General features: G+C 43.0%; 36 protein-coding genes across 36 annotated transcripts; 16 read left to right on the top strand and 20 right to left on the bottom strand.

Annotated features, from left to right (window-relative positions):
- Positions 1-3,227: 3,227 nt before the first annotated feature.
- FOBCDRAFT_243119 (uncharacterized protein) lies at positions 3,228-4,989 on the top strand (the record flags this gene model as incomplete). The annotated part of the gene is made up of 3 exons (XM_059610519.1): positions 3,228-3,309; positions 3,367-4,768; positions 4,968-4,989. 3 exons carry the CDS (start codon positions 3,228-3,230, stop codon positions 4,987-4,989), a joined length of 1,506 nt encoding a protein of 501 aa, XP_059465716.1.
- A 1,690-nt stretch (positions 4,990-6,679) lies between these two features.
- On the bottom strand, positions 6,680-9,522 carry FOBCDRAFT_188814 (fungal-specific transcription factor domain-containing protein). Its single transcript, XM_031189334.3, has 3 exons — positions 9,177-9,522; positions 7,410-9,133; positions 6,680-7,354 (listed from the first exon to the last, which is right to left on the bottom strand). The coding sequence occupies exons 1-3, from the start codon at positions 9,368-9,370 to the stop codon at positions 7,128-7,130; spliced, it is 2,145 nt and encodes a 714-aa protein (XP_031033319.3). The 5' UTR covers positions 9,371-9,522; the 3' UTR covers positions 6,680-7,127.
- A 190-nt stretch (positions 9,523-9,712) lies between these two features.
- Positions 9,713-11,475, top strand: FOBCDRAFT_230605 (uncharacterized protein). The gene has a single exon (XM_031189333.3). It carries the CDS (start codon positions 9,854-9,856, stop codon positions 11,426-11,428), a length of 1,575 nt encoding a protein of 524 aa, XP_031033318.2. The 5' UTR covers positions 9,713-9,853; the 3' UTR covers positions 11,429-11,475.
- Positions 11,476-13,417, bottom strand: FOBCDRAFT_252650 (fungal-specific transcription factor domain-containing protein). Its single transcript, XM_059611001.1, has 3 exons — positions 12,930-13,417; positions 12,407-12,875; positions 11,476-12,354 (listed from the first exon to the last, which is right to left on the bottom strand). The coding sequence occupies exons 1-3, from the start codon at positions 13,321-13,323 to the stop codon at positions 11,652-11,654; spliced, it is 1,566 nt and encodes a 521-aa protein (XP_059465715.1). The 5' UTR covers positions 13,324-13,417; the 3' UTR covers positions 11,476-11,651.
- A 210-nt stretch (positions 13,418-13,627) lies between these two features.
- Positions 13,628-14,531, bottom strand: FOBCDRAFT_230603 (Isochorismatase-like protein). Its single transcript, XM_054706707.2, has one exon. It carries the CDS (start codon positions 14,403-14,405, stop codon positions 13,785-13,787), a length of 621 nt encoding a protein of 206 aa, XP_054562682.1. The 5' UTR covers positions 14,406-14,531; the 3' UTR covers positions 13,628-13,784.
- A 639-nt stretch (positions 14,532-15,170) lies between these two features.
- FOBCDRAFT_144360 (uncharacterized protein) lies at positions 15,171-16,372 on the top strand (the record flags this gene model as incomplete). The annotated part of the gene is made up of 3 exons (XM_059608183.1): positions 15,171-15,248; positions 15,305-15,782; positions 15,888-16,372. 3 exons carry the CDS (start codon positions 15,171-15,173, stop codon positions 16,370-16,372), a joined length of 1,041 nt encoding a protein of 346 aa, XP_059465714.1.
- Positions 16,373-17,675: 1,303 nt separating this feature from the next.
- FOBCDRAFT_252648 (uncharacterized protein) lies at positions 17,676-21,314 on the top strand. Its single transcript, XM_031189330.3, has 7 exons — positions 17,676-17,936; positions 17,988-18,453; positions 18,515-18,645; positions 18,700-19,031; positions 19,651-19,654; positions 19,798-19,946; positions 19,996-21,314. Exons 1-7 carry the CDS (start codon positions 17,756-17,758, stop codon positions 21,211-21,213), a joined length of 2,481 nt encoding a protein of 826 aa, XP_031033315.3. The 5' UTR covers positions 17,676-17,755; the 3' UTR covers positions 21,214-21,314.
- A 762-nt stretch (positions 21,315-22,076) lies between these two features.
- FOBCDRAFT_50778 (uncharacterized protein) lies at positions 22,077-24,132 on the top strand. The gene is made up of 2 exons (XM_031189327.3): positions 22,077-22,151; positions 22,201-24,132. The coding sequence occupies exons 1-2, from the start codon at positions 22,112-22,114 to the stop codon at positions 24,072-24,074; spliced, it is 1,914 nt and encodes a 637-aa protein (XP_031033312.2). The 5' UTR covers positions 22,077-22,111; the 3' UTR covers positions 24,075-24,132.
- Positions 24,133-24,216: 84 nt separating this feature from the next.
- On the bottom strand, positions 24,217-26,046 carry FOBCDRAFT_144573 (general substrate transporter; the record flags this gene model as incomplete). The annotated part of the gene is made up of 3 exons (XM_031189326.2): positions 24,217-25,553; positions 25,607-25,892; positions 25,942-26,046. The coding sequence occupies 3 exons, from the start codon at positions 26,044-26,046 to the stop codon at positions 24,217-24,219; spliced, it is 1,728 nt and encodes a 575-aa protein (XP_031033311.2).
- A 392-nt stretch (positions 26,047-26,438) lies between these two features.
- FOBCDRAFT_297802 (P-loop containing nucleoside triphosphate hydrolase protein) lies at positions 26,439-27,098 on the top strand (the record flags this gene model as incomplete). Its single annotated transcript, XM_059611919.1, has 3 exons — positions 26,439-26,642; positions 26,707-27,023; positions 27,086-27,098. 3 exons carry the CDS (start codon positions 26,439-26,441, stop codon positions 27,096-27,098), a joined length of 534 nt encoding a protein of 177 aa, XP_059465713.1.
- A 172-nt stretch (positions 27,099-27,270) lies between these two features.
- FOBCDRAFT_278729 (fungal-specific transcription factor domain-containing protein) lies at positions 27,271-29,345 on the bottom strand (the record flags this gene model as incomplete). Its single annotated transcript, XM_054706706.1, has 5 exons — positions 27,271-27,589; positions 27,637-28,115; positions 28,165-28,859; positions 28,910-29,220; positions 29,335-29,345. 5 exons carry the CDS (start codon positions 29,343-29,345, stop codon positions 27,271-27,273), a joined length of 1,815 nt encoding a protein of 604 aa, XP_054562681.1.
- Positions 29,346-30,563: 1,218 nt separating this feature from the next.
- On the top strand, positions 30,564-32,316 carry FOBCDRAFT_243108 (fungal-specific transcription factor domain-containing protein; the record flags this gene model as incomplete). The annotated part of the gene is made up of 4 exons (XM_059610518.1): positions 30,564-30,690; positions 30,886-30,949; positions 31,083-31,442; positions 31,494-32,316. The coding sequence occupies 4 exons, from the start codon at positions 30,564-30,566 to the stop codon at positions 32,314-32,316; spliced, it is 1,374 nt and encodes a 457-aa protein (XP_059465712.1).
- Positions 32,317-32,449: 133 nt separating this feature from the next.
- On the bottom strand, positions 32,450-33,820 carry FOBCDRAFT_243107 (pyridoxal phosphate-dependent transferase; the record flags this gene model as incomplete). Its single annotated transcript, XM_031189320.2, has 1 exon — positions 32,450-33,820. One exon carries the CDS (start codon positions 33,818-33,820, stop codon positions 32,450-32,452), a length of 1,371 nt encoding a protein of 456 aa, XP_031033305.2.
- A 1,888-nt stretch (positions 33,821-35,708) lies between these two features.
- Positions 35,709-37,338, bottom strand: FOBCDRAFT_144586 (uncharacterized protein; the record flags this gene model as incomplete). Its single annotated transcript, XM_059608192.1, has 4 exons — positions 35,709-36,143; positions 36,412-36,951; positions 37,001-37,205; positions 37,244-37,338. The coding sequence occupies 4 exons, from the start codon at positions 37,336-37,338 to the stop codon at positions 35,709-35,711; spliced, it is 1,275 nt and encodes a 424-aa protein (XP_059465711.1).
- An 833-nt stretch (positions 37,339-38,171) lies between these two features.
- On the bottom strand, positions 38,172-40,143 carry FOBCDRAFT_205858 (amino acid/polyamine transporter I; the record flags this gene model as incomplete). Its single annotated transcript, XM_031189318.2, has 5 exons — positions 38,172-38,669; positions 38,757-39,086; positions 39,162-39,181; positions 39,245-39,890; positions 39,988-40,143. The coding sequence occupies 5 exons, from the start codon at positions 40,141-40,143 to the stop codon at positions 38,172-38,174; spliced, it is 1,650 nt and encodes a 549-aa protein (XP_031033303.2).
- A 900-nt stretch (positions 40,144-41,043) lies between these two features.
- Positions 41,044-42,427, bottom strand: FOBCDRAFT_205857 (uncharacterized protein; the record flags this gene model as incomplete). The annotated part of the gene is made up of 5 exons (XM_031189317.2): positions 41,044-41,545; positions 41,598-41,740; positions 41,802-42,023; positions 42,090-42,191; positions 42,257-42,427. The coding sequence occupies 5 exons, from the start codon at positions 42,425-42,427 to the stop codon at positions 41,044-41,046; spliced, it is 1,140 nt and encodes a 379-aa protein (XP_031033302.2).
- Positions 42,428-47,597: 5,170 nt separating this feature from the next.
- Positions 47,598-48,810, top strand: FOBCDRAFT_188795 (uncharacterized protein; the record flags this gene model as incomplete). The annotated part of the gene is made up of 3 exons (XM_054706703.2): positions 47,598-47,806; positions 47,865-48,296; positions 48,347-48,810. 3 exons carry the CDS (start codon positions 47,598-47,600, stop codon positions 48,726-48,728), a joined length of 1,023 nt encoding a protein of 340 aa, XP_054562678.1. The 3' UTR covers positions 48,729-48,810.
- Positions 48,811-54,410: 5,600 nt separating this feature from the next.
- On the top strand, positions 54,411-56,447 carry FOBCDRAFT_143361 (uncharacterized protein; the record flags this gene model as incomplete). The annotated part of the gene is made up of 1 exon (XM_054706702.2): positions 54,411-56,447. The coding sequence occupies one exon, from the start codon at positions 54,411-54,413 to the stop codon at positions 56,445-56,447; it is 2,037 nt and encodes a 678-aa protein (XP_054562677.2).
- Positions 56,448-76,447: 20,000 nt separating this feature from the next.
- Positions 76,448-77,491, bottom strand: FOBCDRAFT_322538 (uncharacterized protein; the record flags this gene model as incomplete). The annotated part of the gene is made up of 3 exons (XM_059612086.1): positions 76,448-76,456; positions 76,513-77,172; positions 77,237-77,491. The coding sequence occupies 3 exons, from the start codon at positions 77,489-77,491 to the stop codon at positions 76,448-76,450; spliced, it is 924 nt and encodes a 307-aa protein (XP_059465710.1).
- A 1,361-nt stretch (positions 77,492-78,852) lies between these two features.
- FOBCDRAFT_243103 (uncharacterized protein) lies at positions 78,853-79,239 on the top strand (the record flags this gene model as incomplete). The annotated part of the gene is made up of 3 exons (XM_059610517.1): positions 78,853-79,015; positions 79,097-79,137; positions 79,174-79,239. 3 exons carry the CDS (start codon positions 78,853-78,855, stop codon positions 79,237-79,239), a joined length of 270 nt encoding a protein of 89 aa, XP_059467810.1.
- Positions 79,240-79,851: 612 nt separating this feature from the next.
- Positions 79,852-80,926, bottom strand: FOBCDRAFT_230572 (uncharacterized protein). The gene has a single exon (XM_031189314.3). The coding sequence runs from the start codon at positions 80,753-80,755 to the stop codon at positions 79,991-79,993; it is 765 nt and encodes a 254-aa protein (XP_031033299.2). The 5' UTR covers positions 80,756-80,926; the 3' UTR covers positions 79,852-79,990.
- Positions 80,927-81,712: 786 nt separating this feature from the next.
- On the bottom strand, positions 81,713-85,473 carry FOBCDRAFT_243101 (uncharacterized protein; the record flags this gene model as incomplete). Its single annotated transcript, XM_031189313.3, has 11 exons — positions 81,713-81,804; positions 81,837-82,584; positions 82,627-83,228; positions 83,281-84,134; positions 84,172-84,224; positions 84,278-84,327; positions 84,389-84,448; positions 84,482-84,647; positions 84,765-84,804; positions 84,874-85,043; positions 85,099-85,473. 11 exons carry the CDS (start codon positions 85,471-85,473, stop codon positions 81,713-81,715), a joined length of 3,210 nt encoding a protein of 1,069 aa, XP_031033298.3.
- Positions 85,474-85,542: 69 nt separating this feature from the next.
- FOBCDRAFT_243100 (uncharacterized protein) lies at positions 85,543-86,573 on the top strand (the record flags this gene model as incomplete). Its single annotated transcript, XM_059610516.1, has 3 exons — positions 85,543-85,812; positions 85,863-86,172; positions 86,320-86,573. The coding sequence occupies 3 exons, from the start codon at positions 85,543-85,545 to the stop codon at positions 86,571-86,573; spliced, it is 834 nt and encodes a 277-aa protein (XP_059467809.1).
- A 767-nt stretch (positions 86,574-87,340) lies between these two features.
- On the bottom strand, positions 87,341-88,817 carry FOBCDRAFT_263741 (acyl-CoA dehydrogenase/oxidase; the record flags this gene model as incomplete). Its single annotated transcript, XM_031189309.3, has 3 exons — positions 87,526-88,817; positions 87,395-87,461; positions 87,341-87,357 (listed from the first exon to the last, which is right to left on the bottom strand). Exons 1-3 carry the CDS (start codon positions 88,732-88,734, stop codon positions 87,341-87,343), a joined length of 1,293 nt encoding a protein of 430 aa, XP_031033294.3. The 5' UTR covers positions 88,735-88,817.
- A 1,609-nt stretch (positions 88,818-90,426) lies between these two features.
- FOBCDRAFT_263740 (major facilitator superfamily domain-containing protein) lies at positions 90,427-92,364 on the bottom strand (the record flags this gene model as incomplete). The annotated part of the gene is made up of 5 exons (XM_054706696.1): positions 90,427-90,779; positions 90,827-90,908; positions 90,959-91,455; positions 91,517-91,749; positions 91,814-92,364. 5 exons carry the CDS (start codon positions 92,362-92,364, stop codon positions 90,427-90,429), a joined length of 1,716 nt encoding a protein of 571 aa, XP_054562671.1.
- A 2,551-nt stretch (positions 92,365-94,915) lies between these two features.
- On the bottom strand, positions 94,916-95,631 carry FOBCDRAFT_243097 (uncharacterized protein; the record flags this gene model as incomplete). Its single annotated transcript, XM_059610515.1, has 3 exons — positions 94,916-94,953; positions 95,006-95,258; positions 95,383-95,631. 3 exons carry the CDS (start codon positions 95,629-95,631, stop codon positions 94,916-94,918), a joined length of 540 nt encoding a protein of 179 aa, XP_059467808.1.
- Positions 95,632-96,011: 380 nt separating this feature from the next.
- Positions 96,012-97,400, bottom strand: FOBCDRAFT_205847 (uncharacterized protein; the record flags this gene model as incomplete). Its single annotated transcript, XM_031189306.2, has 1 exon — positions 96,012-97,400. One exon carries the CDS (start codon positions 97,398-97,400, stop codon positions 96,012-96,014), a length of 1,389 nt encoding a protein of 462 aa, XP_031033291.2.
- Positions 97,401-97,828: 428 nt separating this feature from the next.
- Positions 97,829-99,805, top strand: FOBCDRAFT_230570 (uncharacterized protein). The gene is made up of 2 exons (XM_059609838.1): positions 97,829-98,123; positions 98,188-99,805. Exons 1-2 carry the CDS (start codon positions 97,921-97,923, stop codon positions 99,782-99,784), a joined length of 1,800 nt encoding a protein of 599 aa, XP_059465709.1. The 5' UTR covers positions 97,829-97,920; the 3' UTR covers positions 99,785-99,805.
- Positions 99,803-101,836, bottom strand: FOBCDRAFT_252639 (glycosyl hydrolase). Its single transcript, XM_054706694.2, has 2 exons — positions 101,531-101,836; positions 99,803-101,479 (listed from the first exon to the last, which is right to left on the bottom strand). The coding sequence occupies exons 1-2, from the start codon at positions 101,543-101,545 to the stop codon at positions 99,821-99,823; spliced, it is 1,674 nt and encodes a 557-aa protein (XP_054562669.1). The 5' UTR covers positions 101,546-101,836; the 3' UTR covers positions 99,803-99,820.
- Positions 101,837-102,248: 412 nt separating this feature from the next.
- On the top strand, positions 102,249-104,039 carry FOBCDRAFT_322532 (general substrate transporter; the record flags this gene model as incomplete). The annotated part of the gene is made up of 4 exons (XM_031189303.2): positions 102,249-102,265; positions 102,328-102,401; positions 102,467-102,997; positions 103,057-104,039. 4 exons carry the CDS (start codon positions 102,249-102,251, stop codon positions 104,037-104,039), a joined length of 1,605 nt encoding a protein of 534 aa, XP_031033288.2.
- Positions 104,040-104,292: 253 nt separating this feature from the next.
- On the bottom strand, positions 104,293-106,661 carry FOBCDRAFT_263736 (uncharacterized protein). Its single transcript, XM_059611332.1, has 3 exons — positions 106,364-106,661; positions 104,864-106,273; positions 104,293-104,796 (listed from the first exon to the last, which is right to left on the bottom strand). The coding sequence occupies exons 1-3, from the start codon at positions 106,516-106,518 to the stop codon at positions 104,511-104,513; spliced, it is 1,851 nt and encodes a 616-aa protein (XP_059465708.1). The 5' UTR covers positions 106,519-106,661; the 3' UTR covers positions 104,293-104,510.
- A 2,218-nt stretch (positions 106,662-108,879) lies between these two features.
- Positions 108,880-110,911, top strand: FOBCDRAFT_188768 (glycosyl hydrolase; the record flags this gene model as incomplete). The annotated part of the gene is made up of 1 exon (XM_054706692.2): positions 108,880-110,911. The coding sequence occupies one exon, from the start codon at positions 108,880-108,882 to the stop codon at positions 110,902-110,904; it is 2,025 nt and encodes a 674-aa protein (XP_054562667.1). The 3' UTR covers positions 110,905-110,911.
- A 445-nt stretch (positions 110,912-111,356) lies between these two features.
- On the bottom strand, positions 111,357-112,925 carry FOBCDRAFT_144185 (glycosyl hydrolase; the record flags this gene model as incomplete). Its single annotated transcript, XM_031189300.2, has 1 exon — positions 111,357-112,925. The coding sequence occupies one exon, from the start codon at positions 112,923-112,925 to the stop codon at positions 111,357-111,359; it is 1,569 nt and encodes a 522-aa protein (XP_031033285.2).
- Positions 112,926-114,096: 1,171 nt separating this feature from the next.
- Positions 114,097-114,786, top strand: FOBCDRAFT_243089 (uncharacterized protein; the record flags this gene model as incomplete). Its single annotated transcript, XM_059610514.1, has 3 exons — positions 114,097-114,552; positions 114,592-114,632; positions 114,738-114,786. The coding sequence occupies 3 exons, from the start codon at positions 114,097-114,099 to the stop codon at positions 114,784-114,786; spliced, it is 546 nt and encodes a 181-aa protein (XP_059467807.1).
- Positions 114,787-118,493: 3,707 nt separating this feature from the next.
- Positions 118,494-119,595, bottom strand: FOBCDRAFT_144864 (phospholipase, patatin family protein; the record flags this gene model as incomplete). The annotated part of the gene is made up of 4 exons (XM_059608198.1): positions 118,494-119,103; positions 119,164-119,216; positions 119,258-119,420; positions 119,468-119,595. Coding segments are annotated over 4 exons (954 nt in total), but the record flags the coding sequence as incomplete, so codon positions are not given.
- A 5,923-nt stretch (positions 119,596-125,518) lies between these two features.
- On the top strand, positions 125,519-125,791 carry FOBCDRAFT_145028 (uncharacterized protein; the record flags this gene model as incomplete). Its single annotated transcript, XM_059608202.1, has 1 exon — positions 125,519-125,791. A coding segment is annotated over one exon (273 nt), but the record flags the coding sequence as incomplete, so codon positions are not given.
- Positions 125,792-136,924: the final 11,133 nt, after the last annotated feature.

Raw genomic sequence — 136,924 nt, 5'->3', positions numbered from 1 at the left:
AGACTTGCCCTGGAAGAGAGCCAACAGGCCAGTAGCCGGGTCAGTCCTTCATCCTGGCCCCAGACACGTAATCAGTCAGCTACTCTGGGAAGTGGAAGAACTACAGGGATACGTGCCAGCGGGCGGAGGACGCAACCAAGCATCCGGAGGCGAAGGAGTCAGTGGGAGATGGTGGAGAGCGACGAGAAGGTTCTTTCTTGTATAACAGTTAGGAAATAGAGGTGTAAATTGTTGAAATGAGCATATTATGTTGATTGAAGAAGAGGAAAGACTGGTGCTAACCACCGGAAACTATTGACAAGACATCCACATCCTCGCCACCAATGGATCGGAATAGCCATTGATCCGTTAAACAATGGATCTCAACATAGATAACTGCCTTCGAGGGCACAATGGAGTTGGCCTTGTTCTGTATGGAAAACTAGACCTTACTTTGACGCCTGTGAAAGACCTGTTCAAGGGAGCTAGCGGGACCTAATTGCTTCTACACTGAAAGGGAGGTCTTGTTAGCGAAGCTGGCTTCACCGCCTTTGCGGGGATGTATCTATGGGTCAACGGAAATCTAGCGAATCAGATATTACAAAAGTCATGCCCGTGTAAGAGTCATGCCCGTGTAGCCAAAATGTCATGCCCGTATATCAATTCCCATTAGATTAAGCTCCTTTAAGATATTACTTTTTTATTATATAACTAAGGAATAATATATAATATTTTTATACTTAAGGAAGGATTTTATAAATTAAATAAAAAACTTAATAACTTAAATATTAATAATAATTATTAAATAACATATAATATGTTTAATAAGCAAGCGTGATAGAAAAGTAAGCATAACAGATAAGCGAGCGTGATACTAACTTATATACCTTAAAATCCAGATTTTAAAAGCTTATTAAAAGCTGAAACTAAGCCTATAATAGCTAAAAATCTTTAAAAAATATAATTTAATAAAGCTAGCTATACTATTATATAAAAAACTTTCTTTAGACTTTTAGCTATTTTCTCTATAATAATAAAATACTATAAGATAGGTTTTTTAATATTATATAATACAGCGCCTTATATACTTATTAACTATATTATATTAGTTTTAAATTATTATATATATCAACCTAAAGTATTCTAAGTATTATATAACTTAAATTATTAATACTTAAATAAGGGCTTAACAGAAGCCAATATATTAAATTATACTTCCCTAACTACGAAGAGACTATATCTATTATAGCCTATATTCTTAATCTTAGATATTAGACCTAGCTGATAACCCGACAAGAGTAGGACTATGAGTTAGCTGTATAGTTAATGCGGCTAATTATTCAGGTTTAGTTATTTTTAAAAATGAGGCCCTCCATCTGCAAAGTGTCCATTGGCCTAGGGACGAAGAGATTAACCCCCATGGAAAGCAAGTAGGGGTTCATGCCTGCGTATACCACTGCAGTTATCTCTGAATCATATTATGTAACCCTCGGAAGCCATCAACTTTGTCTCAGATAAGCACCGAGTAAGGCGGGGTCGTAAGACAAGTAGGACTAAGGGAGGCAACGAGGCGTTAATACTAACCTGACTGGACTTTAGGAGCGAAGAGTGGGAGAGCTGGAAAGTCAACATAAGCAGTCTATCCTGCTCTACGCGTTAGTTGTAGCTCTTTTAGTCTAGATCAGCCCGCCTCAGTGTAGATTCCTGCAGCCGAAGGAAGCCCACTTACAGGCAGCAATTGGTCAGGCATTTTGGTATAATGTCTCAGTTGTGAGCCAGATGTGTTATTTGCAGTTGAGACTTGTGGCTGAGAGCTGAAGTCAGCACAGAGAACTTAGCCCACTTACAGGCTCGTAGGCGCCGCCTTGAGCAAAGATCTGCGCGAAAAACAATGAGTGGACCAGGTATACAAATGACCAGGGTGGCTATGGTCTAGACTCTCATATCACACGCAATTACCATCAGGACGTCGTTCTGTCATGTCTTTTAGATGTAGACAATAGGCTCGTCGGTTAGACTATGTGAAGGATGCAACTCCAACTCCAGACACAGACACCAAGCTATAACATACAGTGGGATGCAAAAAGTATTCGCAGGTGTGTAGATAGATTTGTTGCTCGGAAGCTAGTTAGGGGTAGCTTGTCAGGTTCTCAATACCCTATATTATACTGAGATCAGCGGGATAATCTAGTCTCGAGTACATAAGCTAATTTAAGCTACTAACTAGCGCAGCTGACACAACTTACACACCTGCAAATACTTTTTGCATCCCACTGTATACAGAGATAGTAGCTAGTCAAAGTCTGTGATAAGTTTATGTGGCTGCAGGTGATGATCTCATTTATCAACTGATTCACGGTGTTATCTCAAGCATATACCCTGTCTTAAGAGGGTGTAAATAAAACGCCATACCACCTTAAAATTCACACCGTAGTTCATCTAAGGCTCGCCAAGAATAAATGCCACTAAACCTCCCTGCATAAACTTAAGAAGTAATAATTTCTTAAAAGGTCAAAAATACAGTAGATTATCTCCATTCACATTCACTCATATCATCGAATGATAACAGTGATATTTAGAAAGTGTGGGGTGGCAGCAAGTGGGACAGGCAGCAGCTGAAAATATAATAGGTCATTAAGGCTAGGGCTTTTACCACCTACTCTTGCTCAACAAGGATCGTCGCGGAACATATGTAAGCGAGCCGTGGCATGAATGTGGCCAGCTGGGAAGCAAAAAACAAGTTAAGCTGCCCCCTTCACAATTCTACGCGTAGACCCAACCATTAGAAGAAACCAGGCAAAGGTGTAAGAAATAAAGTTCTTAAGGAATGAGCCAAGCGTCGCAAGTACTAAAGCTCCTTTTATTATTGCCTAGTCTGTAGATGATCGCCACAGCCTATGTTGTTATCCCATTAGAAACCAGCAGCTATTCTGGCCCGTCCCGCTGCTAAACTATATTAGCAAAAGAAAGTGGCTTGGTGATGACCGGTCTAGTTCCATCTAGGTTATGCAGTTTATCAATAGATCACCACTAATGTCTCAGCACCAACATGTTTACGGAACAGCTGAAAGAAGGTGGCAAGCTGAATTTAAAATAGGAATAGTTTTAAAACACCTTTTTGAGAATATTTCTTGGATTTGTCGTATATAATGCTCTCCTAGTCACATTCTGCTCTTTTATCTTCATCTCACTCTTCGCCACAAATAATCTTTGCAGCCTCCTTTAGTGTATATTCACTAACTCCCATCATGGCCGATTTCAACATCTTAAGCTCGATACTTAGCGCCGATCAGGTTATTCGGAAGGACCAGAAAGGGTATGAAGAAGCCAGTAAGGAACTCGATCCATTCAGAGGCACTTTTTCAATCGACTAACCCTAGACCTTAGTCAATATCGGTAACCTCATGTATCGATACACAACCCCAGCAGCTGTGGTTAAGGTGAAGTCTGTCAATGATGTGAGATCAACAATTGCCTTTGCACGTAAGAACCACCTTCGGGTCACTGTCAAGAATGGCGGCCACTCATACATGGGCTACTGTCTCAACGAGGGTGGAATTGTCCTTGATCTCAGTCTCATGAACACATGTCACATTGACTACGACAAGATGCTTATCCACATGGATGCTGGCCTTGTCTGGAAGGATGTTTACGACAAATATCTTCAAGACAAGCGCAACATCGTCATCGGTGGCCAGTGTCCCTGGGTTGGAGTTAGTGGTTTCACCCTTGGCGCCGGACTCAGCCCTTTCTCGCGAAGCTATGGCCTGGGATGCGACAACCTCCTTGAGATGACTATTGTCGCATGGGACGGTAATATCATTACAGTCTCTAGGGAAGACAAAGATCTCGAAAAGCGAGAATTGTTCTGGGCTCTGGCCGGCGGTGGCGGTGGTAACTTTGGTGTTACAGTCAGCATGACTAGTAGGATGCATAAGCTTCGAGATGAAGATGGACATGTGGTCTGTGGTCAGCTGGTCTGGCATCTTCCTCAGCAGAAGGAAGATTTTGAAAACATGATGAACGTTTTCAACACAACCAAATGCCCGGATGAGCTAACCATCGATGCTCTATGGTCCCATAACAAAAATAAACAGCTCACCGGCGGCATGACCGTCATTTACAACGGTGCCGAGGGCCAAGCAAGGGAGGCTTTGAAGAATTTACTGGCTTTCAACCCCTCGGTCGTTGACCTCGAAGAAATGGAATGGACTAATTGGGTGGAGCAGAAGGCCGAGGGTTGGGACCCCAAGAGCGAGGTCTTCCATCATCATGCATCTTTCATCTTCGCAGAAGGTGCTATCACTCCAGAGCTCACTGCGACGATTTCCCGCATCGTTGAGGAGGCGACAAAGGTGGTTGGTATTACCGATGATAACTTGCCCAATAGTCCCAAGTGTCATGTACTTTGGGACCACATCGGAGGTGCAACGGAGAAGATTGCTTCAGATGCGACACCGTTCCCCTGGCGCCAGGGCCACTATGTCTCTAACATCAAGATGCAGTGGACTTGTGCAAACAAGACCAAACAAGTCCATGATTTCATCAGAAAGTGCCAAGCCGAGCTTCTGCCCCACGCAATTGGGCAGAAAGCCGCTTACATCAACTACATCGACAGGAACGTCGAAGACTGGCAGCAGGCGTATTACGGCGACAACTATCGACGACTGCAGGAGATTAAAACTAAGTGGGATCCGCATAACGTTTTCTGGAACTGGCAATCTATTGAACTCATCAAAGATGGCAAGACAGTCCCTCACCCTGGTAGTGTGAAGAAAATGGAAAACTGGTGGATGCAATATGCCCCGTTGGTTGACCCAGAGCATTTGCATTGGCCAGAGACGGAGCAGGAGGTTTATGAGAGAGATGCCAAACTTCGCAAGGTGATTTGTGACAAGGTCCAACCGAACGGAATTGCAACAGCTTAATATTGGGCAGTCGTGTAAGCAAAGTGTATTATTCTTGATGGGAAAACTTGTTCTTTATAGCTATTCAAGCTGGCCCCTATGATGGGAACAGTACCTGGCGATATATACATCGAGGTCAGTGTGTTTCAATCGAATGAAAATTCTAAATTCATTCTTGGGCCTGGCGAAGATGATAAAGCCACTAATAAAGCTGCTGCGATATATGTCAAGACGTGCTCGAGGTCGCAACGGATTACTTCTTACCTCACATGGTTAAATTCGCGACCCACAAGATCAGTATCGCCGGCTTATGTAGTACAGGGGAGGATCGTTGAAATAGAGTGGCAGTAAGTAAGAATCTTTAAAGCAATTACTGAGATTGTATTGGAATTATGGCCGATATATATAATATGTTAATAAGACTTGTGCCTAGAATAATATATTTAAAACCAAGTAGTTAAAACTACCTAAGCTTGGAAACTAATTTTAGGTAACTTTAGTTGACTTAAAGAACATCTTTTATTTATACTAATAGGTAGTAGGAATTAATAATAGCGACGATTCCGACAAGGTTGATACTGGCCGCATAGTGATGGTCATTGCTCTTTGGATCCAGATCGTATTCTTCACTTTCTTCATTGTCACCGCTCTTCTGTTCTGGAGAAGAATGTCTCGACAATCCACCAAGTCCTTCAAAGCTACACCATGGAAGAAACACCTTCTCGTCCTTCTCATTGCCAGTCTTCTCATTCTTGTGCGATGCTTGTACAGAGTAATCGAGTACATGCAAGGCCCTGATGGTAGCATAATTTCTAATGAGACATACGTCTGTGTCTTTGATGCGGTCCCTATGTTTATTATGATGATTACCTTTCACTATTATCACCCGAGCGAGGTCAGTTGTCTTCTCTTTGGAGGAAAAATGATTTGTTTGTTTAGAGTGGAGCATTCCGAGAAGCGGCCAGATATTGAACTCACCGGATTCATGAGAGCCGCTTCGGGTGATCACGGCGAGGTATGAACGAATATAGATCCACACAAGATTACATGTGGCAGTGGAAAAACACCGACTGTCAGCCTGGGGATCAGACTCTTTCTTATGTTGCTGGAAGCTGTACTAGGGCAGTTCTCGGGTGCACGCATGGAAATGGATTCCATTACCTTAAATATGTTCAATTCTAATTCTAGCACTTTATATAAGGGGTAACCGGATTCTTATAATAATAAAATCGCTACTTCTTGGCCCATGCTTCCCCAAAAGCAAGCCATACTATTAGGGAGAGTATTTTAATAGGAGTGTAGAGCAGAAGTATTCATATAGCGAAAACAACCATGGCGCTCAATGTATTACAGCGACCTTGGGAATCGACCTTACTTACTGGGTGTGATCAGTCGGCGGCACCAGCCTCCTGATTAGCACGTCACGCAGTTGCTAAAGTTGTACGTAAATAGTACGTGATCTGCCCCTACTCTACCGAAGGAAGCGTCGACCATAACCCCAGGATTCATTATATGCGCTCATGATGGTGCTTATTTGCTAGTCTATTATACCACAAAGAGATCCTTGAGACATCCCATAGATGGTATGTAGAGTAACCTCATGCTTTTCCATAATTCTACTCTGGTATAACGGAATCCTGAGATTGCCGAGAAATCTCTGTCAGCAGCCAATCGAACCGCCGTCTAGCGCATTCCCAGACTCTTACCTCACTTAAACCCGAACACGACCTCGAGGATGCGGTTACGCTAAGCACTGCCACCCTCCCATATAAACCTTAGGAACACGGCTCTATTAATCATCCCTGTGATGGTCGCACAATGATACTTGAGAGCTATTTGCTTCGCTGTCACTCTTCTTACCCTACCATCGATTCATGCACTTTAATCCCAACTCATCCATCGCTAAATGGCCCATCTTCAGAGTATGACTTTGCCATTGTTGCAACATGCGCTGCCTCAAGCACCGGCTACTGAAACTTTCCACAAATAGAAGCGTCGCCCTTGAGCATTTTTGCTTTCCCAGCTGCAGGGACTAAAGGATGTACAGGGATAGAAATTTACTCGGATTCGCAGTACATTGTGACTTTGAATGGCGGTATTGTCAAGGGGATAATCAAAGTTGGCAACTTTGCGCCTTATCACTACCTAGATGACTTGGTCGAGATTGTTAAAGCCCTCGCATCTGGACGATGCAAGCCTAGAACCTTATAGCTGCTTTTACAAGGTGATGCTCCGTTACCGCTATGGTTGATGGAGTAACTGAGTATTGCTCAAAGCTGGCGTCTCTTCCTCCAGCAATGGAGTCGAGACATTTATCCAACCAAACAAGGGATCGATTGGTAGACCATACTCAAAATCGGCCATGCGAAACATATCAGATCCTGTATTGGATAACTCGGTAACCGAAAACGTGCTCTGAATCATGTCCAAGTCAAACGACATACCATTTTGCCTAAGAGAGTGCCCTTCTTTTGCAGGAAAGTCAATATCATATATGCAAATACGAGGGAGAACTGGACTTACCGGTAACGAAGTTCAACTGGTTGGCCTCGATTAAGCGTCTGATGCTGTTTGCTGGTTTTGCAACACCAGGATTTGCCGTGCATAGTTCATCCAAGCATTCCAAACTGGACTTGAGCATCGATAAATAGTCACCTGCTTGGCTCTGAGAAGCTGCATTACGGACGTGAATTGTGCACGCCACATACACCGTGTACGCGAGCACATAAGGAGCCCCATTGAGCCCATAGGTTGACTTGTAGACTGAGGCTATACTGGTGATGCATCTGGCCGCAACAGTACATTGCTCCCATGACCGTCCCGACGTGGCAGTGGATCGAAGGTGATCATCTGACATGAATGGTCGATGGACAAGAATGATAAGAGAGTGATAGACGTTGTGAAGAACCATGATGTTGGGTGTTTGAACCGCAGTGCTCGTCGATAACCATGGTTGGAAATCTAGCTCTAACGGTAGCTTGTCTCGCCAATGCTGCAAGGCCTGCTCAATCTTTTGTAGATCGATTTGAGCATTTGAGAATGTGGCTCCGACCACATAGAAACGATTGATAATTGTCGTCATTATCTTGGAGAGGAGACATAATTGCTGAAAAGTCGAAACGGAATGTCTCGGAATTGCATCGCCCATGTTCTCATCAAGCCTGGATGTGGACGAGCCTGTAGCCAAGGCTGAAGGATAAAATGGCTCCATTTCCTCGTACAAGTCAAGGAACTCGCGAGAGACTTGTGAGTCCCGCAGATTGATTGCGACTGGACGACCCATATAGAGACTCTGGAGCTTATCGCAGACAAAAGCGCCCCAGAAAACCCGTCGCCGGATCTCGATCTCTTCAGGATCTTCTGTAGTCTGCCTGGGATCGAGATGAAGACCAAGATCATAAACCATTCGTAGGGCGTATCCTGTATATAGCCAGCCTTTGGACGTCTCTCCGCGAGCATTATACGTCGAGCCCAGAAGGACAAGTCCCACAATTGTTGATATATGCGGTCTAGTGAGGAGACTTTCGCTGCTAAGAAGTTCATCACAGCGCTTGAAGAAACGACGGCCAACGCTGGATGGATCATCTGGGTCGTCCCTGACGTCAGATCGCGGAGAGAACTTGCTACAGCATGCGAATATGGCATTGAGCATGAAAGCAGAGCAGTATGGACCAGAGCACTCCAAGTCTCGCATAACAGCCGGCCGATATGTGAGAAGAAAAGTATGATGTTGACGAGCCCAGTGCAAGTTTAGCAGATGAAGTGCAAGTTCTGTTGGCTCTCCGGCAATTGTTGCGTGTCTTGTAAGTCTGTGCTCGAGGTGCCGTTGCAAGGCGGCATTGGCTATTAATTCATTCTTGACATGCTCTGTTGTTGTAGATTGGCGGGATGATGGGGTTCCTTTATCGTTCCTTGCAGGATTGTGGAGAGCAGAAGATGGACCGAAACTATTTGTTGTGCCAGCATCATCGACGGATATAAAGTTTGCAATATTTAGCTCATCATCTGATGATACTATTGGTGTAGTGGCCTTTCTATCAATAGGTTGACTTGTGACCTTTCGTGATGAAGCCTCTCCTACAGGGTCAGCCTCAGTTGACTCTAGCAAGTTGACAGCCCCATCTTCATCAACAGCTGCATTGAGTAGTTTCTCCCGCTCCTCCGGACCACTTCTCTTGAGAGTAAACAGGAACACTTTAAAAGTTGCCAGGTCTCGTTGCAATTTACCAATCTGCGAAAACGTAGGTCTGCCACTTATTAGACTACTCAACACGATGCAGCATGACGTACCTTTTTCGTGGAGTTTCTCTCCGATAGATACATTCACGTTTTTGACTGGCACAATTTCCACATTCAGGCTTTGCAGCGTCGCAACGGATCTTCTTGGTCCGACAGGCCATACACGCTTTTGCTAACGACTTGGGTTGTCGTTGACTGGGTCCATCGTCTGCGACCGTTATCACGTCATTGTCCCGAGAAGACATTATGCAAGGCTTCGAGAAATAGTGGAGCGACAATGGTACGATTGATATGATGAGATTGTTGCAGAAGGGCCCATCATGGACGCAGAGTTGCAGAATTACTTCAAGCAGCACCTCAAGTTCGTAGGCCGGAGAAGAAAGCTCCGAGTGGAATGTGGAGTCTTGTCTTTACCGAAGTAACCGAGCCATCACTCGGAGAATCAGTCTCCGCGGTGCCATTTTGCTTCTCCACTACCAGCCACATGCTGGAGGAATGGGGCCAATTGAATGCAGCTGCAAAGTGGCTTGGTAGCCAATTCGGAGGATGAGTCCCCGTGTCTTGAGTGGCGTAATCGCGACAACACCATTCTCTAAGGCCTTGAAATAATTATATAAACTCTTCAAAACAGCGTATTCCACGATCTTTCATCTTTACAATTACAAACCATCTTCTGGATATCATATTCGTCACGATTTTCTTCTCTAGTCATTACCCTCACCGTTACCATGGCTCTTCCAAAACAAGTCGATGTCCTAGTTGTAGGCAGTGGCAACGCTGGTTTTGCAGCAGCTCTCTCAGCAGCTCAGAACGGCGCAGAAAGTGTCCTGCTTATCGACAAGTGTCCCGAGAACTGGGTCGGTGGAAATTCTTATTTCACCGCTGGCGCGTATCGAATTGCCCATGGCGGACTTCAAGATATCCTGCCAATCGTCAACAACGTCTCCCGGCAACAAGCCGAGAAGATCGATCTTGCTCCTTATACCGAGAAAGACTTTCAAAACGATATGGACAGAGTCTGCATGGGACGCTCAGACCCTGAACTCTCAAAGAGCCTCATTCAGAACTCCAATGCTACTATCAAGTGGCTTGCTGCGAATGGAATACGATTCCAGCTTTCCTTCAACAGGCAAGCATATGAGGTTGATGGGAGGATTAAGTTCTGGGGTGGTATGTGTATCAAGACCGAGGATGGAGGCAAGGGTCTCATTCAAGACTATCTTGCTGCCATCAAGAAGCACAATGTCCAAGTTTCGTGGTCAACTGGCCTCACGGGATTGAAGAAGCACTCTTTCAATGACGGCTACGAAGTTGAAGTCTCTCTTAATGGCGTCAAGCGTACATTGACCGCTGGTGCTGTAATCCTAGCTGCCGGCGGTTTTGAGTCAAATCCTCAGATGCGAAGCCAATTCCTTGGACCTGGCTGGGACTTGGCCATGGTTCGAGGGACACCTTACAATACTGGCGATGTTCTGGGACTGGCTATACAACAACTTGGCGCGCAGGCTGTGGGTAACTGGTCTGGTTGCCACTCTGTTGCCTGGGACGCCAATGCTGACCCCAACACGGGTGACCGAGAAGCTTCCAACGAGTACACCAAGTCAGGATACCCTCTTGGCCTCATGCTCAACGTTGATGGCGCGAGATTCGTTGATGAAGGTGTTGATCTTCGAAACTACACCTATGCCAAGTTTGGCCGAGCTATCCTTCAACAACCCGAGCATCTTGCTTTCCAGGTCTGGGACTCCAGAACAAGCGGTTGGCTACGGTCAGAAGAGTACCGCGAGGAACGTGTTGAGCGCATTACTGCTAATACTCTGGAGGAGCTCGCCGACAAGTGCGCAGAACGAGGCCTTCGAAATAAGTCTGCCTTTATTGACACTGTTCATGAATACAACGAAGCAGTCTATGCTCACCGTCGTGAGAAGCCGAATGTCAAGTGGGATCCAGCCATCAGAGATGGACTATCAACACAGTCTTCCACGAAGAAGCTTGCTTTGGCCAAGTCCAACTGGGCTCTGCCTTTGGACAAGGGGCCTTATGTAGCAGTCAAGGTCACATGCGGCGTCACTTTCACATTTGGCGGTGTCAAGGTTGATCCTCAAACTGCTCAGTTGGTCCATGGTCCAACTGGTAGTCCAGTGCCAAACATCTATGTTGCGGGAGAGATGGTGGGAGGCCTGTTCTACTCGAACTACCCCGGTGGAAGCGGCCTGACTTCAGGTGCTGTTTTTGGAGCCAAGGCTGGAAAAGAGGCTGCGAAATCTGTTGCGGGCGGCCGATCAATCTCAAGTCGGCTATAGACTAGTCTTGTGAAGTGTGAATATTGCTAGAAGAAGCCAAGGAGTGTTATGTGTCTTTATGGTATCTTATCAGTTTAAATAAAACCTGGATTACCTGTCTCTCGTAGCAATGCATCAACAATATTGAAGCTTGTGAAGAACAGCTATCAGCACTGAAGTGAATCTTTTACTGACGTCCAAGAGACCTTATCTTGGCCAAGGTGAGAGCCTGATGTATGTCTCCCTACACAATCAGAAAGCTTACTTCAGGACTTCTCAGAATCTCCAGCCAGTTCAGCCCGTTGGGAGCTTTGGCCCGTTCTCTCCAGATAAGCTCAAGTGTTTCCATTGCGGTATACAGGAAACCCCACGGAAACAGACGTGACTGTCTTCTCATCCTATCCATTATCCACGCTTGCTGACCGTGATCACTCGTTTGAGCTCCAGCAATAAAGGTTGGCCAAAATGACGTCTTGAAGTTGGGATCCTCATCAGTGATATGATGGAGATGGAAGATGAGCCCGTGCTCGAGATCCTGCTCGGTATTTTCTGGCAGAAAGCTCCTCACAGAAGGGATGGCGTACATGATGTACAGACAGCATGCCATCCGATGTGTATATCCTGTGTGTATCCGGCTTGGGATATCTGTGACCTGACGACCAAGAGGGACTTGCTGGATATCCCGAGACCACGTTTCGACGTTGAACGCCATGGCTTGCATGAATAGTTCATACCCTTTCGCGGCCGCGCCCTCTATATCATCATGATTGGCTGTCTGCTTTTGCAAGATCATTGCAGTAGACCACAGAATCTGCAAAACTTCAGCAGGACAGCAGATAAAGCTGTTCCGGGCGGCATAATGGATTGCAGATGATGCGATTGTTGTGTTAAGCGCCAGAGAGGACTGCGGAATCTGGTCCATGAAGGTCAATGCAAATATATAAAAGCTGACACATCAGTTAACGCCCCACCGTCTCGAGGAACAAGAACAACGCTTACATGTAGCAATCCGAGATAACAAAGTCCTTGAGCATCTCACCCACGCTCGTAGCCGGCTGGGCATAACTTAGCAGCCAGCCGATTCCATCGAGATGCGCCTTGGAGCCATGTTTCCCTGAATCGATCATATCGGCGGTTACAAGAAGCATAGCAGCTGTCAATACCATGTCGCGTCCATGGGTGTCCAGGTCCTGGAAAGCCATGCGTAGAAGGAAAAGCGCCTTTTGTTTAGCCGCCAATGCATCAAGCATAGCCTGTCGAGATGGTTCCCAGTTGTTATTGACGTGGTTTAGTGTCACCGGCCTCTTTTCGGTGTCTGGTCTTAGAACATTGGACATATGTAGAGCTGCGGCAGTGATCATCGTGTATTGCAGGACGGGGCTGCAGAATCCCATGGGTAATAACCTTGGGAACGGATTGTGGCCCGGTAGGTCTATTGCCACAAGCTGAGGACAAAGACCATCCGCAACTGGTTGTTCATAGTCAGCAAAGAGCATAGGAAGACCAACGGGGGACGACAAACAATACGATAAATAATAACGATCGCTTGAGCTCATGTCGCTGAACAAAGGGTCAGTCAAGTTGCCGTAAAGTTGTATACTATCATCAAGATCCAGATCTAGACCATGATTGCTGATTATGCGTTGATTGGCAGTGTTTATAGTCAGCCTGCTTGCATCTGCGTCTGTCTGGCTTGATGATGGATGGTCTGGGTTGTCGTTGTTGCAAGGCAGCTTTTTGCCGGCCAATTTGCCACGGCTTGCTACGGAATCCGTCCATCTCCAAAGTGTGCCATATCCAAGACATTCCTTGCCCAATGATATGCACTTGCGACAAGAGGGAACTGATCCGTCACAGCGGAATCTTTTTCGCCGGCAGTTGTGACATCCATTTGGGTTTATGCGTTGTGAACCCATGCAGATCTGCGCTTGACATAGATACAAGCTGGAAAGAATAACCTTGCTGTAGCTCTCCTGGTGGAACTGACTGGTAATTTGAGGTCGACTGAGCGCTAGGTATAAAGAGGGAGAAGATGGGAAATCTCCAGCTTGAAGCAGATCCATTCGTGACAGCCCCGGTTTTCCATGGTGGAGAAAAGCTTGAGCCAGTAGCATCGAACGGACGGATATAACAATCTGGATAAGTTAAACCCGCCCCCGAACATCATCGAAACGTCATCACTACCGATTCAATTACAGATGTTTTATAATTGCCGTGATATCCTAAAAATAGAATGTGGCTTATTTTATTGAAATATCATATCTTGGAGATTGTGATATCACTCTCAGAGAGGGATTTCTGGTGTCTTGGTCTCGCTTCGTTGAGATTCCTCTGATTCTGAACTTGTCACGCGTCGCGCCAGTCTCAGATCTCAAGTTCAAACATTCTGAGCCCCTTCAAATTCCTTCTGAAAATCTGCAGCACTCTTCACGTGGCCCCGAGAAGGAATGATCTTATCCAAGATAACCCGGTGAAGCTCCCCATCCCCATCAGCACAAGCGTCGCTGATGACTGTTGTCGCAAATTCGGCATCCGTTGCTGTGACTGCCGTTCTCAGAACACAGCCAGAAGTGCTCAAACCGGACAGAACAAGAGACTTGATGCCCTTCTCCTTCAGATAATCAAGTAAGCCTGGGGACTTGAGCGCCGAGATATGTCCCGGGACCCGGTGAAAGGTGAGCTCGTCCTTGTCATCAGCCCGAAGTTCAGCTGGTTCGGGTTGTTCCAGGTTCTTCATAATCTCCAAGAGCCCTTGGAAGCGATCTACGCCTTTGCAGGCCGGGAAGGGAGTGCCGTTTGCGTCGATAAGGCAGTGAACAACGGTGATGTTGTGAGTCTTGGCCCAGTTTCGGAGTTCAACTGCGACCTTCAAGGCTGGCTCAGCAGATGGACCAGCAACCTTCTCGATGAATAGGGTGTACCAATCAAGGAGAAGGAGAGCTGTTTCAGAGTACCCATAGGCGCTCGGTGACGAGGCGTCGAGTGTAGTGGTAGACATGGTGATATTAAGCGTATTGCTGAGTGCTGGGTTTAAGACAAGAGTTAAGCTTGGAGTATTTGATTAACCAGCGGTAAAATATGAGTCTTATATACTGCACTGAACTATATGAGATCAACACTTCAGGACGATCAATGGACTTAGATATGGTTAACTCGGCGATATGTGCAGTTAACCCCGTCTGGCGTTATGAGGTTATCCCCACTCGGTGCCGAATCGGCAAAGCTTTTTCATACTTTCACTCCACTACAGGGTATTCAATATCCAGGGACCATCTTGATTAACGACTGCAGTCAAAACAAGTTAATTATCTTTTGAAGGGCTTGAAAGAGATGATACAGACGTAAGTATCTTAGGGCTTATACTAGCATTAATATCTCCAATCCCAGTAGCCCACATGATACAATTCTCATATTACAAATAAGAAGGACCCAAAAGCCTCCGCGGAAGGTTTAGAAATTGTTTCATGGACATCCACTACCCACAAGAGACTATGGTATACTGGTCTTGTACGATAATGTATTAAGTCCGGCTCTGTATCCCCAATCAGAATGCAAAGAACCATCCGGTGCTATCTCCATAGACAGCATTTGGGGATGTCCATACAGGCATACTATAGTTCGCTTGCTGTCTATCTGATCTTGAAGGTATAAGTAGCGACCTAGTTCCAGAGCTTTGCTTTTTCTTTGCCATCAATTTGACGTTTCACATAATCTTACTCCCAAAGCCAACAAGAAGACTCTCCATACAGCACAACTAGACGACATGGCCGGCTTGAAAGAAATCGCTGTGATTGGCGGCACTGGTGCACAAGGCATGCCAGTAGTGCAAGGTCAGAATGCTGTGATATAAATAAGGTTTCAATATTGTGCTGACATCTACTGGAAGCTTTATCGCAGAGTGGACGTTACCTAGTCAGGGTCTTGACTCGAAATCCAAAGTCTTCCCGCGCTGAGAAGCTCGCCGCCCTACCAAATGTATCCCTTATTCAAGGCACTCAAGAGAACCAACAGGATCTACACCGTGTATTCAAGGGCGTGTACGGTGCTTGGGTAAATCTCGACGGTTTTACTCTAGGCGAAAAAGACGAGCTCTTCTACGGCTTCAGAGCCTACGAGATTGCGAGGTCTGAGCATGTGCAGCACTATGTTTGGGCGCATATCGAGTATGCCTTGGGCAACGCGAACTTTGACGAGAGCTACCACTGCGGACACATGGTTTCCAAGGGCAGGGTGGGCAAGTTTATTCTTGCACTTGGCCAAGAACCTATGAAGACCACGCTTTTCAGTACTGGTCCGTACATGGATATGCTCATAGATGGCATGATGACTCCTAATATCCAGCCCGATGGATCCTTTTTGTGGATTAACCCGCTCCGTATGTTGCTTTCCTTATTTTCAACCTCTTCGTCTTTGAGCAGGATCTGCATTCTCGAGTGGAGGTCCGAGTGACTCAAAGTATCTGGCTAATATGCATTAATAGCAAGCGACGTGAAACTCCCCTTGATTGCTCTTTGTGACGTGGGCATTTATAACCTCTGGATCTTTGACAACCCATCTGAGTCGGCAGGTATTGATCTCTCTGTAGTGACAGATAATGTGAGCTTCGAAGAGATCGCCGAAGCCGTTACAGAGGTTACTGGCAAACCTGCATCGCACCAGAGCGTGCCATTCGAGTCATATGCACCTCTGGCAGAGCCTTACCCGGGCGCTTACGTTAACTGGGCCCTAGGTCCTGATGCACCACGAGACGACTCAATCATGAGTTGGCGAGACAATTTTGGTGCTTTTTGGCGATACTGGGGCGATGGCATTACTCCATCGCGGGATACAGAAATCCTCGATCGTATCTATCCCAGTCGTATCAAAACAGTGAGAGAATGGATGCGACGCGTGGGATATAATGGGACGCGTCGGGGGAGCGTTCTGAAGATGGTGGAAGATTGGGCTGTTAAAATGGCATCTTAGGCTTGTGCATACGCGACTGTCTGATACTGGTTGGTTGACCTTCGCAGTCTTGTGTTTTTGAACTGTAAAATATAGGGCCAACTTCCTTCCGTAGATAGCTTTTCCCTCATATTAGTAGTCGACATTGTTTTATTAAGGTTGTTTAAACTTCAAGGTGACACTCTTATCTTGATAGAACCAGGTACCAAGCCCAATACCTAATGGGTTTAAGTGCATAATAAAGTCGGTTTTGCAAGTTTGCTATTGCGGATGCCAATCAGACTGTTGGCCCTGAAAATGGCGTAATCTGCATTGCCGCAGTGGGTTAGCTGTGGCATTGGGTGGCTGTTTCAAGGCTTGCAGAAGCTTCGGCAGTGTTGTCCCAGTCCTCGAATGACTTCAAGGTACGAGGACACCAAACCATGCACCAGATGCTAGGCTGGTGTTACCGAAAACTGAGGCTTATCTGGCCATGAATCAGTCTTTACTGACCTTGCGTCCATGTTCCTAGATTGATCTGTTTAGCCTGTGTGGAGTCCTGCATATGGAAGCGAACGCCAACCCATACCAAATCCTCGGTTACATCGGTAAGATGCTCAACAGCAGGGATCTCACAAGTTCGGATGATAAGGCGCATTGGAAAGGTATAAGCGTCGCTCGACGTGTCATGATCCTTGGTCGATGCGCAAGGGGCAGATCTTGGGAGGATTAAGCGAGGGGAACTGTTAAAAAGATGCTAGTGATGCTGGTACCGAGTCAAAACTGCATTTCGGGAATGGCTCGTCTCTTCAAAACCCATGATAAATGCCAAGACTCAGTAGCGGAATTAAGACAGACTCAGCTGTGGCTTGGAAGCGGCTTTCGAAAATCATGATCTTTGACAGCGAGTCAAGACCAAATACCGATGGGGAAAGCCCCTTTCTGAAAAGGTGGAAATTGGATGGCGTGGGCGTTTTTCAGCCCTCTATCAGTTGGGTAAGGAAGCATGTTTCTTTTTCCAGATGATTTGTCCAACAGATAACTGTCAAAACTTTCAAACGAGGCTTGCCACCAAGAGAGCGCCGCAGCCAGTAGCATGCCCACTACCCCAACAAGCGTAAACTCAGAATTGGCGGTTAATCTGCAGCGGTCGAGTTATCTATTGGAGCTAAGACGAGATAACGATAACGCGTGCTTCTTTCGGCATGGTCGTATCCGGGGAAAGCTGTCATGGCTGGATGGAACGAGTCAGTTGTTCTGCAGACAGGTTCAGCTCTCGTCATCGGCTGCCATTCAAAATGCAGATCCCATCCTGCCTGCATGAGATCCCCCCCATTCTTGCTGTAGCAAAGCTTTTCGACTGTCATTCTCCATTATTTTGCACAATCTCTATGAGTTGGCGCTGCAACAGCGCGTGCTCAAATCATGGCTGGACTTCAACCTAATATTTGGGCCGGTGTCGCGATCCCATGGCTCGCGGCTTTAACGTCTCTCATTCTTCGTGTCTGCGCCCGGCGCATGACAAAGATGAGCTGGTGGTTTGACGATTACTTCACCATCCTGGCGTTCCTCTTCGCGACGGGATACTGTGGCATTATGGTTGAGTGTTGGTGACAACGCTGTCTTGTCTATGGGTTTAAGACTTACATCCATACAGGGACGCTACATACATATCTCGGAGTCAACATTCCTGACTCAATGCCTACCGATGAGCGTGAGGCAATTCTGCAACAAGCACGATTTCTGGCCTACTTCAACTCCCTCTGCTACGCTTCATCAATCGCGTGTTCCAAGCTCGCCATCCTATGTCTGTATTGGCGTTTGTTTCGCATTTCATCCATTCGCATTCCAATCATGGTGATGCTTGTTATGGTGGTCATCTGGATAATCCTTCGAACCTTCATGCTCACATTTCGTTGCGTCCCCGTCCAGTCACTCTGGGACTACACTATTACAGACAAGGTCTGTAACATCAACAGCGACCAGTTCTTCCTGGGAACCATTACGACTCATTTTATCATGGATATCATCATCTTGGTCTTACCTATTATTGAAGTCTTCAGACTTAGACTTCGAACGGGTCAAAAGCTGGCAATCGGTGCTCTGTTCCTTCTTGGTACCATGTAAGATCTCATATCCTCCCACTTACTTCATCCCGAATTATTCGACTGACCTCTAGTCCAGTGTCTGCTTCGCATCTATGTTTGTGCTAATTGTACTTGTTAACTACCCTGATAATACAACACAGATGCCTCATGACTATGCCATGTTCTGCATTCTGGGATCTGTTGAAGTCAATATCGCCATTGTCTCTGGTCAGTACATGTCTTTGTCAGCCATCTGATTCAATTATTAACTAGCTATCGCAGCATGCTTCCCTCTTCTTCGTCCAATCTTTGTCCATATTCTCCCTTCCAGTTTCCTCAGTTCTTATGGGAAAAGCAGCCAGCCTATCAGCCGGCCGAGCAATGCTATCAAGCTTACAACACTTATTCGGACAAATAAGGACCGCGAAGCTGATGAAACAAGCTCAACGCATCAATTGGCTGACATGGAGAACGGACTGCATTATCATTCTGGTGACGTGCAACGGACCGAAGGAGTGCATACTATGATCTCGAGTGAACAGTCGGGTTCTAGTCCTGAAGTTGACACGGCGGGAATCTACGTGCGAAATGACACGGTCGTGGAGATTAAGCAGGTTGAAAACAAAGGCTTTTATCGGCTTGAGTAATTTATATAGAGAATCAAGAGGCTTTATAGAACACCACTATTGGGACAAATGACATCATATTCCACCGGGCCGTTTTAATGATCACCTCTCCTGTCTTGTTCCGGTACTACGTGAAGGGACCAGGGGTCAATAGCCCGTGCTGCCGAGTTAATACCTTGATGTCAGTGGTGGCCCATTATTCCACGGCACTTCAACACTCCAAGTGGGACCCCGCGGTCTGCGCTTGCTAGGGCATTACGGCCACTCGGATGGACACGGACTCAAACTTCGGAGTCCGTTGCGCAGATATTGGAGATGCTGTCATATTATACTTTCCAAGAATATTAAAATAAAATTATACGGGTGTCGTTCGTGCGCTGACTTATGGCATGAGACCTCGAATTAAACTCTGTTGCATGGCCGAAAGTCCCGGATACTACGTCGGTAGTTCCCACAGCGCCCTGAAAATCCCTTCTGATCGACAGAACTACGTAGTCGGCCGTGCGTTCGTGCCGGAATTTTTAAATGACAAAGTCACAATGCTGCATTCTACCGACCTGCTGATTCGCTGTGCTCGTGCTGACATGCGATGGAAACTTTGGACTAGGCTGGTGTCACAAGGGAGGCTATAGCAATTAGCCGCACATATTTAAGCATCCTCCCCTCCGTCTTTTGTCAGAACTCTTCAACCACCTTTAGTTTATTGACAAGATGAAGTTGAATAATTTTCTCCCCTTCTTTGCCTACTTGGCAGGCCATGGTGCCCTCGCAACGCCCAAGCAGGATACCCTTGAGGTCGATGTCGCCATCGTCGGCGGTGGTGCAACTGGTGCTTACGCTGCAGTCAGGCTGCGAGAAGATTACGGCAAGAAGGTCGTGGTAATTGAGAAGCAGAACAGACTCGTGAGTCACCTTGGTCGAGAGAAAAATGTGACTGCTGATGCGTTCTTAGGGCGGTCATGTCCACGCTTATAAGCCGAGCGCCAACGCGAGACCGATCAACTACGGAGTCCAAGCATATCTCGACCGAAAGACAACCAAGGCTTTCTTCAAGCGATTCAACGTTGGACTCATCTCTCCCGATCTGATCAGCTCCGCCGAACTGTTGTTCACCACCAAGGATGTTGATTTCAACACCGGAAAGAAGGTTGATCCCGACTACGGTGCTATCAACTCCACTGTCGCCCTGGCCGCGTATGCTGCGTTGGCCGCCACGTATCAACCTTGGTTCGAGAACGGCTACTTCAAGAAGGGAGAGGTCCCCGAAGACCTTCTCCTTCCCTTCGGCGAGTTTCTTGAGAAGTACCAACTTGGAAGTGCCCTTTCTATCCTGCGAACTCTTATCTGGCTTTCCGACGCGACGCGTACCCCGACTTGGAATGTCATGGCTGTTGTTGGAGAGCCTCAGCTTGCGGCCTTCGGATTTGGTCTTGCTGGTCCTACATTCAAGTGGCCATCGACATATTCTTCCGAGACACTCTACGACCGTGTCTATGACTTGATCAAGGATGACGTTCTTCTTGAAAGCACAGTTGCCTGGAGTAAGCGAACTTCCCAGGGCTCAGAGCTCGTCGTGCAGACACCCTCTGGCAAAAAGACCATCAAGGCCAAGAAGGTCCTCTTTGCGGCAACTCCATCACCAGACAACGTTGGTTCTTGGGATCTCAATACCAAAGAGAAGTCCCTCTTCTCCAAGTTCTCCTGGGAGACGCTGTACGTTGGCGTCGTCGGCAAGACAAGCCTACCCAAAGACGTGACTGGTATTAGCAACACCGCTGACAACGCCACCAACTTCTACCTTCCACGAGGCAACTTTGTCGATGCCTACACTCGTGCGGGCGAGCAGGACCTGTGGACAACCCGTGTCCTTGGTCAGGCCAACCTGACGGCTCAGAAGGCCAAGGCTCTCATCAAGCAGGTCTTCACCACCATCGACAAGGCGGGCACTTATGACGTGACCACTCCTGATATCGTTGCCTTTGCATCTCACGGTTTGACTGTCCCCAAGGTCTGTGCTCAGGAGCTTGAGGGCGGATTCTACAACAAGATTTACGCGCTCCAGGGACAGCGCAACACTTTCTGGACTGGTCTCACTTGGGCTCCTGACTATACCCCTATTCTCTGGGACTTTACGGAAAAATTGTTCCCCCAAATCTTGTCTGGTCTTTGAGCGTGGTTTGTTGGTAGGCTATTGGGGAGTGAGATTTGTTACTTGCACGCTTTATTTAGACAGCCAGTCTAGAGTTCTATTCACTATAATGCATTATCTTACACCGGATTTACACTGGAGCTCACAAACCGCATGCCACAGCTCTACCGTCTCCTCGTGATCTTGAGATATATTGCTTTGTGATTAGCTTATGCCATGAAAAGTCTCATAGTATCTATCTATCGAGATGAGAAGCTCTAGCCATGATCAATGGCGTAAATGGCTTTACCGAGAAGTCTTAACAATCAAAGATGTGTCACTGAGAGGGCTCCTCTTTATTGTGACTTTCTGTCTTACTACACTGCCAGGTCTCAAAGTTGAACCACGGTGATTTGTTAACAAACCCCGCCATCAGTCAGGATGAAATCTTAGGATGTTTATCCTAAGTGATGAAATTCTTTAAGCAAAATTTGTACAAGATTAGGATGACTTTACGTTAGTTATTCTCAGCTTTTAGGACATGGCTAACATCTGATGCTTGAATCGTGCGCCTTACCTCGTGAACCCATCCTCGAGAGGTCCAGAACCGAGCCTGTTATCAGATTGAGAATACGACAAAATCATCAGGTGGTGTAAACGCTATGACCACTAATAGCAGCCTGAAAAGGAGTCGCCATATTTGGATCCTCGGGAATGCAAGGGACATTGCTCCACTATAGGTAATCGACTGGTCTAGAAACCAGTGTAGGATTTATACGAGCGCGCTAACTGGATTTTAGTCATGTTACCGAGATTAGCGTTCAATGCAAGGATGTTCTATCAATTGCTATAAATAAATACAATACGTGCTGAGAAACATAAAACAGTCAATTCTCTCTTGGGTCCTTCAGCCCAATATCTTGGGGTTCCCTAAGTCACAATGAAGTTTCCAACTACCAAGGCGGCTGTCTTGACGCTAGGTACACAGGCAGTAATCGATTGAGCTTATCCTGCTGACAATTGCTGTAGCGCTATTCGAGACTTGCAATGCTCTCCAAGTGACCATCCTCGCAGATACCAACCGCGATGGAAATATCGACAAGAGAGACATCGATGGCAAATCTTCATGGGCCGCTAATCGAGGCGCTTTAATTTTACCGAACATCGGCGATACTGGCCGTCGTTGTGCTAAGAAATGGGGACCCAGCGTCGACATCATCCCGAGCAATGAGACTTATTTGGACCTGTGCAACGATGCGACAGATGACATCCAACGTAACCCAAAATATCTTGCGCCACTCAAAACGCTTCCCATATCCGGATTGAGTCCATCTGCCAAGGGATCCATCTGGGTCACCGATAGAGCAGCCGCAGCAAAAGTCCGGGTCTTCACAAAGAAGGGTAACAAGTGGATCTACGTATCAGGCGATTATGTGTTCACGACTAAGGAGATTTCATCGGGCCTCGAATTGGGTATCGATGCCCGCGATGTCCGTCGCCCCAAGGGCTGGGATGGCAACGCAAAGATACAGTTCACAGTCACCGATGGCAAGACAAAAGCAACCGACACTGTTGCTGTCCGAGTTGCCCCAGTATTGACCCATCACCATGGGCAGGTGGCTCAACGTGTCTTTTCAACAGGTGTGAACGACCCTAGTTTCAACCCTGTTCAGCAGCAATACGTCGATGATATCAAGCGCAACGTCGCAAATGCTGGTATCAAGGACCCGATCTTCCTCTTCGACAACCAAGATATCTGGACTCAGGACTTTTTCGAGCCCGGCTATTCTAGCATGCCTGGCCCGAATGGCCCGATTAATATCCGAATCATGATCCGATCAGTTCAGAGCTCCCGTAGATCCGGCCGCGACGCGTTCCATGAGCTCCGAAACGACAAGGTCGGCGCAGTTCAACATCCAGGTGACGGCGATACTATCGACTCCACTGGAAACCTGGAGACTATTCCGCCCTACAAGCACAATGGGAAGTCGTTCCCTCAGGGCAGAACGATCATGGGCGCTTGGGATGGAAGAGCCCCTCTCATGGTTGACTTTCTCAGGGCCCAGGAAGTTCAAGACCCTTTGATCCTCGATACAAGCTGGTTGTACGTTGGCCATGTGGACGAGTTCCTCCAGTTCTTGCCTGCCTACAATGAACGTGGATGGATCATCATGGTTGCAGATCCGCTCAAGGGCCTTGATCTACTGAAGAAGGCGTCCAAGGCCGGTCATGGAAGTGTCAAGGCTGTTTCCCGTTCACTTCAAGTGGGAGAGAAGAAGCAGGAACTGTGCCTTCCCAGGCAGACTATCCAAGAGGCTCTCAAGTTTAAGAACTTTGAAGCCATCCAGAAGAACTCGGCTCAGCGCATTGAAGCCAATCTCAACATTCTCAAACGAGAGACTGGAATCACCGACAAGGATATCTTCCGAGTTCCTATGCCTTTCTACTATGCTGATTCGGACAGCTGGTTATGTCCCGGACAGAAGCCATCAGACTCAAATGCAGAGGAAGATACCTCCAAAACGCCTCAAAAGACCTCAAGTAAGACCGGTATCACTTTGAAAGGCGCTATGGGACCTGGTTACAAGGCCAAATCGATCGTGGAGGCAGGCACTCCAAAGAACTCATTGCAACGACGCGCGGTTGATACAGCTACCCAGGTTCTAGCTCTCTGGCCGGGTACCGTCAATGGCCTGGTTCTGCCGGACCAAAAGGTCCTTGCACCCAAGCCTTGGGGTCCTGTAATCAACAAGCAGGACATCTTTGCGAATGCTGTATCTGAGGTATATGCCAACGCTGGGTTCAATGTTACTTATCAGGATGATTGGTTCTCTCATTTCAAGTTGCAAGGAGACGTTCACTGTGGCAGTAACTCTTGGAGGGCTATAGATATCAAGTTTTAGAAAGTTATTTGCTTGGATACTGAATGGCTATTTCATTTCTTCTGATCAGATATTGAAGTAAAGCTGTATACTGTCAGCCTAGCATACTAGTTCATCCCCTGGGAAGCTATAGCAAAACCACGCAAGTCCAGTAATAACCGACTTAAGCAAAATGCTCTGCAGAAGTATAGTCTTCCTTAGCGAGACCAACCTTGTGCCCAGGAACGGCTTCTGTGAGGCCCATAGAAGATGCAATCTCCATCAACCTTGCCTTCTCCTCATGAGATGCAGTATCGCCAAACACAAGATCCATATCCTCCAGACTCTTTCCACGAGTCTCAGGCACGAAGAAGTAGGTAAAGAGGAAGGCAAGAAGGCAAAATGCGGCAAAGAAAATGTAGGTACCCCAGCCAATGGTGGCCAGCATGTCAGGCGTCACAAGGCCGATAATGAAGTTGCACATCCAAGTAGCACTAGTGGTGATAGCCATGGCCTTGGATCGGTTGCCAAGGTTGAAGATTTCAGAGGGCAGAACCCAACCGATAGGCGCGAAGGAAAACGAGAAGTTGACGTCGTAGATGTAGATAAAGACGATACCGACCCAGCCCGCTGATTTATTGTCGGTAAGAGCTGAGCCATATCCTCCGATGATGCCACCGACAATAACGAGAGAGATGAAGGTTCCAGCTGCACCACACATGAGCAACGGACGACGACCCAGCTTATCAATTAAGAACAGGGCGGGTAGCGTTGAAAGCGTGTTGACGATGCCGTATACACCGGTCGCCAAAAGACCAGAGGTATTTCCAGAGAGTCCCAGCTGCGCAAACATGGTTGGAGCGTAGTAGATGATGGCATTGCAGCCCATGAACTGCTGGAAGAACATGATGCAGCAGCCAATGGCGAGGCGCTTGAAGGCGGGCCATGTAGATATGAGAGCAACATGCTGAGCAGCAAAGAGGGAAAGGCCCTTCTTCCCGGGAAACTTCTCCGCTGACACGGACTCGTCAAACAGCACCTCGGTCTTGATGGCTAGATACTCAGCTCTGATGGATTCTGAGTCAACATGAACCTGACGGAGTTGAGCCAGGGCAGCAAGGGCCTGGTCTTCCTTGTGGCGCATGAGGTAAAAGCGCGGGGACTCGGGAAAAAAGATCATTCCAATGCCCAGAACAAGCGCAGGGAAAATCTGGAGGGCAAAGGGAACTCGCCAAGCAGCCTCGGACTGTCCTGTGCATCCGTTGGGGCCGACATCGTATCGAGGATCGAAAGTGCGCTTGTCGGAAGTACCACCTGAGTACGGGATATCAGGTGCGCATCGATGGCCACCGATATACTGGGTTCCGTACTCTAGCCAGTAGCTCACGAGGATGCCGAGTGTGATGCTAAGTTGCTGCAGAACAACAAGAGTACCCCGGATGCCGGGGCTTGACACCTCGGACATATACATGGGCACAATCATCGTCAACATGCCAACTGCAAGACCAGCCACAGCACGTCCTGAGTCTCGTGTTAGGAGGAGTGACAGATGGGAAAAGTCTGCTGCTACTCACCAGCGAAAAGCATAGGGATCGAGTCGGCGCCAGCCTGGAAAGCAGAGCCGATGGTAAAGACGACAACAGCCAGGAGAATAGAGCCCTTTCTACCAATGTAGTCGGCAATGGGGCCGTTGATAAGAGATCCAAACCAGGCGCACAGAAGCAGAGTTGAGACGAACCAACCCTTGAAACTGCTGTCAAGGTAGATTCGTGGAAAGTCAGCGGCGAACGACTCCATGGTCAATACGCCCGACACAACACCTTGATCGTAACCAAAAAGGAAGCCACCAAGACTGGCAAACTAATACAGAGTGTCAGTTCCGATAAAGCTACGACAAGAAGCTGCTTACCATAGAGAGTCCAAAAATATAAGGGTTCTCGCGCAGCTGTCGCCAGACACCCTTCTTGGGTACTGCGTCGATCTGCTGCTCATTGGTGGTTCGTTCACCAGCCATATTGAAACTCGATGATTAAAGTGATGTTTAGGTCGAAATTGAATCTGGGGATGGAACTGGGGAAACAAACATTTGTGGAGGTTTTCTGGGGTTCTTATATTCGCATAGGATCAGCACGAGGTGGACAAGTTTTGCTCCGTATGGACTGAACCCCACAGAATACTGGAGATCGATACTACGTAGGACTCCATCTCGCTGGGTCCGGCCAACTCCAGTCCGAACCAATCAGAAATTAAGGAGCTAAGTGTCCGGACTACTGTATCCCGTGAGGAATTGGAGCTGCCGTCTCATGATTCAAGAAGGACCGGTCTCCTCCGAAGAAATCAAGTTAAAGAGTCCCAGAACAACCTGTATTTTTCGCCGAATAAGCTCTACTAAGCAATTATCTCAATATGGATGGCGATTTGGTCAAGACAACAAACAAGCTCAATGATCGCGTCGAGCGTCTTCTGACCCGGCAGAAGCTCTCAGGTCCAACACGACGAATCTTGATTGCGTTGGCTGGCGTACCAGGATCGGGCAAAACCACCATCTCTGATGCCTTGATCAGGGAGCTGAAGAAAAATGGCATTCTCGATGTCGCAGTACTTCCAATGGTTAGTATATCCTCGAGGCCCCAACTCCGAGCAACAACTACGTCATTAACACCCAACTCTCCAGGATGGATTCCATTATACTCGTACGACTCTCTCTTCCTTCCACGACCCTGACCAAGCCTTTCGAAGGCGAGGCGCGCCTTTCACATTCAATGCCGCCGCCTTATTAGATCTCGTAGTGTTACTCAAGAAGACACCTGTGACAACAGATGACGAGCCGCAAACCATCATTAAAGCGCCGGGGTTTGACCATGCGAGAAAAGACCCAATCCCCGATGCCATTGAGATTTCTTCACGGGCCAAAGTTGTTATCATCGAAGGCAACTACGTACTCTTGGATCAAGAGCCTTGGAGCCGCATTTCCACATTGGTAGATGATAAGTAAGTCTCGCGATCACCCCCTATTGTACTCCAAGCTAATGTGTACCAAAGATGGTTTGTAGATGTGCCAGTTGATGTCGCACGGGAGCGCTTAGCATCACGACACCTGAGAGCCGGAATCGAGACGACAATAGACACAGCGATCAAGCGGGTGGACGAAAACGATATACCGAACGGAGAATACATTAGATCCCATCTCATCGAACCCAATGTGCGCATTATAAACTGATGATTCTAATAAGTCCACTCACTGCGGAAAGTTGGGCCAGTCTGGCCAGCCAAGAACGCTGGCAAACTCGTCAGCAGATGCTGCTGGCCACGTCGAAAAGTCCATTAGCATAGGATCCAGCTGGACACTTGCCCAATCCCCCGGGTTCAAGAGAGGGTCTGGCAGCATGACGTCGATAATGTTGGCGCAGCGAGTCGCGAGCTCATTGTCCACAAATACATCTCGGAAGATGCGACGGACCGTGTTGACATCCTCCTGCCACTTGGGCATGTCTGGTGATTCCGAATTACTGAGGATAGCAAGGATGATGACCAGGGAAGCGTGGAATGTAAAATAGCTAGAGAAGTCAACCTCAATCCTACAGACTTGTGCGGAATGACTTACATTGAATACCAAGTCACAAGCCTGGTTTTCTGTCTCTCCTGGGTATAATGATCGATCGATGCTATCGTCGCACTCGCAGCGCGCACCGCAATGTTCATGCACCTTTCATCAGCCTCACTGACTGGTGCTGTTATGTTAGAATTACTTGTCCCAATTGCCCGCTTGAGAAATAACTGGCGGAAGATGATGATCTTGAGATTCCAGAAGCGCCACCAGAGACGTGACCTGTTGAAATAGAATGTAGGCTCAGCTGAGCGGACATCGTGTTCCAGCCTCAAGTACTCCGGCAATGTGCTGGACCATTTGTCCAATGTTGCATCCATGAATAACGCGTCTTCCGGTGCCACACATGACGATGAGAGCAGACGATTGGAGATGTAGTTGGACTTGACATGTAGCTCGCTCTGGTACTTCATGCCTGAGTATAGTGTCGGCCTGTTTACCTCTTCTGGCGCAAGTTCTGTTACACTCGTGAGGTCCTTTGCACACATTAGCAGGGCATTCACGTTATGTCCGGTTACCGCATACCTCATCATCAATATTCAGAACCGGTCGCACGTCCATGGCTTCCTCACCCGGAAGAAGGATCGGCCTCCCAAAGGTAGTCGAGGCACCACTGTCAAACATGTACAGCCCCCACCAGACACGGCGGCGCATCTCTCGTTGCAAGAGACTGATGTTCCAGTCGGGCAGCTCTCTGTGGAGACCCAAACTCAGAGCCATTCGTGTCGCAAGCCCGAGGAAGTTGGATCCCGTGTTGGGCTTATTGCGCTTCTGGCTTAGATTGCTGAACAAAATGAGAGCTTGAACAAAGGTCAGATCCGCGCTTGCGAACAAGCACTCGGCGTCCCCAAACGAGAGTGCTAGATGGTACAGCTCATCATCGAGTTCAGCGTTATCGTTGTTGAGACACCACGCTCCCAGTGCCATAATGGTATAGAGCAGCATCTGCCACGATCGTCGTTTTGGTCGCTGTATAACCTCATGAAGCTGGGCTCGGAAGGTGGGCTCATGCACGAACGGATAGCTGCGGTGGTAGACCTCAAAATAGCCATTTACCAACTGTTCGATGACATGTCTCGACGTGACCGAGTTAGATAGCTGGGAAGAAGACTCCAACCCAGAATGGGGTCGTGGAACCTCGGAGCTATCGCCGATGAAGGGCCTCGAATGACCCGTCCAGAGAAGAAGTGATCTGAGAAAAAATACACCAGCAGTGGGTCCTAGTGAGAGTCAATGTTCTGCGTGTTTATGTCTGGGCTCACAGACGTACCCAAGTACCCTGCCCCTCTCGGCTCAACGGACAATGACGCCATCCCATCCGTCAGCTCATCAACGTCTTCCTGCCAATCGAAGCCATCGCTTTCTGCAGGCACGGCATCTGAAATGGCACCGCCGACCTGAACTGGACTGTGGGGCGATGTAGGATTTGTTGGTGGCGACAGGGATGCATTCGGCTGGGATGCGTCTGCAGGAGCTTCAACTCCCTGCGATGCCAGGGCTTCATTGATGTCAACATCAGGGAGGAGCTGACCAAATAGGCGCTCCACGTTTGCGAGGCGTCTCTCAACTCTGGTCAGATAGCTGAAGGGAGAGGTCAGCTAGGTCTTGCACAGCTTTGATGGAACAATTACTCTCGCGTAAGAGGCGTTCTCTGAGTCCTCTCGCTATAACGACACGGCCTCCCAGACCGCGTACAACTCATGCATCTTGGTCTTTCCTTGGAGCACTTCGTCTGTCAGCGGCTATGCTTCAGAAGACTGGGATAGTGACTTACCCTGAGCTTTTTGCTCCGACAATAGTCACACTTGAGGTATATAGTTAGCCTCAAAATCGGCCTCTGATTTGTTCCTGAACAAGACTCTTACTGCGGGGATTTTTCCAAAGTGCGGCTTTATATCTGTCATGCCTTCTGGTTCTACATTGATGTTGAAGATTAAGGTTTTCCTGGGGCCTAGGAAAAGTGACATCCAGATGACACCATGTTGGTGGAGGCTTTCCTCGGAATATCTTTCTTCCATTGTTTCATTCTTTCTTACCCCGTTCGCTGCCAAAGACATAGGTCGTTCAGACAGTCAAGTGCAGTATCTTATTACGATCCATCGTATGGGTTGTACTAAGTCGTCTGAAAAGAATAATCTCTAATTTCCTTCAAGGTCATCTAATCTTTAAACATATTTCGAATTTCAAGACTGAATCTGTAATCCTGGCTTTTACAGCACAGCACAATTAATACCTAGAACCGTTACCAAAAAAATTACCTTCCTTGTTATCGCACTGAATGAGTGGACCTACACTTTCTCGCGGGGTCAACGCGCGGCAAACGCGTTGCAATCAACCATGTCATATCATTTTGCCATCCAGCGTATCCTCGAACAGAGCGTGACTTACTCCGCTTTAACGCACTTGACGGACTAGACCAGGACGGCTTTGAATTTGATCTTACGCTTATATCGTGTGGTATTGTTGACAGAAATACTTTGAAGACTCGATGGCTCGCAGCGTCTGGTGACCTTGAGCAATTCGTCCGGGTAGAGAGCCTGCAATCATCTTGAGAATAACGTACTGCTGTTAAAGGCCTGAAGAAATTAAGAGCCACCAGAAATTTGGATGTGAGAATGTCCCATTTCAAGGAAAGCTAAATAACATTAAACTGCAACCACAAACTCCGATATCGCATCTTCTTGAGCATTAAATATCCCAGCATGCGTCAAGTGGCTTGCCTGTCTTGTCGTCGAAGAAAGTCCCGATGCAAAAAGCAGTCGGCATCCGACACATCATGCTTGATGTGTCTTTCGCATAATACACCTTGCGAGTTTCCGCAGGCCAGGCGTCCCAGTCGTAGGAACCGTGATTCCATATCAGTTCGCAACTCTTTATTCGAGGGGTAGAGTCGCGAGGTAAATGCAGGTCATGCGGCCGCTACTATGACTTCATCTGGACCCCCGCTTGCCGTAGATACAGCACCTGCGAACGGCTGCAGAAGTGGTTTGACTCCATCAGATGTGAGAATCGACGAGGCTCAATCTCTTAATCCGTCCCCAGACAGCAACAGTAACTGCCGAGTCCTGGGGCCGATTCTGGAAAGTGACAGCAGAATTGCCGTGGATTGTTTTCCGCGGTCTCTTTGCGATCATCGGATTATAAAGTCTGACAGAATTTCAAGCATAGCAGGGCTATCTTTAAATCCACCGGTGTTTGCAAGGGCAAGAAGGCGACCAGCCGGGCTAAATAACTTATTAAATCCAGCTCAAACAAATCTTCAACTACTAGAGAAGTTTCTACAGCCTCACTGCTCGATCCTGGTGGAAATGTAAGTCAAAGTCACGGAACTACAAAACAGTGCTAAAGTCTTGACATGGGTTCGTGACGGATATCCACCCATGCTTCCCAATTCTTGATCCTACTACATTGCGCCAAAATCTTTCTAACCCTGAATCTGATAGCCAGGTTTCTCCTGCTCTATTATGTTGCTCATATGCATCAGCCCTGACTTTCTGGAAAACCAACCCTGTTCTCTCAAAAGAGCGCCAACCCGACCAGAGGTTCATCTGGAATTTGGCAAAGGAAGCATTGTTCTCTGAACTTCGACTCTGTCCTAGTATCCACACCATTGCCGCCATACTATTCAATGTTGGCGGAAGGCCATCAACGCTACCCTTTAATAATACTGGCCAGCTTGGCTTTGCTGTTAGTATTGCGTTCTCTATGGGCCTGAATAGAGATCCTTCTGCATGGGACATTCCGGAAGAGGAAAAGAACTTGCGCAAGATGGTATGGTGGGCTCTTTTGATACATGATACATGGTACGTAGGTATTACCTCTTCGGATATAGACGATTCTTACTTTTCCTTTAGGACAAGTTTCTCTTGTGGAACTCCGCCGCGTATACAAGCTTATCAGAATACCTTGTCACTTCCAGATCTCAAGTCTCTTTCCATGATTGAACCACCTAAACAGTGTAAAGCAGAGATCTACACGGCATTATTCAGCCTCACTGAAATTCTCTCCTACTATCTTGATGTCACACAACGATCTCATAAGTCGAGTTCCGACACCGTCTTGCTAGAGAACAGGGTGGACGCCTGGTCGGAGTCAACCACTGGGCGAATACGACGCATCATTCTCCGAGGACTCGAAATGGACACACCAGGAGCTTCTAACTTGCGCCTAGCTTTTCTCTCTGTTCAGTTTCTCCATTGCAGAATCTCACTTGAAGTATCGAGGGCTGTCGTCGACGAGATATCATGTGGTCAATTTCGACATGAATATTTCGCTGGTCGCCGCGCAGCCGAGGATATTATTGTGTATTTGCAGGAGCTCAGTTCTCAACAGCTCCAATGCTTCTGGATGCCAGAATTGTCATCAACTTTTTGCTTTGTCACATCTTTCCTATTTCGAGGTGCGATAGAGTGGGAACTTGCGTGGTCTGAGCCATCCGAAAATAGCGCTCTCAGTTTGCTGCGAACGTTGATCAACACGCTTCGGACCCATAAGCAAGATAATGATTGGGATATTGGGGATAACTGTCTAGAACAGTTTTCTGAGCTTTTAGATTCTGGAAATGTGTTGGATATGAGCATCGGCTTTGGAGATATTGACTTTGACGAACTTGCGATACTTCTTGCAGAGGATGGGCCTCAAGAAACTACTATGTTTCCTTTTGCCTCAGACTCATAGACATACGCACATGTTGCTATGAAATACGGTACATGCCACTTGCTTCATAAAACTAATTCGGCTGCAATAACTGTTCTTATCAATTCGTATATGGAGCCTTGCATACAAATATAGCAGTCATTGTATCTACTCCTCATGCTGAAAGCCCCTGCGTACCTGGCGTAGTTGCAAAAGCCTCATCTAAGATTCGAAGTCCCTCCAGTATCTCCTCCTCAGTGCTAGTGATTGATGGCGCCATGCGAAGTGTTCCACTGAAATAGGAATCGCTCGAAAGATTCGCCCATAAACCGCGTCTGAAGGCATTTTCTGCTATCTGTTGACCAAGCTCGACGTCAGCTGCCTTCGTTTCCCTGTTGGAAACAATCTCAACACCAGCCATTAAGCCTCGGCCGCGAACATCTCCAATACACTTGTACTTGGACTGCAAGTTGCGTAATCCGGCATGGAGAATGTTTCCCAGTGCCCTGACATTCTCGACAAGATTATCTCTCATGACGATCTCAAACACCTTGTCACCAACAGCACAAGGAAGAGGATCGTTTGCATGTGTAGTATACATACAATAGCCTCTCTTGGTACACAGATCATTGATCTCAGTGCTAGTCACAACCGCACTGAGTGGCAGACCATTTCCGAGGGTCTTGCTCAGGGTCACGATATCTGGGACAACGCCCTCGTGCATAATGGCCATGAGATCTCCACTGCGCCCAATACCGGTTTGTGCCTCATCCACAATAAGAAGCATTCCTCTCTTGTCACATTCTCTCTTCAGAGCCTTGAGATATCCCGGTGGCAAAGCATGAATACCAGCAGATGACTGAATACACTCGACGATGCATGCTGCAAGAGAGCCACATGACTGCATATCAATCATAGACCAACCGCGAATCATCTCTTTTTCCCAGTCATGAGACCCATCATTGTTACGAAAGATGGATCGGTAAGAATTGGGTGCTGGAAGTGCAAACATGCCAGGCATATTGGGTCCATGTCCTTTGCGGCCATATCGGTACTGCACACCCAACGCCTGTGCAGTCATTCCATGCCAGCTTGCTCCCAGGCCGACAATCTCAAATTTACCAGTAAAGACCTTTGCAAGTTTTATAGCTGCCTCGTTGCTTTCACCTCCTGTCGAGAGGAAGAATGCTCTGTCAAGGCCTGGTGGCAGCATGTTGCAGAGACGCTCAGCAAGGGCTATAACAGGAGGTGAAAGCATTCCCGTGAAAAGATGGTCAAGTTTAGCAGCGTGCTCAGCGACCACCTTGACGATCTCTGGATGGCCATGTCCTAGAAGACAAGACATTTGACCCGAAGTCCAGTCGAGGAATTTGTGACCGGATGCAGTCCATATGGAGCGCCCTTCACTACGGACTATGAGCTCCTTACGATATGAAACACCTATGTTGCCGAGGTACGCGTTTGACTTTCTGGCGAGCTCATCTTCGTCCAGCGCCGGATAGAGAGAACGAAATTCATGGTTAGAGTCTTGGTTGTTTGAAGACATGTTGGAGGCTCGAAAATTGATTTGGGAAGAAGGAATTTATGTCGCGATGGGTTCTATCACAGTTTAATGATATGATTCACTGGTTGCTTGAGGGTAGCCTGATTATTTGTCCAGAAACCTGGCTAATTTATACTCTTATAACTCTGAGTGAGAAGCCATAGGTTAACACCGGCGACATTCACGGCGCGGGCTACTTTGCCGCGGGCCGCGGAGAGTCAGTCATTGCAGAACACAAACCCAACCAATGGTCACCGTCATTATACTTTTCGCAGCTAGACAGCCCCATAATTAAAATGCTTTCATGTTAACTATTTCCGCTTTGCTTACCTCTTTAGCTGTATTATAACTCAAGGTCTATATATAAAAAGGCAAATTATTAAATACCTCACTACTATTAACTTTACCTATTAGTAACTTTCTTTAATAAGAAGGTTATTATTATAAAGAGAATATATAAATAAAAGGATCTTATAATTAAAGATTATTAGCCTAATATAATTAATATTATCCTTATATAACTAGGCCTTTTTAATTTCTATTAGTATATTATAAAGCTTATTATAATTATTTTTCTTAATAATTTATTTAATCTTATAAATTATATTATAGCTTTGAATTTAATAAGTCTTATTAGGTTTAAGTTATTATATTAAATAAGTATTATTATAATTATAATATTATTAGTTATTATAATTAAAAGCTAAATTAAATAACTTATTATAAATGTATTATTAAATAACTAGTATAAGTATAAGGGCTCATTTAAAAGTAAATATATAATTATAACTTTATTTTATTATATTAAAAACTAATTTAAATATCTTAGTTTTTAAAATAGGTTATAAAAAAATAATTAAGGCTAGCTAAAAAGTAAGGCTTTTTAATTAATATATATATAGCTAGGTTTAGGTTATAATTAAGGCAGTTAATTTTAATAATATTAACTTAACAGAGCTTTATTAGCTTAAAAGTAATAAACATTTAGATTATATTAGGCCTTAGAGATACTTAAATATATCTTTAGAGGCTAACTTATAAATATAAGAAAAATACTATTAATAATAAAAATAATATTTAAAAAGTATTAATTTAACTTTTTATTAAGTATTTTAAAAATTAATATATTTAACTTTTTTTTATAAAAAGGGTTTATTTACTTAAAGAGGCTTTATATAAAAATATTAATTATTAAATAGTTAAATTCTAAAAGGCAGTTAATCTTAAAGGTTTATTAGGAGATATAAAAGAGGATAAAGCTTAAGAACTTAATAGAGCTTTTAATAATATAATTTAAGGGGATATTAAATCTATTTACTAATTCCTTAAATCTTATTATATATATTAAGCTTAATATATTTATAAAAAATCTTTAAATAATACTCCTATAAATAACTTTAAGTTATATATTTTAAAATTATTATTTTTTTATTTTAGCCTTTAATAACATCCTTTAGAAAACTTAAATATTAACCAGCTTTCAAGATATATAATATAATTATCCTACTTACTTATCTATCCTACTTACTTATTATATTTATTATTAATTAGAAAGAAATAATAAGGCAAGATAGCTTAGATAGTTAATACTAACCCTATCCTATCACTAAGAGGTAAAGAACTTATTAACTCCTATTTAACTATTAAGGTGGCGATTGATATGTCTTGCTTAATATCCAGTGTCCTGTTTCCATGGTTGATATAACGCGAGACATCTTTACAGGGCAAGCAGGGGCACGTAACTGGGCTGGGCGGTATTAAATGGGCTGTCGGTAGTTGCTTATGATGCTCGTCAACGTCTTGAAACTCTTACTGAAATTACCAGGCACATTTACCTAAAATGCAAGTGCTTGCAGGCTCTTGAAATCTTTTAAATTAGCCCTAATTCAGGTCAGGTAAAGTCTCTTTCTATGAACTCATTGAATAGAACCATCTCTTCAAACCTATCCGCCATGGCATGCACCTGTGCTTCGCTAGTTATACTAAACACAGGATCGAAGATGAAGCTTGTAAAAGCCTCGTTAGCGGCAGCGTGATGCTGAGCGCTCTGCTCAATCTCTTGTAAGAGTTCCTGGGTTTCTCGTGCCGCAATGGCATCTTTTTGCATAGCCATGGATAAAAATGCCTTAGCAACGTCGCGAAATACTGGGTAGCAGAAGTATAAGTCTTGCCAGCAGCGTACACAGATATAAAAGTAGTAGCGCCATAAGGGGTCCTGAAGATCTTCTAACAGCGCTAGGCTAAGGGTAAAGAGCCCAGGGTTGAAGTAGGAGGTAAAAGAAGCCTCGGGGTAATTCGCGCGGTAGGAAAAGACCAGATCTTTGAGCTGGTTTATAGAAGCAGCATATATTGCTTTTGGGTGGCTATCTGATGTGTTCCGATGAACGCGGAAATATCATGGCCACGACGACATGAAACATGATACTGTCGTGTTGTTAGATTGATGTACAAGTCATCCATATAAGCTTGAAATTCACCCACTGGAATATGATCAAATCGGACGTGCAATGTTCCACCCGCTTCATGTCACTCCAAAGGGCGCTAGCCCATCCCAGGAGCTTCCGATACTTTCCTTCTGCAAAGGCCAATGGTACACGTTCCGAAATTGGTGTTTCGTCTGAGATGGCATGTGTTAGGGAACGTTGTGCCCAGATGACGTGGATAACCTGCGTGTGACAGATCCCAATTCTGAGGATCCCCGGGGATTGGTAAAGCCGGAGGAAATCGGAGGGGTTTGCGATGATAGAAGATGACATGGATCCTATGATAGTACGGTTAAGGTACGCCTGATTTCGACTTGATATCACATACGTTAGCCAGTTATAGGCTCCCCAAGCAATTTGCGAGGTTGCCCTCACCAATTCGGGAGACCCCAAGTCGAGAGTAGCTGTAGTTGAACTACTCGCAGAGCTCTTGCAGACGCCCAATCGCTCAGCCTCCTGGCGTAATATCGTAGCCACTTCCTGGCCAGTTTTGTCTTTGCCTTCAAAAATACATGCTGCACTAAAGATTCCCATCGCTGCTAGCGACACAAGCGAACCATCGGATCCCTCTCCTTGCCATAGCATTTCCGCTTCTCTGAACGCGGCAGGACGTATGAGGTTTGTATGAGGTTTAATAGCTGTATACTCTTGCTGCTCATTTTCAGCACCTAGTAACAGTCTGCAACAACGAAACACTTACGCATGCAAGACATAGAACAGCGTTGACGAGGAAGGAAGAGCAGAATATTTGGCGACATTCGACAAGGTCCTCTAGAAAGACGTCTGCACCGAAGAAGCCCATGATCTTGTGGTCTGTATCGATGTCGAATGATATCAAGGTAGCGGCGAGTTTGTTCGACACGGGCACTTTAGTCAAGTAGCTGATCCGCAGCTTTTCAAGACGGCTATCGCAATATTGTCCAGAAAGAAACGGCCTAGGTACTAGGACTTGGCTTGAAGCGCTTGAATGCCGCGGTTTCGTAAGTTGGAGGCAATCCGAGTTGCTTTGAAATACAGATGGCAGAGAGTTAGCGGCATTGCTTAGGGCTGACCTCATCCGATCGTTATTCCTCCTCTGTAGCAATCCCATTAAGCTGGAAATGTTCAGCGGAAGTACTTTCGGGTGGACCGTATTATTCTGTGCCCTTAACTCAAATTCGATGGCGGATCCAGTGGGTGGCAATATTGCCCGGGCAGTACGCAGGTCTGATGGCCGCATCATGGAGTCTGCGCTGCCCTGCATAGAGGAGAGGACAGTAGGTAAGTCAGCATTGTCTCGAAGTTGCTGTAGCATCTCCCTAGCCTGAGACTTTGGTAAAGAACGCAGGAGGCTGATGACATCAGACTGGAGCCGACGTTGCTGTTCGCTGTGGTGCCGTTGACGGCTGCCGGACTGTTCTGCAAGAGGGCTGCACGGGCTCCTCGGTTCAGGCTGACGGGAGTGTAGATCCCAGATCGAAGCGATCCGGGGCAGCGGGTGGGATTGTCGTAGATGAAGCCATTACCGCGTCTTGCGACTGCGCAAAGCGCAGATTGGGATGTTTGCTGTGCACTTGTTAAGCATCTAGGTGTAGACAGGGCCACTTTCTCAACACTTGTATAAGCTTTTATAGGAGAGCCAAGAAATTCCAGGACTTTAGGGCAGCTGGAAAGAGCGCAATAATAATGATTGATGAAATTAAAATTGAAATGGCACGAAAAGTCACGTCTAAAATTGCACAGGCCTATTTATTCAGTAAAGAAACTTTACTTCAATCATCTTAGACCTAAACGCAGTTAAAGTTAATTCTCAATCAATCTATTACCCTCGTAAGGCCTTCCCGATAAAATCACTGTAAAACACCACGTTCTCCAACGGCGTTGATCTGATTCTATTCACTCAAGTTCTCAACAACAGGCCCCTTGTACTCCCGCCTAGCCCAAGTCAAGTAGTATATAACACTAAAGATGAAAACACAGCCGGTTATTAGGACAGCAAAGTTCATGCTAGCTACGTTGGGGTTTGCTGCAGGAGGCCAGAAGCTAAAGAACCAGATAAGAGCCAGATAGAGACAGGCATATGTATTGTTAACGATCCCAAAAACACCAGGAACATGCCATCGGCCCCAGGCCAAAGTTTGGCCTTCACCGGCGCCCGTATCGGCAAGAGCGGGGAAAGCGCTGGGATCTGGAAGCTTGAATCCTTTCCCGACACGGCGATAAAGGAGAAGGCTGGCAGCCATAAGGTAGGAAGAGTAAAGACTCGACACGGCAATTGAAATAATCGCGTTGTAGACGGCTGTAGAGCCAATATTTATGAGGGCAAGAAGGCAGGAGATGATACTTGTAATGCCAATCGCCCAGACGGGGACGCCAGTCCAGGAATTGACCTAATTTTCCATATCAGCTGGGGAATACAAAGGATAATGCAACAGTACATATTTCGCTCGCTCCGCAAATTTCATAGATGTTCTTACCTGGGATAAAGTTGGCCAAAATGGCAGACCGTGGTCTCGGGCGAAAGACCAGAATACACGGGAAGTGGCGGCAATAGTGCCAATAAGGCAAGAGACACTCATGGTGATAATAAAAGAGGTGATGGCGGCAGTTCCGCCCATAGATCCTGTAGCTTGGTAGACGATCTCGATGGAAGGGTATCCAGTGGCAGAGCTGATGGCCTTGTCGATATCGGTTGCACCGTACAGCATGGCGATAATTATGGCTAAGCCCATGGAACCATTAATCACGATGCTGGTCATAATAGATCGGGGAACAGCCACAGAAGGGTTCTTGACTTCCTCACACATCTGCACACCACATTAGCTGTGCCCTGAGTAAAAAGGGATGATGAGGAATTGAGCATAATATGGGGTGGACCTTACGTGGAAAGAGCAGTCGACACCTAAGCAGCAGATTTAGTCGCTATTCTCTATAAAGAACAAATTAACTGGGGTCGAGCGCTTACCAACGAAAGAATAGACGCTCCCCAGAAGCCCTACACACCAAGATAAACCTTGAGTAGACCAACCACCAGTGTTGCGAAATTCGAGGAAGATATGCTCGGCATCCCCGTTAGCGCCAAAAGTAACCAGTGAAATGAGAACGGCAAAGAAGCCAACAATATGCAGAATCAAGATCATGCCCTCTAGCTTAGGGAGCATAGAGCTGACGACGGTGTTGACGAAGATAGCGATAAGGATGAGCAGCCAGGCTATCAATGTCCCCTGCCATGTTTGAGCGGTATATGAAGGTACCATAAACACAATGATACCCTGTAACATAGTACCAGTGAGGTAGCTAGACGCAGCACACGTGCCCTGCCATCCGGCCAGAGTCAACCATCCCGTGATATAGCTCAGAAACTTGGAGCAAGACCGAGGAGCCAACATTGCCACCCAATGGTACTGGCCGCCAGACGTAGGAGCGATGGAAACAAGCTCGCAGAGGGTAGAGAAAACGCTAAGATTACCAATCCAAACGAAAGTAAAGCCGTAGATAAGACCACCTGGGCCCCCGTTTGCCAAACCGGGCGCTAAGCTCATGAGTATGCCTTCCCAAGTCACGAGGACGGCACAGCTAAATCCCAAGATTGAGAGATAACTAAAGTTTCGCTGGTAAAGACATTATTAGTTCGAAGTCCAGTCGAAAAATGTGAGATAATACGCTGTGTACATAAAGCAGCAGAAGGGAGTGTATTAGGGCATCTACCTTGAGGACCGATCTCTTTCCCAATCTTGCTAATTGTTCGCGATCTAGGTCGTCGCGATCCAAGCCGGTAGACCTGGAACTACTGAACACCATGGGTGCTACGGTTTTGGCCGTGCTCAAGTTATTGAGCTCGTGGCTTTCGTGTCGGACGCTCATCTTATATGAAATGCTGCAGACAAAGATCAATGAAAAATAATACGCGCTAGAGTCATAAGTTTCTACCCACCCAACGGAGCCCAATCGAAGAAATAACTTACGACGAAAGAGTATGAAATAATTAGGGAGTGGTTCACGCAGTAGTTGGCATTGGAGGTGATACTGAAATGTACGCGGAAAAGAATATAAGGAACATAGTAAGCTCGTTTTTATTGGATATCGAGCATAATATATTGGACCAAGTCTTCTGTTGCGGAACAGCCAGGTACGAAATGGCAAATACGTACATAAACTCTACTACTGTGTCGACTTAGTTCTTGCATGGCGCTGTCTCATCGTTTTGGCATGAATCAGCCATGGTGGGGTTTACTCAAAGGCGTAATTTGCGCCCGTTAGGCCTCCCCCCAGTGTGACACGGCAGAGAGTATCAGTCAGTAGTCAAGCCGTGTGGCGGCGGTGGGTATGAACTCTAATACTCGTCCAACACTAATCTCACGGCCCGGCCTACCCGACCCTCACATGAAATGGTCCTAGTAGGGGGTTAAGTATCAGAGTTTATGCCCGCCGCGGCCACACGGTTTAACGATATAGGGATGAGATGAGGTGGTTAGATGACGGGACCAGGGGCATCGTGAGGGCATACCACACCAGTAAGGTCAGGAGATTTACAGAAGCTTCCATAACTTAAAAGCTTCTTCCCGTACAAATCCTCCGTTTATGTTTATATGGGCTGTATTAGTAGTCAATTTAAGCGATATAGAGATTGGAATAAGGATACCTGATTTAGTCATTAGTGACTACACGTCGCGTGGATCATGATGCTTCAGTTACTATAACACAGTGATTATAGCTGTTTGAAATGATGTTATATAAATACGTTTATATGCATAGGAGGATAAGCTACCCAGTAAGCTCCGATGTACTGCTCTGCCTCTCAATCTCTACCTGCCACGTCTGGTGCACAAGTACCGACTGACTCGTATGACTCTGCCCGTCCCAAGGGCGACTTTGCTCCGTTGTTACTGCCGTGGCTGAGGCTGTTGTCCCCTTATCCTTTTTTGCGCCCCAATTGTCCGCATCGACCATTTCGTAATTTTGCCTCCGGTATGAAGCGTTTGAGGCTAGAGTAGTAATCCCTCTAAGAGTCCGTGGCGCTGTCTCATCAGTTCGGCTACGAGAGTCGCTGCCCCTGGTTCGTGTTTGCAATCCATCACCAGCATTCATTTGTCCTGATTCAAGGCTATCCATGAACGGCTTTAGGAAGGGAACGCATGTTACCATAATGCTCATGCATTGTATAACCTGTACAATTACAGTTGGCGCCCACATGTCGAATAAGGGTTTGTTAAGGTCTGTAGCTTTGCGAAAGTAGTAGATGTGGCAGATGATGGCTGGAGTAATCCTGGATACCGTCAGCTGCTGTTATCGGTTTTGTTGTCAATTGATAAACTCACAGAATGCGACATCCAAATACTCCAATTACTAGGAATTTCTTAGACCTTGAGGTCTGAAGACTCTTGAACATGTCAATCAGGATCCCCGTGACGATAATGTCAGTCATAATGTTGACAATGTCGACCACGGTCCAAAAAAGTGCCTATATCAATTAGAAATAAGGATCACCGCTACTGCGCTGAGGAAGGGGTAGTGCAACTCACACGGTTGAAGCATTTTCCGTGAATATAGTCCCACGGCTTTGGTAGACTGCACTCAAATAGAGACGCTATGACTGAACCCAGAGCCCAGAGACTGATGACTCCTTCAGTAATCAGGACCAACCGTTGACGTTCTCGAGATGCCATGCTCCGAATCGTTCTTGTCGCCGAGATCTTGGCGAGGAAGAGAACGGTGATGAACAGAATGTTGGATGCGTACTGGCTCTGTATTTAACATGATTTGTTAACTGGCTAGCGATCTAGAATCTGTCGATAAAGGATATCATATACCTTGAGGATAAGAGAAATCTGGTCAGTATCAATACCATCACGTTTGCCAAGACCAGCTGAACCCTCGAATATGACGATAATTGACTGGATAACAGCCAAGACCTAATTCCTCGACGTCAATAATGTGTGACATTATGTTGTGTTCTTCGGGGGAGAAGTGTTCGTACTGTTGATGCAGCAACAAGTCCATCATCCAAACTGAGACTTCCCACTGTGGTCACCCTCGTCACTATTCGTATGGTAGCAGCCTGAATTGAAATAACCATCAGTAATGCCGTCATGGCCCGAACTATCGGTGCCTTGTTAACGGCTGTCGCATGCTCACGAGGCGTAAGCATCTTGTTTGCGGTTCAGATGCTTCTCACGCAGTTTTCACAAGGTAGAACGATATGCGTAAAAGAATTTAAGTCAGTGAAGGAATTCTAGGCACGAATTTAGACGTAAGACAGAAAACATCAACCCCCGCACACAAAATATCAAACAATTCAACGAGAGCAGAAGATGAAGGACGTGCACTACAGCAGATCGTTACCAGTATTTCAGGTGTATATGCACCCCCTCCCTTAGTCTAGGAACTGCGGGCGCTTTACACCAGGATAAACCGCTACGTAGCTGGACCGTGGTACTCGAGTCAGAATTATGTTTGTTTACTAAAGACTGTTGAGGTAAGGTAATATGGCTTCTCTTGCGTTCTAAGGAAAAAGATTCTGAAGTTAGGTTATGGTTTCTTCTCTATTGGTAGGCAGTTGATGACAAGAATGGAGCCTTCACGAAAGGCGGTTCACCTTTTTGCGGCTGATGTATCGGTAGTCCGTCTCAATGCTGCCACTTATCCATAGATTATGCATCCGTCTTCACATCCCAGGTTGCGTAATGCAGCTGGCCGGAAACCGCTCTTACCCCAGGATTGGCAATGCCAAGCCCGTTCGTCCACCCCAGCGACCTGATTTTAGTGTAGCCTTAGTCTATGCTTGGAGCATCCTGCCAAAAGTCAATCGCTCCGAAGAGCGCTCGGAGAAGATCTCCTAGACTCCCATAAGACACCAGCGGCGCACTTCCCCCGCAGTTAAGGATATGTAATTTGCCACCAGCGTGTTACAGCAGTCCCTCGAGCCTATCAAATGCACGACTAACACCAATGTGGCCCCTGTCGCTGTCACCGCCAAATGCCGCACGTATGACGTGGAGTCAGTCGATTGTGGTGCCTGAGTCGTTGCGTGGTGCTTAGTTACGCCTCAACTGATCTCTGTTTTCCCATCAGCTCTCGGAAACTTCCGTCTAAATTGAACACCTATTCTCGTATTCTCAGGAGTAGTTTGGCGCTTTTGTCCAGCGAGAATGGCGCCGGCACAAGACTCATAACTGAACTCGATAAGAATTAGATGTCGGGGACTGGAAATCATATGACTGCCCGTGCAACCAAATTTGAGCACGAATGTGCGGTTTATTAAAGGGCTCTGCAGGAGCCAAGATCTTCTATTCCGCTTTTGATTCGCCCTAGGAACCAGAAACCCATCTGTCGGGTTGTTTTGCGGCGATGCATGAACCTTCTTGACATATCATTTCTCGACCTGCAGCGGCACATAAGAATCAGTCAGGGTCTCCATATAACTCAGCCCGCTACCGTTAGCTCTATCAGCCCTGTACATGGGGCATGACTCTTGGCAACGTTGCATCGAGTCATTGCTCGAGGCGCGAACCGTGCGAGGGCAAAGTCTATCCAAACTGTCACCAACCATCTCGAACAGATTCAGCCATGGCTCGCCAAGTAATCGAGTAGATCTCCTGGTTCTGCAGACCCGGAACCCCGGCGCAACCGTAAGCTTGACTGCACTGGGCATAGCTCCAGAGCTATCTAGACAACTACATACAGCACTCTGCGTATGCTGATCTCAGCATGGTGGGCAAGCCGCGATTCGGTGGCTGAGTCAGTGACGTATGTCCACTTCAAACTACCCGCCCAATAACCTCGTCCCAGTCTCATCCATAGCAGGAGCAACTTTATCAACGGAAAATACCATGGCGTTTTTTCCCCAGCATCTGGACTCTGGGGTATGGTATTACAACCACCACCCATAAGCTGCATTTCCTTTCTGTACGCCCCCTTTAAGCACTGAAAATACCGTCAAATCGAGCATTTGAAGAAGATGTGAACAATGCGAAGGTCAACTTAGAATATGTATGCTAATGGGATAACATTCCCACATAAAATCGATTGTTTCATGGCTTTCGTGGCTGTCAATGACAAGGAGTCGTAGTTGCTGCCCCTCTGCAGGCTTGGTCAATGGAATGAATATCTTTTTCAACCACTCAAGAGCAATTTCATCAGAGGTCCAGCCTCTCTGCGATTTTATAAAATACCAGTCTCCAAATCCCCCTAAATCATCAGGAAACTACTGGTGTTGTATCTATATTCCTTGGAAAATAATAAGAGGAGGCAGCGAGAAACCAAAGGCGTTAATAACTTCAAGAATAGAGGCCCATAACCTGCCACCAGGGACTTTAAAAGGAGCGAAGTCATTGTCAGATGAACCGAGGACAAGCCCGTTATTTCCTTTTCCTTCCATTATGCTGGTCTCATCCATGTCATAACGGTATTGTGGAGGGATCCTTTTAACCGCAGATAGGGGGAGTCTCCAGAAGCAATCCTGCACTTTCTCAGTTGCTGCCTCCTCTAAACGGTTGAAATCAACAGCCTTGCCTCTCAGCGTCTTAACAGAAGGATTTCGTTATAAGAAACCTTCAATCCAGTTCTTGCCAATAGGTTTAAGGTCGCCCTGGTTATTAACAATGCGGTGATCTTATGGGGTGATGTCCATGTCTAGAGGAGCTGGCAAACCAACAGGTTACAGCAGTAAAATATCCTTACCGCGCTGGCCCATTTTCTACCTGCCTCCGCCCCATGTTGCTTTGTCGTGCATATTGAATGGGAAGAGAGCCAATGAGCGGACGGCATCTTCAAGGTATCGCATTAATGCACGGGGATCAAAGAAGAATTTTGCCTTGGCGTGAAGGAAACCAACGCAGATCCAGCCATGATGTGCTGTACTCCGGGCCTCGGATGCTTGGCCGAAAAGCGAAGCCATATTCTTGGTATTTAATAGTAGCGCGCAAACTTGTTTCGAAGGCTTGGCCGTTACTAACCGTTACAGGTCGAGCTCAGTGATTCGCTTATCTGGCATGGAAGCCTGAGGATTGGAGACTGTTACTGGTGCCGAAGTTTTGCGGCTATGAGAAGGCAGAGATTTGCAAAATAAGGAGATACTTAAGACTTCTACCAAGTATTTCTTCACAACTTATGTAGCTTCTACGCGATTGATTTTCAATTTAATTGCTTATTCGTGGCCTATAGTTCATTTCTGCAACACTGGCTCAACTTATTGTTGTGAGGCGTCGACCTATTGAACCTTTTTCCCGTGGCTACTACGATGAATACTACCACGGCCACCAGCATAAGACCGCAAGGATACGGCATGTGTAAGGAAGGTCACAAAAGCTAGGTTTGACAAACAGTCAATAGTTAAGCAACGCTCTTCTAGCGGCTTGGCCCCTGCTATAGTGTGATAATCTAGAGTTGGTATGTGTTATCTTAATGGACTGACCCCTGTCTTGTAATCAGAGTCAAGGCCACGACCGACCAAAAGGGTACGTCGGGGCCCCTCCACCTCCAGGGTACCGGATTTCCAGACAAGATATACATGCCCGTCTAGGTGAAAAGCCACGGCCTCTTCTGAATCGGATGTCAATGCCATGACCACCACTAGTGTAAAGGTTGAGGCTGAACGAGTTCACCGTAGAAAACTGTAAAAGCCCGCATAATATTATAAGGAAAGGACTTAATGACAGTTGGAGGCTGTCATGCCCAGTCAATGAAATCTTCGTCTGGTAGATCGCCCTAGCATCATAATATTAGGCAGCTCTTCTGCATGAAGGGTAGCTTTGTATCGCCTTAGAAAGCCCTGGCGCCAATTCCGCGTGCCAGGGTCCAAGACCCGAGAAGGGCTATAAGACCCAACTTACGGCTCGGTTAATTGCCTGAAAACTTTGCACTCCAACCGGAACTAATCCTTATATTTGTCCTGATAGCTGGGTTTCTCATCATCAAACACTGATTATGCAATTTATACTTTAGCAAACCGCTAAGCTCTTTAACTTTGAACCAACAAATCCCTGTACAGAATAGGTATAAGCGCTAACACGCCAAGCTCGTTCAGACAGGGCGGTATAGTACGCCACAGAATATGCCGCTCTGCAAAGGACATTTAAAAACGGGACCTTCTTGGTTCAATTAAACCCCGGAAACTTTGAAATTGAGATCTGTTTGGGCAAGGTGCCGTTGTGATGTCGATCCCTCGACGTTTATATGGTCCCATGATTGTGGGGGATTTGATGTAATATTGGAGCTTTGGGGTTGATCCGGTAGATTAGTCCTCCCTGTTAGCGTGCCTGTATGCTGTTACTGACCCATCAACTTGGACTTGCACCTTGAAGGTTGTGCTTCAAACATTTTTGACTAGACCGAGGGAGAAAAAGGCTATTAATAGGCCCAGGTATTGGTTAAGCCATATGTAGCAGTTTGCCCTGAAGCAAAGCTGGTGATGGAAAGCGACTGCCAAAAGTTCATGTGAGCCATAAGCCTTATCGCTGAGATACCCTGACAAGACTCTGAACGAATAGGGAAAAGGGACCTAATCAAACAGGGCAAGCTTTTACCGTGTTGGTGGGAAGTTATGTCTAAATTAAAGTTTGAGTCTGTAATCGTTGCCTCGAGGCCAAAATACTGTCTCTTGGCATTTCAATCATCCAGAGGCTGACATGACCGTCAAGATGGGTGCCCTATAAGTCATGTTGTATCTGCTCATGACCTTATGGGAGATGTTAGTGACAGAGCTGTCGCCCATACAAGCTAGACACAATTGCAGATCCTGACACAGATCGCTGTCGTTTTCGAAAAAGCCTGTGCGTGCCAATAATACGCCAGGTTGGCCTGTCATTTAATGCATGTTTGTCGACTCTATTGGCTTTGATAACAAGATAAAGTTTATGAAAGCGCTAGCTGACTCGTTGAGATTACTGACATACCCAAGTTATTTGTACTGGCGATCTCCATGTTGAGCGCCAGCATTACTCTGTCAGGCTTGCCATCTTGGGACGTAGCGTCTTTACTATCTTGGTCGGCATTGGACAGCCCCTTGCAGATTTTTGCACCATCGTTTGAGCGTTGCTAGCGCCTGGCCCTACCAAACGTTTTTTTGTTAGCGGTGAATATCATCATCTAAACAAGGTCTAGAAATCTGCCACATCAAACCTTTGGCGGATTCACACTGCCGAGTAATGCGCAACATTAATCCACATACCGGTCGGTCAATGGTTAGCTGACACGTGGAGTGTTCTATGACTCGGGGTCCAAATGACCACCTACGTATATAGTACTGAGTATCACGCATTCTAGATTCTTTCGTACGGCCCCTCTTTATCTTTCCAATAAATCATGTTCTATAGTCCAATATGATTGATCTGGCTTCGATTTACTATGGCCTCTTCCTAGGTGTCTTCGTCTTTGCCTCCTCAAAGGCCATATCACAAACTAGAGCAATCTGGAAACGCACTCACAGCCTTCGCAATGCCTACGTATATATGATCTGGATCGAGATATGGGTCAATTTTGTATTTGCCTTGCTTACATTTCTTTACCTCAATGGCATCATACCCGGAAAGTAGGTAGCCCTTTCTTTGCCATATCAACGGCGTTCTTTGCTCACCATCTGGCATAAGCCTTGGATTTCTCCTTGCCACTGTTGCTCTCTGGTCCATTCAGACACAGCTCTTACCCCAAATCATTGCCAACCGAGTCGCCTTGATTATGACCAACAGACGCCGAGCGAAGTACTTGAAATGGGGCCTCGTACTCTGTATTGGAGTTGTCAACATCACCGTCTGCTACATCTGGACGGTCGCGCATCTCGACACGGCCACAGATTCCCAGAAATATACCAATATGGTGTTTGAGAAGGCAGAAAAGTCCTTCTTCCTTATCATCGACTTGGCACTTAACCTGTACTTCCTATATCTGGTCCGCTACCGCTTAATTGCCGATGGACTGGGCAAATACTGGAGGCTATTTAATTTCAACGCTGGCATGGTCATTATCTCGACATCCATGGATATCTTGCTGCTAGGTTTCTTGAGCTTGCCGGATCCTTACTTGTAAGTGAGCACCAAGCGAGCTTATCACAAATGGGTTAACATGTGTAAAGATACGTCCAGTTCGCCCCTCTCGCATACATGGTCAAGCTCTATATTGAGCTTATGATGGCCAACCTCATCTCTAAAGTTGTCAAGAGCGGCACGCACAGTCGAAGCGAAGGCTGGTACTCTAGTAGCAGAGACAAGTCTAACCCAACCGCTTATGGTCTGACCTCTCGTGTCGTTGTGAGCAGCGGCCCTGCTGCAACCAGGAGTGCTAACAATCTCATGAGCAGGATGGGCAAGGAGCCAGAAACTAATAAGGGCAACAATGGGTCTCAGGTACATCTAGCTACTTATCCAGGGCCTCATGGAATCACAAAGACAGTTGAGACTACAGTCGTGGTGGGTGATGGAGAGAGTGATACTACCTCATCCAAGGAGGGTATGTAGAGTAACTGGGTAACTAATGATGGGATAACAGAAAACTTCTTCAACCTAGTGAAGGACTAATAATGTTACATATGACTTTAATACAACATGGAATGTCTATAACGATCTTGCAGAATTCGGCGGAGCGATGCGTCGCAGAACAATCATCGGTCGAATGTCCTCTGTTACTGGAGGTTGATGTAGAAGTCTGTAAATCTTTATATAGATGCAGTGATTCTGAGACGTGGAAGATGCCGGTCGATGTGCAGATGTTTGCGATTAGTCTAAAAAGCACAGGAGATGAGATCTTTACAATTAATAATCCTCAAGACAATATCAGACAGAAAGTTCTTCCTCTACTTCCCAAGAGGTTAGCACGTCTCTCCGCCGGACTCGGCCCTACCCTTATGCTTCGAGACCGAGGTGGGCAGCAGCGGCTCTGAGGCCGACATATGCTGCGCGTTATAGCCGAGGAACTTATGCTAACGATGACTTACCTGCCTAAATATGTCTAGAAACTCGGCTATTAAATGCTTTAGTATATTAATTGTAACGCCGTAGTTGGCGGCTATCTGGCCGGTATAACAGGCAGCTAGGTTAATAAGTGCCTTATACTACTCTAATTTATTATTATTCCTGCTATCCTTAAAGTCTGCCTAAGCAGCCCCTTTATTATAAGTATATTTCTTACTAATAGTAATAAAGATATAATACTAATCTTAGAATATAACTTAGCGGCTAATATAATAAAATATCTACTTTCTTATAGCCTTAGTATTATAACCCTAGTGGTTATATTATATATATCCTATAAAAACTCTATATAAGGCATTAGCTATAAAAGACCTACTTAACTTATATTAACTAATTAATACTATTATTATATTAAAATAATAGATATTAGAATACTATATACTAGGAATATTATATACTAAGAATAATTTATCCCTAAAACTTATTATTCCTTATATAATTACTTTAATATATAAAATATATTTATTAGTACTTTTCTAGAACTAAGCTTATTAACTATTAATAAAATATCTTTATATTAATAAGCCTAATATATTTTACTTAATTATTAAGAGATATAATACTTTATATTACTTAGTATTTTATCTTATATTATCTATAAATATAAACCTAATATAAACTAATTAACCTATTTAAAAACTTATTTATTATATATTAATAACTCTTATTTAAATTATATTATATAATATTAAGTAATATCTATATAATAATACCTATTACTTTAAGCTATTTTTTAATTATAAGATATACCTAATATATTACCCCCCCTAAGAAACCTTAACCCCTTATAAAGGAATTATAAGAGATTTTAATAAAAATAAATAAGAAAGGAGAGATATAAAGTCCTCTTATTTATTTTAACTCTTATAAGGATAAAATTAAAAAATTTAAGTAAAAACTTTATAATCTAAGAGAATAATATAATAGTCTCTTAAATAATATTAAAAATAATATTAAGATTATATAAAATATAATTAAACCTTTAAAAAAAAGGTAATTAATCTTAGTAAAGTTATAAAGTTACTTAAAAGAATAATTAAAAATAATTAGAAGTTATATAAGAAATATATTAAATATATATAAGCTCTTATTACTATTAGAAAAAAGCTTAAAGAAATCCTTAGATCTTATTAGCCTAATTTATTTAATAATAATACTAATAAATTATAAGGATTTCTTATTAGCCTTTAAAGCTATTAAGTATATTACTTAATTTAATTTATTATTAAAGAGTTAAGGATTTAATATAAAATAAGATTCCTTAAAGATAAGATATTATAAATAATAAAACCTATTATTTATAATTATATTAATAACCTACCTAATAAGTAATAATAAGTAATTAAATATATTTATAAGAAATATAAATACTTTAAGTTTAAACTTAGAAATACTTTTAGAATTATAAATAAAAAGTAAATAATAAAATTAAAGAGTTAATAACTTAAGTAAAGAGAATTTATTATAAATTATCTTATTAAATATTATTATTAAGTAATAAAGCTAAACTAAGGTAAAAAAAGCCTATATAATATAAATATACCTAGGACTTAAATCTAAAGTTAAGAATATTATAATAAATATTAGACTTAAACCTAAGAACCTAAATAAACTTATAAATAGTATTATAGGAGTTAATAACTAATAGTATAAATAATATAAGGAAAAATAAGTTAAAAAGTATAAAGGGTTATATAACTCTTAGTAAAATACTAAATAATAAAATATTAATTAAGGATATAAGGGATATATTACTATATAATATAAAACTAAACTAAGGCCTATAATACTTAATATAACTTAATAGAATTATAATAAAAAACCTTATATTATATCTAAGGTTTAAATACTATAATTATAATAAGTTTAAATATATTATTAATATATATTTAAAACCTAAGAAACTTATAGACCTTAATTAAGGTAAGTAAATATTAGGGGTAATTAATAAATAAAACTTATAAATAGTTATATAAACTTAAATATTAGGAATAATAAAAAGTACTTATAATATAATATAAGGTATTACTCTTTAAGGAAATATTAGGCCTAAAGTAAAATAATACTTATACCTTAATAGTATAATTAGTCTTTTATAAGATATTTTCTAAAAAAAGAAGATATAAAAGTAGGAAATACTTTATAAATTCTTATATTATATAAGGAAAAATTAAATATATATTATAGAAAAGTATAAAAAGACCTAGCCTATAAGGATAAGAAATATAAAAAATAATAAGAAACTAATAAGATATGAAAAAAAGAAGCTAAGAAAAATAAAATAAAAAAGCACTTATTAAAGTATTAGGTATATTAAGAAAATAAAGACTCTTAAAATAAGAAATTAAAAAATATTTAAAAGACCTAAGGGAAAGAAAAGTTACTTTTAATAAGGGTAAGTAACTTAAAATATTTAAATAAGTAGATAATATTCCTATTAAAGTTACCTTATAAGATATTAAATAGCTATTTTAAAAAGAAATTAAAAGTAAAAGTAAGGATTTATATTTACTATTCTTAATAATCCTATTATATAAGCTATAAAGGAGAAATAATATAAGAAATTATATAATGCCTTTATAAATAAGATAAATACCTAAAATAAAAGTAATAATAATCTTATAAATAATTATTTAATAAAATAAATAATAAAATATAAACCTTATTAAAAAATAAGTATATTTAAGAAGCCAGAGAATATAATAAGATTAATAAGCTTATACTCCTAAATATATATACTTATTATATAAATAATATTATAAACTTATATTATAAGAAATTAAAGTTTAATATTAAGAATAATATAAGAATATTTTTAATATATATAAAATATAAAGAATTATTATTTAAAAGTTTAAATACCTATTAAGTAATATATAAAGTAAAGCCAAAGGTATTAAAGTAAGATAATAAAATAAGGTATTTACTTATAATATAATATAATATAAGTTATTATATATTATATTAAAAAATATAATAACCTTAATATTAAGTCTTAGCAAATTATATAATTACTACCTTAAACCTTAAAATCTAACTACATAAGTAGCCTTAATTTATAAATATAAAAAAATATTTCCCTTATTTTTAATAAGCTAAATACCCTCTTTATTATTACCCTCTTAAGGTAATTATTACTAAGGCTTTAACCCTAAAAGGCTATATTAAAATAAGCTAAGAATCTTTACTTTTATTATAAGATATATTATTATATAATTATTATTAATAATAATTAATTAGATTATAATTATTTAATTATAATAATTAATTATTATATAATTAGCCCTTTAATATAAATTAATAATATGAATATTAAAAAATCTTAAATTTATATTCTTTTTTTCTAATATTATAAAATTATACGTAAAGACCTATTATATATTAATAAATTATAATTAATATAATAAGTTAATTTTATAATCTTTAATTACTAAGTATAGCTTTATATTATTATGTAAAATATATTTATTATTAAATATATTATAAGCTAAATAAAAGTATTAAAAGACTTAGTTAATTACTTAGAATAAAATTAAAATATATTAAGGTAGTAATAGGCTTTTATTAATAGTATTATACTAGGTAGTAATAATAGTTTATATTAGGTATAGTTTATAGAGTTAAAATATATACTTAAGTTAGTTAAATTAATAATATAAATATTTTATTATAAGAATTAAGGGCTATTATAAGGTAAAGGAGGGGAAATAAGAGGGAAAAAGGCAAATTAAGAAAAAAAGGTTTTAATATTTAAGGAAAAACTATAAATATTAGTAAATTAAGGCTAGCTTAATAGGTTAATAATAAATTAAATTAGGTTATAAGATAATATAATAGAAGAAATATAAGTTAAGGATAAATATAATTAAATAATACTTATGGTTAATAAGTTATAAAAATAAAATTAATTTATTAATATTTTAATAATTTAACTTAAATATATTATATCTTTTTTTAAAATAATATTTAATATAATTATTATTATTCTTTAAAGTAAAGTTATAATTTATATAGATTATAGCTAATTAAGAAATTTTATAATATAACCTTATTATTTTTAATCTTTAAGGTTACCTAATAGTAATTCTTTAGGTTACTAAAGGGACTTAAGAGGCTTATAAGGATATAATTATAAAATATTATTTAAGATATTATATTATTAGCAACTTATAATTCCGAATGCCTATTAAGCTCTATTAGGATAGTATAAACTATCGCGCTGGGAACAGGCCCTATTCTAAGTCAGAGAGAGAGGGTAGGATCTTTAGAGTTCTGATTAGTTTAAAACCTGGAACAGGCCCCCCGTTCCTGACTAGAATCCTTGAGTAGGCTTATTCGGTGTTGAGGGGAATATGTCGCCGGGCTTAGGCGACGGAGATAATTATCTTATGCCTGATCTTGGAGGAGAAATTGGATGCTGTTATTTATGTAATTCGCTTTGCATAGATGATTGTCGGCGCTTGAGATGGCGTTTGCAGGAGTCTGGAGAAGGAAATGCAGTGGTATTAAATGGTAAGGTATTAAGCTAGAATACGACTTGGCTTTGGGATATATTAAATGCCGTGGATCTTATTAGGCGCGAACTGCGAGTTTATGTATCTGATAAATAATAATTTCTTTAATAATATTGAAGTGAATGTTAATAGTTTTATATTGATAACCGTAGGCCTAACTTGGCTAGCTTATAGGTTTACTACTGGCTTGCTGTTAAGGTTTGTCGGAAAAATAGTTATTACAGATAGTTTATATCTGCTAATATAACCAGTGGGCTTTTAATCTATAGTTTAACTATAGAAAGAGAAATATATGGGCTATAAAAACTGGTAAGGGATGTTGTTACTAGTGGTAATTAATACAGTAGGATAGGATAGGATAGGGACGACGGTTCAAACCATGACTGTGTAGGTTTATGCACCGCCTTGCATGGTGAATACACTTCCGAAAAAATAAGGAAATATTTACTAGCAAACTTGCACTGGGCTGTCACCCAAATATTATGACTGGCTAATTGTGAGGGAGGATGCCTGGAGGCAGCCGCCACAACGGTCTTTCGGGGGACCTAACTGGAGGTTTTGTCAAGGAGCTGAATTTTGGCAACACATGATATCTGACCCCACAGGAAGGGATGGCACCTCATGGATGGGATAAAAATATAGAAACGGAGGACCTATGTATCTACCGAAGTTTCACCTGAGAATTTATCTTCCCTCAGACTACTTCCATCCAAAATTCAACAATCTCAAGCATCGAAGACCTGCCCCAGCAAGCATGAACAACACAGTCAGCGGCATTTACCCCAGTGATCAAATGAGACCATGGAACACCATAGCTCGGTATGGCTGGCCGGTCGTCGTCAGCAGCAACACCTGGGCAATTACCGTTGCTTTAATAGCCCTCTTGTACCAAGCAGTTGCGCTGCGACTCTTTTTGCCATATACCATGACCCTCTTCTCGCTGCTTTCTGAGGATCATCGAGAGTGGGATGTCGATCAGTTCAGAGTGGCCATGGCAAACACGAAGAACCCCCTTGGCGCGCTAGTCAATACCCCGGCCCAACGAAGCCTGTTCAACAGTTGGCGCAAAAGGCACCGCCAAGCTGGGAGTATCGCTTTTCTTTGGTTCCTCGGCGCTATAGTATTGGCTGTGTTTCCCTTTCTTCTGCCTCTGGCTCTGGCCAGGGGAATTCCTGTGGTCCAGGGAGTCCCAGGCTCAACTAAGTACTGTAGTCCAATGCTCAATTCTAGTACTTGGATGGCTTCAGCCCATTACGACAAGCTACTCTCTCTAGACATGATGCGGTCCGTCGATGCGTATGGTTATAATTATAGCGCCACGAATGCCAAGTCTATCGGTCTCCCCCATGCTAAAGACCGTGTCGCGATCTCTTCGAGCTGTCCAATGTGGGCGCCCGCCTGCGAGTCGAATAATTCATTGCAAGTTAATATCAACTTCTGGGTAAAGCAATCCGATTTGGGTATTGCCAGCAAAACAGCATCCGAAAATGCCGAATTCGGAGTGTTGAACACCTGCTATAAGTTGCAAGGTCGCAGCAAACTCCTTCAGAAAAGGGAAGACGGCGCGGATACATATGGACTGCTCTATGGCACAGCAAGTAGTGGTACTAGCGGAACTCCGTATGTGACTGAGGAGTTTACCCCTATGGAGAGGTTTGGATACGGCTACAACTTATTCACCTACTTTAACACGACTAGGGAGTCACGACAGTCCGCCTGGGAACCCAATAGTACACTGGCCCACGACGGCGATCTAACAATTCTATTTTACCATATTGGCAGTATTTTGAGTCCAAGTCCAAGCGATGATCCGATCTTTGGGACCACTAGCGCGCCTATTAATGGCAGCGAGACGTATATCTACACTCACGGAATCATACCAGTTATATGCAACACAAGCTATGCCTACTGCCCTGGCCAAGACGGAGATTGCGTTTCTCTGAGAGGCAACGATGCGATCGGCGAATATGTTTACAAGCATGAGAATTCTAGTAACCGGGAAAGTCTGGGCTTCCTCGAACTGATGTGGATTAATACATGGATCCCATTGTTTCATACACTCACTGGCAGCAGCGAGTCAGTATATGCCAGTCGCACTCTATCACTTGGATCGACGCAGCTGGTTCCACAACTGATAAGCGGACACGCTGAGCTTGTCCGTCTAGCCCTCATGAGTCGTATGCTGCTCCTCACTGCCGCCAACCGAGCTGTATCTGGCTGGCGCAAGTATGTCTCACCCGGTCTCCCCATGTGGACTGTGGACGCGAGCGAGGAGCAGTTAGCCATGTGCCGGCTGACGCTGATGGAAGAGCAGGGGAAGATTACAACATCCGCATGGGTGATCTTCGTTGTTGTTTTCATTGGCGGCATACTCCTGCTTGTGTCCTTCACAGGCCCATTGTTGCGTTATTTCTTTTGGAAGCGGCTGTGTGTATTCACGATTCGATGGAGACTACGCACGGCACCACATTTGCACCGAATAGCACTCGAGCGTGGAGACCCGAGTCTATTCTGGCCTGGCGATGCAACGGACGAATGGCCGACTGGAAGGGGCTGTGCGGATAGGGTGGGATTAGTCGAGACTTGCACAGGATACCATGCCGTCTACGCTCCTGACGCACAGTTGAGATATAAACCGAAGCATTCCTCTAGGCGTGCAGATGAAATGGACCTGACAGGGAGTTCATCGTGAGAGGAGAGACTAACGAGGAGGATATTGGGCTATAAGCATAGTAGAATGGGAAGACATGTGAGCTTTAGTTGATGATGGTAATAAATGTTGTTGAGGTCTGGAGTAGTCCAGGCATTGAACTCAACAAGGGTTAGCCGACGAAAACGCGATGCATTTCATGTTTTAGGTTTTCTGATTTCGTTACTGCGGTACGAGAAACGTAGTGCGTTTCCATCGAGGCAAATATGGGGCGAAAATGCTATGATGATTGGTCAAAAAGGAAACACAATGCGTTTCTGATGATAATTCTTGAGTAGGGCAGTGCAAATAGCAGGATGTTGGTCAGGCGGGATTCTTAAGCAGAGGCGGATTATGCGATCTGTCTAATTATATAATTATACTTATTATATAACTAGCTATAACCTTAATTTAGCTATTAGGCCTGCCTTAGATATAATTAGTAAAAAAAAGCTTAAAGAGATTTATATAATAATAACTACTATTAGGAAGAACTTCTTATTAAGGTATAAATCTAACCTTATTAAGATAGCTATCTTTAATTATAATCTAATTTAATTAATTAATTATATAAATTAAAGATATTATATTAATTTAAATTAAGTTAAATTAAGTTAATCTTAAGCTATTAGGTCTTAAGGACCTAGAAAGAGGCCTAAAAGAAGGTTATTACCTTTAGTTAAACTAAGTAGCCTTCCTTACTGCCTTTATAGGTTTCATTATATATAAAAGTAGCTCCGTAATAAATCTAAAAGGGTTATTACTATTAAGGGGGAGCTACTTTTAAATTAGTAAAAGGAGTTTATATATAAAGTTAAATAAATATAAGGTAAAGGCAGGGTTTTATAAAAATTCTATTAAAGTTAGAATTAAAGGAATTAGGTTAACTTTTATATAAGTTAGTTAATAAAAGTTAAATTAACCTAAAGTTATAATTAGCCTCTATTAATTAAATATATATATATATAATAAGGTATATAACTAATTAACCTTATATATAAAAATAAATAAAGTAAAAGTAAAAAAGAAAGTAGTAATTTAAACTAGGGAAGATATATATAAAAGTAAATATAATATAAATATTATTATAAAAATAATTTTAATAAATATACTTAAGGTAACCCTAGTTTAAACCACTGCTTTTTTACTAATTTTACTTTATTTATTCTTATATATAAGGTTAATTAATTATATACCTTATTATATATATTTAATTAATAGAGTTATAACTTTAGGTTAATCTAACTTTTACTAACTAACTTATATAAAAGTTAACCTAATTCCTTTAATTCTAACTTTAATAGAATTTTTAAACCTTGTCTTTACTTTGTATTTATCTTACTTAGTAACTTTACTCTTATAATCTCAGATTATAACCAGCCTATTACTTTTATATAAGAGGGAGGATAAAAAGTACCTATTCGGCCTTAATAATTATATTCTTAAGCTATTTTTTATACCAGGCTAAGTTTAGGCCTATAAATATAATAAGGAAAGCTATCTCTTCTGCCTTAAGAGACTAGCCTTACTATAAGGCTTCTTTTAGCTTCTTTAATCTAAATAGCTCTCTAGCTAGCCAGGTCAGAGATATTATATTACCTAGGTAATTTAAATTTATATAACTAATTAAGCTAATTAGGCTAAATTTAAAGATAGCTATTTTAACTAGGCTTAATCTGCCTCTTAAAGAGAAGTTTATTTTAATAACTTTAGCTATCTTATGTAATATATAGTAATTTTTATTCTTAGCTTATTTTAGTATTAATTTAATTATATTAATAAGATTATAATTAATTATATAATAGCTATAATTAGGCTACAGGCTATTATATATAGGTAATATATTAATAGTTATAATTAATATTAGTAAGTATAATTGTTACGACCCCAGCGGTTACGTCACGTGTACCCCACAATTTCACTCCTTTCAAGAACCAATCACGATGCAACCATGCAGGGACGACCAGCGTAGGGACGCCGTCGTCCCATGGAACGAAGCGTCCCAAGGACGACAGCGTCCGCACATATCGTCGTCCTCACATCACACACAGTAGTATATAGAACACATTCATTTGCACTTTCATAGAACTTAGCTCACCAGCTATCAATAAAGCATCTTTACATCAATAAGCCTAACACGCATTACTTGATCATTAAGAAACGTGACACTTCGCATCGCTCAGCATCACGCCCTACGTTATCTGCAAACATAAACCTAGTACGGACTAGTTTACCTGTTTGGAAACCCAACCGTCACACGTTGATAGCTCTTGTTCAGACCGTACCGCGTAACGCTGAGCAATATCCACGCAATGGCACCTGCTACTCCAAACCGCCCTTCAACCGCAGGACGTGCCCAGCACGTTACTCCCCCTGAGGAACCACGACCCCTCGCAGAGGAACTGCAGGAGGTCCCAATGGAAACGGACGAAGAGGACGAGATACAGAGTCCTCCTATTCATCCGAATTCCCATGAGGACGAAGTCAAGAAGCTCAAGAAAAGACTTCGTGACCTGGGAAAACAGCATGACACCCTCCTGGACAACGCCAAAAACAACGCCAAGATCGCGCAAAACAGGATCGAGGCCTTGGAGAAGAAGGTGGCCGACCTCGCCGAGATTGCAGAGTCACTCGGAAAAACAGCTGAGAACAGTCAGAAGCTGTACAAGGAACATATCGAACACACCGCAGCTCTTACTGCTACCGGAAAAGACCCTGGAGAGATCCTTAGACCCCGTCAGCCTGACTCGTTCAACGGCGACGCCGATAAATTACAAGGATTCCTCACCAGCCTTCGGAGTTACCAAATGTACTACCCGATTCAGTTCACCACCGAGGAACTGAGGGTTCGACACGGGATGGGATTCCTCAAGGACAAGGCGTTACGAATGATGGAGCCTATCATCCGCGACTATGTCAATAATCCACCCCACGAACGGAAGCAAATGACCAAATATGTCTATGAGAAATACGAACACTTCGAATCCGAACTCAGGAATGCTTTCGGAATCATGGACGAAAAACGAATGGCGGAAATGAAGATCCGGCAACTCAAACAAAGAGGATCAGCTGCAGACTACCTAGCTGAATACCGCTACCAGGCAGCCAAGTTAAACTGGGGCGAAGAGGCCCATATGGCACAGGTATACTTGGGACTCAAGTCCGAAGTAAAGGATGCCATGGTGAACATTAGGCCCAAGCCCAAGGATTTAAACGAACTTGCCAGCATCGCTGTAGAAATCGACAACCAGCAGTATGAACGACGTAAAGAAAAACAGGCTGAGAAACACGGAGGATCATACAACCCCCGGTGGAACACCAAACAGCAAAATGCCAATCAAGGACGCAAGAGACACGTCGACACTCAACACGGAACTGAGCCTGGACCCATGGTCCTCGGGGCCACACAGCGAGACAACAACAGAAGACCCCGCGACATGTCCAAAATCAGGTGTTACAATTGCAACAGGATGGGACATATGGCCAGCAAATGCCCGGAACCTAAGAAACCTAGAGACCCTAATCGAGGTAAGCAAACACTAGGAGCAACTAACGAACAGGACCCTCAGATGGCCATCAAGACCCAGACACTGGGAATGACACGAAGTCTGTACGACATGGCGGAAACCACCGCCCTGTATGAAGACTACACGCCAGCAAAAGAATGGAACCCGCACCCGGACAGCTCAATCAGAGAGCCCCGGGATATATTTCCCACTTACGAGGAAGCAAACAAAGAGAAACCAGAACCACGAACTAGGGAAATCCAAAATCAACTCCAGAGAGAAAGGCATGCACAAAGGATGCGAGACGAAGAAGCATACCGCAAAAGGATGGCAGAATACAACGAAAGGAGAAAACAGAAACTTCGCGACGATCCTGAATACAGAGAACGAACAAACGCCCGACACAGAAAATACAAGCAAGACAAGAAGAATAGCACACAAGATGCACCCACCGAAACCCTAGGCATGATGAGAGAACAAAGACTCTCAAAACAAGGAACAAAGGAATACCTAGAGGGTCTACAAGGGAAGGACGCTACCCCTAACAAGGGCAAGCAACCCGAAGTACTCAAACAAGTGGATGATATCCCAGTTAGAGTCACCCTACAAGACACCGAGCAGGCATTCCAAAAGGCACGAGAGGCAGGAGCAAAGATCCGCACCTACCACCATCGACAATCCCGCCACATGGGACACAGAGGAGGAGTAGCACGAGAAACCGCACGATACCTCCGCAAACAAGATGAACGCCTGGAACAGAAATGGCAACAACCCTACGAACAACTGTTCGACGAAACAGGCAGCAGGATGTGGACCTCACCCGAAGACAGGTACACCCAGGAAGCCAGAGAACATGGCGAAACAAACAAACTCGCACCCCTGAACATACGCGCCTACCACATGGACACTGCTACAAACCCACTCCACAGGGAACCAAAGTTCAACGTCAAGGACGATGTAAGAACATTTCCAACGCATTCAGAACATGAGGAACTATCGTGGCTCTCATGCAAATATCATTGGTGTAAGGAACATAGACAAAACAAGGAAGACAACGACTGCTTTCCTGTGACGATTCCTGGCACACCGAACGACAAGCCCTACCTAGCAACTGAAACAGAAGGATACCTAGTACACCTATGGTACGAAAATCTCGGAGTAGTGGAATTACGGTTCCATATGCCGTACTATCGCGAGATCCAAAAGAACAAGAACCTCTGCGAAGGAATCAAGCAAATGACGCTGGAAATCACAGAAGTTGAAAAAGAACTCGAAGCCTTGACCTTGAAAGAATGTGCGAAACAAGGAAGCACCTTCAAATCCATCGACTTCGGCGAAGGATTCGATCAGGCTTCAATCGACGACACCAGTTCGGAGGACACGATGCCAGACAGCGAACTCGAAGCCATAGAGGAATTCTTCAAAAAACCTCACGACACCAGAGGGAAGCCAACAGACGAACAAAAGAAAGCATGGCGACGATGGTGCAGATATGAGTTAGAACTCATGAAAGAACGACAAGAACTAAGCGAGGTGGATCACATCGAAGGATGTACGGATCCGGAAAAATGTCACCAACTATACCTCGAAAACATCGGAGCGTTACATGACAGACAGATGACGGAATCCGAAAAATATGAAGCACGTCTAAAGACATCTGAAAAACAATACGAAGAATTGGAAATACGCTTTCAACAGCGACTATTCGACGACGAATTCAGCAACGATTGCACCGACGGCGAAGAATGCGCAGACAGCGACTGCGAACAAACTCACAAGGACGCCTCGGGAAAAGAGATACGCTTCCTGTAACAACAGAGCCACAGGAAAGCGCCAGACAAGGACGGACAAGACCCGTACCTACAAGTGCTCTGGGAGCCACACAAGACAACAAACCCGATCGCCTAGTGCTACGAGCTCAGATCAAGGGAAGATGGCTAAACGCATGGATCGATAGTGGAGCAAAGAAGAACTTCATCGACCCAAGAATAGTCACAAAGCTAGGATTACCATGGAAGAAGAAGCGACTGTCATACCGACTTGTGAATGCGGAAGGACAGTACTTTGATTACAACAACGGTATTGTGGATCAAGAGATTGATCACCTCAAGGTCCGTATCGGAGGAAAGAATCAAGGGATAAGCTTCGACATCATACCTTTGGGAGAGAATATGGACATTCTACTTGGTATGAACTGGCTTAGACGACAAAACCCGCACATCGACTGGAGGACCGGCCAGATCACTTTCCCCAGTGACCCCGACAGCGATAGTAAAACGATCACGATGAGCAAGAAGAGATCTCAATCCACGACTAAAGGAGAAAGCGTGGACCGGCATGGAACAAAGATTCCACCACCTCCAAAAGGAGTACGACACAAGCACAAGAAAGGCCAAAGAAATAAAACAGAAATCCTAGGCATTCTCCAACAACAAGATCCAAGAAAGGACGAACCACCAACGACAAGCCAGGACCGACTAAAAAACATTCCGAAAGAATACCGGATATACGACAAACTGTTCAGAGAAGAATTAGAAACAGGAGTCCCCGAACACAGCCAATGGGACCACGAAATCAATCTCACAGACGACAACTTACCATTTCAGAAGTTGTATTCGCTCAACGAAAAAGAGCTACGAGTACAGAAGGAATACATCGACGAGATGCTAGCAAAAGGCTATATCAGGGAATCTAGTTCACCCTCAGCATCATCCATGTTCTTTGTACCAAAAAAAAACGGAAAGGATAGACCCGTCATCGACTACCGACCGGTCAACGCGAAAACCATCAAAGATCGAACCCCGCTTCCGCTCATCACGGAACTCAAGGATCGGTTACAAGGCAAAAAGATCTTCACAGCTCTAGACCTTAAAGGCGCGTACAACCTCATCCGTATCAAGGAAGGAGACGAATGGAAGACGGCGTTCAGAACCAGATTCGGACTGTTCGAATACCTGGTAATGCCTTTCGGTCTCACCAACGCACCCGCAACGTTTCAGCGGATGATCAACAGCGTACTTCGACAATACCTCGACATCTTTGTAGTCTGTTACCTGGACGACATCCTAATCTTCTCGGACAACGAAAAAGAACACAAGGAACACGTCCACAAGGTCTTGAAAACACTACAAGACGCCAAGCTATTGGTCGAACCAGAGAAAAGTCACTTTCACGTTACGAAGGTAGACTTCCTGGGACACACCATCACACCCGGAGAAATCCGAATGGAAAAGAAGAAGATATCCGCGGTAGCAGAATGGAAAGTACCCAACAACGTCAAAGAAACGCAAGCCTTCTTAGGCTTTGCCAACTACTATAGACGATTCATTAAGGACTTCAGCAAGATCGCGAACCCCTTAACAGAACTTACGAAGAAGGATAAGCCCTTCACCTGGAACGACAAGGCACAAGAAGCCTTCGACGGGCTCAAACAATCAATCCTCAGCGAACCCGTACTAGCGATGTTCGATCCCGACAAGGAAATCGAACTAGAGACGGATTCATCGGATTTCGCACTAGGAGGGCAAATCGGTCAACGAGACGACACAGGAAAATTGCACCCTATTGCCTTCTATTCACACAAGTTGCACGGAGCAGAACTTAACTATCCAATCTACGACAAGGAGTTCTTAGCAATTGTCAACTGTTTCAAGGAGTTCAGACATTACTTAATGGGAAGTAGACATCAGGTCAAGGTTTACACCGACCATCAAAATATTTCGTACTTCGCCACGACACACGAACTCAACCGACGACAATTACGCTACGCAGAGTACCTATGCGAATTTGATTTTGTAATCATCCACCGCAAGGGATCCGAAAATGGAAGAGCAGACGCAATCAGTCGACGACCAGATTACGACACTGGCACTACCAAAGCAAGAGAACAAGTGCTAGAAAAGAACGAAAAGGGAGAATACCGATTCACCCAACAAATGCAAACATTGGGATGGATACAAGCAGCAGACACCAAAGAAATTCCAGGAGATCCACAAGAGTTTATCCAAGAATTCCACGCACATCCACTACATGGACACCCAGGGGTCACCAAGACCCTGAAACGGCTATTACAGCAAGGATATCGCACGACACGAAAGGTAGTAGAAGAGGTTGTCAAACAATGCGATGTCTGTGCTAGAACGAAAGCACGACGACACAAACCCTACGGAGAACTACAACCAATCGAAGTTGCAGAACGACCATGGAGTTCAATCACTATGGACTTCATAACTAAATTACCGTTATCTGAAGACCCCTCAACCGGAATCTTTTACGACAGTATCATGGTTATCGTGGACAGACTCACGAAATTCTCAATCTACTTACCCTACAGAGAGGCAACGGACGCAGAAGTCATGGCCTACATTTTCTACGACAGGGTAGTAAGAGAACGAGGATTACCCAAGGAAATCCTATCGGATAGAGGACCGACATTTGCCTCTAAATTTTGGCAATCGCTTATGGCACTCATGGGAGTCAAACACCGGCTCACAACGGCTTTCAGACCACAGGCAGACGGACAGACAGAACGAATGAACCAAGTGCTAGAACAGTACCTTCGGTGTTACATCAATTACGAACAGGATAACTGGGTTGAGAAACTACCGAACGCCCAGCTAGCCTACAACACCGCCTACAACGAAAGTACGAAACTCACGCCGTTCGACGCAAACGCCGGATTCACCCCAAACGCGTACTACGACGCTCAAGAACCCAAGAATGTGAACCCCGCAGCCATTATCGCAAGCGACAAGCTGAAGGAAATACACGACGAACTCAAGACAGAGCTAGAATTCGTCAGAAAAAGGATGCAGAGACACTATGACCCTAAAAGGTTGAAGGGACCAACCTTTAAGGAAGGGGACATGGTCTACTTATCCACCAAAAACATCAAAACAGACCGACCAAGTCACAAACTGGACTACAAGTACCTAGGACCAGTTAAGATCAAACGGAAGACAGGGGAAGACAGATACGAATTAGATCTACCCCCGAACATCAGATGTCACCCAATCTACCATATCTCGATGTTAGAATCAGCCGCCGACACAATACATGTCAAGACCGGCAACGAACCCCGACAAATCACAGGACCAGAGGTATACGAAGCAGAAGAAATCAGGAAGATGCGCAAAGAAAACGGCAGAAAGGAATACTTGGTGAAATGGAAAAACTACCCAGAAAGCGAGAATACGTGGGAACCAACTAAGCACCTTGTTGGTGCCCAGCGGCTCCTGAAGAACTTTCACCAAAATCAAACAAAGGCGATGCGTTCAGAAAATCATCCCCCAAACCAAGAGAAGACCAGTCAACATCATTAGGAACATGATCCACCTGGAGATCACGCACCACGGCATCTTCATGAGCATCCAACATGGACAAGATACCATCCTCCTTCTCGACTTCTTGGAGACCACGGCGAGTGGCCTCAGAACGTTTCTCCTTCACCCTAGCACGAATCTTCCGGATACGAGACAGACGCCCAGCAGCCGCAGCAAGACGAGATTGCAAGGCCGCCATTTCCTCATGAAGCTTCAAAAGGTCATCGCTCGCTTCATCCTCATCCACCTCCAGTTTCTTCTCCTGCTTCATAAGGGAAGATACTAAAAGCAATCAGCGACAAACAAGAAAACACAGAAAAGAACTCACGAGAGGACGCCACCCGCGTACCATCACAAGGTTTTCTCTTGCGCACACATTCGCTACAACGACTGGAATCGGGAGACATCAAACATTTGTCCCCATTACCTGCCCTAAAACAACGGGTGCACGGCATATCCGCTTGCTCGCCGGACAACGCAACGGACTCAGCAAGTTTGGCAACGTCACGCTCCTTTTTTAATTTTTCTAACTCACGTTCCGCGTGGGTCTTGCGAGAATACTGTTTGGAGACACGGTCAGACATTTCGCGACATGATGATGAAAGGTTTAGGTTAGAACGCACCAAGTGAAATTCGGGATGGACAGGGTATGCAGGTCTCGAGGACGAGGCCCAACGGAGGGGAGAGATCGTGTTACGACCCCAGCGGTTACGTCACGTGTACCCCACAATTTCACTCCTTTCAAGAACCAATCACGATGCAACCATGCAGGGACGACCAGCGTAGGGACGCCGTCGTCCCATGGAACGAAGCGTCCCAAGGACGACAGCGTCCGCACATATCGTCGTCCTCACATCACACACAGTAGTATATAGAACACATTCATTTGCACTTTCATAGAACTTAGCTCACCAGCTATCAATAAAGCATCTTTACATCAATAAGCCTAACACGCATTACTTGATCATTAAGAAACGTGACACTTCGCATCGCTCAGCATCACGCCCTACGTTATCTGCAAACATAAACCTAGTACGGACTAGTTTACCTGTTTGGAAACCCAACCGTCACAATAATTAGAAGAAAGAAAGTTAGTTTAAGAAATATACTTAGGAAGTATAATAAATAGACTAGGTATGGTTTTAAAGGTTATTTAAGGATTAGTCCTTTAGGTAAAATAAAGAAAGAAGGTTAACCTAACTGCTAAGAGGTAATTAATATTAATACTACTTAGTTAAAGTAGTAATTATATTATTAAGGTAAATAAACCTTATCTAATTTTAAATTTTATAATAATAGCCTACTATAGGGGTTTTATTATTTAAGCCTTTATAGAAAAGTTAAAAAAAAGCTTAATAGCCTTATATATAGCTAATAATAAGGGAAAAAAAAATACTTAAGGTAATAATTAGACTTTTTAATATTATTAAAATAATAATTTTTCTTATTTTTAAAATAATAAATATATAATATTATAGTAAGAAGATTATTTTTAATTATAAAATAATAAAGTGAAATATAATTCTTAATTATATCCCTTTTCTTAGGAAGTTTATTATTAGACTTAAGTAAAGTTTTAATCATCTCTTATAAGATAATTAGATTTTTAGATTTTTTAAATAAATATTTTATTATATAATCTAATATTATATTAATATCCTAGGAAAATTAATATAAGTTTAACTTATAACCTTTTAAGATAAGATTAACCTAATAAGTAATATATAAGTCTTAAGGATAAGACCTAATAGAGAGGAAATATTATATTATAACCCCTATAATTACATTATATATACCTAATAATTCCTAACTTATTATTAGAAATTCTCTAATAATTATACTTTTAATTATAATTACTTATGTGACGGTTGGGTTTCCAAACAGGTAAACTAGTCCGTACTAGGTTTATGTTTGCAGATAACGTAGGGCGTGATGCTGAGCGATGCGAAGTGTCACGTTTCTTAATGATCAAGTAATGCGTGTTAGGCTTATTGATGTAAAGATGCTTTATTGATAGCTGGTGAGCTAAGTTCTATGAAAGTGCAAATGAATGTGTTCTATATACTACTGTGTGTGATGTGAGGACGACGATATGTGCGGACGCTGTCGTCCTTGGGACGCTTCGTTCCATGGGACGACGGCGTCCCTACGCTGGTCGTCCCTGCATGGTTGCATCGTGATTGGTTCTTGAAAGGAGTGAAATTGTGGGGTACACGTGACGTAACCGCTGGGGTCGTAACACGATCTCTCCCCTCCGTTGGGCCTCGTCCTCGAGACCTGCATACCCTGTCCATCCCGAATTTCACTTGGTGCGTTCTAACCTAAACCTTTCATCATCATGTCGCGAAATGTCTGACCGTGTCTCCAAACAGTATTCTCGCAAGACCCACGCGGAACGTGAGTTAGAAAAATTAAAAAAGGAGCGTGACGTTGCCAAACTTGCTGAGTCCGTTGCGTTGTCCGGCGAGCAAGCGGATATGCCGTGCACCCGTTGTTTTAGGGCAGGTAATGGGGACAAATGTTTGATGTCTCCCGATTCCAGTCGTTGTAGCGAATGTGTGCGCAAGAGAAAACCTTGTGATGGTACGCGGGTGGCGTCCTCTCGTGAGTTCTTTTCTGTGTTTTCTTGTTTGTCGCTGATTGCTTTTAGTATCTTCCCTTATGAAGCAGGAGAAGAAACTGGAGGTGGATGAGGATGAAGCGAGCGATGACCTTTTGAAGCTTCATGAGGAAATGGCGGCCTTGCAATCTCGTCTTGCTGCGGCTGCTGGGCGTCTGTCTCGTATCCGGAAGATTCGTGCTAGGGTGAAGGAGAAACGTTCTGAGGCCACTCGCCGTGGTCTCCAAGAAGTCGAGAAGGAGGATGGTATCTTGTCCATGTTGGATGCTCATGAAGATGCCGTGGTGCGTGATCTCCAGGTGGATCATGTTCCTAATGATGTTGACTGGTCTTCTCTTGGTTTGGGGGATGATTTTCTGAACGCATCGCCTTTGTTTGATTTTGGTGAAAGTTCTTCAGGAGCCGCTGGGCACCAACAAGGTGCTTAGTTGGTTCCCACGTATTCTCGCTTTCTGGGTAGTTTTTCCATTTCACCAAGTATTCCTTTCTGCCGTTTTCTTTGCGCATCTTCCTGATTTCTTCTGCTTCGTATACCTCTGGTCCTGTGATTTGTCGGGGTTCGTTGCCGGTCTTGACATGTATTGTGTCGGCGGCTGATTCTAACATCGAGATATGGTAGATTGGGTGACATCTGATGTTCGGGGGTAGATCTAATTCGTATCTGTCTTCCCCTGTCTTCCGTTTGATCTTAACTGGTCCTAGGTACTTGTAGTCCAGTTTGTGACTTGGTCGGTCTGTTTTGATGTTTTTGGTGGATAAGTAGACCATGTCCCCTTCCTTAAAGGTTGGTCCCTTCAACCTTTTAGGGTCATAGTGTCTCTGCATCCTTTTTCTGACGAATTCTAGCTCTGTCTTGAGTTCGTCGTGTATTTCCTTCAGCTTGTCGCTTGCGATAATGGCTGCGGGGTTCACATTCTTGGGTTCTTGAGCGTCGTAGTACGCGTTTGGGGTGAATCCGGCGTTTGCGTCGAACGGCGTGAGTTTCGTACTTTCGTTGTAGGCGGTGTTGTAGGCTAGCTGGGCGTTCGGTAGTTTCTCAACCCAGTTATCCTGTTCGTAATTGATGTAACACCGAAGGTACTGTTCTAGCACTTGGTTCATTCGTTCTGTCTGTCCGTCTGCCTGTGGTCTGAAAGCCGTTGTGAGCCGGTGTTTGACTCCCATGAGTGCCATAAGCGATTGCCAAAATTTAGAGGCAAATGTCGGTCCTCTATCCGATAGGATTTCCTTGGGTAATCCTCGTTCTCTTACTACCCTGTCGTAGAAAATGTAGGCCATGACTTCTGCGTCCGTTGCCTCTCTGTAGGGTAAGTAGATTGAGAATTTCGTGAGTCTGTCCACGATAACCATGATACTGTCGTAAAAGATTCCGGTTGAGGGGTCTTCAGATAACGGTAATTTAGTTATGAAGTCCATAGTGATTGAACTCCATGGTCGTTCTGCAACTTCGATTGGTTGTAGTTCTCCGTAGGGTTTGTGTCGTCGTGCTTTCGTTCTAGCACAGACATCGCATTGTTTGACAACCTCTTCTACTACCTTTCGTGTCGTGCGATATCCTTGCTGTAATAGCCGTTTCAGGGTCTTGGTGACCCCTGGGTGTCCATGTAGTGGATGTGCGTGGAATTCTTGGATAAACTCTTGTGGATCTCCTGGAATTTCTTTGGTGTCTGCTGCTTGTATCCATCCCAATGTTTGCATTTGTTGGGTGAATCGGTATTCTCCCTTTTCGTTCTTTTCTAGCACTTGTTCTCTTGCTTTGGTAGTGCCAGTGTCGTAATCTGGTCGTCGACTGATTGCGTCTGCTCTTCCATTTTCGGATCCCTTGCGGTGGATGATTACAAAATCAAATTCGCATAGGTACTCTGCGTAGCGTAATTGTCGTCGGTTGAGTTCGTGTGTCGTGGCGAAGTACGAAATATTTTGATGGTCGGTGTAAACCTTGACCTGATGTCTACTTCCCATTAAGTAATGTCTGAACTCCTTGAAACAGTTGACAATTGCTAAGAACTCCTTGTCGTAGATTGGATAGTTAAGTTCTGCTCCGTGCAACTTGTGTGAATAGAAGGCAATAGGGTGCAATTTTCCTGTGTCGTCTCGTTGACCGATTTGCCCTCCTAGTGCGAAATCCGATGAATCCGTCTCTAGTTCGATTTCCTTGTCGGGATCGAACATCGCTAGTACGGGTTCGCTGAGGATTGATTGTTTGAGCCCGTCGAAGGCTTCTTGTGCCTTGTCGTTCCAGGTGAAGGGCTTATCCTTCTTCGTAAGTTCTGTTAAGGGGTTCGCGATCTTGCTGAAGTCCTTAATGAATCGTCTATAGTAGTTGGCAAAGCCTAAGAAGGCTTGCGTTTCTTTGACGTTGTTGGGTACTTTCCATTCTGCTACCGCGGATATCTTCTTCTTTTCCATTCGGATTTCTCCGGGTGTGATGGTGTGTCCCAGGAAGTCTACCTTCGTAACGTGAAAGTGACTTTTCTCTGGTTCGACCAATAGCTTGGCGTCTTGTAGTGTTTTCAAGACCTTGTGGACGTGTTCCTTGTGTTCTTTTTCGTTGTCCGAGAAGATTAGGATGTCGTCCAGGTAACAGACTACAAAGATGTCGAGGTATTGTCGAAGTACGCTGTTGATCATCCGCTGAAACGTTGCGGGTGCGTTGGTGAGACCGAAAGGCATTACCAGGTATTCGAACAGTCCGAATCTGGTTCTGAACGCCGTCTTCCATTCGTCTCCTTCCTTGATACGGATGAGGTTGTACGCGCCTTTAAGGTCTAGAGCTGTGAAGATCTTTTTGCCTTGTAACCGATCCTTGAGTTCCGTGATGAGCGGAAGCGGGGTTCGATCTTTGATGGTTTTCGCGTTGACCGGTCGGTAGTCGATGACGGGTCTATCCTTTCCGTTTTTTTTTGGTACAAAGAACATGGATGATGCTGAGGGTGAACTAGATTCCCTGATATAGCCTTTTGCTAGCATCTCGTCGATGTATTCCTTCTGTACTCGTAGCTCTTTTTCGTTGAGCGAATACAACTTCTGAAATGGTAAGTTGTCGTCTGTGAGATTGATTTCGTGGTCCCATTGGCTGTGTTCGGGGACTCCTGTTTCTAATTCTTCTCTGAACAGTTTGTCGTATATCCGGTATTCTTTCGGAATGTTTTTTAGTCGGTCCTGGCTTGTCGTTGGTGGTTCGTCCTTTCTTGGATCTTGTTGTTGGAGAATGCCTAGGATTTCTGTTTTATTTCTTTGGCCTTTCTTGTGCTTGTGTCGTACTCCTTTTGGAGGTGGTGGAATCTTTGTTCCATGCCGGTCCACGCTTTCTCCTTTAGTCGTGGATTGAGATCTCTTCTTGCTCATCGTGATCGTTTTACTATCGCTGTCGGGGTCACTGGGGAAAGTGATCTGGCCGGTCCTCCAGTCGATGTGCGGGTTTTGTCGTCTAAGCCAGTTCATACCAAGTAGAATGTCCATATTCTCTCCCAAAGGTATGATGTCGAAGCTTATCCCTTGATTCTTTCCTCCGATACGGACCTTGAGGTGATCAATCTCTTGATCCACAATACCGTTGTTGTAATCAAAGTACTGTCCTTCCGCATTCACAAGTCGGTATGACAGTCGCTTCTTCTTCCATGGTAATCCTAGCTTTGTGACTATTCTTGGGTCGATGAAGTTCTTCTTTGCTCCACTATCGATCCATGCGTTTAGCCATCTTCCCTTGATCTGAGCTCGTAGCACTAGGCGATCGGGTTTGTTGTCTTGTGTGGCTCCCAGAGCACTTGTAGGTACGGGTCTTGTCCGTCCTTGTCTGGCGCTTTCCTGTGGCTCTGTTGTTACAGGAAGCGTATCTCTTTTCCCGAGGCGTCCTTGTGAGTTTGTTCGCAGTCGCTGTCTGCGCATTCTTCGCCGTCGGTGCAATCGTTGCTGAATTCGTCGTCGAATAGTCGCTGTTGAAAGCGTATTTCCAATTCTTCGTATTGTTTTTCAGATGTCTTTAGACGTGCTTCATATTTTTCGGATTCCGTCATCTGTCTGTCATGTAACGCTCCGATGTTTTCGAGGTATAGTTGGTGACATTTTTCCGGATCCGTACATCCTTCGATGTGATCCACCTCGCTTAGTTCTTGTCGTTCTTTCATGAGTTCTAACTCATATCTGCACCATCGTCGCCATGCTTTCTTTTGTTCGTCTGTTGGCTTCCCTCTGGTGTCGTGAGGTTTTTTGAAGAATTCCTCTATGGCTTCGAGTTCGCTGTCTGGCATCGTGTCCTCCGAACTGGTGTCGTCGATTGAAGCCTGATCGAATCCTTCGCCGAAGTCGATGGATTTGAAGGTGCTTCCTTGTTTCGCACATTCTTTCAAGGTCAAGGCTTCGAGTTCTTTTTCAACTTCTGTGATTTCCAGCGTCATTTGCTTGATTCCTTCGCAGAGGTTCTTGTTCTTTTGGATCTCGCGATAGTACGGCATATGGAACCGTAATTCCACTACTCCGAGATTTTCGTACCATAGGTGTACTAGGTATCCTTCTGTTTCAGTTGCTAGGTAGGGCTTGTCGTTCGGTGTGCCAGGAATCGTCACAGGAAAGCAGTCGTTGTCTTCCTTGTTTTGTCTATGTTCCTTACACCAATGATATTTGCATGAGAGCCACGATAGTTCCTCATGTTCTGAATGCGTTGGAAATGTTCTTACATCGTCCTTGACGTTGAACTTTGGTTCCCTGTGGAGTGGGTTTGTAGCAGTGTCCATGTGGTAGGCGCGTATGTTCAGGGGTGCGAGTTTGTTTGTTTCGCCATGTTCTCTGGCTTCCTGGGTGTACCTGTCTTCGGGTGAGGTCCACATCCTGCTGCCTGTTTCGTCGAACAGTTGTTCGTAGGGTTGTTGCCATTTCTGTTCCAGGCGTTCATCTTGTTTGCGGAGGTATCGTGCGGTTTCTCGTGCTACTCCTCCTCTGTGTCCCATGTGGCGGGATTGTCGATGGTGGTAGGTGCGGATCTTTGCTCCTGCCTCTCGTGCCTTTTGGAATGCCTGCTCGGTGTCTTGTAGGGTGACTCTAACTGGGATATCATCCACTTGTTTGAGTACTTCGGGTTGCTTGCCCTTGTTAGGGGTAGCGTCCTTCCCTTGTAGACCCTCTAGGTATTCCTTTGTTCCTTGTTTTGAGAGTCTTTGTTCTCTCATCATGCCTAGGGTTTCGGTGGGTGCATCTTGTGTGCTATTCTTCTTGTCTTGCTTGTATTTTCTGTGTCGGGCGTTTGTTCGTTCTCTGTATTCAGGATCGTCGCGAAGTTTCTGTTTTCTCCTTTCGTTGTATTCTGCCATCCTTTTGCGGTATGCTTCTTCGTCTCGCATCCTTTGTGCATGCCTTTCTCTCTGGAGTTGATTTTGGATTTCCCTAGTTCGTGGTTCTGGTTTCTCTTTGTTTGCTTCCTCGTAAGTGGGAAATATATCCCGGGGCTCTCTGATTGAGCTGTCCGGGTGCGGGTTCCATTCTTTTGCTGGCGTGTAGTCTTCATACAGGGCGGTGGTTTCCGCCATGTCGTACAGACTTCGTGTCATTCCCAGTGTCTGGGTCTTGATGGCCATCTGAGGGTCCTGTTCGTTAGTTGCTCCTAGTGTTTGCTTACCTCGATTAGGGTCTCTAGGTTTCTTAGGTTCCGGGCATTTGCTGGCCATATGTCCCATCCTGTTGCAATTGTAACACCTGATTTTGGACATGTCGCGGGGTCTTCTGTTGTTGTCTCGCTGTGTGGCCCCGAGGACCATGGGTCCAGGCTCAGTTCCGTGTTGAGTGTCGACGTGTCTCTTGCGTCCTTGATTGGCATTTTGCTGTTTGGTGTTCCACCGGGGGTTGTATGATCCTCCGTGTTTCTCAGCCTGTTTTTCTTTACGTCGTTCATACTGCTGGTTGTCGATTTCTACAGCGATGCTGGCAAGTTCGTTTAAATCCTTGGGCTTGGGCCTAATGTTCACCATGGCATCCTTTACTTCGGACTTGAGTCCCAAGTATACCTGTGCCATATGGGCCTCTTCGCCCCAGTTTAACTTGGCTGCCTGGTAGCGGTATTCAGCTAGGTAGTCTGCAGCTGATCCTCTTTGTTTGAGTTGCCGGATCTTCATTTCCGCCATTCGTTTTTCGTCCATGATTCCGAAAGCATTCCTGAGTTCGGATTCGAAGTGTTCGTATTTCTCATAGACATATTTGGTCATTTGCTTCCGTTCGTGGGGTGGATTATTGACATAGTCGCGGATGATAGGCTCCATCATTCGTAACGCCTTGTCCTTGAGGAATCCCATCCCGTGTCGAACCCTCAGTTCCTCGGTGGTGAACTGAATCGGGTAGTACATTTGGTAACTCCGAAGGCTGGTGAGGAATCCTTGTAATTTATCGGCGTCGCCGTTGAACGAGTCAGGCTGACGGGGTCTAAGGATCTCTCCAGGGTCTTTTCCGGTAGCAGTAAGAGCTGCGGTGTGTTCGATATGTTCCTTGTACAGCTTCTGACTGTTCTCAGCTGTTTTTCCGAGTGACTCTGCAATCTCGGCGAGGTCGGCCACCTTCTTCTCCAAGGCCTCGATCCTGTTTTGCGCGATCTTGGCGTTGTTTTTGGCGTTGTCCAGGAGGGTGTCATGCTGTTTTCCCAGGTCACGAAGTCTTTTCTTGAGCTTCTTGACTTCGTCCTCATGGGAATTCGGATGAATAGGAGGACTCTGTATCTCGTCCTCTTCGTCCGTTTCCATTGGGACCTCCTGCAGTTCCTCTGCGAGGGGTCGTGGTTCCTCAGGGGGAGTAACGTGCTGGGCACGTCCTGCGGTTGAAGGGCGGTTTGGAGTAGCAGGTGCCATTGCGTGGATATTGCTCAGCGTTACGCGGTACGGTCTGAACAAGAGCTATCAACGTGTGACGGTTGGGTTTCCAAACAGGTAAACTAGTCCGTACTAGGTTTATGTTTGCAGATAACGTAGGGCGTGATGCTGAGCGATGCGAAGTGTCACGTTTCTTAATGATCAAGTAATGCGTGTTAGGCTTATTGATGTAAAGATGCTTTATTGATAGCTGGTGAGCTAAGTTCTATGAAAGTGCAAATGAATGTGTTCTATATACTACTGTGTGTGATGTGAGGACGACGATATGTGCGGACGCTGTCGTCCTTGGGACGCTTCGTTCCATGGGACGACGGCGTCCCTACGCTGGTCGTCCCTGCATGGTTGCATCGTGATTGGTTCTTGAAAGGAGTGAAATTGTGGGGTACACGTGACGTAACCGCTGGGGTCGTAACAACTTATATAAGCTTATAACTCTAAGTATAATTACTTAATAATTATCTTTAATATATAAAATATAATTATTTATATTTTTATAAATTCTAATTTACTAACTATTAATAAAACTTCTTTATATTAAAAATAAGTATTTTAACTTTTAAATACTTATTTTCCTTATATAATTATAAATTAAATATATTAATAGCTAGCTTACTTACTTATTTAAAAATTCTAATTTTAATAATTAAAATACCCCTTTTTCTAAATAGTTATATATCCTTTAATAAGAAGGCTTCTCTATTATAATAGCTTATATATAGCTTAGGGTCCTTATTTACCTAGGAATTCACAGGGAAATAATAATAGAAGACTATTAAAAAGCACCTAGCCTAAGAGATTAGCGCCCTCTTTACTTAGTTATTAAGTTCGTGCCCTTATACTAATTTCAGCTAATTATAAGGTGTATCTATAACTTTAATTATACTAAGCTTAATATAAGCAATAAGGGCAATCTTCTAAAGACCTTCTAAGCGGCTAAAGAGTACTCTAATTATATATAAAAGGTATATACTAAGCCCTATCTTCCAGGGACTAATCTAACTATAGATAAGTATATAATCCTTTTTATAGGCAGATTAAAAGAGATAATACTTATTAAGGAAAAGCCTATATAAGTAGGCTTTAAATTCTAGGTTATTATATAATAAGGCTACTTTCTATAGTAACTTTAATATATAAAGGTATTACTATATAAGGCTATAATAGTTAAGCTACTTATATTATAATAGTATAGCAAGAAGGGAAAACTACTAACCAAGGTCCCTCTTAGTAATATATAGAGTATTATAGTTTACCTATTAAAAAGGCTATTAATATAGATATATTATATCTTTATAGATATCCTCTTCTTATTACTATAGTTCTTCTGCCTTCTTTAACGATTTAGATCTGAAGAGCTTGTATGGCAGATAATGCAGATTACATTAAGACGCAAATGAAGAGAGCTAATGCTGATGCCGTTGAAACTGTTGACGGCATAATATGCCATTTGGGGGTGTGAAGCAAATCGGTGAAGGCAGATTCACTCGGTTAGCAAGTTGACAGAGCTAAATATGGTCTTTTTTGCTATGTCCTGACTTGTCGTAGAGTTATGAGCCGGTCAGAAAACAAATTTCCTTTTTATTCTTAAACTATTAAAAGCAAAGATATAAATAAAGAGAGCTCCCAAAGCTTGTAATAAAATCTTCCAGAGGCTGCAGAGCAATAAGTGATATTTTTAACCTTTTCTTCGTCCTTATCCCAGCTTACATCACGCCCACTTTTAACTACCATTTCATGGCTATGCTCAAGGTCCACTGTACCTATAAAACGCACAGTGAAATTGCCAGTATAAGCAGCTTCGTCTCCGGTTATATAGTTACGTTCAGGTGTGTAAGACTTCCTCATGGAATCTTGACCAAATGATCCAGCAAATGCGTGAAAGGGACCCCTCCATTGGAATTCAGCTGACTGGGGATCAAAGCTTCCAGAGAGCAGAGTGTTGTTTGCAGGTTCTACCACAAGAGGATTGCTTCCGTTAGAGTTGTGTATTGGAGCTGTGAACTGGCTGCTGTCAGTTGCTCTGTAGACTCCAAGTCCATCATATGCGCAGTCGAATTCGTATCCGTCGTCCGTACTGGTTACGTCCTGCACCCTGCAGGTTGGGTTGCTGCGGCTCACAGTATCGGAAGGATCAAGCCCGTACATAAATTCGTTATAGTGGAAATCGGAGACGGTTTCCATGGCGAGGTTGACGGGCGGCGGGAGGAATGTGTCGTCCCGTTTTGCGAGGAGCTCGGACTGGTTGGTGTCCTTGGACCAGCCATATAGCACGCCAATGAAGGGATTCTTGGGGCGTGGAATATAAGGTCTACTATTCCCTGCAGCGGCATGCATAGGATCCAGTATAGCCAGTACGCCTGTCAGCTCCCAATTGGCCTTACTTTCTGACTTCTTGCAGGTTCCATTACAACGATCGAGCTCGACTGAAACTTCCTATATTAACTGTTAGATAACCACATGCTCTCGCTTGTTGCTAAAGGAATCTTTGTATACTTACTACTGTTCCATTGTAGTACGTGCCAATCCAGCGATGAAGCCAAACTGGACTCGTATGGCCAGCTTCCATGCGACATGGATCACTGCGTGCTTTCTCCTCTGGGCTAGGACCACTGTCACTACTGTCGCCGTCACTGCTTCCTCCACCGCCGCTTGATCCACCGTCGTAGTCGCCGCCGCCTCCTCCACCTCGACGAGCCTGCACATAGAATGCATTTGCAAGAAGCGCAATAGTCAAGAGTTGGAAACGAAGCATTCTGAGATATACCATCTAATAATGGCTTACAAGCAGAACACTGTCCAGGAAGGATAGAAAAACGAAGAGGTGATAAAATCGCGCAGACGATGCAAAAGGTAAGCAGAGTTAGCAAAGGAGGAAATTTGCGCCGGTCATGCGAATTCATCAGCCGCACCAAATGTCCATCCAATAGACAGCCACTGTTTTATGCTTAATTTCACCTAATTAGTGATTAAGGAAGGTGATCGGCAGTTCATGTGATTGATGATCTGGCTTCGCGACTGGGGTATCAGACCCTAGTACGTTTGCATTAGGTAATAGGCAAGTCATCTTCCAAGGGAACGAGGGTGATAAGAAACAACGGGAATTAATCTAAGGGTAACTCAATATTGTACCAGTCAAACAAATCCTGCTAGTATGCAAGCACGCCATGCTCCTAGGTGAAATGCCCTACCATGCAGTACCCACCTACCAGCACCCATCTATCAGCTATAAGTATGAGATGCGATAGTCGAGGAGAGATTAGACTTGGAATTAAGTCAACTAATCATTTTGGTTACCTATGGTTGGCTCTTGGCTATACACAATGAGCTCAGCATGGATGGCATGGATTACGGTATTATATAACAGGCCCCGTTTCACGTTCTGGTAAACATGACCTGAACAGTAACAGGGCCTGTTACAAGTTTTGGGAATCCCTGTTGACGTTTTTGACCGTTGATTGGCGTAAAACAGGTAACAGGGGCCCGTTACCGGCTAGTATACTAGAGTAGGAAAATGCTTACTGATAATTATCTTTCTATATATATTACTTTTATGTATTTCACTTACTATAATGCCTTCGACCTTGCCCTCACACCTTTTTCTACGACTTTGCCCCCTTACTTTAATAGCGTGGGTTTTTTTTTCTATGGCATTTTCTACGACCTAGCATACAAAGTCATAGCTGAATGGTTAATAAGACTATCTTCCATCTCTATCAAACATCAAACAACAAATAAAGACCGTCCAAAGACGAGTCCCTCGGCTTTCCGCGCCATGCTTAGTCCCAAAGACCACAGCTCTAACGTATGCAACTCTATTGTGGTGCCCAACATCTTCAAGGTCCATATTAGCGAGAGCTGCAGCTTCCTTTGCGTATAGTCATTCAGTAACTACGTTGTGCTGCGGTAAACCAGAAAAGCGCAATTTGAAATGACTTAAAGCAAAATCCTGTATTAAAAGAGAACTTGGGCTATATCATTCCTCGCCCTATGTCCAAAATCAGACGGCAAGCCCTTGGCAGGCCTACTCAGTACAGCATCGCGGGGCGCGCTGCCACGGCACCTCATCTATTTCTCCGTCGCTCTTAGGAGCTCCCTGCTGTGGGTGGTGCTGGCATGTGCCTCCCTCAAGAACTTGGTCTTGACTTCGAGCAGCTTCTCGTACAGGGCATTAGCCTCCCTCCAGCGCTACGCCTCCACATAGAATTCAGCCAGGTAGTTGGCAATCCACCACACAGCCGAGTGGTCGAATCCCAGGGTCTCGAGCGTCGTCTCAAAGGTTAAGGGAAGGAAGCTTTGGCACAAGAGGCTCTTGACGGTCAATAAATTGCGACCCTGCAGCACGGTTCCGACGGAACAGACGCCCCGGTTCCTAAACGCAGACGGCTGCATGACTGCAAAGTCTGAGAGATTTATCTGCCTAAGGAATGGATTCAGGATGACATAATGGATAGCTTTATCACCCCATCTAACTGCAAGGTGTTTCTTGCATACGTTGATTAGGCATTGCAAAATGTTAAGTCTTGTAGTTCTTATAGTTAAGTATATATAGAATTAATAATACTACTTAAAAATTATTACCGCAAATGCATTAAATTGCTTAGTCTTATAGTTTAAAGTTAATTATTATATAATTCTTTTGTTTTAAAAAATTCTCTTTTTATATTTTAAATTTTATTTTAAAATACATTTTTATCTCTTTTATATTTATATTTTTAGTTTTCTTTATTGTTATATAAAAAAATCTTTTATACAATTAATATTCTAAATATATATTTTTATTAAAACTTTCTAGGTCTAAGATAAGCTAAAATCTAATTTAAGTTAAGTAACTTCTAATATTAAATATATTTATATTATAGCTAACTTTAAATACAACTTATACTACCTATAGTTAGTACATAAGATTAAAACTCCTAATATTAAATTTATTAACTAGTAGTTCTTATTTCTATAATAATATAAATATAAGGTAAGTGTAATAATATAACCTAATGGCTTTATAAAGGTATTAGCAGCTATTTAGTCTAAGCTCTAGCTAGACTTATTAACACTGCTATACCAATTAAGATAAAAGAATATAGTAATGAAATTCACTTTAATTAAATATTAAGGTAAGACATATTTCAGGTAGTATTTTAAGTAATTTAAGTATCCCATAAACCTATCTGTGCCTTTACTATATATGCTATATCATATAAATTCCTACTAAGTAAGCAAATCCATAAACCTCAGCGCTAACTTGTTATAGCATCTATCGGTTCTTGCTACGGATCTTGGGCTGAAAGTCCGTGACAGGACTGCTGCCAATCATAAATCCATTGGGCAACTTGTAGAACTCGATAGTTTGCGTGCGATCGCTATCTTGAATCTTGGGGGGTATGTTGTAGCTCATGACTGACTTGGGGTTCTTCGCCAAGAACTGCTTAGCACCAAAACCCTCAGGTTTGTTGCCCATGTCATCACCTACAATGGCAAATTCGTGCCGAAGACCAAGAATGTGACCGATTTCATGCTGAAAGATTTCCTTCAAGATAGATGTATTACTCCCCTTGAAGGCATCTGAGAAAACAATCACATCCTGATCAATCTCATGTGGGAAGAATGCTTGAGCTAGCACTCCCTCATCAAACTCCGTGTTGGCTTGATATACGAGGTAGAAATTTGCGCTCTCTCGATCAGTTGTTTGAGAGAAGCCAAGGCCAATTTTGAGTTTAACCCAGGAATCAGCAGCAGCTTGAAATTCTTTGGCTGCAATCGTTGCCTTGTCGTCATCTGGAAAAGTGTCCACTCTCACATAGTACTGGAGCTTTGTGCCACCGGGTGGTGTGACGTCCCAGCGTGGCACGATGGGTCCGAAACCGATGACGAGAGAATCAGGCTTGTCGGGCGCGTTGTCACCAGTAGTACCCTTGAGATTGGAAATAGGAGCGGGACCAAAGCTTGGATCCGTCTCCTCTTGGGTACGGCAGGAGTACTTGGGAAGTTCAGAATCTGGGGCAGAGGTGTTGGTGTCCATGGCAGCGAGTGGGTTGGTTCTACCAGAAGACAGAGCTGCAGCGGCGCGTTTGTTGATATCTCCGCACCAAGGATTGATTGGTTCAGCCAGTTTGAAGAATAGAAAAGGTTACTCTGGTAGGCGGTTCAACGATTTAATTCCAGTAGCCAACGTTTGCGTTGGATCTCTGGCTCGTTTGTACAAACCCGTGGGTTTTTATATTTGGGATTTCGTTGCGAATCCCATCAATGCAAAACCTCCGCTTTGCATGGGAAGTTACCTTCTCCGCGTTCTGAGCACTTTCGTTCAGCCGCAATAATCCGCTAACCGCATTGAAGATTCAGCTCGCCACAATCAACTCTGGCTTGCCTCAGAATTCACACCTGATCAAGAACGACGACCGATATTCGACGAATTCGGACCCTTGCATCAACATGAACCTCCGTGTTCTAGCGGTATGGCGCCCTATTCGAAACGAATAGTCAGATAGTTTTGCGTCACTACGGCGTCTTGGCTGAGACAGATCGTTCTCGATGCCTTTCCCCGCTCTGCCTGCATGTGCAGGCAGACGAAAACGTCGCGAGCTGAAAAACTGCTTATCTTTATGCATAAAACAGGCGAGATTAGACATTTATTGCTCCTTGTGGCGGTGTGATGTCACGATCTACTTTCGTTGGCCATCGTGGTCAGCTCGGCTGTCACCTTCGTATCCTCCACTCAAAGTCCAAGAGCATGCCACTTACTGGCACAGTGTCTAGAATGCTGGTGAACTACCTTATCCTGATTTGTATTATCCTTGCCAATTGTGGCGATCTTATGGTTATGTGATTGTGTCCTGAAGTGTTTGAGTCACTCAGTATTAGTTTCCTCAGAGCCCACCGTTGAGGTCACATATGTTTCATCTTTATAGACTCAGTTCAGAACGTCAATTTAAGGCTATATTCCCCCCAAAATGAAGTCAATATTCTAATGCCGAGTTCAGGCTAAGGCGGGCTGAGCCTGGGCCGCAGATTGGGTTGCGGGATTTAGAAGATTGCTGCATTGTTTCCGAGCCGCCACCTCCTCTCTGCCTGGCCGGCCAATCTCTTCTATCATAGACAACCCCCCATCTGTATTCCAAGTGCCGTATCAGCGGCTGTCGCACCCTGACCACCTACACTCGGCACATCGCTGCGGGCACCATGATCAAGAAGCAAGCTCACTGCAGCTTCGTTCCCCGCGAGAACCGCCAGGTGCATCGGTGATAGCCCCGTGCTCGTCTCAACAGCGTTAAGCTGCTCCGGTCCGTTAAAATGCCGGAGTATCTCATTCATGATCTCGCGGTTGGCACTCCAATCAACGTCAGCCCAGTGTAGCTCCGCCGCCTCGGCCGCATCCGTCCCGTGGAACTCGACGTCGATATGAGCCGCTGCGGCACGGTGCAGTGCCGACCTCTGCCGGGCTGGCTCTACGATTAGATGCAGGCCATCGCGCATTGATGGGCTGCCAAGATGGCAGCGGAGACGTGCGATTGAATTGCGCGCGTTAGAGGCGATAACATGACCGAGGATGGTTGTGGGGTTTGACAAGGTCAGGTGGCCGCAGCTCAGGGTGGTGAAGTTCAAGTCGGCACCAGGCGATACAAGGCTGTCGGCGATATGGAAGGCGCCATTCTGCACGACTATGTGCAACGGGGATTCAGTTATATGGAAATGGTCTGGGAGGCCATTGAGGGCCGCGTCGTGGTCGAGAAGTTGTTCGACTAGCCACGTAGCATCTTGCCCTGCATAGGCCAAGATACGGAGAGCGGTCCACGTTGAATCTTGTCCGCTGAATGGATTCTTGGAAACTTTGGTGGCTTGTGCCCCATGCTCGAGGAGAAGATTAACCAGTACTAGACGATTCCATCAAACTGGCTCTGGAAGCGGCGTTCGCATGTAAACGCCGCTTGCGCGATCGATGTCGGCCCTTTTGAAGGAACCAACATCCTGAGATTCAATGATTTCTTCATCATGGTCTGTTCTAGCTTTGATAACGTCGGCTCCTTGTTTGACGAGGTAGTCAACCAATTCATCTCGGGCTAGCGAAACGGCGAAATAGAGAAGCGTTTGCTTGAACCCGCCGTAAGCGTCATAAGCAATTCTGCTGGCCCTGGGCAGCAGACAGTTGAATGTTGATTCCAACGCCTGTTGATACTTCGGGGCATGATAAAAGATCATATCAAACAGGCTACTGCCATGGACGGCTTGCTCAAGGAGCTCCGCCACTAAGAAGTCGCGGGATCCTGCTCTCCCTTGCTCAACATTGTATCGCTCCATGGCGTGCATCATCAATTCCAAACACTCTGAACGAAGCTGCGATGCGCCAACCCTCAACGCACTGTTTGCTTGAGGCCACCTTTCGTTACATATCCGTGGATCTGCAATGTTGGACAGCAAAAACGGTACAATTTGAGGGCGGTCACAGTGAGTTGCTAGGTCGCACATTAGCCCATCTGATACTCGAACTAACGAGTCTTCCGGTTTATAGAAGAGGTGAGGAAGGATATGGAGATAGGAAGCACTCACCCCATCCGATAGCATAACCCCTCGGGAGCCGATCAGGAACTGCCACTGCCGGAAAGTCCGCTTGGTAGTCTATGATGGTTGATGTCTTCGCGGTTGTATCTGCGCCAGGTTGGATCAGTCCTGGGTAGACTCTTTCCACCTCTTCATCATCGAAGGATATCAGCCAGTGAAGTGGAGACTCTCCATTCCGTGCTCCTATTAATGCAGTTGCTCCATGCGAGGTGAGCCACAAGACTGTTCGACTTTGGCCGGCACGGCATGCGCATAAAAGCGGCGTCTCGCCCCGGTTATTGAGTTGATTAACAGTAAGTGAGGGAAATCGATTTAGCAGAGCCTCGATCGCTTCTGTTTGACCACAACTTACGGCCATGCGAAGGATGCGGTCGCCTCTCTTGTTAATCGTGTAATCAGCGATGTGAGGCAGTCGAGAAAAATTCTCGAGTATAATGGGAATGTTTTCAAAAGTCTTTATCCACATTCCGCACCTAAAACCATGAAGCAGTTCTTCTTCGGAAGAGTGATTCGCGCCGGTGCCTGGGAGGCCGGTGCGAATAATTTTCTTCGTTTCCTTGTATTCGTCCTTGGATACGATCGCGAGATCTTCGAGAGCAGTTCTTGAATCACGCAGGGCCATTAATTTTAACGATGCGACTACGCTCTCTGTGTTATCAAATGTGATGCCAGTCGCACGCGCGATTCGATACCCGTACGCCGCCGAAAGTGGATGATCTACTCCCCAGGCGTGGAAGAGCCACTTGGATGCGCACGATGTATCCTTGTCTACACCATATCCATTGATATAGAGACTTGTGAGAAGAAAAGCCTCCGGCGGGTTCAGCATATTCTCTTTGAGGCTCTCCTCGCCTCTGAACATATATCGTTGTCAGGTACCTTTGAACAGAAGGGTCCATCTTCGTCCAGTGATTACACTGGAACTGATGTTGCTATGCGATATAAGTTTCCAATGTATTCGACGGATGAGATCATTATAACCTACGTTCAGGTTCGATTGTAACAGCTGATCTGGATCCGCACTGGCTCGGTCAGCTTCTAACAATATGACGGTACGTAGCGATGTGCGTACGTTCTTGAGTAAATGAACAATCACAATCAAGGAATGCCATGATTTTGTTGAGGTCACTTCTACATGGCTCATTCAATAAGCTAACTGTCACAGCTATTTATACTGCGCTGTATAAACCAAAACGTTGAACGCCGGCAATGAACTGTTGCTTCATGGGCTCCAACATCAGAACATCCATGACTGAAATGGCACATAGAGTCCTTTCAATGCCGTCAATATTACCTGCAGCATCTTCGACCTGTGTGTTAATTTGTTGCAATTGCTGCTGGAGAGAGAGCAAATGCTCGTGGAATCAGAGGGAGCTACTATAAGGAGAGGACATAATTACTTTTTAGTACCAAGTAGAAAGACCTGTGTGGGTAGCTAGTTCTCCGGTTTCTTTTATTTTCTCGGTTTCCACATAGAATTCTTCGCCATGCTTGGATGGGTCCAAATGGAGCCTGAAGATGTTGCGGCCATGGGCAAATATAAACCAGATGAGGAGGGATAATGATTATATGTCAGTATACTTTGTGTCTGATACCCGGTCCGCTGTCTTCGCCTCGGGGGCCTTCCATGACCGGGTTCCCCCCAGCGAGAGGCTTCTCTTTTCAGTATTCATAACCACGGAGTAGCAGAAATCACTCAGTTTGGCTTTATACTTGTGCTTCTCATTGGGAGAGACCAAGACATTCTCTGCCTTGACGTCGCCATGGACAATGCCACATGTGGAGCATATGAAGGCGTTGGCAGACGTCAAGGCAGAGCTTTCGCCGAGTCTCTTTGCCGAGATACTCCCGTTGTTGCAATTGCGAGAGGCTCCCGCATTCCGCAAACTCCACAATGATGACCGGCAGCTCCTGCATGGAATTGAATGGATTTCTGCCCCACGCCAATCCAAGAAAGTTCACGAGATTCGGGTGTTGCAGGACTGGCCAGTGTGCCGATAGAGACAGTTCCATGATTTCCGCGTCTATGGCGTGCCGGGACGTGTGAGTGGCTTCACCTTTGTCGGTGAACTCGATCACGGGAACCTTGTAGGCGACTACGTCCGGCAGCTTGCGTCTGTCTTCCACTTCGACCGACCAGTCACCAAAGTCTAAAAGCGACGTCTGCAGCTTGCGATTCATACGAGCCAAGACATCAAGGGTCTCCAAGATCTCCAGAAATCTCTCCATGACTCGGCCACAGATGCTGACATGAAGAACAGCCTCGCTGCCTCGGCAGGTCTGAAGGCACAGCATATTTTTCTCACGTCCTGTAACGATCGTGCACAGCACTCAGAGCACTCCGACGACGGGAATAACCCTATAGTACCAGCACGACTTCCGTTAGCTCTGGACCCTTCCCAGCTGACTAGGATTGATATGCTGTCATCAACCATCGGATCGGCCCTGTACCAGGAAGCCACAGTGCTGATAGAAGAGAAGCGCGTACAGTCGAATATGAAAGGGAAGATCAAACCACATGTTAAGCCTTTGGGCTTCTACTCTCTCAACCTCCCACACCATCCTTCCAGACATTCCCTTGCCTAAGGTACATTGAAGAACGAGGGGGCTTCCGGTTGGTCTTTCAATTCCCTTCCAGCACTGAGAAGGCTCGTTCCCTGCTAAGCGTATTATCAAGATCCAATGGGCCATTGCCAGATGTTGGCACACGTTTTAGTTTAGCTGTGCAGGTGTGCCAGAAGCTCCTCAGCTCTCATACTGCCGGCTGGCTCCATAAAGACCTCCGGTTTGAGAACATTCTACCCATCCCTTCACTCTCTGCCCAGTCGACAGACCGCCTGGATCGACCATATCTCTGCGGCTTCTCAGTCGCAAGGCAAGGTTCGCCGACTGAAATCAGCTTACAACAGTCTACCGACCCCTCATGGGACATTTATCGGCATGCCAAAGCTCTAGGAGAGCCTTTTGAGAGCTTCAAGCGCTACATGGACGCATAGTCTCTCGGCTGTATTCTGATCGAGATCGCAGAATGGACGACCCTTCGAAAGATTGTCAAGAAGCGCATCGACACCAGTAGTAGCGTCGACGTGAAATTGAGTGGTGTTGCATTGCTCTCGCGGTTGATGCATGGTCGATATATTACTGAGGGAGTCGCAGCATTTCGACTTAGGGCTGTGTTCATGAACATGCTTGCTCTGTGCATTCCAGCTAGAGATGAAAAGCCGATTTGGCCGACTTTTACTCTGCGCTTGAAGACATGGCCGCTTGTGACATTTAATTAGACTTCTGGGCCCAGCTATCTTAAACACATATAAATCAAGGGTCCCACTTATTCAGGAGCACGTGGGTAGCTTGAATGCAGTACATGCTGTGAAGTTCATAACTGTGATTTTGGCTTTTAGAAAAAGAACATTATATTTGGGGGGAGAGAGAAGTTATTGATAATCGCTTCTCAATTGAGTGGCGCGGCAAGTGAGCCGATGCAAGGGGTTATTTAATAACCATTAGAGAACATAGGTTAGGAATTTTGCTAAATTAATAAGAGTAGTAAAATAGATACGCATCCTGTGGAATGGCTCATATTATAGTTTAATTTAAAAGTTTAAGTAAGGCCTCTAGAGTAAGAAATTGAATTGCATATCTAGTATGTTCCTCCCTTGCAGGTGCCACTTAGCGTTTGACGGACCAAGACATAGAGAAATTGTTAAGAATTATGGCATTCTGCAGAAAAACAGGAAAGAATAACACCTAATATAACTCGACCGTCTCCCCCCTTACTTCGAGGGCAGGGTACTTTTCTGAAACTAAACCATGAAGAGTTAAATCCTCATATGGACATCCGGGGCTGAAAATGATGTGGCTTTGAGGGCACCAGAAACGTCCTTGGCCGCTTGCGCCTATCCTATCCTAGCTGTAAAGCAGATATAGGTCTAAATCTAATAGAAAATATATAAAATAAAACTATATTAATAAAAATAAAGACCTAAATCTATTACTTTTATTAGATATAGGGTATTATTATTAAAAGTTAAAATAAATAATAAATAAATTAATAATTATTAAAATCTGTTAATAAATAATAACTAAAGCTTTCCCTGCTTACTAAAGTCCCTTATCTCCTGTCTAAGGACTAGATCTGTAATAATCTCTTCGCTGCCGCCGCCAACCACCTATTCATTGTTAGCTGCTCTGCACTCCACATCGATTTCCGAAACAAGGAGCAAGGATACTTACAAACATCCGAAGGTCACGGCTAATCTGTTCCACCGTCGCTCCACGGCCGCCCTTTTGATAACCTGCGCCTCCAAAGATTTGCTGTGCTTCTCTACATGCGAATTCTAACATCTGCCCGCCTTGGATTTTGGCCAGGGCTATTTGACTTGCAATGTTCGGTGTCTGCCAGCCTAGACTAGATGAATTGACTTGAAAGGCGATCTGTTCAAGCCAAGCCCAGTGAGCTTCGACGCGGTGTGCAACTTCAGCGAGTTTGCGCCGTATGACTTGATTCTCCATCAACCTCTTCCCAAAAGTCTTGCGCTCTAGGGCATATGAAAACGCCATAGCGAGACAGGTACGACTCTTTCGGTTACACCCAACTGCAAGCGCAAACCTTTCCCTATTGAAATTCTTCATAATGATTTCAAAGCCCTCATTCTCTAGACCAATTCGATTATCAATAGGAACTTCGACGTCCTCCAGATCTACAAAACTAGCCCCTCCGGCGTTTTGTCCACTATTAAAGATTTTTCTTCGAGACACACCGGGGCTATCGAGCGGGATCTCGAGGACAGTGATACCTTTAGCACCTTGGCTACCAGTTCGTACAGCGGTTGTCATATGAGTTGCCCATAGAGCGCCCGTGATCCATTTTTTCGCACCGTTCACAATGTAGAATTTGCCGTCTGAAGACTTTTCCGCTGTGGTTCGAATGTTGGCCACGTCTGAACCACCACCAGGCTCCGTGATGCCTAGGCAGAAATTGACATTACCCGAAAACAGTCCTGGAAGCCAACGAGACTTTTGTTCTTGTGTCCCATAATGGAGAACTGGTGGTAGCCCAATTGTAGATGCACCGCCAAGGGCAATAGAAACCCCACCTTCAACACGAGCCATCTCGTCAGTTGCAATGAGGAAGTGAAAGGCGTCCAAATCGCTCTGGGGGATTTGTGCTAGGTTGGGGATATCCTTAGGTCGGAATTCTTCTGGTACATCCTCGAAAGGAATTCCGGACCTGCAGTAGTCAATTGCGGCTGACCGTGGAACCTCGCCTTTTTCTTCCCATTCTAAGGCATGTAGGAGGATATGCTTATCAACATATTTCCGGATACTGTCCCTCATCTTCCGGTGGGATACATTGATGTAGGCCGAGTTGCCAGTACGGTACCACGCAGGTTCACTCCATGGCACATTTTCTGGTAAATGCAGCTTAGGATCAGGTGACATTCTCGAGGATGTTGCTAACGTTTCGAAACTTGAGCGAAATTCCTTCTAAATTAAAATATTTGCAAGGTGGTAATTATTAAAGCAATAAGCTTCTAAAAGTAGTTTATGTTGCTTGCGAATTCATGGTAAGGATTGCATTATGCTGAACGTGTAATCATTACATAATGAGGGGGCTGGCTAAAGGTTTTCCCCATTCTAACCAAGGATTGAGGGGCAATAGTTTTACTTCCGAGGTTGGGACAAAACCGGGGCTAGTGTGCAGGTCACATGCACTGCTAATAGCCTCGGGAAGAGTTAGTTCAGGTAATATATAGCACAATACTAGTGCAATAATCAATGGGCAAGGGTTTTAGTTTCAAGGTTAAGATAAATAAAATGGCTTTTAATACCTTATTAAATTCCTAGTAGCAGATAAGAATGCCGTGAACTATTACTTAGATATATAACAGCTTAGTATACAGTTATTTATTACATAAGCAGGGCATAGCTGTTATAGTTACACCTAATTATAATAATATTATACAAGAGATTAGGCCTTATATAAATAACTAGAGATTTACTTAGCCGGAAATACAAGACCTAACTAAGTATATCCTCCTAAACTGCCTATCTCTAGCACTAAACCCCACTCCGTTATCCATGCGGCAGCCATCTTCCATAGGATTTGTCTAACAGCCGTGCCATCTTTTCAGAACTCGGCTCCAGTTATATCACTCATAACTGCCCTAGATAATAAGTAATAAGCTATCAGGGCTTGGAACTCGGACCTATGGTTAAGATCATGGAATAAGAGTTAATCGCTTAGGCCCAGCTGTCGGGTTTACTTCACTGCTCCCCAGATATCTCCCATTGACGACACCCAATCACAATTTTGAGTAAAACCTTTTCGGCGGGGCCGACCTCCATGGCGTCAAGCCCTGACTATCCCCGTCTATCGTTAAGGAAGATACTTATGGCCGCCTCTCAGCAAAGCGCTCAAACATCAACATCTTGAACTCATCCCGATCCATATCCGCCCCTCGATGAGCTCAAATGGCTCCAGGGTGCGCCCGATGTACCCGCCTGGGAGCTGTGCTACACACATAAAGTTTACTATCTGCTACAGCAAACTCGCTATGATGATCACAATCCCACGCCGGGCAGGTCAGTGGACAGCGGCCGTGAGATCTATGCCATGTGTTAGACCTCACAAATGAAGTTTCCATGTCGAACTCACCTACATCAGCATCATGGTTAGCAATACCCCTGTATATATCCCGCGAAGTTTTGTCTAGGTCACAGCCAGTAGGTATTGAGGGTTCCTGAGGCCAAGGGGTGTGATAGATGGATGCTCGGATAGGTAGTCAGGGACCCCTGTCACGGGCCGGTGAGTTCAAGATTTCAATCCTGTGGATTTCATTGGTCTGTTTAAACGGCAGCATGGTCATATTACCGCTAGCCTTGCGATTACGAAAACTCTTTGTATCTTTTGTAGTACTTCGCCGTTTGGGTTTGGGGTAGTTACATTCTTTACCAGTTGGTTGATGGCATTGCCGTCCGTCCCGTCCACGCTATTAACTATATTGATATCGTGATATAGCTCTTTGCATGTGATTAATTGTAGTGTGAAATATATGATTGATTCATCCAGTCTTTCCGGTGCGGCACCGGATTCAATTAATGTCCCAAAGACAATAGTGGCCGAGCCGCCGTTTAAATGCTAGACCTCTCAGGCGGTCCGTTGTGAGATTCGTTCTCAACGCTCTCATGACGATTGGCGTAATCATCCTCGCCGCTAAGCTCCTCAAGAGTCTTGCGAGCGGTCTCTGGAATAAGGAGAGTAGTAAAACAGCCGATGAGCATGAAAAGAGCATAGATCTCAAGAACATGGTTCATCCAGGGAGCCTCATCATTCTTAGTAGCACCGTGGGTACGAAGGGTCGAGATGGCTCCCTGCCCAATAATCGATCCAATTTTGCCAGATGCGGCAGAGATGCCGTGAGAAGTAGATCGATAGCGTGTGGGAAAGACTTCACCGGGGACAACAAAGGTGGTAGTATTTGGACCTAATTTATTAGTTAACCGCCTTAAAGGAATAAAATGGAAAACTTACCAAAGTTAAAAAAGAACTGGGCAAGTACATAAATAGCAAGTAGACCACTGGAGGAAATATGATTATAGTCAAAACCCATGACCTAGTTGTTTATTAGTATTAGAAAAAAAGTATAAAAAGGGGGGAATGTACAATAAAAAGAATAGTAAGGATGATAAAGCCGCCAAGCTGAATAGGTTTACGGCCAAGAGTGTCGATAGTAGCAACAGAAACCCAATAACCCGGAACAGCTCCAGCAAGGACAATAATAATATTACCAACGGCAGTATTATAAAGGTACTCATACACGTTATGGGCATTCTTAGTCGAGTAGCCAATAACTGTAAGAATAGTGCCATTGTTCAGACTGAGACCGTAAAAAGCCACATCAAGGCAGAACCATGAGCCAGCAGTTCCAAGCAGAAGCAAGAAGTTCTTAAGCTTGCCGTAGTGGTGGAAGAAGTCGCGCCAGCCGGCCTGAGGCACCTGAAGGTTCTCGCGAGCACCCTGATGGACCTGAGCACGAGCGACTTCGTCAGTCTCACCCTCATGCCTGCCACTCATATAGGCCTTAACATCCCCATCAGCCTTCTCAACATCTCGGGCAACATCAAAAGTATAACGAGGAGTCTCAGGGATGGTTAGACGGTCTGAAGTTCCCCAAGTTAACCTATGTCAGATCTATATGTCGAGACGAACTTGGACACTTACAATAAAGGGCAATGCAAGCGGGAACGCCACCGAAGCCGACCAGGATACGCCACATCTGGTCGACGGCAACCTGACAACTTCCAGTGCAGCTAGATATATTAGAGGCACCGTCAAGATCGGATTTGAAGCCGAGAGTAAGGAACATCATGACCAGGGCAGAGCAAAGCTGGCCAAAGCCCTGCATGGCGAAGACAGCAGCCATCATAGCTCCTCGCCATTTGGTAGTCGCGAATCTTTTGCATATGTCAGGCAGGGATTCAGAGTAAAGATATTCTAGCACTATAGGTCCCGGCTTACTCAGAAGTAATAATAGAAGAAAGAGGGTAGTCGCCACCAATGCCAACGCCCATGATGACACGCCAGAAGATGATAATTCCGATAATAGATGTTGATGGAGAGCCACCACTCAGGGCCTGAGCAAGGGTAGCAAAGATAATGATGATAAGTTCTAGGCCATACATGCGTTTTCGGCCGACGATATCAGCCAGCATACCGAAGACCAGCTGACCAACAACAGTGCCAGCTGAAGTTGAGAGCTTGATGGCGTTGTCTGAACTGGTAGGAAGCTTACCCGTGGCGGGAGAGTAGACGATGCCAAGCATAATAGTCAGCATAGAGACGCAGAAGATATCGTAAGAGTCGGTAAAGAAGCCGATACCGGCGACAACACAGGCTCGAACATGATACCAGCCAAAAGGAGCCCTGTCAATCTCGGCGAGGGCAAGACGACGACGCTCGTTGGGGTCAGCGATATGAGCAAAGTCGTTATGGACGTTGCGGAAAGCACTGTTGCCGCCAGCGGTTTTGGCAACAGCGGCCTGGGGGACACGCGCCTCTTCCTTAGCCATTTCACTGGATGGATGGGGGAACTAATAGCGTATGCCAAGAAGGGGTGATTCAAAACAAGTAGTAAGTGAGGAAACGAAGAGATAAATGCGTTTGGTATTCTTCTACTTGGATGCACCCAGTCAACCAGACAAGTGAGATATTGCGCCTCCTGTCTAGACAACAAAGTAGAATCTTCCTTTTTGGACATCAAGGTCGGCTTTATATAAATATGAAATAACCAAAAGATAAAGGTGTCTTGTTCGGTATCTTCCAACAACTAACCGGGCCTCCAGACGCCCTTCAGATGTGGTCGAACTGATGGCCCCATCTAGTCGTCTCTCGACGGACTGAAAAGAAGGCAAACGCCGCTGCTTCGGGGAGCCTCACAAGGTTCAGGATCCATACGAACGATGCGCATAGGAAATTTGAGCCTGTGAAAGACACAGGTCGAATGAATGGGTCGCTCCCTCCCACGTGCGCCCAAATGCCAACATCATTGGCTGCAGGAGTGCCAAAGATCTACTAGGATCTCGGCAAATGGCACGGAATTAAAGTTTACGTTTCTTGCTAAGGAGAAGCCTACGACGACGATCTGGCGTCAGAGGAGACTTAATTCCCTGAGTTGGCCCCCATTATATCTTTATCCATAAATTAACGACGGAGGCGATGGCAGATTGTATGATGAAACTTGTTTGCCGATGGAGCTTTCCTTTTTTGGGACACCGAGACCTCCACAGTTTGCGCCTCCGGAACTGTCATTACGCTTCATCGACCAAGTCATACCAGAGGCACTGGTAGCTGCTTTGCTAGTTGAAATCCATAGCTAAGCGTGGCGCCTATCTTGTCTTTTGACCTGTCTTTAAGGTTAATACCTAATTTAACTTAGTCTAATTTCTATATATAATATAATAGCTATTTTTAATAATATTTTTAATTTTTTTAATACTTAATTAAAAATATAAAATTAATATTTTTAAGATAAATTTTATTTTTAATTATATATAATTAACTTAGTATTACTATTTAATATTAAAATGTTTTATAAGTAGTAAAAAAGGAGGAGTTATATTCTTAAATTTATAGTTAGCTAATATATTTAATTAATGAGTATTTCAGATAAGTAAATACTTTATTTAACTTATATATTTTAAATTTAGGTTTTTAAAGCTATTTAGAACCCTTAATTAAAATAAAAAAAAAGTATATTAATTTTCCTAAGAATATCTTATTTTTAAATATACTTTATTAGACTTTTTATTATTTTATTTAAAGTATATAAGTATTATAAGATAAGTAATTTTTAATTATATAATATAAAAACACACTTACTTATTTAAAGTATTTACTTATAAAGTATAAATTATTTCTTATTAAATTAAGTACTTAAGGAGCTGTAATATATATTTACTTTAAACCTATATACTAAGAACTTATTTAGAAGAGCCTAAATATCAGAGTTACTAAGTGGTTAGTATGTAAAATCTAAGCCTATAATCCAGAGTCTTCTAGGCCTTAGACTCAGAGGTAAATAATAATATTAGTTAATACTTAAGCTACATAAGTAAATTTAATTATTATAAGGAAAGATAAGGCTTAAAAAGTAAAATATATTATATTAGCTATACTACTAAAATAATTAGTTATAAATGAAGTAAATACAACTATAAGTGTTTTCTATTATACCTTAGAGGCTCTAGCTGGCTCTTCCTTAAGTAGTAGTAGAATGCTTAGCTCTGTAGTTAGTTGCATCTTATTATAAGAGACAGAGGCTTTATCTCTATCTGCCATTATAATATAAGATAAGACAGGTCATTGTATGTGGTAAATAGAGGAGTTGTAAAAAGAGAGGCAGGGGTAGGAGCCTGCATATTATGGTAAAGTCAATGCGGTTGTTTAGTTAATATTAACCTTACCGCAACCTGTCTGCTTAGTAGCTTGTTTATGTCTATTAGCCCGGGATGTCCGGATTACTGGCATAAGAGAAAGATCACTACTCCAGTCTAATCCCATAATTTTCAAATAAAGGCTAAGGAAGCACTAGAGTTTATCTTCTAATATTGCAGGGTAATACTAGACGGCATGATTATTTCCCCAGATAAAAGAAGTCGGGGTAAGCATTAGCGTGGATACACGAGAAGCAATCGTATTGCTACTCTACTGATACGAGTTAGGACAACTGGGTTTATATACATCGGATTTTCCGAAGCTAAAACTGACATATCCTGGTTTATGGATTCGAATGACCCGATTCGCGAGGACAAAACAGCTTGGTCTACTAACCAAACGCTGACGATATGAGCATCAATAATGACTCTGAGATTGGTAATAACTAGTCTGAGCTAGAGGTCGCCGGTATTAACGTCGGCATTGACTAATCCTAGTAAGAGTTTGCTAATAAAAATACGTAAAGTGATAAGTCTGAGCTAAAGGATTGAAATGTATATGATAGAGATGATTATTTGATTTAAGACCAGAAAGGAATCTCTACTTACCTCTATATTAGCTAGTAGAGATAACTAGGAGACATGAACTAATCCACCACTCCTTGCCATATTTGTCTCTTTCAGATACCTACCGGTCCAGCCTGATATGAATGCGCGTATGACAGCCTTTGGGGGGCAGTAAGTCAGCACTAATTCCAAGCCGGACACTTCTCCTCACTTACCGGGTTGCTATGTGCCGGATACAGGTTATCTTTGTTGGGATCCAAATTACCAAACCGATACTCGTCGCCTTTGGTTGCATTGTGCAGCGATTCAAGCAATAGCTGTTGCACTGACTTGCTGATGAGTTTCGGGAATTCTTCCAAAGCCATGATCAAAGTGGTGTCGGTAAAACCACGCCAATCTGGATCCCAATAATTATCAATATCGCGGTATGCATCCGACCCAGCTATAGGTTCTTTGGAATGTTTCTGGTATGTGCTGTACTTCTAGTCAATTGCCTTACGTTGATGAAGGCTGTACGTACCGCTCATCGACAGGGTTTTAATACTGCCCGTGAATAATACTTTAGATGATCTTCTCAGCTTCTGTAACGTCCTTGCCGTTGTTACGGGCCAGGAGGCCAAATGCATACCGGGCAGAACTTCTATTCTCATGCCCAAGAGCCCCAGCACCACTGAGGTCATAAAGATACCCAGCGTTTCTATCGTAGTACGTATTAGTCCACTCCATATTCGCAGTCAAATGTTCTTTTGCATTTTCGGATAACGAGTCGACATAGGATGACGTTACCATCCCAGTCATGGCAACAAGGCCCGTGGCTCCGACTTTGAATACATGCATGTTTCAGCTTGGTTTACAAAGAAAGACAAACAGCAAAGTGAATTCAGAAAAGGGGGGAGTTGATTGCGAGGAACATCGCGGAAACAGTATTTAAAGTTGGGCGATGATACACTGAACTTCTCCGCATCGAGGTATTAATTTATCGCATTAAGCTTGTTTTTCCACCCGCGTCTCTAGGTTCTTATCGTGTTTATGGAGTAGTAATTGCTGATCATCGGCGATTTGACCGAAAATGGCCGGGACTACGCGATGTTCCGCAGCCAGGGCCTTGCTAGCCTTATAGCTAGGTGCAAAACACTATAGAATTTTTACTTTCTACTTTTTACTACTTTAATAATTAAAGTTATTTCTTATGACTATTTTAACTACTTCTATAGTTTTTACATATTATCCCCTTTAACACTTTCATAGAAGCGTGTGCGAATGTCCTTTGCATGCTCGATGTTCTTCTTTGAACGATCCTGAGTAGCCTTGGCCCTTCTTTCAAGCCACTGGTTCCTGTCTTGCACAAAAGCCTCCATTCGGTCCTGGTGTTGCTGAATCATAGCCTTTCTCTTCGGGTCCAGAGATTCCGTGTTAGGCGGTTCCGGGCGCTTGCCAGCTGGAAAGTCTGGCTTGCGGGGGATTCGCTCTTCCACTGGCTGAATAGATAGCTTGGGTCCTGGTAAAGTCTGGTACCAGTACGCGGTCGTGGACCAGTCATCCCGAAGATGGTTCGCGTGCCCAGACTCCATTGTGACACGAATCTTCTTGCTGAAACGGACGGGATCCGCAAGGTGCCATCGATAGCTGACCTGGTGGTTGGGAACATCCTCCTCGTGGATTATAGTGCCACAGAAAGGGTAAGAATTCTTCTGCATGCCCCAGCCTTGGGTGAAATAGTCTTCGCCGCCAGTACCGTGCATTGACGGGGGCCAGGTGTCGTCGTCGATGAAGATCATGTCGTCGCCCTCACCCCACCAGGTTCCCTGGAAGTGGGCAACACTGTGGTTGCAGCCTATGTATTGCCCAGCACCCTCCGTCTCCAGGATGACATAGTTGCCTTTGCCGTCAAGATTCGGAACCTGAGTCTCCAGGCTGTTGGTCTGAATGCTTTCCGGAGCCCAGCCGTTGGTAGGATTCTCACGTCGCCAGTGTGAATGAAAGTAGAGTGTATCCTTACCCAGAGGCTCGGGGAAAAGCTCGTAGTCTATATAGAAGTATTGGAAGTAGGCCTCATCGTTCTGATTCTCGATTTCGATGCGAGCCCGCTTGTTGAAGGGCATTGGCAGATAACAGTTGAAAGCAGCAGCACCACCAAACTTCTTTTCTTCAGACGGCTTGACAGAAACCGTGAAGGGGAGTGATTGGAAGTTGGCTGCCATGGAGTGGCCAAGGCAGAAGAAATCGCCGATGGGGGCTAGGACGTTTGGGGTCTCGGAATCGTCCCAGTACATCTTGATAATAACTTTCCGGTAGTAATCCGGATCACTGACTTCATAGTTGAGGCCGAGAGCGTTGTGCACCTCCATCATGGCAACACCCGACTTGGAGTATGGGATGAGACCAGGTCCCACGATGCGGCGGCAAGTCTGGACAAACCACAAGTGGGTGATAGTACCAGGGCCCTCGAGATCTGCCAAGACAGCCGTCTCACCTGGCTGAATGACCCAAGCATCTTCGTTGAGACCACTGTGATCCCAGCTGGAAACACGGGCAGTGCGCGCCGTCTTCAACTTTGCAACATTGTTAAGGATGCCACCTTGGAGAGAGGAAATGGGATTGGCCATGATGATAGGGGGCACTAAGAATAGTTATTGCTTGTGTGTAAAGTAGAAGAACCTTGTGAGTTGAAGTGATGAGCTGGGGTGAAGACCGTTGATTCCAAGGGGACATATATACCTTCATCCTGATGACAATAGTGGGTTCCTTTCCATGGAGTGAACCCAGTCAACGAGCCCTTCAGTGCCGCCGCTGTCCAACATTCTGACAACTATGCCCGAGGAATCGGGATTGAAGCTTTGGCTGAGCTATGCTTTCGGAATACCACCGCGACGTGTAGGAAAGCTGCTAGTGTCGAGAGGGAATGGTTTGGCCAATGACATTTTGAGATAGAGGGTCCGTGCCTTGATGTGGAGTGATATCGCGGGGTTAGGTTTACCTCCGCGAAATGGTGAGGTGCTAAGGTTTCAGCGATTTTCCGCTTCCATCATTCGTCCTTGGTCCTTCATCGCGGAGATAAAAAGTCCTCCCGATCTTGACCCTCCCCAGGTTCTGTCGCGGACGTCGGGCATTATACTATATTTCAACATGTCAGACCCGCACGCTGGATCCCAATCTGGAGGCAGCCCGCCGGCGTCGCGAAGGAAGACGCGGACTCGGACGACCACCGCGTGCACTGCTTGCCGGGCGAGAAGAACCCGATGTGACAGCCAGAAGCCGGGGTGCGGCTATTGTCGTATCCGCGGACTCAAGTGCCAATACGAGCAGAGCATACCGGTCCCTCCAAATAGGTAACTTCAATCATCAATTTAGCATTAAATCACTCGCCTGATGGGTGCTAACCTGTGCCGGTAGAGTCGAGGCAGAACTCGCGGCAATACACGAGCGGCTGGACTACATCGTTGGGAAACTGCCCTTGGACGCTACCCAACAGCCTACCATTGTTCCCCACGGAGTATTGGTGGACCCCAGCCAGGGATGCCATGTCTTCACTGGCGAGGAGAAACTACCTTTCCAATTGCTCGGGACCGAGTGCGTCATGGCCATCCTTGGTCTTGGCCCTGGTTTTGCTGAGGAGATTGCGAGGCTCGAGAGAAATGTTCCGCCCGTATGGTCAGGCCACTCATCGAGGATGCACCTCATTCAACAACAACATGCCCTTATGGCTCTCGCTGCCTTCTCCAGACATATCCACATTTGGTACCCAATACTACACCCTGGCTTTTCAACACGCTATCTTAGCATCATCTCAGGAACTCTGACGCCGGGTCCCGAGTCATGTCTGGGACTGCTGGTGGCCGCAGTTGGCGCTCTTGCCCAGCGGGACTATCAATTAGGAGGCTCTGGTTCTGAAAACAGCAGTGAGCTCTACTTAGAAGTCGCCATGGCCTCGTTGCCTGTGGTACTCACCGACAAGAGCATCGAGAGCGTCCAGTGTCTGTTCTTGCTAGGCATTTACCACTGTTGTGTTTCTAAGCCGAGCCAGGCATACGACTACACCATGATGGCGTCCTTCAAGGTGCAGAATCTACTCAAGCACGTGGGAGCAAGCACCAGTGAACCTTACCAACAAGCTATAAGAGCCTATTGGGCGATCCTTCTCCTCGAGAGTGAGCTTCGTGTTCAGCTTGACGTTGTGGAAAGCGGTATCTGGAACCAAGACGATAAAGTAGCCTTGCCCAATAGCCGCCGTGCATGGCAATTCGATATTGATACAGGATCGCCTGAAAGCACGAACACTTCACCAGCGGGCAGCATCATGTCTGCCGCTGAAATACCTCAGAATGACAGAACGCAGTCGTTCTTCCTCGCTGAAATCTCCATGAGACGAATGTTGCACCGTTGCAATACAGCTATCCGCAAGAGTTCTCATGGCGAGGTAGTTTATGCTCCCAGTATCGCTTTAGAGCTTGAGCTCCAACTCGATGAATGGTATGACTATTTGCCACATGTCGTTCGCTTTCAGCAGCTCCAAGTCAACAATCTCGCGGATAACGACAACTTACTATATGCTGAGCCTCTTAGCATCTTCCTCCGGGTCCAGTATTACTGCTGCAAACTATCGATATATTGGCCAGCGATTTACCAGAGTATCCAAGATGGTACAGCGACTCCTGAAGTTTTTCAACATTGCGAAAGATTCTTTAGTGCGTATACCCAGTTGATGCCTAGTATCTTGATTTCTATTCAAAACTGTATCGTCAATCGCTGGACGCTTTATTCATCTATCTTCATGTCATCGCTTGCAGTTATAAAGGCGTCCCAAACTCGTTGCATTCGAGTTAATTGCGTGGTGGATTGGTCTCATCTTATTGCGTGTTTGAAATCTACGTTATCTGTCGATAAACGGATTATCGAGGCCAGTCCGTCATTGATATTGATGGAAAGTACGCTAAATCGGCGACTGACAGAGTTCCAGCTTTGGCTTGGGGAAGAGATAAGTAGGTCTTAATGAACAATATGTAAATTGGTGCAATTATACAGTAGTTCAGGTTTCTCTCACAATGTATTTGACATCTAAGCCATCCCAAACCTTTACGGTTTCAAATGAAGCACTGTTGATCTCTCCGGTAGCGAACGCAGTGATTCCACCCATGTCTGGGCCGTAGTTTTCGGAATACACCATAGTGGCCAACGCGAAGCGGTCGTTGGCGAAGATTTCGAGAATATCCCCGTCTGAGAAGATGCGAATTCTAAGCTTCTCCCATATCACTGCATCCCCCGCATCCGGCCGCGTCAGCGCCAGTAGCGTAAAGGGTCCGGCATCTGGGCATTTATTAATTGTTTGATCGTCATTGGAAGCTTTCCGTTCAATGAGAATGGTCTCTTTAGCGATACAGAATGTAAGGGTCGTACGAATCGAAAGATCTTTACTGTGACGAAGATGGAAACCAACGGATTGGCATCCGGGATGGACGGCAATTTCCGCCTCCAGCTCCCAGCTTGGTGACTGTGTGCGAGCAATTGTTGGGGAAGCTGCAGCATCTGGCCCAGGCAGCATGACAGTAGATTCCAGCTCTGTTATCCTGGCACTAGTCTCCCTGAGTCTCGCCATCTCTCTGATAGGCCTTACACCTAGAGTCAAAACGGTAGTAGAACCGTCCGGTTCCGCTAGGCACTCAAAGGGATATATTTCGGAGAGTTCGCTGCGGCAACTCCCTTTGACATTGGGTATCCGAAGGAGGAAAACCTCCCGTAGAATTGCGAGAGAGCCATTCCAACCCTTTGCTTTAGCAGCGTCGGCGGTGATGTCTTCTTCTGGGATCCAGCCGTGCACAATGCGGCGGTTGCCGATGGGATCCCAGAACGAGTTCGCGGCGTAATACGGTCCACTATCGAGAAAGCCACCGTGTTCGTATCGAAATTTAATGATGCCCTCATCATTCGTGGTGAGATGACCTGACATCCACAGCTGGGTCCTTACGGTACGTGAAGGAACTCCCGGGGGTCCATTGTCCTTCTTCACGTGCTCCTTTTCAACATCACCTTCAGCTCCGATGATAAGGAAGTGGCGTGAAACATCACCTGCGCAAAGCGTCACCAAATTGGTGCACTCCCAGTTGATGCCGTAGTTGCCACTCCACGTATCTGACGGTTGATATCGGAGCGGAACATCCACAAGAGGATTGAGATACTTCCAATCCTCAACATTTTCTTGTGATATCTCATAGAGAAAGGTTGTAGGACCTAGATCCTGAATCCCACCACTGATCAGCCCGTAAAGCTTTGCCGGGTCACTGTGGTGGATGGACAGCGGAGCCGTCATGTAAGGGTCGCGGAAGCCAGTGATGTTCAAGCTGTCTGGCTCACCAGGCAATATTGGATTGCGAGGAGACTTTTCCCAAGTGATACCTCCATCGCGGGAGGTTGCCAGTGCTAAACCGGCTGCATGACGTGGGTATGGTGGGGTGCTCCAGTGAAATGGCAGATACTTCACAGAGGAATAAGCAACCCTCAGTGTCCTGTCGTTGGCGTTAGTGGCAGGAACCCAGCACCCAGTGAAGACGCCTTCAGAGTCATAGATCTGGTCTGGGACAAGAACTGGTGAAACCGGAGCTGGTGTCCATGTCAATAAATCCCTAGACACCAGATGGCCCCAGGACATGTTACCCCATTCGCAGCTCGATGGGTTGCCTGCCAGATCATGCTATTTAGCGCAAACAACTCAGGTGGCACGTCTAAAGAGGTAGATACGTACATTGGTAGAATACATGGTAGGTATTGGTCCACGGGTTGTATCCCGGAGCACAAGGATCGTTGATCCAGCTGTTTGCTGTAAAATGGATTCTAGGCCGTGCGAAGCGACTTTTCCAGGTCTGTTGTAACTGGTACGCCATCTGGCTAATCCGCGTCAAGCCTATAGGTTGTTCCGCTATCAAGTTGAGGATGCCGATACTACTGGGAAACTGAAGCCTAGTCAACTTAGTTATAGATGTCGATTCGAGCGAGGCGTGGTCGGTGTATCTTCGTGTTGCGCTAAACCCCCTCGACTGATTTTGATGGGGACATCGGCATACCCTAGCTGTGGGGCACATCGCGGAGCTGAAGATAGCTCCGCGATGCTTGGAGAAATTTATAAGTGGAACGATGTAACTTGACAGACACGTGACAATGTTAACTCTAATCTCTACGTAATTCCGTATGGAAACATAAGGCGGAGGTAGTTCTCCACCCCAAACCCCTGGCTTCGCTTGCATTTGCATTGGCAACCTTACCCCATACCCCGGATCATCAGACAATCCAACTGTCTGGATGCACTAACCCCGGATCGATTAGACAACTCAACTGGCAGGGCTATAAGTATTCCATGTCGGACCTGGCAAAGGTCGACTTGGTCTACAGTCACTCAGTACAGGAGCAAGCCCTTTCTGCCTAATATTACCTCAATACTTCAACTTCAACACGTCAAAGTTACAATGACCCTAATTCATGGGTAAGCGCGTCTTGATCGTTCCACTGAGAAATCTCAGCCGGCCACTGACTATTGCACCGCAGAGTGGATTATTCCGTTGTCGATCCAGACAACAAATGGAAAATTCTTAGGTCGCAGTCGCGGTTTGCCCTTTGGGGTAAGTTAAGCCCTTTACTCGCAGCTGCCTGTCGTCTGTTTCCATCAGCTCACAACAGCAACTAGCTCTGCTGATCTCGACTGGCGTTGTCATGCAAGGGTTTGACATCGTGGCCGGCGGTCAGCTCGCTGCTTTGCCTGAATTTAGGGAAAAGTTCGGAGTGCTCAAGTCGGACGGTACCTACCTCATTCCGGCTCACTATCTCTCCGCCTGGAACTCGATCGCCCCCGCTACCGAAATCGTCGCTACCTTTATCTTTGCGCCGTTACTCGAACGGTTCGGTCGAAAATGGGGCATTTTGGCAGCATCTATCATCTCAGTTGCTGGGGTCCTTCTCCAACAACTTGCTCCAGACTGGAGGATGCATCTGGCAGGACGGGGTGTCAACGGTATCGCGATCGGTATGATGTTCACCATCTCGCCTCTATGGATTGGCGAGACTTGCCGTCCCGAGCTCCGTGGCTTCTTTCTGTGCTTCTTCAATACTAGTATCGTCTTCGGCCAGTTTGCTATCGTCATTGTAAGCCAGGGGAGCAGTCACATTTCTGGCAAATGGCAATGGTGGCTTCCTGTCGTGGCTATGTACATTTTCCCTCGTACGTTGTATCTGTCTTCCCGCGATTTCTAGTCACTAATGCAGAGCCCTATACTACAGTCATCTTAACCATATCCTGGCCTTTCTTCCCCGAGTCCCCCTATTGGCTTATCAGACGTGGCCGAGTAGGCGATGCTAAGAAAGCACTCCGCCGTATATATGGTTTCAACGATACCGAATACTACGATATAGAAGTCAGACGCATCGAGGAAGAAATTCGACTCACCAACGACCTGCATGGTAACGTTGACAACACACCTCCAAAGAGAATCTTGGGCATCAACGTACAAGCGGAAACAGAATGCTTCAACAAACTTAACCGAAAGCGTACTTTTACTGCTATTTTTGCTGCCTCAGCTCAACAAATGATTGGAGCAACCTTTGTAATCGGCTACGCTACATACTTCCTTGAACTCATCGGCGTCAAAGACTATTTTGGCGCCTCGATCGCTTTATATGTTGTTATGCTTGTCGCTAGCACTGCCGCGTTTCCCCTCACAGAGATATTTGGTCGTCGATTTCTCATTGTCGGTCCCCAGTTCGTACTCTGCTTGATGCTACTGATCATGGGAATCCTGGGATGCATTCCCGATACGAAAAGGGCAAGCTGGGGTATCGTGGGCATGCTGTATGTTTGGGCGCTGATCTATCAGCTCTCAATCGGCGCCACGGGATTTGTCCTGGCGTCGGAAATTGCAACCATGCGGCTCAGAGCGGCGACCCAAGGCTTCATCACCATCACTAACTCGGTATGGGGTCTGATCATGCAGTTTACAGTCCCGTATATGATTAATCCCGACGCCGGAGACCTGGGCGGAAAGGTCGGGTTTATATTCTTGGCTACTGGATTGATCGCCGGTTTCGGCGGCTGGTGGTTGTTTCCCGAAACCAAAGGTCTTTCATTTGAGAAGATGGACGAGCTTTACGCCATGAACGTCCCTCCTAGGAAGTTTAAAGAGACTGTTGCAAGGTCTGATGGTCTAGAGACTGTTTTGACTGATACAAAGACATCTAAAGGCGTAGTTATAGTAGAGAGAGCTTAGTACTTAAGGGGATATTAGTAATAATATTTATAAGGTACTTATTTACTATTATAAATACTTTAAAATAGTATTTATTAAAGAGTTTATTAAATTTAGTAAGGCCTATCCTGGTAATAAACCTTTAACACTTAAGCTAATAAATACTATTAGGGCTATTAAGATTAATACTACCTTATAAGAGGTATTTATTAATAAAAAGTAAATTAAGTTTAATAAAATTAAGTAATATATTAAAAAGCCTAAGCTATAATATATAAAGTTAAGAAGTAACCCTGACCCTGAGCGACGGCACCCTTTAATGTCTCTAACTTGCAGACAGCATAATACCAATGCCGATTCCCTCGGAGTCTGCACGGACTCTAGCAGAAGCCAGGGCCGTTTCCCGTCTTCTGAGAGCTTCTGCCGACAATGCAAGCATGAACTCCTAGGTGGACAATTGCTTTCACTTGTGCGGAGCATATCGTTCCGCTACTATGGTATGGTATGACAATTTTTCCGTAAGTTGCCATTGCTCGATCCCCATTTTCTGTAGCTCAGTATTGAATGATCACTGTGACCAGCAGTCTCTTTTTGCATAACAGCCACACGTTCGTCCAATATATGCCCTAAAGCAGCCAATGAGGGGCTATGAGGGCTTATATCTGTAAAGACTTGAATGGCTCGACTAAAGCTGTTGCGTAGCTCATCACTGTTGAACTCTTTATCGAAAGATGGAAGTATTATTGCTCTCAGGGCCGCCATGGTTATGATAAAGATACTTTGAAAGGAATCGGGTTAGTATAGAGGCAACTAGCACACAGAAGATCAAGCCCAAAAACACGCACCTTGTAGCTAAGGTCCAACTATTGACCCGGCAGCTCTTCAAAGTGGATGCAGCCGCAGAGATGAATGTGATGTAAGCTTTGAAATATTTGGCACAGTACTGGGATAGCTCATCGCTAATCTCGCCAAGCTCAATGGATTGGTACACGGCGGGCCAGTAGATGGAGGCTTTACAGGCGAAGAACTGGGCTTGTAAAAATTGTGCGTTCGGATGTAAAGCTCCATGATCCCTATCATCCAGGCTTTTGGGAAATCGTAATAGTGGTGGAAGGTAATCGTACCACTCGTGAAGATGCAACTCTAGCTCAGTCGCAATAACTGGGGCGTATCGTAGACCCCCGCCGGCAGACCTCCTCACAGATGTAGTACAGCGCTGAAGCATACGGCGCATTGCTATTTCAGCAACAAAGTACACAAGAGTGTTATCAGCAGGAGCGTTGCTCGGTATCGATGAGAAGTGTGACGATGATCGAAGAGTAGCCGTATCTGTCTGGGTTGGGCGGAGCGGGAAATGCCATACAGTGCTGGCTGATGGCAGAGGAACAGAGTCATTAAAGGCCCAGATCCCGCTTTGAGGTAGGTCAAGTTGGATCAGAAGTTCGCTCTCAATGAGGAGGATGGTCCAGTAAGCACGACCGAGGAGTTCTCCTGAATCAGAGTTTGGGGGGTACTGATGACTCCGCAGCATATTTTGTGCACGGGACGAGGCCGCGAGAATGTAATCGTGTGCCTGGCATGGCTGAAGAAGATGCAAATGGTATATCGCGAAGAGAACGAGGCATTGTAGAGCGGGAATAGAATGTTCCAAGAAGACGTTTTGGAGGAATGATGTGGCCTCGTGAATGTAGACAAGTTCCGGTCTCCTATCGAGAGGAACAGCAGCATTGCCATTACCCGCCATGCAACCTATGGCGAGAACTAGAATGGCGAGACATGAATTGACAGGTGAGCTGCCCACGTTGCCAATAGTATAGAAGAATATGTCAGAGAACTCGACAGAGAAGAGAGGATACCATGTATGGACATGCTCAGAGAAACTGGCCAAGTCGGCGGTCAGTCGGTGAGACTGCATCATTAACAACCTCGACGTACTGAAACCAGGTGTCGCACCAACCAACGCCGGATACCCTGCGATAGCGCGCTCCATGTTGATAAGCCATCTTGCTAATTCAAGGTCAAGATCGAGCAAGCGCATCATGGACCTGCGCTGGATGATCATGAAGGGAAATTCAATGTAGACTCCATCACGGTCAGCCAGGCTTACGTGGCCGGTCTCGGATATGTCGATTGCCGGGCGTGGAGATGGTGTCGCGTGGTGAACCGGCTGGTTCTCCTCGATATGACGATCAGATGTCAAGAGGGCTGTTATTTGGTCTAGCCTTTGGCGGATCTCGGAAATGTCAACTTCCAGCCTGTCTGGACTGTTAGCCTCGTGCTATCTGAGTGATATCGCCAAGATTTGAGATAGTAACATTCGGGCGGACAACATCTTAGGGGATTACCTTGACGGACGTGCCCCAGGGACGGCACGGTAGATGCACTCGGCACCGTTCAGCTCGCAGGGACCACACTGGGGTTGACGAGAATCACACTTAATTTTCCTTAAACGACACAGATCGCAGGCTAGGATTGATCTGCGCCTTTGATACTCGGTCATGGTAATTTTGTGGCTGCGGGAAACAAATTGCAGGACTAACAGGGGGACGGGGTGGCTGCGGGTAAAAAAAAGGCTGCTATGGCGGAAATAAGATCTACTGACGAGACGAAAGTAGCGCCTTGTCCTGTCAAAGGAAACTGGAGTAATGTGGTCAACTTAAAAAACGGTGACTGGCTGAGCCTGTGCGTGCAGGACTCTGTTCCTGTTCAGCTGTGCCGCGGATGTCGTACTTTTGTGGAGTGGAGTGGAGTGGATAAGATGGGCACGCGGAGTTAAATGTTGCTCCGCGATAGGCTCATTTTATTCAGTACGGTGGGCCTTGCAAATAAAAAGAGCTAACCTAGATGCTGACATCTCTAGGCTTTGATGAATATTTGCAGATATTTCAGGCTAAGCTGCCAGGAACAGATACTGATCAGGACTGTAATTGAAACTAGACTTTTGGCTGCTTCTGCTGATGTATGGCCTCAAGATGTGACACCTTCGGCCAAATTCTAGACGATTTGCCTGAGTGGAATAGTGAGGAAACGTTGGTGACCCACCTGAATTTTCTTGACCGCATGAGGCTCGGAGAGAATGAGTGACACGAGTCCGAGCCTTTCGTCTCACATGTTTGCCAAGGAGATCATGCTGACCCACTCTCATTGGCCTTGATCTCAGCTCGTACTATGTATGAAGAATCGCGCAGTCGGGCTATGCCAAACCCCAGTCATCTGGAATCGACACCAGGCTAACCGAGTCCAACAATCTCTCGCACCGAGAAGTAGTCCGGTTGTGGCCCGTGAGACCTATGAAGCGAGTATGGGTCGCAGATGACGTCAAGCAAAATGGGCAAGTTTCTCAGCAAAGCCGGGCGACTTTTACTCTATATCGTTTCTAGAAAAGTATCGGTGAGACGGAAGCGAGCTAGACGCACGCACCTCCACCATTTAGCAATGCAACAGTGACTGGATTTGGAACTCGGGATGTCACCATGTTAGGTGCGGGGTTGGACAGCCAGTGGTTCGAGCCGAGCTCCAGTACAGCTTTGTGATTACATATCATAGCTGCAGATCGACAGATATCAAGATATATTGGGGCTTAACAGGATAAACTAGTCCTCGTAGGGGAGGAGCTATTAAATGATAGAAGAAGGGTGGTAGGTGTATATACTCGCAGCGCCCCCTCATGAACGTAGAGTTGCAATCTTTGCAGCTTCCCCGCACAACTAAATCGATCTCCGCGGGGTTTAGTTTGAGTTTGCATGTACCACGGACGCCGTCCAGGAGTAAATTTGATTGACAGGTTCACACTTAATGCCACTTTATCCATGGCACCAATTGTCTGGGGGTCGTTGTCGGGCCGGCAAAGTATGGGCCGATGTGATATCTGCCATCCTAAGTGGGCCCCTCTCCCGTTCAGACGACTCCTTCGCATGGCTCCCCGCCTTCTTTCTACCTTCCAGAAATCCGCCTTGAGGCACATCGCTTACTAGCGCCTGCTTTGTTGCGAGTTAAAGCGTTGTTTGTATTGAGATAGAACCCTGGTCGCAACGACTTAGGAGTCGCCGAGTCCGCATGTAGCATGTCGAAAGCCGTAATGCATGCACTCCATGGAATCACTATCACCTCCCCAAACAACATAGTTTACAAGGTTCACTATCATAGATCAAGCCTGTTCTGTCCTTCTATGCATATCGCGCAATTGGACTTGACGCCCTGACATGCTAATCTTCATTTCACCCAACCGGCTGTATTCTCCAATACTGGAGATAAAGCCGTTATCGCGGAGTTGCAGTTTGTCTCCGCGCTCGCTGGACCCAGATAGTGGACTAAGTTTGAGTTTAGCGGATTAGTCTAGACGCTAGTGCGGCAACCTCGAGCATACAATTGATCCGTGCTTTCATCTCATTTGCGAGTTCCATCCCAGCATTGGCATGTTGAAGGGGACTGGTAGGTGTATTGATTCCATTCCGCCATTCGGAGTGACTTCAATGTGCCTTATGCACTTGGAGTCGACCGATGGTAGCTTGACTTTACATCACGTCTCTAGCGCCATACTCCCTGTAGTGCATGCATGGAACGTCTCGAGCTTCTAGATTACTAGGCCCAGTCGCTATTCCCCGCAAGAAATCTCCGCAATTCTCGCAGTGACTTTATTGTATCGCCGATGTATGCATGTGCGCAGTCAATATTTGGCATCACGCCGTAGCAATGCTTCTCCAAAGATAGGACTTGCGAGCTTTGCCTTTGAGATATATAAGGGCCTCCAGGAACTGCCCTTAGTGAGGAGGTGATCACGACAAGTCGACCGGTTCAGGACGACAGATCTGATACTCTCTACCTCTATTCTCCCTGCTCCATCATTGCCACAAAAATCATCATGATTTATTCCGCTCTTCTACCACTCGCCGCCACCTTGGCTGCAGGAGCTTCCCTCCCTCACTTTAAAAACTGTCATCTCAAAAGCTATCCAGGCCCTGAAAACCCAAGTTTTGAGACTGGCAACCTCGAGGGATGGGAAGTTGTCAGCGGCACTGCATTCGGCAAAGACTCCATCTCCACCGATCTATCATACTGGGATGGCCCCTTCCATCAGGATGGCAAGAAATTTCTCCTAGGCTTTAAACAAGCCGGTGAGACAGCCGTTGGGGAACTCAAGTCAAGCACCTTCAGAGCCAGCTCTGCCTTGAGCTTCCTAATCGGAGGTGGCTATGATCCTGACAACCTCTACGTTGCTCTTGTGCGCGAGTCGGATAGGAAGACCCTTCTCAAGCAGACGGCCACCAACGACGAGGCTCTCATTCGCATCATCTGGGACACGAGCAAGTGGCAGGGCCAGAAGGTGCATATCGTCGTGCATGACAGCAGCAAGTCAGAATCCTGGGGCCACATCAACATTGACGACGTTCGTGTTGGTTGCCATGCCCTTGGAGAAGACAAGGATCTCTCCTTCAACATACTCGGCCAGGCAAATCAAGCCCCTCGCGGCTCCTCCGCTTGCTCCTCCTATGCTGCAGACCCCACTAGACCTCAGTACCACTACACACCCTTCCAAGGGTGGATCAACGACCCCGCTGGTCTGGTCGAGTTTCATGGCACTCATCACCTGTTTAGCCAATACTACCCCAATGCGCCGCTGTGGGGTCCTATGCATTGGGCCCATGCCACGAGTACTGATTCGGTTCACTGGCGTGAGCAGCCTGTTGCATTGTACCCTGCCAAAGTGAGCAACTCTAGTGACGATTCTGGCCGCTTTACTGGGAGTGCAGTCGTCGACAAGAAGAAGAACGAGTTGCGGCTTATTTTGACTGACTACATCAACCTTGCCTACCACCCTGACGCAGTTCAGGAAAGTGTAATCACGGCTACGAGCAAAGATGGGGTCAGGTTCAATCTGTCCAAGAAACCGATCATTTCCGGCCCTCCAAAAGGAGAAGATCCCTTCTTCCGAGACCCCAAGGTCTTTCGTGACCCAACCGACAACAACTGGAAAATGGCTGTTGGCGCCACCAACGGCAAGAGTGGCCAAGTACAGCTGTACGAATCCGATGACCTCGTGTCTTGGTCCCATGTCGGTATTCTCTATACTGGCGACGGCAGCACTGGAAAACTATGGGAGTGTCCCAACTTCTTCCCACTGGGCGATAAATGGGTTCTCTTTTATGGCGGAAATGGACTCGGTTGGTACGAGACTGGCACGTATAATGGAACGACGTTCACAAGCGAAAAGCGCGGACTGGTTGATGAGGGCCCTGCTAGTTACGCTATGCAGTGGTACAAGGATGAGTCAGGCCGCGATCTGGCGATTACCTGGATGGCAAATTGGCCTAGTCCCAAGTGGCCCAGTCGTGTGAACGGATGGGCTGGACAACAATCCATTACACGCGAGCTATTTATCCGCAAAGATGGTGGTTTGGGTCAACGTCCAATTGCGGAGCTGAAGAGTCTTGCATCTGGCCCGGCCAAGAAATTTGGAGCTACGAAGGTTACATCAGAAGGTTTCCATGTCGGAAGCTCCAAGAGCGCTAGACTCACCCTTGTCGCCGATCTCGCTTCGTCGGATGCCACATCCTTTACCGTCTCAGTCTTTGAGTCTGCCGGTGAATCCGTACTGCTGACATTCGATAAAGGCGCTGGAAGTCTCACCCTTGACACTACTAATGCTGGCTATGGTCAGGCAGGAAAGTGGAAAGCCTTTGTTGCTAATGCGGACGACAAGAAGTTCAGCTTGGATATCTTTCTTGATAGATCTGTTCTTGAGATTTTCGCAGGTGATGGAACCGTGTTTTCGGCCACTGTCTTTCCTAGGTATCAGGAGTCGCAGGATATTAGCGTAGTTGCGAATGGAGGTGCTTTGGCAGTGGAGTCGATTGCGCTTACGCCACTCGGCTCTAGCTGGTGTTGATTCTTACTCCGAAATTGAGATTATCTGTTTTGATAAATCCTTGAATTAAGAACAGTTGCTGAGTGCGGGCGGGAACTTGAACGATGCAATTCGAGCATATTATTACACTAGGCGTTCCTACAGGCTTGAAGAGAATGTGATGAGCCTCAGAAGAATCGGTCATTGAGTGTTGTCCTCGTGCGGGGTATTATTCCGTAGAGTTACAGCATACAGCGATATTACTAACGCAGTTGTTTCTAAAACACATACAATGGATGACGTTTTCAGTTGATAGTGAAGTTATGACGGTAATGACAGACAAACCAAAGCGTAAGGAAGAAAAACAGTAACGCTATGTCTCGAAAGCCCATTGTCAATGATGCACACGCCGACGGGCAGCAATGGGGTAACGAAAGCGGAAAACGAAGGATATGAAACCCTCAGCATGTCCAATTCCAGGCTGGTTGTCGTCATCATGCGACAGAGCGTATTTCAACGGACTGTAAGACGACATTTCCTCCAGTCGTGGATAGAGACAGTCTGTTAGAGCTTTCGCTTGGAAATATCAGGTCCGAAATGACCACTTCGCCAGCTCCCCCAAATACCTCCACCGAACACATGTCTACTAGAACCCGCAGGTGTGCTACATTGTTAGAATCTGGCGAGAATGTCGCTGTGTGAATACCACCGGCCGCCGAGTTGTATGAAATATTGCCACTGGCACGGCGATCAACAGTTAGGGCGCCATTGGATTGAGCATACTGGATGACGGTTTGTTCCGAGTCTCCTTTGCGGACTGCTAGGGATACGATGGAGCCTTCAGTAGGAACAAAAGAGATGCTGATATGTAACGCAGTTCCGCGATAGTCAGACAAGAGCGTGGTCCCTGGCTCGAGAGTCTGATTTGCTATGTTGCCAAGAGATGTACCGACAGATTCGAGTTCGATGACAGGCTGCTGAATAAAGCGCAACTCGCCACCAATCTCTCGCAGCTGCAAAGTACGTGGGAACGACAGCATGCCCTTCCAAGCATTGGTTGGCGGGTCGACTCCATAGCTGTTCATGACCGAAGCAAGGATCTTACGGCCATCGGACGTGGGCACATTTTCCCAGCTATAAACACCATCCCAATCACGCCCAAAATCTAGCCACATGTTGGTTGGATCAACAGGGTCGAGGGTGAAGGTGGCGCCGTCAAACGAGCCAGTGACTGCAAAAACGCCATTGCCACCCGCGGGAGACCCCTGGGCAGGAGTAACTATCAGGACCCATTTAGTGTCTGAAGAACCCTCGACGGGTAGATTAAAGAGATCAGGCACTTCCCAGCCTGTGATATCACTGGGAAGTCCGGGAATACCGTCATCGGTGAGATCGTTATGCCAGGTCCAAGTCTTGGCGTCAGGAGATGTCCAGAATGACAATTTGTTTTGTCCTCCATGCGCGAGGACCATGACCCAAGTTTTTGTTGCAGCGTCAAAGAAGACCTTGGGGTCTCGCGTCTCTAAGCCACCGGTAATGTCGTGCGGTTTCTCCTGTGCCTGCGAGATGATCGGGTTTTCGCTGTACTTGATCCAAGTCTCCCCTTGGTCTAGGCTATAAGCAAGTCTCTGATCCTGTACTCCGGTGTCTGGAAAGTACCCAGTATAAAAGGCAAGGTACGGTGGGTTTTCAGATGTTCCAAGACCAGATGTATTAGCCTCATCAAAGTAAGAGGTCCCTGTGAAGGCTTGAACCCCATTGGCACTCGAGATTGCGACAGGGAGATGGTTCCAGTCAATCAAGTCAGTACTGGTCGCATGGCCCCAGCTCAGGTTACCCCAAAAGTTTCCGGTGGGATTGTGCTGGAAGAAGAGGTGCCATTGGGAACCGATCTTGATGAGGCCATTGGGTTCATTCATCCAGTTTTGTTCTGGGACGAAGTGATAAAGAGGACGAAAGTCGTCAGCTTGGGTGAGGCAAGTGAGAAGAGAGATTAAAGCAAGGCCCACGAACTTCGTAGGATAAGGCATGAACCAGGCCTTGTGGCTGAGATATGTAATCATTGTACGTTGCGATGGGTGAAAGTGAATCAAGGCGAAAAGGTTTGGGAGAAGTAAACTAAATAGAAGTTGAGGGATTGTTGTTTCTGTCAAAACGACTCAAGGCGGTTGGCCTAGGGACTTATATAGTGTTACAATTCCTCATGGAGCTGTTGAAGTGACTGGAAGGCACTGTCGAATCCTTGCTTCTACCGTGACCATACTCCCCGACTCGCATTCTATCTATCTGGGGTAAAGTCGCCGATCTCTTTTAGCCCCACCAGTGTAATGCAACCGTGCCAAAGCTTTCAATGATTATTGCAGCCCCCTGCAAGCTACAGAAACAGGAGTGGACGTAGAAATGCGGAGAAGCAGGTGGTGGTGCACCACTTGTTGAGTGTGTCAAGTACCTAATGCCAAGGAGTACTACCTTGACACGGCTTCTAGGAACGCAATCAAGGCATCCCCGGCCTCGGTCCGACAGAACGAGAAGAGATCATAATCTAATCGGGCGTCGGTTACTAAATGACTGATATCTTCATATGGAAACATTGGGAGAGAGCACAGTTTGAGTTTTAACTTGTATACCAGTTGCTGATAGGGGCTTCGTGTATAAATGGTGAAAAAGAACGAGCCGATATTAGCCTGCGACGCGAGGTTTCCGAGACATCGGATAATTACGAGATCCATAAGCGGCGTTACAGAAAAGTCAGAACGGGCTGTTTCAACTGCAAGAAACGTCGTGTCAAGGTAAGCACTTTATATGGGTGGGTTCAGATGGCTATTCAGTCCCACCATCCCACCGTATTGCCTCTAAGACACGCAATATGTATCAAGCCTCTCGGGTCCGCGGACCAAGCTTGGTGCATAGTCTTGTAGTACTAACTAACATTCATGCTTGCCTTTCCGGCAAAAGTGTAGCGAGGAGAAGCCAAATTGCAGCGCCTGCGCCCGCCGAGGCGTATCATGCAACTATCCCCCACTTGTTCATAACAAGGTCGCGGTATCACCAGTGCCTTCAACCTCGCCGTCGAGCCAAAGCGTCACCATATTAACATCGACTCCGCATCTTACCACAACAGACCACCCTTGTTCACAGCAACATGGTCCCTTTACTTCTTCCACCTCTTTCGCACCCGCCTCTATAGCCTCACCGGCCCCCAGTAGATCGGATGTCCTCGTTTATCTACACGACATGACGCTACTCCACCACTGGACCGCGTCCACCAGCCAGCAGGTAGCAAAAGACAAGGAGATACGCAACTTTTGGCAGAACACAGCCACGAGCGTCGCCCTTCAGCATCTATATGTTCTCCAAGAAATCATGAGCGTGGCCGCTTTGCATCTTGCATATCTCTCCCAATCAGAAAAGTCCATGTACATGGAAATTGCCTCGGAGCACCACATCAGGTCGCTTCAGGGATTCCATACAGCCGTCAGCCAGTGCAGAAACGACATTGAGCAAGGATCCACGGTATTTCTCTGGAGTTTGCTGAATATGTTCTACGTGTGCTTAACTCTAGGGCGCCTCGGTTGTAGCAGCGATATTTGTCGTGTATTAGGCACCGTTTGGATCCGTCTGATACGGGGCATTGAGTCGGTTATAGAGGACAATCGGCCTGCTGTTGAGAGCGATAATTTTAATGCCATCGTAAGCATTGGGAACTGGCGGAGTCTTGATTCTAATAAGAGTATGGGCGAGGAAGCCGGGTACTTCAGCCGGCTTGCCGAGTTATGGAAAAAAGCAATGACAAAAAAGCTTACGACGAGGCTCTCGATGTTCTACGGAGATGCCATGCTCTCATCACTTAATTTGAAACGACGGATATCGAGCAGACAAATCAGTGGCCAAGTAACAAAAAAGAAAGTGGTCCCTTGCTGTTAATATTTGTTGTTCCAAGCCATTATTTTGAGCTTCTCCAGCAACGCCAGCCAGCGGCACTTATGTTATTTTCCTTCTTCAGGTAGCTATATTAGACAGGGAAAAGTAGATCATTATAACTATATTAAATAAGAGAAAAAATATATATAATAGCAGGAAAAGACAAAATTAACAAAGAATCTGAGAATATCTTAGGTTACCTACAAAACCTGCAAACCTTATAAGAAAAACAATACTCTTTAGAAAATATAACAGATATACTTCTTCAAGTCCTGCACGGTAAGCCTTAGCCCAGCATAGGCCTTCTCTCGAGGATCGTCCCATGTTGTGGTTTTTGTGTTGTGATCAACAAAGTATGGACGGGCGTCCTTTGTCTCCCGTTGCTCCCAACCTGGTGGAAACATTCCCTCTGCATTGTTCACAGCCTCACAGAACTCTTTTAGGGCTTCTCGTGTCATGCCTTTGACAAATTGACGCTCGGCCTCAATTTTCTCCTTATCGAGCGGAAAAGTAAAAGATTGGGCTCGGCGGGTCCCCATTGAGTTCTGCCTCTATGAATGACGGGTTCGTTTGGTTTGTGGCCCGAAACTTCTTCCAAAAAGGCAAAAAGTCCTGCTTGTCTTAATGCGTGTTCTTTCGCTCTGTCCTCCTCCAACAGAATGGCATCAATCCCCTTGTCTGCTAGAACAGGGTCACTAAATAATGGCTCCAGCAAGGCTCGATTTCTCGCGCCTGTTTCAGTCTCTTGCGCCTGTGCGTTTTCCCGAGCCGCAGGCAAGAATTTTCTTTGGAGAAAAAGGAAAAGTTGGACCCAGGGGTCGTCTTGATTCGCCTTCGATCCCGGCTTGCCCGGCAGTCCGTTCATACCTACCTTTAACCTTCCGAAGCCCATTCCGAAGATTCCTACCCCACAGCCAAGGGCCAGGCATTGGTGAAATTTGCCGTAATGTTCCCAAGTGTATTCTAAATATTGATTCCTGTAGACTGCTGTCTCTTCTTGAAGTTGAGGTTGCGTCTCATTCAGCTGGATAGCAAATTCATACAAGTCCAACACAGGGTCATTATAAAAGTGCCAGGTGTCTCTGATATTCTTTTCACAGATTGAAAAGTGCTTAATCCAGGTAAGAACCAACTCCATCGCCTTTTCTGTAGAGCCGGATGCTGCCAGGCGCCTGTGCCAATGGCCGATCAATCCAATTTTAAAGGCAAAGTTATCCTTCGTGATGGGACTGTTGAGCACCTTCTGAACAAGATCTTGAGGCATTGGTTCCTCATCACAGGAAATGAGCATCATTAGACTTTCAGCACCCACCACAGATTCGGGGCCCATCGTCTTGCAGATCCAGGCGACCCTCTCTGCAGCTTTGCCGCCTAGACTGTTCGCCCACAGCTGGAGGGGATCCAAGATATCGGTGCTGTACCCCCTGCTCTCGAAAGCTGAAAGCAGCATCTGAGCTTCGGCGAACCTGGTAAGATCGCAAAAGGTCTTGCAACTCAATGGCAGGTTGGCATCAAGTGTTTCGGTAGCTTTGTCCATCGTGGGCAAGTCATTGCTACCCAACGGAGGGTTTAAATGGAAACAGAGAATCCAACTCAAGGCTATGTAGCTAGGAAGAGCCATGCGACTGGCAATGTCGATCTGGAGCCGTCTTGTGCCTGGTTCCTGCTTTACGGTCAGGACAGAAAGCACGACTTGCCGAAAGTATTTGAACGCTTGGGAGGTTAGCCAGTGTCCATCTTATTCAGTTAACTGGAAACCATACCTATGAGGCCAAAGATTCCGCTCTGTAAACTTTGGGTAGCAGGTGCCGTGCCGTCTTCCTTCTCGGGGCCTGCCTTCAGTGGCATAATCGCAGCGATGTCGCGCATAGAATCCAAGTCAATGCCGATGCTGTCAGTCACAAGAAAGATCCCATTGTGAATCCAAGCTGGCTCAGTTGGATCTTGACCTATGATGCGGGCCCTGACTTCGGCAAGAGGTTTGCCGCCGAATTGAATATGTTCGACTCGGTATACACTTCCTGGATTCGAGTCCTGCCATTGCTGACACTCATAGTCGAAAAACACATAAACTGCCCACAGAAACAGCGTCGCAGGGTAGTCAAGTCGTATCATGATTTCCTTCAATGCTGGCAGGAATGGTGCGTCTTGTTTGGAAGAATCCATTGGGAAGCCTCCGGGCGAGGGCACGCCAATGCCAGCGAGGATATGTTTCACCTGTTGCTGCACCGGCCGCAACGTGGTTGGGGTGTTGGATGCCTGGAGAAACAGATCTGATAGTTGTAATAACAAGGCCTCGTCCTTCATGATGCGACTCTTAAGTTGCTGATACTGTCTCAATAGGCTTTCAACATGCGGCACGAACAATGCACGGAGGTCAAGTTGCTGAGCGGACAGACCATACACACTAGAGAAGTCAGGATGAGGGAAGCCGTTTAGCAACAAGGACAGAGAGTCTTTGAAAGAATCAGGAACGGAGTCTGCGGTTCTTGTCTCTTGCTTCCAACGCAACCAGAAGTGGGTGAGCTATATCGACTGTCAGCGGGATGAACTGGTCTACGATGAAGATGGCGTTTGACTCACGGGATGGAGAAAGAAATGACCCTTTCGCTTCTTCCGAAACAGCAATGAAAACTTGACAAGTGATTCTAGAGCGTCTTCTAGACCTCTGCCGCTACTCTCTGAGAGATCCTTGAGCCATCCACTCATACTTTTGACGAAGCAAGTACTGATATTCCCATTTTCATCCCATCTCTTCTGTTTCTGCAAGCTCCTGTGCAGCATTGATTGCGAGATGTCGGTGGCCTCAAAGTTTGCCATCAGCTGGAGCAAAGCAGCCGCGTGTTTTGAAGCTTTCGACAGGTACCCGAGAGAGAGCTCAAAGCTTGCCAGCAAGGGCCTTGAATCGTTAAGTTCAAAATGTTTGGCCAGAGAACTCTCGACCGGACGATGCCAATTCTTTCATCAGATGATCAAACTCGCCCATGTACTATGACAGACTTTCCCTTTTTTCACTCACAAGGCATCCAAATTGTCGGATAGCAAGGGGGACATGGCCGAGCTTTTCGACAATTTCGAGAGAGTTGCCTTGGTCCTCTTTTTCTTGTTCTCGATTCTCGCTATAGAGAAGGAGTAGTTTGGCGGCTTCCTTTTCTTTCAGAGGTGGAATTATCATAACTGTTCCAACTTGATTCAAATCTGTGCGACGGCTCGTAATGATGACATGCCCTCCCACCCCTCGCGGGATTGCTGCTTGTGCTTGAAAGGCAGTAGAATCTTCAAGATTGTCTATGATGAGGAGCCATCTCTTTGTCAAACACCATTTGGCCAGAGGCATATTTGTGCGCTTGCTGATCTCCTCATCAATCCTTAGGAGCTCTTGGTGAATGGCTTCTCGAGCGGTTTTCTGGTGACCTGAGTCTGCAGGCGTGTCAGTAACATGAGCGTTGATCCAAAATATCCCATCATACGCGTTGCCATGTTCAAACGAGTAATGAAGAGCAAGTGAAGTCTTCCCGATGCCGGGAAAGCCCTGCAGGATGAGTCGTTTCTGACCACTATGGATTCCAGATTTAGCCGTGAAAAACTGCTTCATTGCAAGAATGATGTCTCCGCGTCCAGAGAACTTGGTGTTTTCGAGATATGGCACCAACGAAATTTGATTGACTATTTATCATAAGACAAGCCGCCTCATTGTAATCCAAAGCCCTTTACTGACCTGGGGTCTCACTTGTTCTGTGTGCCAGCGGTGCACGAACTGCAAGAAATTCATCGACCAGTGTTCTGGTTTGAGGATCCTCGAGATAATCTTCGCTCGCAATCTCTATTCTACCCTGCTTCTTATGCTCGTCCAACCCAACTCCCGTAAGGCGGCCCTCATTGACGTTGAGCCGGAAGTAACGACCCTTGACGCCTAAATGAACGTGGTTTTTCAAGAATCTCTTCTGTGTTATCTCTGTTTCTGTCGCGATCTCTTTCACTGTTTCGAATACGCCCTTGAGGTTGTCGCCAAAGTCCCTTAGGTCTGGAACCCCCGTCCCGATGCTTACGAGGCATTGGATTCTCGCCAGTGCGTCTGGCCAGATAGAATTGGCTTCTTCGAGAACTACTTCTACTGGGTTGTTGTAGCCTGTGGCCCCATCAACGTAATATTGACGTCCGACCTGGATCCGATCAAAGAATGTGGCTGCGGCGGATGTGGCTCGTGCGGCCTCCCAGATGGCGCAGCGTGATCCAGAAAGAGAATCGACAGAGTCTGCCGTAGAATAGGACCGGAGTCGGACAGGGACGTTGAGATCATTCGTGAAGGCACATACAAAACTGATGCCACGTTAGCTTTATAACCTAGCATGAAATGATCCAGTTTCGAATTGTCTTTACACTCTGCATTCGGGGTCTGGGCCGATCTGAAGGAGCCTCGACTGCGCATCGCCCTCAACCTCCTCTACCATATTCTTGATCTCCTGCTCAAGACGGCCAGAGCGATACTTTCCTCAGCCTTGGCGAAATCTTTCAATTTGTCCAGGAAGTTTACTCCTGCCCGCTTCGGTTGGAACACACGCGAAGAAAGCTCGCCATACTTTTCAATGCAGGTGTCTACATCCATGCGGAGCCGACCAAGCATGATAGCGATAAGTCTGTAACATAAGTAAATCTTTGGTGAGTCAAGGGAAGAAACACCCACCCGCCAGTGCTTGTCCCTCCAATCAGGTCGAAATATTCGCATGGTTTGGGGGGGTTGTCCGGCCTGACTCGTTTCATTAGGTACTTCAGGATGATGAGGGATGATAGGCCCCGGATTCCTCCTCCATCTGTTGCAGCGCGTACATTAGCGACATAATTATCCAATAAATTTGGTAGACTTATCGATCGTACCGAGAGAAAGAAGCTTGATAGGGGCAGAATCAGGTTCGGAATGTTGTTCTGTTGACATGACAGTGGTGACGACAAGGGCACAAAGACGGAGACTCAAAAAGCAACAGGTAGACGCGGATCAAGTCTAAAAATCGGGTCTTAGGCCTTTATATTCGATTATCTAATGGCCCGTGCCGCGCCCCGGATGCAGCCTCTCCTCATATTGGCCCTGTGGCAATTGAGGATTCGTTACAGTTAGGAGTTTTAGCCGCTGTGGCTTTGGATTAGGCAGCCTCTGCTTATTGTTATGACCCTAGCGGTTACGTCACGTGTACCCCATAAAAACTTATGCAAGGCATTAGCCCCTTAACGGCTACGGACTAATTAGAGCAGGATTACCTTACAGATAGGATTACAACACTCTAGGAGCTACTATGATCTAGTATTACTATAATTTAACTACCTTAGTAATCCTCTTAGATTACCTTAGTATATAAATTATATTTATTAGCACTTTTATAGATTTAGCTTACTAGCTATTAATAAGACTTCTTTATATTAATAAGCCTAATATATATTACTTAATTATTAAGAGATATAATAACTAACCTACTTAGTATTAATGCCCTATACTATCTATAAATATAAACCTAATACGGACTAGTTTCCCTGTTTAAAACCACCCTTGTTATAGCCTTAGGGATAAGAATAAACTTAAGGAGAAGGATTAGGCTATGATTTCCTTATTTAATAAGGTCTTTTAATACTTTAAGTATATCTTAATTACTCTTAAAGGTAATAATTAGTAGTATAAGCAGAAGGAAGGATATATTAGAGTATATAAGTATTTATAAGATACCTTACTTAGTCATAAATATCTCCTTAGTAAAATAAAGGTATATAAGGCTATTATCTATTAATATCCTAATCCTAAGCACTTTAAGGTTAATATTAACCTCTATTAGAAAAAACTTAATAAGTATTCTTTATAGCTTAATTAGATATTAGTTTATTATATTACTATTATACTTTACCTAATATATTATTAGGAATATTTTAAGGATATATAAGCAGACTGCCTAAATTAGATTTAAACTATAAAGTCCCTTATAGAAGAACTATATTAATCTTACTATAAGCTATAAATTATCTCTTAAGATTAAGAATATAATAAGTTAATTATAAAGAAGTAGTATATATATTAGAATCCCTTTAATAGATATTATATAAATTCTTATTAGGCCCTAACTTTATTATAACTACCTTTATTAATAACTACCTTATTATAAGCTAAGGATATAATAAGCAGTTTTATATATACTATTAGTAATAAATATAGTAATTAATTCTATAATATCTATAAGTCTAATTAAAATATCCTAGATCTTATTAGTTATTAGTATAAGAGATAGGAAGAGTATTTATATTTATTATAAATAGCTCTTAATATACTTTCTATCCTTCTTATATCTACTAATATTAAGAGGCTCTTTTTAATATGCAGTTAAATAGTTTAAGATAATTATATTAGGCTAGATGCTAATATAATTAGGATAATATAGATAGTAAGATTATAGTATTATAAAGGCTATATTAAGAGCATAGAGAAGCTCCTTAAGGATATAAAGGTGCCAGGGACTAATCTATTAGCTAAAATAAGCTTTATAGAGGCCTGGGATATAACAGGTAGGAGGATTATATATACCATCCCTTTATAGCATCCACGCATTTCCATTTCCACGTCTATCCATTTCACGGGCCCACTCTTAGCATCTATTTCCATCCATTTCATCCAAGGTGGGCCTACATGGACGTCCATCCATTCTACAAGAGGCTGCGTGGATGGAAATGGAATGGACTGCCAGCCTGTAAGCGAGACGACCTTATAGCTCTAATACACCTGCTGGGCCAAGCTGTTCCGTAACAGATTACTCGAAATCATCAAATCCAGTAGGCATTTGCAGCTTAGGTTTTCAACGCTGCCCCCAATAATCTATTTAAACTTCGTTCTAAAATATAATTTCCTGGTCTAGATTACAAAAGACCAAGTTTTATTATTTTTAGATTAATATTGCTGTCGCGGCATATCATGGTATATTGCCATAGAGGGACTCGCAATCAAGCGTTATATTTCCTATATCCCTACTTAAGAATTATCAGAAGAAACGCATTGCGTTTCCTGTTTTTAACTAATCATCGTTTAGCATATTACCCTATGTTTCCCCGATAGAAACGCGCTGCATTTCTTATACCGCACTTATGAAATTAGAAAACCTAAAAACAGCAGTATTATATTGCCATTTCCGGTTTCGTTGCAGGCCCTGTGGGACGCTTAAAACAGGCCAGCTTGACCGGCTACAGCCGATATAGTCTTATTAGGCTAACCTTATAGATCTTTATAGCGCATCATAGACTTAATCTTAGGTTATTCTAAAGGGCCTGAAGGGCAAGAAGTGTTCTAGCTTTATTTAAAGGTTTTGATATCTTAGGTGGTTAAGAATTATTAGATTAGATATTAATGATGTAGGTTAAGGGATTTATATTCTGCTTGCTTATCTGTTTAATTTAACGCCATTAATCCAATATGGAGGTGCAGTGGTTTAACCCCACTGGCCAAATGCTGAGTAAGCTATTAATGCAATACTATGCGAGAACGAAATTAAAGGAATGGCTACTAATCCAATAGCCATAAAATGTCAGTTAAGTCCTGCGCAGCTTATCACTGGTGTTAATAACCGCATAACTTATTATAACTAATATAATTTCTTACCTAATGGCCGATAGGCAAGCCTTATATTCACCAATGAAGGTCAGAAAGCGTGACGCGGGGTAGATAAAGCTGAAATCGAATTAGGCAGCAATGACACCTAAGTCACCGCTACTTTAGCTCAGAAACTTGAGATGAGATAGGCACAGAATGTATATTAAAGATTAAGTTAAGCATCTAATATCGACCCTGCCTTCTATGAACTTCGACTTTCTAATACAATGAATGACGACTCTAACTTCTCTCTATGCAATATTGTCACAAACCATGGCAAGTTAATTGCATCGCTTCTCCTTAACATTAGTGAAAACAAACAGCCCTAGCGGAAATATTTATTATTTATCTAAGAATTAGAGTGTCTTAGACTTGAGAACTCCAGTGATAGACCTATACTAATATGCCGCGAGATTAATGCCTTTAAGGAATAAGACTATATCGCTTTGACTTATACCTAGGGCAACTCTGAATAGGAAAGCCTAGTAAAGGGAAAATATAAGTTTTAAACCAGAGGATATAAGCCCTAATTATTCTTATTACCGGTTTAAGATAGTGTTTTTAACTATGTGTTTTTATTTATGCAGGTAAAGGGTCTTAATATGCTTTAGATTAATAGGCATTATATTAAGCAGAAGATCTGTAAAATAAATATTATATATGCCTATAAATAATGCGAAGATAAGAAGTGCGTAATTAAGACTATGGACTTAGTCTATTATCTGAGTAAGCACCCTGTGGCCTTGCTTAGGAAGCTAATTAAGTAGGAGTATAAACTTAATGTATTATTTAAAATCCTTAGCGGATAGTTTATAAAGGAACTTAGATAAACAGATAATAATGAAATCTTGCAGGCATTAAGTTTACTAAGTAGGATTACGAAAGATTGATAGTAGATTAGGGCCTGGATATTCTAGGAAGACTATTATAGACGGCGAAATATAACACTACTTATTTAATACCTTAAATTCCTAGAAGTAAAGAAATAGGAATATAAAATTTTCTCTGATATTTTAAATGAACTTTATATTAAATCTATATGCTTTAGCAAAGAGATTACTGAATTTTACTATATAGTCTAGGATAAAATACTATAACAGGAAGATATATTATATTATATAAAGTATATCCTTAGAGCTGTAGGGAATTATAAAATCTTATTAGAAAGTTTAATGCTTATAACCCTAAAAGTTATTGCCAATATCCAAAGGCAAGGACTAGATAATACTTAGGATAAGTTAGTAATTATTACTAATTGCTGCTAATATAGCATTTAAATAGATTATAAGCAGATATAAAAGCTGAAGAGCCTTAGTATATTAATATTAGTGATATATCTTCTTAATGGAGAGATTCTTTTAAATAAATCACGAAAGGATTCCTCCTTTATGCTTAATAAGACCTTATCCTAATTTTTAGAGGATTAAGTATTTAAAGAGTTTTATGCTCTCGAGGGCGATTGTAATCTTACTTTTAATAAGGGATGTTAATTTATTAATATTAAGTTTACGCCTAAGGGTATTAAGATAGAAGGGCATCTTTAGAAACTTAGTAGGATTATAGATCCTATAAGTTTTCTTCTTCTATTACCTGAGGCTAAAAACAAACCCTATTTTATTACCTAGGATAAACAGCAGTGCCTTACTTACCTTGCAGCTGAACTGAGATGCTTACATGAGATAACTCTTGCCATATATATTAAAAGATTCCTAAGCTATAATCCTACTAGATAGGAAGATAATCTTAAAAAAGAGACTTTTTCTAGGTTATATATGTGCCTTATAGCAAAAGAGCTAGTTAAGGCGATTAAGAAAGGCAAATTGCTTCGATTAGGACGAATTTAGAACTTCTAGGAAAAGCTAAACCTATACTCTGCTATATTTATCTAGAATACTAATACTAATATTAATAATAAAAGAGGCCAAAAACTAGAGTTAAAGTTTGCATTTACTACTTTAAGACCTCTGAAATGCAGTTTCTAGCAGTATGGTACTAATGATCTAGACTACTATGTGTTACTTAAAGTTAAATAGCTATCCTTATGGAATTATTCTCCTAGTGAACTTCCTTAACTTCTTATTAGAAGCTGGATTATTATATTTATGTTTTTTTTATAATTTTCTAAGGATAAGTGTTATTTTCTTATGGCCTTTCTCATTTAATATAGTTATTTATTAATTAAGTCTCTTATGTTTTAAATTATCACTAGTTATAAAAGAAATTTATGCTAATAGCTTCTTGCAAAATAAGTTAAGAGAATGCAATAGCAGAGAAGAGCTCTAAAACTCTATTAATATTATAAACTATTACTAATGGTGACCTTAATTATGTTATAATATTGCTAGTCTATATCTAGTGCGGATTAAGCTTGCTAATTAACTATATATCTTTATTAGAGAAGTATTAAGCCTTTTGCTCTAATGCCTTTATTATCGAGATGGCTAGTTATATGCCTATGTCTAAGCGTATCTGCCGTAATATAGATATAATCTAAGTTCTCTGATTTTTATATGTTATTCTTAGTATACCCGAAAAGAATAGCAGCTATAAGAGTAAGTAGCCTCTAGGCGATAGGGGTAACTCTATATATGCTGCTTTTTTCGTATATATTCTAATATGCTTAAATCCTAAATAGTATGGTATGCTATAATATATTCTATTTACTATATTAATAAGAACCTTAGCCAATCTACTTACTCTTTTCCTACTGCTAGGCATATTATATCTTAGAGTTATAAATAGGATTGCCTTATATGCAAAAAGTTATATAGTCCTATAGCTGTTCTATAATATTGCAATCTGTAATTCCGGGTATATATTATACTAAGACTAGAAACTGGCGACTAGAGCATTGGCTAATCCGAGATGTTAGTATGAGTTAAAGGCCTAGCTGCCTGGTAGGTCTTGCGCCTAAGCCACTAACATTGCATCTATAAGGAGAAGCATAGCGGCTACAGTACAGGGATCTAAAATACGTTTATGCTTAATCTCAGCCCGGGCCGCAGCCAGGAGCTCGTTAATCTCTGAGAACCGATTTAACGGCGTATCCTCGACTCTCTGTAAGGGTTAGGCCCAACACGACCACCTGCTAAGAGCATATAATAGGGGCACCTGCAGTTAGTAGAATCAACGCCTCACGTTCATCCAGACCTGGCAGCTAGGCTAAACAACCTTGGAAACAAGCTTGGTCGGCGGTATGAACGGACGGGAGAGACGAAGGACCTGGAAGAGGCAATCCAGGCAGTAAGACAAGCTGTAGAATCAACGCCTCACGACCATCCAGACCGGGAAGGCAGGCTAAATAACCTTAGAATCAAGCTTAAGAGCCGGTATAGACAGACGGGGCAGATAAAGGAACTAGAAGAGGCCTCAACCGATCTCCTCGAGGCTTAGTCCTGTTTAAATGCAATACCATTCCATCATCTCATGGCTGCTGCTACATGCCTGAAATTACTCGCTATACAGAACAGAGTTGACAAAGGCATCGATCTTGGAAGAAGGATACTCGACGTCCTTCCTTCAGTCCATACCCGAGCTCTCGATCGCAATGATCAGCAGTTCATCGTATCAATATAACAAGGCCACTTTCTTAACACTTATATGCCAAGAAAGTATAATAACAAAGGAAGGTTAGAAAGTATAGCCTATAAATAGGGTTATAATAATAGGGTAGCTAAGCTTTAACATCACGTAATATACAGGCTAGGACCAATAAAAACTGCTATAAGGTGCTTATAGTCCTAATACATACCTTCCTATCGTAATTACCCTCAGATAAAGCCTGCACCCCTAATACTCTAAAAAGCATATAACATAAATAACCCTTACGTAACCAATTATATCGCTAAGCTCTACTCTATAGCAAAAGTTAAATATCTACTTATTATAATTAATCGGATAATCTATGCCGGGAGATTAAAGAGTTAAAAAAAGGGCAGAAAGAATTAATAAAGGAGCAGTAAGAGTTTAAAAGAGAGTAGTAAAAGATAATTGCATTTATTAGATATTTCCAGGAAGAGAGTATATAGATAGTTAATTGCAAATCTCATCAATAGGAATAGCCTGACCTTAATAACCAGAGGAATAGTCATCTGCCCTCTAAGAGGCAGTCAGACTATTAATAGCAGGGTCTAGGGGCTATATCCCTACCTCTAAAGCAAAAGCGAACTCTCCCTCCTAGCCTTAAGGGCAATAATATCACAGACCAGCCTCCTGGTAATAATATTCAGAGATACTGGCTACTATTTGGGCACCTAGATAGTAGTACCAGCGCCAGCGCAATTAATAAGCAATAGGCTATACTTAATTATCTTAACGATTAGATAACCTTTAAAAAGGGAGATAAGGATTATAAAATTTATATAAAGCTATGGTGCAAGGTAGGCACTAAGCTTTAAAAATAGGCTGTTATTAGCTGTCAGCTCTATTATATTCTTAATAACTACAGCTTAGATTATAATCTCAAAAGCTGTATTACTATAGGTTCCAAGGCAGCACAAAGGATCCTAAGCTGGCTAAAAACATTACGCCTTAAGTAATACGCAGGGAATGAAAACCAGTGTAGCCTCTGCACTAAGACCGACTAGATATGCAAAGATATAGGTATAATAATTTGCAGGTTTAATGCCAGGACTAAGGAAGAGAAGAATTGCTAGACTAAGAAGTATTTATTAGTAACGGGCCTGGATGGATTTTACGAGAATAAGCCAGCTATATAAAGGACCATCGCCGCCCTTAGCGCAGTTAACGACCAAGTTCTCGGCAAAGCGTTAACTAGCTTTGTATCTAAGAGATATAATATAGATCTCACTAAGAAAGGTTAAGTAACTAAGTGGTTTAAAGAGAAGGTTCCCCTCGAAGAGACTTAGGTGCTGTAGCTCCTTATAGCCTTTGACCTGCTTGTGCGAGCATTTGAGTTCCTTAGTGCCGGTGGAGACGATGATAGTCGCGACTCTAGGCCTAGTAGACTCCCCAGAGCCCCTACTCTTTAGATGTGTTAGGATGATGGCTAAGAGGTTCGCGAGTGGAAGGTCGTGATAGACTGGCGGATAGGTAAATGCAGCTTTTGTGCAGGACGAGGCGTATAAGGGCAACAGATTAAGCATACCCTATGCAAGTGCCTATACGGTGGGAAGTAAGTTCTCTGCTCTAAGCTAGCAGAGGTAATCCACGAGGAAGGCTTTAGGGCTTATAAAGGCTGCCGGAGATATGCTATGCCTCGGGAAGTCTGTGAGGCATAGGAACAAGACGGATCCGGGGAGTAGCATTTTAATTAAGCTGTTAGTTACTAGTATGGAAGCCAAGCTTATAATACTGCTATTAGCTTCTTCTTATATATAGATCCTTGTTACTATATGGAGCTTAGGGAGAATATATCAGAGGAGGGTTTAGAGTATAATGATAAGGAGCAGGTAGCTATATGGTTAGGAAAGAAGATAACTGTAATAGGTATAGAGGCCTATTAGATAATAAGGCAGTTAAGAGTGTGGTTATAAATGGTTTAGGAAAGTGCAGGAATAAGAAGGATAGGAAATTAGCGAGATATAAGTTTAATAGAAATAAGGATAGAGTGTAATATGCATAATAAGCAAGTATTGCAGATAAGCAAGTATTGCAAAAATGCCTCACCTTATATTATTACTATCTAATCAGATAATTCTCAACCACTAGGCATATTAGAGCCTAATAACAAAGGTAGAATCCTTCTTGCACTTAAAGCCCTTTAAAATAACCTAAAATTAAGTGCCTAGCGCGCTGCAGAAATATATTATATTTATTCCCATACTTTATAACGCCGCCGATGCAGCATTTAATTATAATATAATGTTATCCTAAACTCTTAGAAACTCTTTAATCTAGAAGAAGAAACCTTAGTTTAGTTTATTCTTAAGCTAGATTTATAAGGGTTTCCCCTATAAGTGTCTTTTATTAAAGTAATAGCTAATTATCTCCTTGCTAACTATAATATATTACCTATTAGTATATACTAGGCTAATAATTTTATTAAGTAATAACTAAAGCTTAAGATATATTTCTTTTAGAGATATAATTACTAGAGAGCTAAATATAAAGATCTAATTATTATTTATAATTAGTTTAGGCTTATAGAGAATATAATTATAAAATATAATATCTAATTATATAATATTTAGAATTTTAATAAAACTGGCTTTATAATAGGTATAATTTTAAGTAGAATAATTATTATAGGTTTAGAAAAGCTTAGAAGTATAATAGTTAGTTCCTAACAGTAAATAAACTAAGCCATGCTAGGTTTATTATTGGCAGATTGCATAGGGCATGGTGCTAAGCTTATCGAAGTGTTATATCTCTTAATAGTAGACTTAATGCATAATAGGCTTAATTAATATAAAGAAGTTTTATTAATAGCTAGTAAGCTAGAATCTATAAAAGTGCTAATAAATATAATTTATATACTAGGGGTAATCTTTAGGTAATTATAGTTATAATTATAATCCTAATAAAGAGATTATAATTAGGGTTATAATCCTCTGTAAATAATTATAGTCTAGAGTATAATTATTATAGGGGTCTTTAGTAATAGGTTTAAAAAAGTAAAATATATATAATATATCTGCAGGGTTTATAATATAATATCTCCCCTCTATTAGGTCTTATCCTTAAGACCTGCATATTACCTATTAGGCTAATCTTATCTTAGTAGGTTATAACTTAAACCTATATTAATTTTCCTAGGATACTAATATAATATTAGGTTATATAATAAAATATTTATCTAAGAAATTTAAAAAACTAATTATCCTATAAGAGGTAATTAAAAACTTATTTAAGTCTAATAATAAGGTTTTTAAGAGAAGGGATATAACTAAGGATTATACTTTGCTCTATTATTTTATAATTAAGAATAGCCTTCTTGCTATAATATTATATATATATTATTTTAAAAACAAGAAGGAGTGTTATTTTAATAATATTAAGAAGTCTAGCTGCTGCCTTAAGTATATTTATTAAGGTTATTCCTATAATAATATTTATATTATATTTACTTATATAAGTACTTTATTTCTTCTTTCTAATATATATTAACTTTAGTAATAAATTATTTAGTAAATTAATAAGAGAAGTTAAAGGCTTAAGAAGAAAAGGCTAATAATAAGATATTAATTCTTTATAAGGAGCTTATAAAATTATAGTCTTCTTTAGCTAAAATAGTAAGTTATTTATAATAGATTTATAAGATTAAAAAAAAGATAAAGGAATAAGGTACTAAGTTATTTAAGTAGGGAATATAAGAGCTTAATAAAGAGGATAATATTCTTCCTGCCTTATAGTCTTATAAGGAATAGGTAGTTAATAATCTTTAATTATTAGGCATTCCTAATAATATTAACTAGGTATCCCTAGGCCTTAGTAAGGAGTTTAATAATATTAGGCCTTTAAGAAGTTCTAGGGTTAGTAAAAGTTCTTTAGGAGTTACTAGGTATTAATAAGATATTTTAAGGGTTCTTATATATTTTTATTTTCTAGGTAGTTTTTTTATTTTATAAGATATTCTTTTTAATTATTTTTTATATAAGTCTTTCTAATTACTTCTATTTTATAGACTTTTAGTCTTAAAATTTCTTATAGTTTATTACCTATTTTAACTTATATTATATCTGCTGCTAATTTAAGTAATAAAATATAAAAGACTAAATAAAGCCTAACCTTTAGTAATAGGTCTAATTTATAGTTATTTTCTAAGATTTTTTATAATACCTTATAAGGTCTAATAAATTTATAGTCTAATTTATAAGTTAATTAGTCTATTTTAATGTTTTTTATAGCTAGGTAGATTATATCTCTCTCTAAGAAGGTTAATCCCTTTAACTATTTTAGGTTATAATAGCTTTTTATATATTTTCTAATAAATTTAAGTTTTATTTTTATTTCTTTATATAGGTTTTTAAGGTTATTACTTTTAAGTATAGCAGCTAGATTAATTAATTTTTTTTATTATATATTATAATATATATTTAATATAAATCTAAAATTAATATAAGCTAATATAAGCTTTATACTTTTATTATATATAGTATTATAAGTAAGTTAGGCTATTAGTAGTTTCTTAATCTAATTATTTTATTTATAATTAATATAATATTATAAGTATTATTTAAATACTTAGTTTATTTATTTAGTTTATTTATTAACTTATAGTTAAAATACTATTATAAATTAATAGTTTAATCTAAATTATATTATAAGTAATTACTAAAATATTACTATAAATATAAGTCCTCTATTTAAAAGGATTTCTATAGGTAACTTATATATACTAATAATATATTAATAAAAAACATAAAAAAGTTCTTTTATATTTATTACTTTTCTATAGGGTAGGTAGTAAAAAAACTTTATAAGTTAGTTAATAATAATTATAATATTATTATAAAAGATTCTAATTAAGGGTTTTTCTAATAAAGGTAGTTTAATTATAAAGTCTATTATAATTAAGTCCTAAGGTTATTATACTACTAATAGTGGTTATAATTATCTATAAGGTTTATATTTTTATGCTTTTTTCCTTATATATAAGTTATATTATTTAATAACCTTTTTAATATCCTTTTTCTTATATTTATACCCTTATTCCTAGAGTTATTTTACTATTTTCTTAACTCTTTAATATCTATATAAGAGGTATAAATAAAATTTATAAAGGAAGTTATATTCTTCTTTTAATAAGGCTTTTATTCCTTTTATAGTCCTTATAATTATTTTAATAGGGTTATATTTCTTATAGCTTTCTACTAGGTTTTATATATAATATTTTAAGGTAAAGCTATTATAAATATCTTTTATTTAGTCTTATATTTTCTTATAATTTCTATTATAGGGAATTAGATTATAGTAATAGTTAAAGATTATAGGTATATATTTATTAGGTATCTTAATTTTACCTTTAAAATAGGTTATATTACTATTTTAGTTATAATACAATCCTCTAAGCCAGTTAATAAAGTCTTATTTGCTATTATAATATAATAAGTTTTAATATTCTAGTAAGGGTTTTAATCTTTTTATTATTCTTATAATTATTTTAATTAGTTAAGTAAATTAATATTCTCCCTTAGAGTTAGTTTCTAGGAGTTATTCCTTAGTCTTAATAGTTCCTATATTAAAGTTAGGTTATTAGCTTATAGTATTTATATATTTATTATTTATACCTTTATAGTATATTATAGTAAAATCAAATTTATATAGGTATTTAGTATAATATAGTTATTATTAGTTTAGCTCTTATATTATTATAAAGTAAGTTATATTCTTATAATTAGTAAAGACTTTTACTAGGTATTTACTTCCTCTAAGGTAGTATTTAAATTCCTTAAAGTAGTTAATTATAGCTAGGAATTCTTTATTATAGATAGGGTAATTAAACTCTACTCTATATATCTTATAAGAGTAAAAAGTAATAAGATATAATATATTATTATTATCCTATTATCCTATTTATCCTCCTAAGGCAAAGTTAAAAGCATTAGTTTTAAGTTTAACTTACTAATCTAAATTAAATATAACTAGAATAGGTTTACTAGTAATTACTATTTTAAGCTTCTTAAAAGCTTTTTATACTTTATTATTTTATTAGAATTATTTATCCTTTTTAGTAATTTCTATAAGTAAGATAGCAGTTTTACTAAAGTTTTTAATATATTATTAGTAGTAATTAGTAAATCCTAAGAAGGATTAGGTTTCTTTTACTAATATTAAAACTTTCTATTTAGTAACTACTATAATTTTTTACTTATTTATCTTAATTTTATTATATAAAATTTTATATCCTAAGTATATTACTTAAGACTAATAGAAGTAACTTTTAGTAGGTTTAATAAGTATATTAGCATCTTATAGGGCTTTTAAAACCTTATAGATATATTTTATATACTTTTTTTTATATTAAAGAAGATAAGGATATTATCTAGATAGTAAACTATAAAGATATTAAGGTGCTCTTAAAGTATATTTATAATTATATATTAGAATACTGCAGGTATATTAGTTAATCTAAAGGGCATAACTAAGTATTTAAATAATTTATATTTTATTTAAAAGGCTATTTTCTATTTATTGCCTTCTTTAATTTAAATAAGATTATAAGTAAATTTAAGATTAAGAGCTATAAACTATTTTTTACTAAATAGGTAATCCTTAAGTTTAATAATAAGTAGTAATAGTATTCTATCTTTTTCTGTAATCTTATTAAGTTATTAATAATCTACTATAAGTCTAAGTTTATTTAAATTAGGTTTTAGTATAAATATAATTATATATCCTACTAAGGATTTTAATAGTTTAATATATCCTTTTTATAGTATATTATTTATTTATTCTCTAAGTATTCCTAGCTTATCTTAAGATAAATTATAAATAGGAAAGAATTTTAGGCTTTTTTTATCTTTTAATATAATCTTAATATTATAATCTATATATTAAGATAACTTTATATTTAATTCCTCTTAAAATAACTTTTTATAAATATAATAATCTAGTAATATATTCTTAAGTTATTTATTAGATTCCCTTATAGTAATCTATTTTATCTATTTAATATCTTAGTCTAATTATTTAAACTATCCTTTAAGAGATACTATTATTTATTTAATGCATTTAATCTTACCTTTATAATACTTATATTATATTCCTTTTAGAATAAGTAATACTTTATTACTTTTATTTTTACTACTCTCTTTAGTTAAAGTTTAAGATCTTATATTATAGCCTAAATTATTTTTATTATCTAAAAAGTAGTCTTTATAATTTACCTGGCTAGTTCTCTAGTTAAATTATAGGTTATAATATAATAGCTATAAATATCTAAGTATTAGATTATATCTCTATATTAGGATAATATTAAAGTTAATTCCTTAGTTCTTTCTATTAATAAATACCTTAAGGTAATTAATCTCTCTAGTAATATTTCTATTTTTATAAAGATAGGTTTCTCCTTATCTATTATATATTATATATAAATTATTCTTATCTCTCTATAGTAGCCTTAATTTATTAATTATTATAAGGGAAATAAAATTTATATTAGCTCTACTATTTATAAGTATACTTAGCTACTTACCCTTAATTCTAACTTTTAATTCTAGGCAGGTTTATTAGCATCCTTTTATTACTATTCTTAGAGCTTTCTTAGGTAGTTTAGCCTCTAATTTCTTACCTATTTATTACTCTATTATAGATAGTATATGCCTTTTCCCTAGGGGTAGTTTATATTATATTTGCTTTTTATATAGTTAATATTATTAAGATATTTATTCTAGGTGGCTAGCTCTTATTAGTAAGTAGCTTTTATCTTTCCTACCTTATAGTCTAGGATAATATCTGCTTTTTCTTCTTTAGTAAGAGGTCTTTTTTTTTCCTCTCTAGTTTATATTAATTAATCTTATAATTACTATTTTTCTATCTATTAGGAGATATCTTATTTATCTTAGGATATTTCTTCTTCCTATTAGGTAATATCTTAGTTAATTTAACTAAGTTCTTTATTAAATACTTTATCTTTAGTAATCTTAATTTCTTATTATACTTTCTATCTCTATTATATAATATATTAGGAGTTTTAAATATATATTAAAGCTTATTCTCTTATTTCTATATAAGCTTTTAGTTTTACTACTTAAGATCTCTTATATCTCTTTATAACTTAGTATCTAAGTATATTAATAATTAAGTAGGGTTTCTATTTTTAATATTTTAGAACTTATACTAGGAAATAGTTATTTACTATCTTATCTTACTGGTATTATAAGTAATAGTATTATATATATAATATCTAAGATATCTGCTTATAATTTAGGTAATTTAGGTACCTCCTTAGGTCCCTTTTAACTTATATATATTCTTTTAAAGTAATAGGATCTTCTATTACTTTCTTTATATAAGCTTGGATATAGATGCTATTATTTTATTCCGTGACTGCTTGTTTTTTAGTAAGTTTTATATACTTCTGATATTTACTAGTCTAGAAGTATTAATTAAATTTATTATCTTATAGTATAATAGGGGTATTTTAGATTATTCTTTTATTCTTAATTTTAAGTTTTTTAGTATTAGATTCTTTTTAGACTCTATAAGATTCTAAGTAATTAGGATTATTAATATATTAATTTAGTTATTATAAGGTGACTTTAATAGGAATATTATTAATTTCCTAGTTAACCTTCTTAGTACTTAGTTTATTATCTAGGTTAGGGTTAACTTCTTTTCCCTTTCTAACTATAAAAATAGATTTTCTTTTAGTAGGATATTATATTTTTAGTTTAGATATAAATACCTATTTAAGTTTAACTTCTGCATCTTATCTTACTTTTAGTCTTTATTATTTCTATTATTTACTTTCTTTTCTTTTAAACTTAGGGTCTTCTTATCTCTTTATATTATATACTCTTTTCTTTATTTGTTTTTTACTTTTGCTTTATATATAAACTATTACTATAAGGGCTATATATTTTAGTATAGGTTATTATTCTGTTTTTAAATTTTAGTAGTATTTTTTAAGAGTTTCTTCTTTACTAAGAAATAGGTTATATATATTAAGAGATAGGTTAAAATTATTAATATATAGCACTTAGGTTATATTATATCTACTTTTTCTTATTATATTAATAGTTTTAATTACTATCTATAGTTTATTATTTCTTCTAATTATATTAATTTTCTTTTCTTTAGGTATTAGTTTATACTTTTAGTTAGTTTTAATAGGGTTCTTATATTCTTATTTATAATATTCTTTCTTACTATAGTTATAATAAGTAACCTTAGACTTATCTTATTTAGTTATTTTAATAGTTATTAGTCCTACTTTAATGCTATAGGATATATTAGTTTATTAAGTTCTTCCTTAGTTAGTATAATATTAGGGTTTATTATCTTATTATCTTTTATTTCCTTATAAGTTATAAGTTCTTTAGGTAAACTATTAGTTATTAATTTTAACTGCTATATTAATATATTTAACTAAAGTTCTAGGTTAATCTTTCTCTTATAGTTCTTATTAAACTTATTCCTTAAGTGTATTAAAGAAAAATAATATTAATATATCCTAGTCCTAGGGTAATTTACTTATAAGTTATAAAAACTTAACTCCTAGGGTAAATACTAATTTAGTTTATTTAAGTATTTTAATTTTCCTTTCTGCTTAGCCCTTTTTATTAATAGTTTTAAATACTATCTTAAGTACTTCTTCTATCTTATAATATCTATTTTCTTTAAAAAGTAAAGCGGTTTATAGTTATAGTTTATAAGGTAGGTTTATTATATAGTTATTTATAATAGATTAAAACTATTAGGCTGCAGTTTTAATAAGTCTTCCTACTATATATATTACTCTAGTAGAATTATTATAAAACTAATTTAAATAATATATAATAAAGGCTTAGCTTTAAGTAAGGAATATAAGTAGCTTACTTAGGGTTTTATTAAAGTACTTAGGCAGGCTAGGCTTAAGGACTTCTCTTAGGTCTCTCCTATTATTAGCTGCTAAGGCTAAGTTATATATCTCCTACTAGGTATTATTATTACTTTAATTCTATTAGTGCTATAAAGTAGTAAATTCTTCTAGTATTTAGTATATTTTATTTATCTTATTAGTAATATTCCTAAGTTACTTATAAAGTTATTTAACCTCTAAGTTATTAAAACTCTAAGAAGAGTTATTTATATTATTTATATTTTAGTTAGTTAGGGGGTAATTAACTAGTGTAGGATTAATAGGTATTATAGGCTAATAACCCTAAAGGTTAGTAGCTGTATTTTGCTATTAGATAGGGTTAATATTTGCAGATATTATATTTATATTACTTAGTATTATATAGTATAGTCTAAATAAGAGCTATTAATATATAATAATTAATTCCTAATAGTAGATAAACTAAGCTATATTAGGTTTATTATTAGTAGATTATATAGGGCATAATGCTAAGCTTATTAAAGTATTATATCTCTTAATAATAAACTTAATATATATTAGGCTTAATTAATATAAAGAAGTTTTATTAATAGCTAGTAAGCTAGAATCTATAAAAGTACTAATAAATATGATTTATATACTAGGGGTAATCTTTAGGTAATTATAGTTATAGTTATAATCCTAATAAAGAGATTATAGTTAGGGTTATAATCCTCTATAGATAATTACAGTCTAGAGTATAATTATTATAGGGGTCTTTAGTAATAGGTTTAAAAAAGTGAGGTGTATATAATGTATCCGCGGGGTTTATAATAAAAAGACTAAAATTAATATAGCCTAGAAACTATAAATAAATTATTATTATTTAGGTAATTAATATAGAAGGCTAGGTAATTAAACTATTTATTATTAGCATAGGCTAAAATCACCTTGCTAATTAGTATAAAAAACCTATTATTCTATATAATTAGGTTATTATAATAAGCCAAAATGGCTAGATAAATAATAAACTAGGCCTTAAGTAGCTAAGGCACTTTAATTAATATATAGCTAATTAATTAGTTAGTTCTTATTATCTTCTA

The sequence above is a fragment of the Fusarium oxysporum genome, chromosome IX (genome assembly GCF_013085055.1).
Source record: "Fusarium oxysporum Fo47 chromosome IX, complete sequence".
Taxonomy (NCBI): Eukaryota; Fungi; Ascomycota; class Sordariomycetes; order Hypocreales; family Nectriaceae; genus Fusarium; species Fusarium oxysporum.
The sequence above is the reverse complement of the archived record's forward strand: the minus strand, read 5'-3'. Positions and strand labels throughout refer to the sequence as shown.

Bases quoted from the DNA above. Each gene is read 5' to 3' on its own strand.
- FOBCDRAFT_188814 (XM_031189334.3), bottom strand. From the start codon at position 9,370: ATGTCTTCTCGGGACAATGACGTGATAACGGTCGCAGACGATGGACCC. The intron at 9,134-9,176 runs GTACGTCATGCT...AATAAGTGGCAG, and splicing joins AGAGAAACTCCACGAAAAAG to ACCTACGTTTTCGCAGATTG. The intron at 7,355-7,409 runs GTAAGTCCAGTT...TTCCTGCAAAAG, and splicing joins CCAGTTGAACTTCGTTACCG to AAGGGCACTCTCTTAGGCAA.
- FOBCDRAFT_230605 (XM_031189333.3), top strand. From the start codon at position 9,854: ATGGCTCTTCCAAAACAAGTCGATGTCCTAGTTGTAGGCAGTGGCAAC.
- FOBCDRAFT_252650 (XM_059611001.1), bottom strand. From the start codon at position 13,323: ATGGGTTCACAACGCATAAACCCAAATGGATGTCACAACTGCCGGCGA. The intron at 12,876-12,929 runs GTTTGTCGTCCC...ATGAACAACCAG, and splicing joins TCGTTATTATTTATCGTATT to TTGCGGATGGTCTTTGTCCT. The intron at 12,355-12,406 runs GTAAGCGTTGTT...CTGATGTGTCAG, and splicing joins GTTATCTCGGATTGCTACAT to CTTTTATATATTTGCATTGA.
- FOBCDRAFT_230603 (XM_054706707.2), bottom strand. From the start codon at position 14,405: ATGTCTACCACTACACTCGACGCCTCGTCACCGAGCGCCTATGGGTAC.
- FOBCDRAFT_252648 (XM_031189330.3), top strand. From the start codon at position 17,756: ATGGCTGGACTTCAACCTAATATTTGGGCCGGTGTCGCGATCCCATGG. The intron at 18,646-18,699 runs GTCAGTACATGT...TAGCTATCGCAG, and splicing joins CAATATCGCCATTGTCTCTG to CATGCTTCCCTCTTCTTCGT. The intron at 19,947-19,995 runs GTGAGTCACCTT...ATGCGTTCTTAG, and splicing joins TTGAGAAGCAGAACAGACTC to GGCGGTCATGTCCACGCTTA.
- FOBCDRAFT_50778 (XM_031189327.3), top strand. From the start codon at position 22,112: ATGAAGTTTCCAACTACCAAGGCGGCTGTCTTGACGCTAG. The intron at 22,152-22,200 runs GTACACAGGCAG...CAATTGCTGTAG, and splicing joins GGCGGCTGTCTTGACGCTAG to CGCTATTCGAGACTTGCAAT.
- FOBCDRAFT_230572 (XM_031189314.3), bottom strand. From the start codon at position 80,755: ATGGACACCAACACCTCTGCCCCAGATTCTGAACTTCCCAAGTACTCC.
- FOBCDRAFT_230570 (XM_059609838.1), top strand. From the start codon at position 97,921: ATGTCAGACCCGCACGCTGGATCCCAATCTGGAGGCAGCCCGCCGGCG. The intron at 98,124-98,187 runs GTAACTTCAATC...CTGTGCCGGTAG, and splicing joins ATACCGGTCCCTCCAAATAG to AGTCGAGGCAGAACTCGCGG.
- FOBCDRAFT_263736 (XM_059611332.1), bottom strand. From the start codon at position 106,518: ATGACCGAGTATCAAAGGCGCAGATCAATCCTAGCCTGCGATCTGTGT. The intron at 106,274-106,363 runs GTAATCCCCTAA...CAGTCCAGACAG, and splicing joins CCTGGGGCACGTCCGTCAAG to GCTGGAAGTTGACATTTCCG. The intron at 104,797-104,863 runs GTGCGTGTTTTT...TTCCTTTCAAAG, and splicing joins AGTTGGACCTTAGCTACAAG to TATCTTTATCATAACCATGG.